Source organism: Rhinatrema bivittatum, chromosome 3, assembly GCF_901001135.1.
Source record: "Rhinatrema bivittatum chromosome 3, aRhiBiv1.1, whole genome shotgun sequence".
Lineage (NCBI taxonomy): Eukaryota > Metazoa > Chordata > Amphibia > Gymnophiona > Rhinatrematidae > Rhinatrema > Rhinatrema bivittatum.
The window spans coordinates 272,664,143-272,808,321 of NC_042617.1; the positions used below are offsets into that span (position 1 = coordinate 272,664,143).

General features: G+C 46.5%; 1 protein-coding gene and 2 long non-coding RNA genes across 6 annotated transcripts; 2 read left to right on the plus strand and 1 right to left on the minus strand.

Annotated features, from left to right (window-relative positions):
• Nucleotides 1-919: 919 nt before the first annotated feature.
• Nucleotides 920-82,756, minus strand: PRKAG1 (protein kinase AMP-activated non-catalytic subunit gamma 1). 3 transcript variants are annotated; one of them, XM_029594652.1, is made up of 13 exons: nt 82,676-82,756; nt 56,461-56,512; nt 55,562-55,668; nt 34,247-34,328; nt 34,049-34,107; nt 33,748-33,793; nt 4,301-4,355; nt 3,778-3,904; nt 3,235-3,400; nt 2,034-2,071; nt 1,505-1,651; nt 1,249-1,342; nt 920-1,051 (listed from the first exon to the last, which is right to left on the minus strand). In XM_029594652.1, exons 3-13 carry the CDS (start codon nt 55,631-55,633, stop codon nt 1,035-1,037), a joined length of 903 nt encoding a protein of 300 aa, XP_029450512.1. In that variant the 5' UTR covers nt 55,634-55,668; nt 56,461-56,512; nt 82,676-82,756; the 3' UTR covers nt 920-1,034. The 3 variants fall into 3 exon arrangements, with proteins under 3 accessions (XP_029450512.1, XP_029450509.1, XP_029450511.1); XM_029594649.1 differs by lacking the exon at nt 82,676-82,756 and adding an exon at nt 82,543-82,669; XM_029594651.1 differs by lacking the exon at nt 82,676-82,756 and adding an exon at nt 82,264-82,353.
• A 40-nt stretch (nt 82,757-82,796) lies between these two features.
• On the plus strand, nt 82,797-95,863 carry LOC115087445. Of its 2 annotated transcripts, none has more exons than XR_003855524.1 (3): nt 82,797-82,843; nt 94,972-95,052; nt 95,605-95,863. It is a non-coding gene; the product is annotated as an uncharacterized LOC115087445 (long non-coding RNA). The 2 variants fall into 2 exon arrangements; XR_003855523.1 differs by lacking the exon at nt 82,797-82,843 and adding an exon at nt 93,233-93,370.
• Nucleotides 95,864-116,387: 20,524 nt separating this feature from the next.
• LOC115087446 lies at nt 116,388-131,789 on the plus strand. Its single transcript, XR_003855525.1, has 3 exons — nt 116,388-116,511; nt 116,925-116,978; nt 131,317-131,789. It is a non-coding gene; the product is annotated as an uncharacterized LOC115087446 (long non-coding RNA).
• Nucleotides 131,790-144,179: the final 12,390 nt, after the last annotated feature.

The following is a 144,179-nucleotide window of genomic DNA, read 5'->3' on the forward strand; positions in this document are numbered from 1 at the left end:
TAAATACATCATCCGATATGACATGGCACACACAGGAAAAAAAAAAAGGAAGAGAAAAAATGTATCCTGCATAACAAACACACACAACAGAATCAAGACCTCTCTGGGGATGGTATCTCTCCACCCCTCGATATAAAGAGTAAAAAATAAAACCATGGATTTCGAATATAAAAATATGCAAACTTGTAAACCAAGAAGATCAAGAGTCTGAGCTTTTCTATTTTGCTTCAAAAACCCCTCTCCCGCAGAGAGAGCAGTGCTGCAGAGGCCTTGCATTCTGCTCGTGACACGTCAGGTGCCCTCAGGCTTCAGCTCCCGAGGGAGGCGGGGAGTAATCACTGTGATGATCCCTTGGCACCTGCTGGATTCCAAGAGTTTGGACGGCGACCGCAGGGGACAGAGGAGAAGAGAGAGAAAAATAACCAAAATTCCAAGGGCTGCAGCAGCAAGACAGGAGAAGGCCGCCCCCCAGCCAGTCCACATCGTGCCGTACAGGCAGAAATACTGAGTGTGTGTCAGTAATGAACGTGCACAGAGATGGTGAGGTTCTAACACTGAGGAACGATGAAAGCAATGCTGGCACCTCACCAAGCACTGTGTGAAAATAAAGAGAGACTCGGCTATGGAACAGGCAGGGTGATCGTTCAACCTCACCCTCAACAAACAGCAGCAGAGGGAACAGAGGTATCGAGAACCTCACCATCTCCCTTCTCTCAAGGGGAGATCAGAGGAGCAGCAAATCCCTAGTTAGAGGGAAGGGCTGGTATTAAAGAAGGGTCTTCTCTCTCTCTCAAAGAGAGGCTGGTGCTGTTGGGCAGAGTCTCAGAGAAGAAGTCATCATATAGGGGGCGTTGCACTCTCTCCCTCCTCTCCTTCAAGGGGGTGGTCGGTCTTCGTCTTTAGCGTTGGGAAGGGCCTATGCTGCAGGTAGGTGCTTTTTTTTTTTTTGGCTTTGTGCTGCTTTTCCACAAGTTGGCTCTGAAGGCTCTTCAATTGCAAGTTCCCTTTGCACAGCACATCCCTGCCCTTCTCCTTCACAAGGCATTCTCCCCTGGGCAAGAAGAAAAGAAGCAAAGTCAGCAGGAGGCATTACACTGAACAAGCTAGTGGAGGTCCCAGTTGCGGGCAACCTCTCCCCAACCTAGACTCTGGCAAAAGCAGCACTTATAAACCCCCCCCCCCCCCTCCACTCATAGGTACAGTCAAACTGCTGACAACACTAAGGGGGAAGGATGGCCGTACACTTACCACCTGCAGTCAGGACCAGGGCCTGCAGAATGTCAGAGAGAGAAACTATTCCTTTCACCACATCGTTCTCATCCACCACGACCAACCGGTGTACCTGAAAGACAGAGCAAACGGAGGGAAGAAAGATCAGTAACATTCCCAGTAGCACTAAGATGCTTCTTCTCTGAAACACTACAACTACTATTACTACTACTACTACTAAGGCTGCCTCAATTGTTCTTCTGAGGGGTGAGGAAGATGGGGCCCACTGCCTCACCTCCGCTTCCACTAGGCGATTGATGATGGTCTCCAGGGTCTCATGCTTAAAGCACTTGAGCACACCCTCGAAGTATTGGGAGCGATGCTGCAGGGCCTTCGTCACTGTTACATCCAGGTTATTGTAGGTCTTCTCAGCAGCCAAGTTCTGGGTGTCAGAGTGGGAATAAAGGGGAATAAAAAAACCAAAGGAGGTAAAAAAAAAAAAAAAAAAAAAGATTAAAAGATGGCAAGAGATCAGAACGAAGACAGATAGGAAGGAAATAGGGCAAGGCAGAGCAGAGGGAGACAGTGAAGAGAGAATGAAGGCAAGAGCAGAGCCTGAGGACAAACCATCACTCAAGTCACACATCCCAAACCAATAACCAGAGGCCCCCCTCAACCACGTGGAGGGGCTGTGCCCCAAGAAAGCTCTTCACAGGCTCCAAGCTTTCTCCTCTCGGTCACTAACTCTGTCTCATAACCCCTCAACTTTCCTGTGACCATAAATTATGTTTGCTCTATTGGAAGGACTCTTCAGGGTTACTTACAATGACATCAAACTTGGAGTAGATGTCGACCACTCGACCTGAAATGAGTTAAAAAAAAATAAAATAAAATAAAAAAAAGATTGAACTGAAGACAGAGAAAGAGACCAAATGGTACAGAAGGAAGCACAACACTCAGAGGCTCAACACCATGGCAGCGGTGTATGTGCTCCTCATGAATACCTATGACCACCATTAATCAAAAACAATGAAAAGGAGGAAGTGAAGAGATACAGTCCAACAACCCCCCCCCCCCCACACACACACCCCTAAAAGTGAAATAGTCCAAATCTGACATCTTTTTGAAAAAAATTTACATTTTTTTCAAAAAGAATTTATTCTTAACTGAAAAATACAATTAAAGAATTCACTTAAATTCATTTAATTAGAAGGGAAAATCTGAAAGTGCAAATGCTATAGAAATTTATATGCCCGAATTTGAGATGGGATAGTAGTTTATGGGGTAATTATTTTAGTATTATTTGAAAGGTTAAATAAGGGGGCACTTTTAAAACTAACCACCAGCTTTTTTTTTTTTTTTTTTTTTAAATCGTAGATGGTATTTTTTACTCAGTGCACGATCAAGCTATGGAATCTGCTTGCCAGTGGATGTTATCAAGGCAGCTTAGCATAGTGAGGTTTAAAAGAACTTTGGACAAGTTCCTGGAGGAAATGTCCACAAAATGTTATTAGCCAAGTAGACCAAGGAAAGCTATTGCTGTCCCTGGAGTAATAAGAAACAGATTTACTTTTTGAAAGCTGCCAGGTACCTGTGACCCAAACTGGCCACTGCTGGAGACCAGATGCTTGACTTAGATGGACACTGGTCTACCTAGCATGGCATTTCTTATGTTCTTAATTTCTTATTAAAAAAAAGCAAAACACATAACTTCTGAAATGTTTGGTGGCAAATATGCTAATAGAAAACATTTTTGCCACCAAAAAAAAAATTCAAAGTATTTTTTTTTAAGCAGCGAGACTCAAGCATATAAATCTTTCTAGCACCTGTGCTTTGAGGTTTTCCCATTTAATTTATAGTATTTTTAACTGACTTCTTTATATGTATTTTTCAGCTACGAATACATTCGTTTTGAAAAGAAAGTAAAATATGGATATATTTCACCTAAGATTATGCCAAGCTCATGGTGCTGGTACTCTGTCTCCCAGGGACACTGCGCTTCTCTGCTTCAATCTTTTTCCTCACCTGACTCGTCTACTACAGGTAGCGCCGACACCCGCTGCTGCACGAAAATCCCCAGTGCCACATATACGGGGGTGGTGGTGCGCACTAGTGCAATGTTATTGTACGTGCCAATGTTCATCTCCTCCAAGGGCTTACATAGAAAGGCTGGTTTTGCTAAATCAGCTATCTACAAACAAGAGGTGTGGATGACAGCGAGAGAGAGAGACAATAAAAAAATAGTCAGTCTACCTAAAAACTCAATATTGATCACTGGAACTGCATGAAAACAGAGCACCTGGGAATACTACTGGTAAGAAGGCCACAGGGAGGAGGACGATATAGAAGGGGGAAGAGAGATGGAGGAAGATATGGGGATAGAGGCAGGGTGGCATGAAGCGAGAAAAAAGGTTGTGGAGACTGAAAAAAGGGAGTATTTAGGGATGAGAACAAGTGGAGTAAGAAAGGGAGGGATGGAGAGGTATATTGAGGAACATGGAAATAAGGCGATAGGGTGGGAGAGGGTGACAGGATTTTGCAGGGTAGGACCCGGGATTCTATACTCACAAAAAGCTTCAGGAACTTGAGGATACGTTTGTGCGTCAGGATGTAAAGGGTGTTCCCCGTGTCTGGGTCAATGACAGGTAAACGGTGAATTTTATTCTTGATCAGCGAGGAAACAGCATCAAATAAACTGACGGAGAGAATGGGCACAGGAGACATTGTGAGATTACGTGAGCAAGAGAGAGAGCAAATATCCATGAGTGTACATAAGCGGGACAATAAGCAATTGGAGCTTTGCTGGGGGACTGGGGAGAGATACTTGCATCTTATGCTGCTAGAGAGAGAGCAAGGGAGTTGGGCAGGATGCCAGTAACCTGTGCTCCAGATTTGTGAGAAGGCAGAAGCAGCAGAACCTAGCCATCATTTAGCACCTTCTCAGAAGATGTTGTAAATGTATTAAAAAAAAAATAAAAGCATTGTCATATGTAACTGAGGAAGAGGGAGGCCAAACAAGAGCCCAGGCTGAATCTAGGGCTGTACTTTTGAGGAAGAATGGCATGTTTGGTAAGGAACAGGCAGGACTCACCTGGCACTAGGGGAGATGCAGACCAATGGCTTAAAGGAATCTTGTAAATACACCTCTGGAAGTGAGCAAGAGAAAAATAAAACAGAAATAAAAAAGCATTCACAGATGGACTCTTGAGATGAGAAACAAGCTGTGCCCCTTAATGCCAATGGGGAGAGGGAATTTTGGCTGTCCTCTCAATTACGGTTATGCTTGTTCTTTATATCAATCTGGACACAAGGGTATTTTCTCTACTTCTACAGGATGAGCCCAATGTTGGAAACTTAAGATACTCGGAAGTGATGTCACCAGTCCCATCTGACCAGCCTCCGGCTCCGTTATTATGCCTCCCATCATTAAGAGCTTCCAGAGCTTTGATAACTGCAGTGACAATTAGAATGAGAGAAGCAAATATCATCCAATGTAATTTCACATCTAGCAGACAAACCTGCCAATGGGAGGGTTCATGCAGACTGGTATGAAGAATTAACAGCAGCCACCGTTTCCATTCTACTGTAGTCTTCCCATCAGCTTGAATCCAAGGAACATACCATTGCTGTACCTTCACACTTCCTGCCGTAGTGCAGGGAAAGGCATATTTTCAAAGCATTGCCTTTCCCTATAAGGTCACAATACTACTTTTAAATTATTTCTTTATTGATTTTTTTAATCATATTTACAAAAATAAACCTGACATTATCCAGGAAAAAAAAAAAAAGAGGAAACTATACCTCACATAGTAAATTTAAAAAAACAAACACCTCACAATATCCAAGTCCTCATCTAGGAGCCACTAAAGTAAAATAAAAATCGGATATAAACCCATCCATATCTACAATTGATCTTCAAACTGTTGTATCCAAAATGAAGGTTTCTAGGTGAAGCAAACCTACAAAAATAAACTTCTTAGCTTGATATACAATCACACATTTAACAGGGGAATGATAAATAAAATGATGCCCCTATAGATTGGACCCAGGCTTTTAACTGGAGAACTTGCTTCCTCCTCTGCTGCTCCTAGAGACATCAGGGAAACGCCCTGGATTTTTTGCCCACAGAATAGGGAATCCTTATGCTAAAAATATTGTTGGAAGAAAAGCCGCTTATCATTTCAAATGGAAATGACCAGCCCTCACAAGAGGGGTGCCATGGAATCAGACAGCTCAAATATAGTATAGCAAGCAGCTTAACCAAAGTGAGCAATGTTTCAGCTGCAAATGGATTGTAAGCACTGTTTACCTTTTGCAGCATTTTAATTTTGAAAATTGAGTCCTAAGCTGAATTAAGAAAAATAAATCTAGACATGAACCAGGACTGGTGTGGTTTCTATTGTCTGGAATTTGTACATCACAGCAACTACCACTGTCTCTCTTGTCCTGAGGACGTTTCTCCAGTGAAAGCACTTTTTACTAGCACATCATCCAGGTATGGAGAAACTGAATAACCAGTGAATATTGGCATACTTTGGCCCATTGTCAGTTCTTTAAGAAACATCTCTAAAATGGTTATTATCTTGAAAGGCAGGCCCAACAAATGCACCTTGGATGGTGCATCTGCCGTCCACTGTTTTAGCCAAACTCCTCATCACACAACAACGTCAACAGCCATGGATCTGGCAATGTTTGACATTGATTCATACGAAGAATCTACAGTTATTTTAGCCATCATATGGAGCAGAGAGATTAATGTCTTTTGTGGTATTTTCTTGCCAGATTCAGTACTTCCAGCTGATGAAGCCATCTTATCATTGCTCTGGAGAGATAAACTACAAACCACAACAGAATGCCAGACATTTTGTACCCATTCTTTAAAGTTGAAGCCATATGCTTATTGATGGCATCTTTTAGTCCTGAAATTCCCTCCTTTAGGGATAGAGTCTGTCTCTATAGGACTCTGATGAAAACCTCTCCTCCTGCAGCTGAGGTCCACACCTTGCACTCTTTAGGAAACCTCACCATGCAATGCATTATCTTTCGAGTTGCAACCTTTTTATTTGAATGACTCCATTCTGAGGAAATCAGTTCCCAATTTGTCATAGATGGGAAGGATTCTGACTTCTTTTCTCACTGCCCTCAGAAACGGGTAAAATGATTTCTATATTTGTTCATCCTTAGAAAGAGCCAAAGTCACCTCAAAGTATTTTGACAGAATTCCAATCTTTTCACTTCAAACTCTGAAAACAGGGAAGATTCGTCATCTCAATCCGATCAGATGAATTCAGGATAAGCTGGTTCCAAATGTAAATGATGGTTATAGGTTCTAGGCATTGGGAGGGTGGCATGAGGAAAGAATGAGCTAGACACTACATTAGAACAGGCCATACTGGGTCAGACCAAGGGTCCATCAAGCCCAGCATCCTGTTTCCAACAGTGGCCAATCCAGGCCATAAGAACCTGGCAAGTACCAAAAAACTAAGTCTATTCCATGTTACCGTTGCTCGTAATAGCAGTGGATATTTTCTAAGTCAACTTAATTAATAGTAGGTAATGGACTTCTCCTCCAAGAACTTATCCAATCTATTTTTAAACACAGCTATACCAACTGCACTAACCACATCCTCCGGCAACAAATTCCAGAGTTTAATTGTGCTTTGAGTGAAGAACTTTCTCCGATTAGTTTTAAATGTGCCATATGCTAACTTCATGGAGTGCCCCTTAGTCTATTATCCGAAAGACTAAATAACCGATTCACATCTACCCGTTCTAGACCTCTCATGATTTTAAACACCTCTATCATATCCTCCCCTCAGCCGTCTCTTCTCCAAGCTGAAAAGACCTAACCTCTTTAGTCTTTCCTCATACGGGAGCTGTTCCATTCCCCTTATTTTGATTGCCCTTCTCTGTACCTTCTCCATCGCAATTACCGTATTTTTCGCTCCATAAGACGCACCTGATCATAAGACGCACCTAGGATTCAGAGGGGGAAAATTTAAAAAAAAAAAAATTGTGCTAAACCGGCTCTGCGTCTGGGCGTCTTATGGAGCAAATTAGGGGAGTGCATAGTTTTTTTTTTTTCTCCCCATTTTGTTTTCGGGTCTGGGGAGGGCCATTTCGGTCCACTCCCCAGATCAGAAAATTTTTCTTTCTGTGGGAACCCCCAAAACCCCCCCCCCCATCCCAACCCTTTAAATTAACAACCTCCACCCCCCTGACCCCCCCAAGACCTGCCAAATTAATTTCCTGCAACCCCCCACCCTCCTGACCCCCCCAAGACCTGCCGAATTAATTTCCTGCAACCCCCCACCCTCCTGACCCCCCCAAGACCTGCCAAACGTCCCTGGTGGTCCAGCGGGGGTCCAGGAGTGGTCCGGGAACGATCTCCTGGGCGTGAGCCGTCGGCTGCCAGTAAACAAAATGGCGCCGACGGCCCTATGCCCTCACTATGTCACTGAGACCGACCAATAGCAGCGGTCGGTCTCAGTGACATAGTGAGGGCATAGGGCCGTCGGCGCCATTTTGTTTACTGGCAGCCGACGGCCCACGCCCAGGAGATCATTCCCGGACCCCCGCTGGACCACCAGGGACGTTTGGCAGGTCTTGGGGGGGGTCAGGAGGGTGGGGGGTTGCAGGAAATTAATTTGTCAGGTCTTGGGGGGGGGGGGGGGTTGTAGGAAATTAAGTCGGCAGGTCTTGGGGGAGTCGGGGGGGGGGGGGGTGTTTGTTAGATTTTTGTTTGTTTTTTTTTTTATATTCGCTCCATAAGACGCACATACATTTTCCCCCCACCTTTGGGGGAAAAAAAGTGCGTCTTATGGAGCGAAAAATACGGTATATCTTTTTTGAGATGCGGCAACCAAAATTGTACACAGTATTTAAGGTGGGGGTCTCACCATGGAGTGATACAGAGGCATTATGACATTTTCCGTTTTATTCCGTTTTATTCTCTTCCTAATAATTCCCAACATTGTTTGCTTTTTTGACTGCCGCAGCACACTAAACCGACGATTTCAATGTGTTATCCACTATGACACCTAGATCTCTTTCTTGAGTGGTAGCACCTAATATGGAACCTAACATTGTGTAACTATAGCATGGGTTATTTTTCCCTATATGCATCACCTTGCACTCATCCACATTAAGTTAAATCTGCCATTTTGATGCCCAATTTTCCAGTCTCACAAGGTCTTCCTGCAATTTATCACAATCTGCTTGTGATTTAACTACTCTGAACAATTTTGTATCATCTGCAAATTTGATTACCTCACTTGTCGTATTTTTTTCCAGATCATTTATAAATTTATTGAAAAGTAAGTGCCCCAATACAGATCCCTGAGGCACTCCACTGCCCACTCCCTTCCACTGAGAAAATTGTCCATTTAATCCTATTCTCTGTTTCCTGTCTTTGAGCCAGTTTGTAATCCACGTAAGCCACCTAATACCAGTTTGTAATCCATGTAAGCCACCTATACCATGACTTTTTACTTTTCCTAGAAGCCTCTCATGAGGAACTTTATCAAACGCCTTCTGAAAATCCAAGAACACTACATCTACCGGTTCCATCTTTATCCACATGTTTATTAACTCCTTCAAAAAAGTGACGCAAATTTGTGAGGCAAGACTTGCCTTGGGTAAAGCCAAGCTGACTTTGTTCCATTAAACCATGTCTTTCTATATGTTCTGTGATTTTGATGCTTAGAACACTTTCTACTATTTTTCCTGGCACTGAAGTCAAGCTAACCGTTCTGTAGTTTCTGGGATCTCCCCTGGAGCCCTTTTTAAATATTGGGGTTACATTAGCTATCCTCCAGTCTTCAGGTACATTGGATGATTTTAATGATAAGTTACAAATTTTTACTAATAGGTCTGAAATTTCATTTTTTAGTTCCTTCAGAACCCTGGTGTGTATACCATCCGGTCCAGGTGATTTACTACTCTTCAGTTTATCAATCAGGCCTACCACATCTTCTAGGTTCACCGTGATTTGGTTCAGTCCATCTGAATCATTACTCATGAAAACCTTCTCTGGAACTGGTATCTCCCCAACATACTCTTTAGTAAACACCGAAGCAAAGAAATCATTTAATCTCTCCGTGATGGCCTTATCTTCTCTAAGTGCCCCTTTAACCCCGCGATCATCTAACGGTCCAACTGACTCCCTCACAGGCTTTCTGCTTCAGATATATTTTTAAAAGTTTTTACTGTGAGTTTTTGCCTCCTCGGCCAACTTCTTTTCAAATTCTCTCTTAGCCTGTCTTATCAATGTCTTAGATTTAACTTGCCAACGCTTATGCATTATCCTATTTTCTTCTGTTGAGTCCTTCTTCCAATTTTTGAATGAAGATCTTTTGGCTAAAATAGCTTCTTTCACCTCCCCTTTTAACCATGCCAGTAACAGTTTTGCCTTCTTTCCACTTTTTTTAATGTGTGGAATACATAAGCCATTTGCCAGAAGACTAGATGTCAGTTATATGATGCATCAGAAGGTCCCATCTGCTTATTACTTGACAGAAAGGGGCTCAGAGTGACTTCATCCATCAAGCAGGTACATTCTTTTCAAACACCACAGGATTTAGGATAACTTTCTCCAGAGTCTGGATTAAGAGGGGTGCCCACCTCAGAGTCTGGAAGGACAGCAGAAAGTGTCAAAGCAGGAGTGAAGGTATTGATGCCTCTCTCCTCAACCTGAAAATAAAGTAAACTGGCCCTGGCGGCCTGTAACTTAGATAGATTTGTGAATGGTGCAGTGCCAGCTCCTGGACTGAACTTTACTCCTCTCAGCCATTTGCTAAAGGGCTGCTGCAAAAATCTTTGTGGGCTGGTAGTGGAGACTGGGCCTCTTGAGAGTCCTCTGCATTAAGAGGATGACCCGTGGAAAAGAAAACCACCTACAGCCAGAGTATCTCTCAACAACAGACTAAACACTCTGGAGCCTGTGGAACAAGAAAAAAGGATTTTGTACAAGGATTGTCCTTTTTCATATATTTTATGTATGGCTATGTGGAGCTGAAGACTTTTTGTACTTCTCTTCCAATCAATGTATTTAAATAAGTTAAAAAAACAAACCCCAAAACTGCCCCTTGCCATCAGGGTTTCTCTATAAACAGAAGGGAACCAGAAAAGGAAAAACTCCATCACCTACTAAATTGCAAACACACAGCTCCTGCTTTAACCTGCTGCTCTCAAAACAGTAGAGTCACATGTGTCTCCTGACAAAGATAAGCCCACAGAAACTGTCCAAGCAAAAAAAAAAATAAAAATCTCAACATGTGCCAACTCAATGTAGAAAAGGCAAAAATGAGCAGTCCCTGCCAGTTTGAGAAGTATGCCTGTGGACTAACACTCTGATGGTGAAGTACTTCTATATAATTTTTAGTGCATGAGCGTGGAAACCTCATAAACTAAGAGCTTTCTCCGTTTTAAGAATAACTCTAGTACTGCCCGTTTTGCAGTGTTTTAATATTTTTGCTTTGCAGTCAAACTTTGTCACTTTAGACTGTATTTTGTGTTTCAATCATTGGTTTCCACACATTCACTATATCAATATTTGTTAACAGATTTTTTTCAAAATTTTTTAACTATTTTTAGTAGAAAAAGGACACTTATCCTTGCAGAACCTGAACTGCTGCCTTGGGAACAACTCAACCAGACACGGCTCGTGTTTCGAATGCTTCGTCAGGGGTAGGTATTATATTATGTTCATTGTCTAGAATACAAAGGCAAGAAGAATTCTGCTTTAGTAAGTGTGTTAAAATGCTCTACATGATTACATATGTTCCTCGCATCATGCTGTCCTCTTTCGCTCTGCTACACGGTCTCAGCTTTACCGAACCGGGATCCGCCATATTATTACAGCAGACTTTTAAACTGTCTAACGACTTGAGAGATAGCCAATCAGTGACTGAGATGTAACAAACTACCAATAGGAATTTAGATTAAATGATTGCATTGAATGGACTTCAATAAACAATCTGGGGACTGAGAGGAGAGTGTGAAGATCCACCACTGCTCGCGATAGTTCAATTGACAGCGGAGGTCTCCGCCGCGATCACTCTGAGACACTTTCTCTAAAATAGTCCATTTGAGTTGTTCAAAAGTGTGGTGTGCTTGCATACAGTGTTTTGCAATGGGAGCTTCGATATTGCCTGTTCTCAGGCGGCTTCTATGTTCACGTAGTTGTGTTTTAATCTGCCTGCAGGCAGAGCGAAAGAGGATAGCATGATGCGAGGAACGTATGTAATCATGGAGAGCATTTTAACACACTTACTAAAGGTTTATACAACTAAAGCAGAATTCTTCTTGCCTTTGTATTCTAGACAATGAACATAATACCTACCCCTGACGAAGCATTCGAAATACGAGCCATGTCGGGTTGAGTTGTTCCCAAGGCAGCAGTTCACGTTCTGCAAGGATAAGTGTCCTTTTTCTACTAAAAATGGTTAAAAATTTTTGAAAAAAATTGTTAACAAATATTGATATAGTGAATGTGTGGAAACCGATGATTGAAACACAAAATACAGTCTAAAGTGACAAAGTTTGTCTGCAAAGCAAAAATATTTAAATACTGGAAAATGGGCAGTACGAGAGTTATTCTTAAAATGGAGAAAGCTCTCTTAGTTTATGAGGTTTCCACGCTCACACACTAAAAATTATATAGAAGTACTTCACCATCAGCTTGAATTAATGTTTTCTAGTTTATGATATTGAATAATACGTCATAATATACAGTTTATTTAGCTAGAGTGTGGACTAACACTGGCAGCACATGGGAACCATGGACAACAGAGGCACCAAAACAGTAGAGCGCTCCTCAGAAAGCCAAATCTTCTGTGTAACTGTGCCAGTCAGTACAGCTGGTGCTGGAGAACAAATGCAACAGTGGAACCCAGCAGTAAAATGTCACTCATGTGACCCTCATCCAAACCCAGTCTTATTCTTTGGACTCAACCCCCTTCATAGCAATTGCTAAGGGGAATGCAGAAAAACTGCTGCTCAGCATTACAAGACCAACAACAGACCGGAGAGGCAGAGCAGGAGACTGGTCAGGTGGGACTGGATGTTGCCACTTACTGGTTTCTTCAGTTTCCAGCACTGGTCTCACCCTGGAGAAATAGCAAAATACCCATGTCCCCAGACTGGTGATAACTGGGCCCTCCCTGGGGTTCATGACAGGGAATGTGGTAAGGGGAGCCACGAAGAGACTGTTTCAAGCTGAATCATGAGCTGCAGCAGTGCATGTGGGTGGGCAAAATCAGTGTGTGTGGAAATGCATAGCCTTGCATTTGTGTGTGTGAAAGTAATCATCTGTGGCAAGTCAGAGTGTGTGTATATAGGAACACAAAGCCTGTGGCTGAATGTCATTGGTATGTAACTGAGTGCAACAGCGCCTATTGTAAAGCATCAGCGTGTGCAAGTGTGATTAGCATATCCGAATCATAAAAACTAGCAACATGTCTGCAAATATATAAGGGCAATCAATCAATGTGCACACAATGAATGAGCGCAGTTACCACCATGTGAACCATAATCCGTGTGTGTGCACTGTGAATGCAATTTTCAGCATTTGTATGAGGAAAGGGAAACATTTAGCGTGTGCTTCATTACCCGTGGGTAATCACCAATGCCAGTTTAAGATACTGAAATCAAGGTGGCTCCATTGGCTCCTGCTGATCCTGACAGGCCCTGAGCAGGCCACTGTTCTGCTGCTAAGTCTGCCCTGCAGGAGGCTATTTAAAAAAAAAAAAAAAAAAAAAAAAAAAGAGTGCCGAAACTTTCCCCAGCTCAGCCAGGAGGAGTGCTGAAGTGCACTGAAAGGCAAGGGAGATTTTCTATTTTTCTAGGCACAAAAAGGGAGGGATGGCTGAGAGAGGCAGGAGCAGCCAGGAGAGATGGCATTTTCATTTTGTTTGCTACTAAAAGCAATCTAGTGTTGCATGGAGTCCAGGAATTTCTTAAACTAGTGCTGATAATTACCAGTGTGTGAGTGCAGCTGTGCATCATGCAATTATCAGTGTGCATAAGATTAATCGTCAACACGTGTACTGGGGAAATTCACTGAAGAGGCAGTTCTTGTGCAGCTACAGGATTTCTTGGAAGCTTATGGGGGCCTTGACCAGCTTCAGACAGGTTTGTTACAAGGAGCACAGTACTGAGACCTCTTTGCTCGACTCCCTGCAGATTAATCTAGATAGAAGAGGATCTGTTTTAGTGATATATATATTTTTAATATTTCTTTAGCGTTTGATAAATCATTCTATCATTCTAGATTGTTTAAGGGTCCTTGGGTCCAGTTCTCAGGTTGTGCAATGGTTTCAATCATCTTTATCTGACCGCTCTCTACAAGTCCCATTGTTCTTCATGGAAAGCCATTAACACAAGGGTTCTTCAGGTTTCCGCCCTCTTGCCTATTCTGTTTAATATTTTTTACAGCCTACTGGCAATTTGTTTACTTCTTTAGAGGTGGGCTATAGAATATACACTGATGATATCCAGCTTTCCTCCCTGTAAATCCTGAGGATTTGCAGGCTCCAACTGTGGTTAGAACATAAAAACATACTTGTCATACTGGCTCGGATCTGTCAAGCCCAGTATCCTTTTTCCCAACAGTGGCCAATCCAGGTCACAAGTGCCTGGCAGGATCCCACACAATAAATAGATCCCATGTTGCTAACTTTCAGGGATAAGCAATGGCTTACCCCAAATCATTCTGGTTAATAACTGTTTACGGACATTTCCTCCAGGAACTCGTCCTTGGTTTCTGTAAATCCAGCTATGCAAACTGCCTTTACCACATCCTCCAGCAATGCATTCCAGAGTTTAACTGTACACTGAGTGAAAAAATATTTTCTCAGATTTGTTTTAAATGTGCTACTAACACCTTTATTTTTTGAAAGAGTAAACAACCAATTTACATTTACCCATTCCACCTCAAGTTTTTGTAGACCTCTATCACATCTCCCCTCAGCCGTCTCTTCTCCAAGCTGAAAAATGCTAATCTCTTTAGTCTTTCCTCATAGGGGAAGCATTCCAGCCCCTTTATCATTCTGGACACACTTCTCTGTTCCTTTTCTAGTTTTGCTATATCTTTTTTGAGTTGAGGCAACCTGAAGTGCACACAGTACTCTAGGTGTGGTCACACCGTGGAGCGATACAGAGGTATGACATTTTAATTTATATTCTTTATTCCCTTCCTAATAATTCCTAACATTCTGTTTTCTTTTTTTGACTGCCGCCGCACAGTGAGCCAAGAATTTCAGCGTATTGTCCCCAATGATGCCTAACTCCCTTTATCTTCTATTATGGAACCTAACATCAAGTAACTATAGTGTGGATTATTTTTTCCTATGGGCATCACTTTGCATTTGTCCCCATTCAATTTCGTCTGCCATTTGGTTGCCCAGTCCCCCAGTCTCACAAGATCCCTCCTGCAATTTCTCATGATCTGCTTGCAGGTTCTTATGGCCTGGATTGGCCACTGTTGGAAACAGGATGCTGGGCTTGATGGACCCTTGGTCTGACCCAGTATGGCATGTTCTTATCAACTTGGAATAATTTTGTACCATCTGTAAATCTGATCAGCTCACTTATTTCCTTTTCCAAATCATTTATAAATATGTTGAAAAGCACCAGTCCCAGTACAGATCCTTGGGCATGCCACTAGCTATATTCCTCCATTGAAAGAAGTGACACTTTAGTCCTACTCTCTGCTTCCTATCTTTGAATCAGTTGTTGATTGTCTTGCAGCAAAACAGAGCTGGATGCCACGGAATAGTCTAACTTTGAATCTTAAAATGACAAGCCCTATGGGTCACTCGCTCTTCTCAGAATGGTTCTAGGTGAGTGTGTGCTGCTTCTTCATACAAAAATCGTAACTTGGGGGGGGTTATCAGAAGATTTCTAGGAAAGCTCAAGTGAGGACAGTAGCTCATATGCCTTTTTTTTTTAATATTAAAGTTGTTTAGGCAACTGAAACCTTTGCTGTCACCTCAGGACCTCACCACTGGTGATTACAGCTATTGATTTTTGTAATTCTGTTTTTTCTTTGGGCTTCTGGCTTTTCGGATTCAAATCCCACAACTCATACAAAATGCTGCTGCTTGCATCATTACAGGGAGTAGATGCGGAAATCATCTCTCTCTTGTGCTCTTGGCCTCTGCCAGTTACCCATGTTAGGGCAGATAAAATTCAAATTGGTTATTTTGGTTTTAGGGTCATTTGTGGCATCGGGCCCGATTATTTGGAGGTACAGTGTTACGTTCCAAGTAGAACATTAGGCTCGTGTGATAAAAAAAACAAAACAAAACAAAAACAGTGGTCCTTCTTTGAGGCAAGCTCATTTAGGGAAAACTCATGTTTGAGCCTTTTTGGTAGCAGGTCCAGTCTGATTTTTAGGCCTCCCCCCCCCCCCAACAGACTTTTGGACAGGCCACACCACCCCAAGTAGGTAAAATCTCATCTGACCTTGGTACCCAAACAGAGTTGGGGAGTTAAAGGTTTTATTTCGCTTTCACTTTATCTTTCTGGATTGTATGCTATCATTTTGTGAATTGTGGCCTTCTTTGTTGCTCTTATATCTGTTCGATTGTATTTCTGTTCAATCTGTTACTTGGTAGGCGCAAGCATTTTTGGACTAGTGGGTTATTAATGTTTGAAATAACAGAAATGTTAAGTAGCTGGTGTTTGAGTAATTATCAACCTGCAAGTGTATCCCCCTCTCCCCCCCCCCCTGAAATTTGATAATCTCTTGTAAATATCATGTAAATATTTGGATATGTTTCCCCTCATACTCAGTTAACCTTCCCTTTATCCTGTTGATACGTTATGATAAGTGTTCTCTGTAAAGCTTCTTGCTATTTTTAGTTATCTGTAAACTGAGATGATGGTCCCAACGTATTTTGGTATATAAAATGCTTAAAATAAATAAAAAATGTGTTTGAGCAGAATTACCACTGCGGGTATGGGTGTGAAATTAGTAAGCATGCAGGAAAACATATCGTATGCGAATGTAACCAGTTTCTGTAGTTATCGGGGGGGGGGGGGGGGGGGGGCGGGCCTCCGTTTGGGAATGTGATCATCTGCGGATGCACACGGAGTGTAAGAAACAGTGGGTGTGCACGATGTGTGCGCAATTACCAGTACAAAAACACAGAAGATGTCAGCAGGAAAGGACCCTTTGGTTCACCCAAGCTGCTCAATTTGTGTCTGCCTACTGTGCAGCCCCAGATGTCACTATCTGTGGTCCTCCTCCCTCGAAGGTTGCTGTGCGTCTAAGGCCATGCATGCTTTAATTCTGCTGCTCCTTTGGCTCCTATAATTTCTGCTGAAGTCTGGTTCAGGCCTGTTCTTGGGAAGTATGCTGACATTCTTTTTTGAGCTTTCCTCCCTTCAGCTTCATATGACCACACTTTGTCCTTGAGCTTTTCATTCTATGGAAAAATGCTTCCCTCTCTGGTACATTATTGCAGATATTTGAACGTGGGAATCGTATCTCCCCATTCCCTTCTTTCTTCTAGGGAGTACTTGTTTAGCTTCTTTCATCTTTTTTATATATCACTTGCACCATTTTGGCAATCCCGCCTTTGAATTATCTCCACTGTAACAGTGACCCTTTGTAGATGTAATCTCCGGAACTAAACACATATCTTAAGGTGAATATTACTTCCCTTGTTTTATTAGGGATACCTCTCTTTATGCACCCAAGTATGCTATTAACTTTCCCAGCTGCTCTGTCACATTGGACTGACTACCTTGAAATCATCAGAGATGACCTTTCCCAGGTCTCTCTTCTGTTTGGTGACTGCTATTTCTTCTTCTCCAATTACGGTATGTGTTTGTTTTTTTTTTATGTAGTTGCTGTACCTTTCACCATTTTTTAAATTAAAAAAAATATTTCATTTTATTTATCCCCTCTTGCATGTCTGCTCTTTTGGAAATTATCATATCATCTGCAAAGAGGCACACGTTCCCTTCTAACCCTTCCTCAATCTCATTTATGAAAACACTGAAAAGGACTGGAGCTAGCGCCGTGATCCTTGCTGGACACTAACTTGCCCGTCACCACAGTAAATACCACTGATCACCACATCTGAGTTCTTTTGTTCAACTAGTTTTTCCATTTGGTTTATAATTTTTGTTCCATCTCCCAGACTGGTTAGTTTGATTGCTAGTCTCCTGTGTGGAAAAGTGTCAAAGGCTTTATGGAAATTCACAAAGGACACCTCTGAGCACCTCCCTGTTTAACTACTCAGGTCACTTCATCAAAACAATCAAGTTTGGCAAGACTGGAAACCATGTTGCCTATGATCCTGGAACCCACTAACATCAAGGTACTGCACTATTCTGCCCTTCAGAGCAGTGCTTCTATTACTTTACCCACTACTGATGTTATGCTGACAGGTGTGTAGGCTTCCTTTTCCTCCTATTTCCCATCCTGGTGCAGCTACATTTCTTCTCCACTATCTTGGAGCCTCTCCTGTTTCAAGTGGTACCCGAACAGAGCTGTGAGGGGTACAGTTAGTACCTCCATAGCTCCTTCATATTTTGGGACATACCTCATATGGTCCTGTAGACTTACATTAAACACTACCTCCTCGGTAAATGGTAATGTTTTCACCCCCAGCCCCTGATGTCCTTGTTATTTGCCTTTGGTCTATCATATAAGAACATAAGAAATTGCCATGCTGGGTCAGACTAAGGGTCCATCAAGCCCAGCATCCTGTTTCCAACAGAGAAAAAACCAGGCCACAAGAACCTGGCAATTACCCAAACACCAAGAAGATCCCATGCTACTGATGCAATTAATAGCAGTGGCTATTCCCCAAGTAAACTTGATTAATAGCCGTTAAAGGACTTCTCCTCCATGAACTTATCCAAACCTTTTCTGAACCCAGTTACACTAACTACATCTTCTGGCAACAAATTCCAGAGCTTTATTGTGCATTGAGTGAAGAAACATTTTCTCCGATTAGTCTTAAATGTGCTACTTGCTGGAATGCCCTCTAGTCCTTCTATTATTCAAAATTGTAAATAACCGATTCACATCTACTCATTCAAGACCTCTGATGACCTTAAAGACCACTATCATATTCCCCCCCACAGCCGTCTCTTCTCCAAGCTGATCAGCCCTAACCTCTTCAGCCTTTCCTCATAGGGGAGCTGTTCCATCCCCTTTATCATTTTGGTTGCCCTTCTCTATACCTTCTCTATCGCAACTATATCTTTTTTGACATGTGGCGACCAGAATTGTACACAGTATTCAAGGTGCGGTCTTCACCATGGAGCGATACAAAGGCATTATGACATTTTCCGTTTTATTAACCATTCCCTTCCTAATAATTCCTAACATTCTGTTTGCTTTTTTATCTGTTGCAGCACAATTTCAATGTGTTATCCACTACGATGCCTAGATCTTTTTCCTGGGTGGTAGCTCCTAATATGGAACCTAACATTGTGTAACTACAGCAAGGGTTATTTTTCCCTATATGCATCACCTTGCACTTGTCCACATTAAATTTCATCTCCCATTTGGATGCCCAATCTTCCAGTCTTGCAAGGTCCTCTTGTAATGTATCACCCTCTCCTTTCAGTATGAATAAAGAGCAAAAATATTTAAGGACTCTGCTCTTTTGATCCTTCTCTTTACTTTTCCAATCCTCTCCTTTAGTTCTAACTATTCCCCTTTGGGTGTTCCTCTTTTCACTTATACAGCTTAAAAAAAAAAAAAGAAGTTTATCCACTGCTTTTACTGATTGGACAATACACTTTGTGGCAGAACAGGGGTCCTGCATGCTTTATGATTTGTCTTGTGACTGTTTTCCCCAGTGAGCTCATTTCCTCAGAGTTGGCTTACAGATGATGTTTGACCTCTACACTAATTCAGACAAAGGCTGGCATGCAGGCTTGACTCAGAATGAGGCTTGGATAGCAGACATATCCCAGCATCTATAAGAAAACAACTGTAAGATGAACATCCTGCAATGCCATTGGCCAGAAAACAATTGGGTCAGTGAGCTAATGCTATTATCGTATGGCTTGATTGTCTGAGACAGAGAACTAGCCCTGGAGGTGCTAGAACTCTTTAGTCTTGGTTGGGAGTTCAGTGAGAACAAATCTCTGTGCTGAGATCCTGCTCCAACTCTAGGAAATGGGCTGTCTACCAAAGCGCTCCAGAAACTCATAAGTTAAATAACAATGATTAAACAGTAAAAGTTATCTGTTGCTGGCTGCAAAATTTCATCTCTTTTCATTTGCTGTTCCTCATTTTTGCTAATAAACTCATTAGCATTCCCTGTCCTGGATTGATGAACCTATTTTCTGTATTTGGTCTCTGGATGCATTTCTAGGAACTGTGTGATCCATGGGTGCATGGGGTCCCAGAATCCCTAGAAACCACCAAGGGAAAGCCTGTGGGCAGAAACTTGCCTATAGGCAAGCAGGAACCCAGTTAGTGGGTGGGAGGCTGCCAGTGAAGGAGGGCCTGGACGGTATGGATGTGCAGAGAAAAAATTTGTTTTGGTTTTATGGTTTGTTTTTGGGAGGTTTTTCCCCATGAATTTTGGTTCGTGGATTGTTTGATTTGTTTCATTTGTGTGAAAAAAAAAGAATCAAGAAATGAAAAAAAACCAAACAAACCCCAAAATGTTCAAAAAACAAAAATCGAGCCCTCCCTCCTGGAAAAATGCCAGGGCCAGGATCCTCCCGGCTCCTACTACTTACCCAGTCTAGTGGGGATCCGCCATCTTGGACTAGGCCGAAGCCTCGGACTTGCATATGCCATGGCAGATCACAATTGCCATACATCAAAATTATGCCGTCCTATGGGACAAATGCGCTGGAATACATTAACTCTGGCACGACCCCAGCGGACAGTCATTTGGCTTGCAGGGCGAAGAAAGAAGAGGAGCTCCAAGGCCTGGGCCCGACACTGGGCCAAGGTCCCGGCATTGTGATCCGGCTTCCAGGCTGGGTTGCGGCTTCGGGCCTGGATCCAGGCCTAGACCCCGGCATTGGGACGGGGCCTTCATTGACCCGATGGATCAGGTAAGATTTTGTTTTATTATTGGAGAAATTACTTACCTGATAATTTCGTTTTCCTTAGTGTAGACAGATGGACTCAGTACCAATGGGTATAATGTGCTCCTGATAGCAGTTGGAGACGGATCAGATTTCAATCTGATGTCAGTCCTAGTACATATACCCCTGCAGGAAGTACAGCTCTTCAGTATTCTCCTCGAAAAGCAATTGTGGATATATGCATGACTGAATAACTTGAACTGGTTGCATTGGTTATAGCTGGAGACCGCCAGTGCCCTCAACCGAGAAACGTCGACACCCAGAAGGATGGGTGTCCTAATTGGAGGAAAGCATGGCTTACCCGTGAATAACTCGTTCTCAGGGATGTCACCCGAGAATTCCATGAATGATGGCAGTCGTGGGTGGGATGCTGAGTCCATCTGTCTACACTAAGGAAAACGAAATTATTAGGTAAGTAATTTCTCCATTTCCTAGCATGTAGCAGATGGACTCAGGACCAATGGAATGTATAAAAGCTACTCCTGAACCGGGTGGGAGGCTGCCCGTGGCCCACTTAGTATTGCCCTTGAAATGCTGTGTCCTCTCGAGCCTGAACATCCAAGTGGTACAACCTGGAGAAGGTGTGGATGGAGGACCATATCGCCGCCTGACACATCTCAGTGGGGGACAGCATCTTGGTTTCTGCCCAGGACACTGCCTGGGCTCTAGTGGAATGGGCCTTGACCTGTAGAGGCGATGGCTTGCCTACTTCTACGTAGGCCACCTTGATAACTTCTTTGATCCAGCGGGCTATGGTTGCTCGCGAGGCCGCTTCCACTTGCTTCTTCCTGCTGTGAAGGACGAATAGATGGTCCGTCTTTCGTACGGATTCCGACCTTTCCAGGTATCGGACTAGGAGTCTGTCGATGTTGAGGTGGCGTAGACTGCAAGACTCTTCTGAATTCTTATGCTCATCTGGCGATGGTAGCGAGATGGTTTGGTTGAGATGGAAGTGAGAAACCACTTTGGGGAAGAAGGACAGGACCGTGCGTAACTAGATGGTTCCCGGAGTGAGTCTGAGGAACGGCTCCCGGCAGGACAGTGCTTGTAGCTCGGAGATAAGACGGGCCGAACAGACTGCCACCAGGAAGGCTGTTTTCAATGTTAATAGTCGGAGAGACAGACCGCGAAGAGGTCTGAAGGAGGCTCCTGCTAAGAAATCTAGGACCAGATTGAGGTTCCATAGAGGCACCGGCCACATTAGGGGTGGTCGGATCTGCCTGACTCCTTTTAGAAAATGGGAGACATCCGGGTGAGAGGCTAGGCTGCCATCCTCACTCTTGGTTCCGTAGCATGCCAATGCGGTCACCTGTACCTTGATGGAGTTGAGACAATCCCTTCTGTAGGCCGTTCTGCAGGAATTTTGACTGAGCGTAGAATGATGTCGCGGTCCTCACACCAGGCTTCGAATACTCTCCAAATCCTTATGTATGTTAGGGATGTGGAGAACTTGCGTGCTCGGAGCAGGGTGTCAATTACTGCCTCTGAGTATCCGCTCTTCCTCAGGCGAGTCCTCTCAATGGCAAGGCCGTAAGAGAGAATTGAGCTGGATCCTCATGGAGGATTGGCCCTTGTTGGGGCAGGTCCCTGTGTGGCGGTAGCAGGAGGGGGCTCCCTGTCAGCAGCCTTCGCATGTCTGTGTACCACGGTCTTCTTGGCCAGTCTGGGGCCACTAGAAGTACTGGTCCCTTGTGGTGTTCTATCTTATGGATGATTGTGCCCAATAGGGGCCACAGTGGGAAGGCGTATAATAGAGTTTCCTGTGGCCAGGTCTGTACTGGGGCATCGATTCCCTGGGACTGAGGTTCCCGTCTGCAGCTGAATAAGCTGGGCACTTGGGTGTTGGACCAGTTTGCCAGGAGGTCCAGGGTTGGTGTTCCCCAACGGTTTACTATCAATTGGAATGCTGTGGTCAACAGTCTCCATTCTCCTGGGTCTAGACTTTCTCTGCTGAGGTAATCCGCAGCGACGTTGTCTTTCCCAGCATTGTGGACGATCGAGATCTCTTGAAGGTTCGCTTCCGCCCATGATATTAGGGGGTCTATTTCCAGAGACACCTGTTGGTTTCTGGTTCCTCCCTGATGGTTGATGTAGGCCACTGTTGTGGCGTTGTCCGACATGACTGACTGATTTGTCTCTGAGTCTGTGACCGAACCATAGGCAGGCTAGTCTGACTGCCCGGGCTACTAGGCGATTGATGTTCCATCCCGACTCTTCTTTGTTCCATTGTCCCTGGGCGGTTATCTCCTGGCAGTGTGCTCCCCATCCTCGTAGGCTGGCGTCCATGGTGAGCAGGATCCAGGTTGATGAGGATAGCCTCACTCCCTGGCTCAGATGGCCTTCTTGTAGCCACCATCGTAGTTGGGTTCGAACTTTGTCTGGGAGCTGAAGACGTACGGTGTAGTTCTGGGACAGCGGATTCCATCGTGATAGTAGTGAGCACTGTAGGGGTCTCATGTGAGCTCTAGCCCATGGCACTACTTCCAGTGTGGATGCCATGAGGCCGAGGACTTGGAGGTAGTCCCATGCCGTGGGATGAAGCTCACTCAACAGGGTTCGCAACTGGGTTATCAGTTTCAATCTCCTTGTCTTGTTTGGTGTCGAACCGAACTCCCAAGTATTCTAGAGATTGGGAGGGCTGCAGACAGCTCTTGTTTGTGTTGACCACCCACCCGAGGCTCTCTAGTAGAGTTTTGACTCTGTTGGTCGCCTGGTGACTTTCCTCTGGGGATTTCACCCTGATCAGCCAATCATCTAGATAAGGGTGTACAAGGATTCCTTCCTTCCTCAGTGTTGCTGCCACTACCACCATGATTTTGGTGAACATTCGATGTGCTGCGGCTAACCTGAATGGTAGTGCCCAGAACTGGTAGTGGCGGTCCAGGATTGTGAAGCGTAGAAAACGCTGATGCTCTTGATGGACCGGAATGTGTAGTTAGGCTTCCGAAAGATCCAGGGATGTAAAGAACTCTCCCAGTTGTATCACCCTTATTACGGAGCGTAGGGTTTCCATGCGGAAGCGAGGAATCTTCAGGTGGCGGTTGACCGACTTGAGGTCCAGGATGGGCCGGAATGTTCCTTCTTTCTTGGGGATGATAAAATAGATGGAATAATGTCCAGTATTTATTTGTTGTGCGGGCACCGGTGTTATAGCCTCTAAGACTAGTAATCTGGTCAGTGTAGCCTCCACTGCCATCCTCTTGGAAGGATCGTGGCAGGGGGATTCCACAAACTTGTCTGGAGGGAGGTGGTGGAAATCCTGGTAATATCCATCTCGAATGATAGCTAGGACCCACTTGTCTGAAGTTATCTCGACCCATCTTTGGTAGAATACGGCAAGTCTGCCCCCTATGGCTTCTTCCTTTGGACGGGTCAGCTGATTTTCATTGTGGGGTGCGGCTGGGACCTGGGCCTGAGCCAGCTCCCCTTGTTGTGCTTGTTCCGAAAGGACTGGCTCCTGCCTGCGGGGCGAGCCGCTTGATATGTGCGCTTCTGTATGGGTTGAAGCGCTGTGATTCTCTGCCCCTGGAAGATCGGGGGAAGGGTTGCTGGTTTCTCTTATTCCTGTCCTCCGATAGCCGCGGCAGTGGAGATTTGCCCCATTTGTTGGCTAGCGTCTCTAGTTCGCTTCCGAACAGGAGGGTTCCCTTGAAGGGCATCCTTGTGAGTCAAGTTTTGGACGATGCATCGGCCGACCAGCTTAGGAGCCAGAATTGTCTTCTGGCTGCCATGGCTGATGACACTCCTCCAGCTGCGGTGCACACCAGATCAGAAGCAGCATCTGTGAGGAATGATACTCCTGGTTCCAGGGCTTCCCCGGGAGTGTTGTTCTTGGTCTGTGATAAGCAGGCACATGTCACCACGGCACAGCAGGCCGCGATCTGTAGAGACATAGCGGAGACGTCAAAAGACTGTTTGAGGATGGATTCCAGATGTCTGTCTTGAGCATCCTTGAGTGCTGCTCCTCCTTCAACTGGGATAGTAGTGCACTTCGAGACCACGCAGACCATGGCATCCACTTTCGGACATGCCAGGAGATCTTTGGCCGCGAGATCCAGAGGGTACATGGCTGCCAGGGCACGCCCCCCTTTGAACGTAGTCTCAGGGGCTTCCCATTCCAGGTCAATTAGCTGCTGGACGACTTGTAATAGTGGGAAATGACGGGAGGTCTGACAGAGTCCCTTTAGGAGGGGATTCATCTTAGGTTCCCCCAAGGTACTTGTGCCCGGGATAGTGAGCTCTTTCAAGCTGTGTGTGACCAGGTCTGGAAGCTCGTCCTTGGTGAAGAAGTGCCTCATGGGACCGAGCCCCCACCGAACCCCTTCCTCCAGAGGTTCTGAATCCTCATCTGAGTTGTCCGTGTCCCCGAAGGTGGAGCTCCTGGGCGGTGGAATCACTTCTCTGGGCATAGAGGGTACCGGGATGTTTAGGTCCTCTGGCAGAGGTTGTGGCCGTATTATTGGAGGCCCCGGCTGCATGTGGACGAAAGTATGCAGGCCTTTGAAGAATTCCACCCAGAAGATAGATGCTGGGTCTAAATTAAGAGACACTGTGTCCCTGGGGAGCCCCGTCTGAGGGAGGCTCCCACTGGGGGATGCTAGATCCGGTGTACTGTTCGAGAAGCTGGAACCTGGTACCGGCTGGGGAGGGCCATGAGCTGGATCCCCCAGGGCCTCCTCGCACTGTATACACAGGGCCGTGGCCTCCTCATGCCGTGCAGCTCTAATATGGCATGCTGGGCAAAGGCTCTGAGCTTCTTCTCCGGTGGTGCCATGGCTCGTGTGCGTAAAATTCAGGGCCCTGGTGGCTTAGTTATGTGCTCTGGTGCGTCAAAGTTGTGCGCTCAGAGAGATGTGCGTGCTGTTGTGCGCACAGATCGAAGTTATGCACCCGGCACAGTAAGCGTGTGGCTATGTGCGTCGCTTGTGCGCATGGTACTTGGGCGCGCAACGTTGTGCGCATGGGTCGGGGCGGCGGACAGGGCGGCGAACAGGTCAAGATGGTGACTGTGACCATGCGGACAATATGGCGACCACCTTGGAGGGTCTCCACATGGGAGAGCCCTCGTATCTGACTGGGGTCTAGCCCTGCTAGGGCAGATCAACCCGGTGGCCCTGGCACCAGCTGGCGATCTGTGAGACTCCTCGAGCTTCGGAGACCAAAGACTTTTAAATAGATTTCTACCTTGCCTTGTCTCGGCACTTCCCGGTCTCGTTCCGGGCAGTTTCCCGCTGTGGGGGGAGAGGGAAATACCTTGACCGCCGCGCTCGAAGTTTCACCCGCTGCCTCTCAGCCTCACCTGATGTGGGGGCTAGGTCCACGCCAAGGGTCGGCCGCCAGACCAAGGCTTACCTCCGAGGGATCACGGAAATCACTTTGGGAATTCTCAACTCGGGGAGGGACCCAAGGGGTGTCACCGCAGGAGAGCGGGGCTCATCTGTAGAGAGAAAATTTCTTCTAGTTTTGGTTTTCTTTGGTAAATTACTCTAACGCTATGCTAGCGTGCATAGAGTCCCGAACTGCTATGGAGACGGAAAATACTGAAGAGCTGCACTTCCTGCAGGGGTATATGTACTAGGACTGACATCAGATTGAAATCTAATCCGTCTCCAATTGCTATCAGAAGTACACTATACGGAGAGCGGTGACGTCACCAGCCAAGATGGCCGCCTGAGCTTTCGGCTCCCTCCTCCTCCGGTGTGGATCTCCCTCCATCGGGGCTTAATTTGGCTTCTTACCCACTTTATTAAGCACCTCCGAGTCCAGCAATGACGGCTCCTGCAACTCCGCGGAAAAAACCGGATTTGAACCGCTTCTCATTCGCGGCAGCGGCAGCTGCCGCGACTCCCGACACCGACGGCAAAATGGCGCTGAGCAGCGAGACGGGAGAGTGCCCAGGACTCGTGACGCCAGTCGGGGAGTTGGAGGTCCCTTCGAGACAGGAATTTCAACAGTGGTTTCAGGACCTCCGGGGCGATATGGCTCGGGTGAGAGAGGAGCTGAGTGCTCTTCGAGAAGATATTAAAACGGACATTCGTGAGCTGGAAAGAAGGGCGGATGAAAACGAGGCCGGCCTGGAGGCAGTGCATACAGCGGTGGACGAGGTACGGGAGGAGCAGGGCAAGTACCAGGAGGCGCAGGAGGAACTCCAAATGCACGTGGAAGATTTGGAGAATAGAGCCCGGAGGGTAAATCTTCGATTTAGAGGAGTACCCGAGGGGGAGGATTATAGAGACAGCACTAAAGTAGTGCAGGACATTTGTTCAGCTATTCTGGACTCAGAGGAAACTGGTGGCAGGCCCCGGGAGGTGGTCCTGGAAAGGGCTCATAGAGTATATGGCAAACCAAGGAATAACTTGCCCCGTGACATCATTGCATGTTTTCACAGCTTTCAAGTCAAAGAAACGGTGGCTCGAGCTGCCAGGTCCCAGGGCTCCCTCAAATGGAAGGGCAACCAAATTGAAGTTTTTCAAGATCTAGCGACTTCCACCATTAGAAAACGGAGGGAATTCCGAGATGTAATCAGTATCCTGAGATCTCATAATATTAAATACCGCTGGCTTTTTCCATTTGGATTGCAATTCACCATCAGTGGCACGGATTCCAGGGTCCATAAGGTTATGGAGGCTGAAGATATTCTGCGGATGGCGGGACTGATCACGGCGGACACCCCTCTACCTAAGGCCGTTGCCACTCCTAGCAATGTCCGGAAGGCAGATCGACCGCGTTGGAAAAGAGTGGACAAAGCGGGAAAGCGTTTGTGTCGCAGGTCAGGAGGGTCAGCGGACCTGGAGGAACCGGGCTAGGACCGTTTTCATACCGGAGCAGGTTAACCTTGGCCCGATATGGGCACTCCATTCAGTGAATTAGTGCAAGTGGGACAAATGATGTGTGGACTTTATAAAGCCTTTTTCAAGCCTGGTTATTAGATGCTATTAATGCTGGAGGGGGATCCATCTATTCCCATCCTATTGTTCTGTTTGTTCTTAATGTTTATTGTCTGGCATCTGTAGGGTGGGGACGGGGGAGGGGGGGAGCTCAGTTCTGTGTGTTATCGTTATGGTTGAGTTGGCGTCGGCTCTCTCATGGTGGAGAACCACTCGGAGGGGAGAGTGGAAAGTGGGGGGGAGGGTAAGCGAGGACCAAGGCCCCATTAGCGGAGCTCCGAGTGGGAGTAACCGTAGTAGTTTGATTTGGGGATTTCAGGGGAGCACCCCCAGCCTGTTAGGTGGTGTTAGTTGTACACTTCTGATATCATGGGGTCACTAAAAATAACATCTATCAATGTGAAAGGTCTGAACACATACAACAAGCGTCAATTGTTTTCACGGGACATGCTCCATATGAAGGCAGACATTATATATTGTCAAGAAACCCATGTTAGAAAACGATATGAGCGGCTATTAACCATTAAAGGGTTCCAACCAGTGTTTCATGCAGCGGCTTCAGTTTCACACAAATATACGGGCGTGGGAATCCTCTTGGCCAGCTCTCTAGCAGCTGATGTGGTTTCGGTTGTGAGGGATGTGGAGGGCCGGTATATACTTGTAAAAGCTAAGATCAATGATGGGCTGTATACTTTTCTGAATCTTTATGCACCCAACACAGATCAGACTACATTTTTTCAAAAAATGTCCTCCATAATTAGTGAGTGGGTGGACGGTCATCTTATTGTAGGCGGAGATTTCAATATTACACGCTACCCTTACCTGGATAACTCTCAAGGGGGGGGAGCAGGAGGGAAAGCGGCCCGACTGGTGCTTAAACACCTCATACAAGATAGGGGGCTCATAGACATTTGGAGATTACAAAACCCCACGGCTAGGGATTATACATTCTATTCCCACCCGCACCAGACTTATTCTAGAATTGATTACTTTCTCATAGATAAAGGCTTAGTGGGATCAATCAGAGATGCCGGACTGGGGGTGATAACGTGGTCGGATCATGCCCCTATTTGGCTTACTGTGGTCATTGGGGGATGTCAGGCGGGCACTAAATTTTGGAGATTAAATGATCGTTTACTAGATGACAAAGATTTTGTAGAACATTTGAAGACAGAGATAGCTGTCTATTTAGAAATAAATGATGATGGGGCGGTACCTCCCGGAGTACTTTGGGACAGTCTCAAAGCTTATATTCGGGGTCTGTGTATTGCCAGGGCGGCTTTTGTAAAGAAGAAAAAAGATAGGGAACGCCTGGCACTAATGGAGACCATTGCTAAACTCGAGTTGAGTCATAAGCGTTCTCCCGACCATAGTGTTTACCAACAACTATCAGCAGCAAGGAGAGAACTGCACACTCTGGAGCTGGATGGGATAGCGCACCAGTTAGAACAGTTGAAACAACATCATTTCGAATGGGGGAACAAAGCGGGTCGATACTTAGCCCGGAAATTGAAAGAGAGAGTTTCTCAATCTCAGATTACTAAAATTAAGGGGCCCCAAGGGCAATATGTCTATACTCAGAGGGAAATTGGGAACAGCTTTAATAATTTCTACAAGCTTTTGTATGATTCTGAGGACCTCTGTACCTCGCAGGAGATTGAGCATTATTTGCAGGACTTACCACTGCCGACTCTCTCTCCAGAGTTGAGGGGCCAGCTGGATGCAGAAATTGGGGAGGGGGAGGTCTCCCTTATTATCAAGGATCTTAAATCTGGAAAAGCCCCGGGGTTAGACGGATTTACTGGCAAATTTTACAAGTTGTTCAGTGCTGAGTTGTTGTCCCCGCTGGTGGCCATGTATAATGCACTGCGAGAGGAGGGTACCCTATCTCAGGAATCTAACACTGCGGGCATTACAATCTTGGCGAAGCCCGGTAGAGATCATACTTTATGTGGATCCTACAGGCCCATTTCCCTGATCAATATTGATCTCAAAATTCTGGCTAGGGCCTTGGCCCTTAGACTCGGGCGAGTAGCTCCTACGCTGGTGCTGAACGATCAGTCGGGTTTTATACCCAGTAGACTCGCATCTGATAATGTTCGGAGAGTGGTAGAATTAATGTGGTGGGCGCAATCTAAGAATATCCCGGCCGTAATGCTCACGGTGGACGCGGAAAAAGCGTTCGACCGGGTTCATTGGCCTTTCTTATTCAAAGTACTGGAAACACTGGGGTTGGGGGTTTTTTTCATTAACTGGGTAAAGAAATTATATGGGGCACCGCATGCTCGTATAAAGATTAATGGTGCATATTCGGACCCCTTTGAAGTTAAAAGGGGTATGCGTCAAGGTTGCCCGCTCTCGCCCTTACTGTTTGCCCTCTCGCTAGAGCCCTTTGCAGAGAAGGTGAGGAGACATTCCAATATCTCAGGCATACAAGTGGGGGAGGTGGATTACAAAATCTCGCTGTTCGCGGATGACTTGCTATTCACTGTTACGAACCCTGAGTCCTCCTTAAAAGTGTTATTGGAAGAAATGTATAAGTTTGGGCGATTGTCTGGATTCAAAATCAATGCTGATAAATCAGAACTGCTCAATATCTCTATGCCAGACATATCGTATAGGGCGGTGGGGAGCACATTGCACTTTCGCTTTGCGAAAACCTGTGTTAAATACCTGGGGGTGCGATTAGGGACAAACTTAGATGATCTTTACCGCTTAAATTATGATCACTTGCTGTCTCAGATCCAGCAGGATTTGGATAAGTGGGACCGGTCCGACATCTCCTGGTTTGGCAGAGTGGCAGCTACGAAAATGAATATCCTGCCTAGGTTCTGCTACTTGTTTCAAACGCTCCCAGTGGAGGTTCCAGCAGGGGCTATGCGCATTTGGCAAAGGAAAATCTTTCGCTTTATCTGGAAGCGTAAGCCCCCAAGGGTCTCCCAACATATACTCTTTAAAGATAAAGCAAGAGGAGGTTTGAATATTCCCAATTTAAGTTGGTACTATACTGCAACGGTGCTAGGGGTTGTCGTTAACTGGCACAGCGTGGGGGAGTTGAAGCCTTGGGTCCGAATCCAACAATTTATTGCGGGGGATATAACATTAGTGGATAGAATTTGGAGTGGGGATGCCAGGTGGATGCTTAGAGGTACGCTATCCCCATTTGCTCAAGGGGTTCTCAGATTGTGGGCTAAGCGTCGCAGCCGATTGACTGGCCCCAAGGGGATTTACTCACTTACGTCCTTTCTCTCGAATCCGGGGTTTCGTCCCGGGTTGGATGCCGCTTTTGCCACTCGGTGGAACCAATTGAATCTTACGAGAGTAGGTCAATTTGTCTCTGGGTCCCAACTGATTCCTTTTCCGGAGCTGCAAGCCTCCCATGGGTTATCACAGGGAGACTGGTACCCATATTTACAAATTGTTCACTTTCTACGAGCGGAAGGGGCTCTTGCAGACCTCGGTAAGGGTAGATCGATATTTGAATCAATATGTGCACAAGCTAGGCCCTTGAAAAGGCCGATATCCCGCCTTTATGCGCTTCTCAATAGTGGACCTAAGCTCAAGGCGTCCTATCAGCGGCAGTGGGAAATAGACCTGGAAGAAGAGCTCTCAGATGATGATTGGGAGCAATGTCATATGGTTATGGGTAGAAGTTCTGTTTCTGCTCTCATAAAAGAAAATGGGTACAAATTGCTTTATAGGTGGTATTTAGCCCCTGACCGGCTGCACAGAATGAACAAGAACTTTAGTGAACTGTGTTGGAGAGACTGTGGAGCCAGGGGGTCCTTCTATCATATGTGGTGGACGTGCCCTAAAATACAGAATCTATGGGAGCAAATGGCGAAGCTGGCCACTGACTTCATGGGGGTGGGTATTCCTAGGTCCCCCAAAGGTTGCTTGTTAAGCTTAGTGGGAGGGCAGCTTCGAGATGCACAACGATTGCTCGTGTTACAATTATTTATTGCTACCAGATGTGAAATTGCTTATAGATGGAAAAGCACTGATGTCCCATCTGAAACACAGGTCCTTACAAGGCTTGATAAGGTGTATCATATGGGTTATCTAACAGCAGTGAAGCATGACCGTGTTCGTAAATTCCACGAGGTTTGGGATCCCTATTGTAAATGGACAGGTAGAAAGGGTCAGGTCTGAACAGTTGAAACGGATTTCTTTAGAGATGTTCTGGAAGGGTGGGGGGGGGGGATAGAGGGGGAACAAAGGGTAAACTTGATTGCATTTTCTGCTGGGCACACTACATGGTTTCTTTGAAGTTTAGATGCAATTCTCTCTCATTGTTTCATGAGTGTTTAATATTGTTGATCTATATACTATGAGTTATTTGTATGATCTCATTGTGATAGTATATATTGTTTAACAAGGGATGTATTTATTTCTCATTATGCCTTGTGGAGTGTATACCAGTTGGTTCTTTGTTTGTATATATGCTTAAATAAAAATTTTCAAAAAAAGAAGTACACTATACCCATTGGTCCTGCCTGAGTCCATCTGCTACACGCTAGGAAATTTAATTTTCAGGGTCTTGGCCGAGGCTCCGGAGTCAACTCGTGCCTCCGCCACGACACCGGTTTTGCATTCGGGCTTAGGCCGCAGCCCCTGCTTTGGGCCAAGGCCTATGCCATAGGCAAGGCCCTGGCCCAAATTAACCTTATTCATTGTATTTTGCTGTTTCATTTTAACCGAATGCACATCCCTACTGGACAATGCTTGGCAGGATCCTTCAAGTGGTCACAGGGTTACCCTGAGTGAGGTAAGGAGTAGTGCTGAGGTATTATGTAATAAAACTCCTTAGATTCTGTCTAATTGCCCTTCCTGCCTCCCTTCATTTCTCCTGGTAGTTTTACCTGCCCTCTTCTTTCTGAGCATTTCTGTTTTCTATATTCTGTTTGCTCTTACTTCTTTACTAAACCACAGTAAACCACTCTCTTTTCCTTGCTAACATGTCTAATACAATGATTTGTTGCCATTTCAATGCTCCTTTTTCTTGTTCTCCACTGCCCCTCTATCCTAGATCCCCTGCTCCTGACAAGTTTTCCTCAGCATAACATTAATTTTCTTAAAGTCAGCCCCTTCTGAAATATAGAACATTAATTCTAATACACAGGCCGATACAGTAAAGCGTGGCCGCGATTACCCTGTTTCTAACCTGCTTTCTACCCACAATTTGGCCGCGTAAGTCTAACCCGCGATTCACTATCCGTTTTTACCAATCTTTACCGCTTCTTTAAATCGATGCGTATCCCTTTCCGCCCGCAGCATGTATATGATATGTAAACAATCGGATTAGCTATTCCCTCCCATACAGTAACGTGTGGCCCGATTATCGCCTTTTTAACCAACTGTTTTGCCGCGTCTTTAACCCGCTAATTTACCGCCTACCCTGACCCTGGCGTTAGAGGGATGTGACAGCAATAGGCAGGCTCCAGTCAAATAAGTGGGTGGGTTGGAGCAAGCGAGTAACATGGTGTGGCCTGGTTCTCCTACGCTCGGGCATGGGGGATTGCCAGTCCTCTCTCCCCCCCTCCCGAAGCAAGGTGCAGGGCGAAAATAGACTCGACATGTTATTAAAGCAAATAGAAATTGTAACAAAAGTAAACTTACTGCATGCTTCCAGCAGCCCCAGTCCTCTCTCCCCTCCTCCCGAGGTGCCCACCGCGGCTCCCAGCAGCCCTGCCGGCGAAGGTGCATGAACGCATGTCCAATTTGGGCGCTCAAGCAGCGAAGTTGCATGAGCGCACGCCGTGACCTGAGCGCCCGATGGACGTCTGAGGTCTCGGCGTGCGTTCATGCACCTTCGCCGGCGGGGCTGCTGGAAGCCACTTTCACCGCCGGCTGCCCCCGGGAGGCAGGGGAGCCGCGGTGGGCACCTCGGGAGGAGGGGAGAGAGGACTGGGGCTGCTGGAAGCATGCAGTAAGTTTACTTTTGTTACAATGTCTTCTTGCTTTAATAACATGTCGAGTCGATTTTCGCCCTGCGCCTTGCTTCGGGAGGGGAGAGAGAGGACTGGCAATCCCCGATGCCCGAGCGTAGGAGAACCATCCACTTCCTGGTACCTGTTATTTCAAATGTCATTTGAAATGACAGGTACCAGTGCACCCAGGATACTGTATAGGCGCTGTATAGCGCTCTATACAGTAAAATGGATTGCGCTTCATGGACACGGCTTGCATTTGCATGCCATTTAAAAACTGTATCGAGCGGTATGTGATCCGAACCGTGTGCGCGGCAAACGAGCGGGCGCCCGGCACTGCCGCACTTTTTCTTACACACCCTTACTGTATCGGCCTGACAGTTAGGTTCTGATCCAATGTTTACATTGAACACACGTGCACTACGATGATCGCTGAACCCCAAGCTGTCCCCTACAATAACCTCAGTGATACTGCCTCCATTTGTCCCTACCAAACTCATGCTCACCTTGCCACAATTGGGTTCCATAACTAGCACATGTGACTGATAACGTGTAAATGCAATTATCAGTGGGTACATATTGCACAAAGGTAATTATCAGCGAATGTGGAATGTGTACGCTGCGCGAGCACCACAGATACTCACCTCTCCATGTCTCTATCTTATGCTCCTCTAGCTCGTAGATCTGCACCTGCAAACATGAAGCAGGTTGTGCTTAAGTGTCAGAAACACTCAAACATTCACAGCCCTTCCCCTAAGGTTTGAGACTGCAGTGGAGGATCAGCACTAATTGATATCAAAGGGCTCAAGAGTCTATATCGCTTCTGATCCACCAAAGCAAACCACGGGAAGGGCGACACCCGAGAACCTCTCAAGTACATGGCACTTACACTCTCATCAAAAGTTTGTGTCCCCTCCCCTCTTAAACACATAAAATACTTCTTACCAAGGAAGACTTGTAGTAGCGATGAAGAATATTAATGAAATCTGTAATTGTCAGCATCCCTGAGGAATAAAGCAAAGGTCTGCTTTGTATAGGACTGCTACTGCCTCCCCACCCAGCTACTCCTCCACATCTCCCAACACTCTTCCTCCCCTCTTGCTACATGCCCCATCACAACAATTCAAACAGGATGTCACTCACCCACAAAGCCTTGCTTTTTGCTGTCCCACAGGGGCGCTGCTCTCACTCCATTAGTGACAAGAGCAAAGAAAGCTTTTTTCACCTGTGCAAGAGGGAAAACATTCAAAATGGCAAGTAACACACCAACATATGCTTGTTCAGCACACATGCACCTCCAGGCAGAGACATGGGTGCTCCTTAAGAAAGAAGAAATCAGACTGCTGAAAGCAACTTCAAAAGACACAATTAAAGGGACTGCCTGCTGGATCTTACCCCTCAAGATGTAAAGAGGCCGCTTGCCTGTTTTAATACAAGGGCAAAGGCAGAAAAGGTCACAGAAATGTCAGGGTAACAACTTTTATTGCCACGAGAGAGTCTTTCAGGAAGATCTTGGTAAAATAGAAGAAAAGTGAGATAATCTAAAAGAGGCCAGAGTAAAGACAAAAAAAAAAAATCTATGTTAGGAAAATAAATAAGAGGGAGGAAAAAAAAGGCAATCAGTTTACTTGAAAAAGTAAGAATAAAATGATTAGGATTCAGAAAGTATAAGGGATCTCAGAAGGTGGCAGGACAGCCAAAGGCTAGGGATAATAGAGAAAGTAGTCAGGATAGCAGAGACACAAGCAGAGTTAAAATAACTAATGCAGTAAAGCAGAGCGACCACTTATTTCAGATATATGTCAACGAAAGGAGGAAGTGCAGAGAAGGGATTTTAAGATCAAGGAGAGTGGCAACAAATAAGCAGAAGGACTGAACAAATACTTCAAAGAAGGGATTGGAGAAGACCACAGATAGGCACATAAGGTTCACATGGAACTAGCAAAACTGAATGCACACGAGGCAATGGGGCTGTCAGACTGACAGTTCTGTTCAATCAATCTTTAGACACAACAATGGCTGCAGAAGACTGCAGAAAGACGAATATTGTCCTGCTTCATAAAAGTGTAAGTAGGGAGGAAACTAGTAACTACAGGAAAATTCGTTTTTAACCTGCTAATTTTCATTCCTGTTCAATACCTCAGATTAGTCCAGACAAGTGGGCTATGCATCCCTACCAGCAGATGGAGGCAGAGAATAAAAACTTTTCAGGCACTGCTACATAACAGAGTGCCACCTGCAGTGCCTCAATATTGACCTAAGCCCAAGCCAAGTAGAGCCAAGTAGAGCCACAAAAACTTTTTTAAATATATCCGAAGCAGAAAGCCTGTGAGGGAGTCAGTTGGACCGTTAGATGATCGAGGGGTTAAAGGGGCACTTAGAGAAGATAAGGCCATCGCGGAAAGATTAAATGATTTCTTTGCTTCGCTGTTTACTGAAGAGGATGTTGGGGAGGTACCCGTAATGGAGAAGGTTTTCATGGGTAATGATGGACTGAATCAAATCACGGTGAACCTAGTAGATGTGGTAGGCCTGATTGACAAACTGAAGAGTAGTAAATCACCTGACCGGATGGTATACACCCCAGAGTTCTGAAGGAACTAAAAAATGAAATTTCAGACCTATTAGTAAAAATTTGTAACTTATCATTAAAATCATCCATTGTACCTGAAGACTGGAGGATAGCAAATGTAACCCCAATATTTAAAAAGGGCTCCAGGGGCGATCCGGGAAACTACAGACCGGTTAGCCTGACTTCAGTGCCAGGAAAAATATGGAAAGTGTTCTAAACATCAAAATCACAGAACATATAGAAAGACACGGTTTAATGGAACAAAGTCAGCATGGCTTTACCCAGGGCAAGTCTTGCCTCACAAATCTGCTTCACTTTTTTGAAGGAGTTAATAAACATGTGGATAAAGGTGAACCAGTAGATATAGTATACTTGGATTTTCAGAAGGCGTTTGACAAAGTTCCTCATGAGAGGCTTCTAGGAAAAGTAAAAAGTCATGGGATAGGTGGCGATGTCCTTTCGTGGATTGCAAACTGGCTAAAAGACAGGAAACAGAGAGTAGGATTAAATGGGCAATTTTCTCAGTGGAAGGGAGTGGACAGTGGAGTGCCTCAGGGATCTGTATTGGGACCCTTACTGTTCAATATATTTATAAATGATCTGGAAAGAAATACGACGAGTGAGATAATCAAATTTGCAGATGACACAAAATTGTTCAGAGTAGTTAAATCACAAGCAGATTGTGATAAATTGCAGGAAGACCTTGTGAGACTGGAAAATTGGGCATCCAAATGGCAGATGAAATTTAATGTGGATAAGTGCAAGGTGATGCATATAGGGAAAAATAACCCATGCTATAATTACACGATGTTGGGTTCCATATTAGGTGCTACAACCCAAGAAAGAGATCTAGGTGTCATAGTGGATAACACATTGAAATCGTCGGTTCAGTGTGCTGCGGCAGTCAAAAAAGCAAACAGAATGTTGGGAATTATTAGAAAAGGAATGATGATAAAACGGAAAATGTCATAATGCCTCTGTATCGCTCCATGGTGAGACCGCACCTTGAATACTGTGTACAATTCTGGTCGCCGCATCTCAAAAAAGATATAATTGCGATGGAGAAGGTACAGAGAAGGGCTACCAAAATGATAAGGGGAATGGAACAACTCCCCTATGAGGAAAGACTAAAGAGGTTAGGACTTTTCAGCTTGGAGAAGAGACGACTGAGGGGGGATATGATAGAGGTGTTTAAAATCATGAGAGGTCTAGAACGGGTAGATGTGAATCGGTTATTTACTCTTTCGGATAGTAGAAAGACTAGGGGACACTCCATGAAGTTAGCATGGGGCACATTTAAAACTAATCGGAGAAAGTTCTTTTTTACTCAACGCACAATTAAACTCTGGAATTTGTTGCCAGAGAATGTGGTTCGTGCAGTTAGTATAGCTGTGTTTAAAAAAGGATTGGATAAGTTCTTGGAGGAGAAGTCCATTACCTGCTATTAAGTTCACTTAGAGAATAGCCACTGCCATTAGCAATGGTTACATGGAATAGACTTAGGTTTTGGGTACTTGCCAGGTTCTTATGGCCTGGATTGGCCACTGTTGGAAACAGGATGCTGGGCTTGATGGACCCTTGGTCTGACCCAGTATGGCATTTTCTTATGTTCTTAATGCTCCCTTATCAGGACAAACGCAGTTGAGGCCCCCGAAATGAAGCTCACACATCCAAAGACACTGAAAACCCATCAGTTCTAACATTCAAAATATAACAGGTTCTGCATTAATATTTAATCACAACTACATTGGTCTTTCAGTACCAAAGGTCGGCTCTCTGGACTGATCTGTGGTATTGCAGGAATGAAAATTAGCAGGTAAGAACCAAATTTTCCTTTCCTGTTTAATCTCCAGATCAGTCCAGACAAGTGGGATGTGCCCAAGCTCCCCTAACACTGAGTGGACACCCGAATGCCAGGCACCTTGCTGGCTTATGTCATAGTATGGGAGGGTATTTGAGTCCCAGTGTATAAATGAGGGCCTGGATCCATTGTGGGCAGATATTCTGCAAATCTTGGCCTTCTTGCTGCTGGGCTTGGCCAAGAGCTTGGCCTATAATTCACTTCAGGGACAGTTATCGGCCTTGGGTTGCCTTCATGAGAGGCAAACCCTTCACCGAAGTTGCCTTCATGAGAGGCAAACCCTTCACCGAAGTTCACCTCCCCTGGCACCTGCACATCTAAACGGTAGTGCTTGGTGAATGTGTGAAGGGAAGACCATGTCACTGCTCTACAGATCTCTTGAGGTGACAACTCCACCCAAGAAGCCACCTGCACTTTAGTAGAATGTACCCTTAACCCCTTCAGGACTGTCCAAGCCTTTGCAGATATAGGTTGAAAAAATAACCTCCTTTAACCATCGAGCAATCATGGCCTTAGATGCTTTGGATCCTTTGTTTGAGCCCCCGAACAAAACAAACAGATGACCTGAACATCAGAAACCGTTAGTGTCCTTAACTTAATGCAAGAGTCCACCATACATCCAAATAAGTGAAGTTCCCTTGCATGCTATCATTCCAAAGCCACATTCAGAAATGCCAGTAATTCCACCATCTGGTCGAGATGAAAAGAAGAAACAACCTTTGGCAAAACTGAGGGCACGGCACGCAAAGTCACCCCAGTGTCCAAAATCTGCAGGAACTGTTCTCTACAAGATAAAGCCTGGAGTTCTGAAATACGTCTGGCCAAACAAATCACCACCAGAAACACTGTTTTCAAGGTGGTGTCCTTCAGCAATGCTCTCCATAAAGCTCAAGTGGAGCACCACAAAGTTCTTGCAAGACCACGTTAAGATTCCATGAAGGACATTTTCTTCTCACCGGTGGTCGCAAATGTTTGGCTTCCTTGAGAAAACATATCATATCTGGATGGGCTGCCAAAAGCTTTCCCTACACAACCTCTCATGAAGGCAACCCAAGGCCGATAACTGTCCCTGAAGTGAATTAGGCCAAGCTCTTGGCCAAGCCCAGCAGCAAGAAGGCCAAGATTTGCAGAATATCTGCCCACAATGGATCCAGGCCCTCATTTATACACTGGGACTCAAATACCCTCCCATACTATGACATAAGCCAGCAAGGTGCCTGGCATTCTAGCCTGTAGCAACATAGCCACAACCAACTCCAAGTACCCTTTCAATATTAATCGTTTCCTCTCAAAAGCCAAGCCGCAAGATAAAAGCAATCTATCCGATCTGAAAAGATAGGCCCTTGCCTGAGCAGGCCTTGCAGATGAGCTAACTGGATGGGCCAGTCCACGGCAGATTCACAAACCACAGTCATTGCGGCCTCTCTGGCACTACCAGAACCACCCTGCCCGGTTGTCATTTTGTGTGTCACAACACCCAACCTACGAGAGATCATGGAGGAAAAACATACAGCATAATTCCAGTTGGCCGTGGAAGAACCAGAGTGTCAATTCCTTCGGTCCCTATCTCTCTTCTGCGATTGAAGAAGCACGCCGCCTTGGCATTGCTTTGCCATCATATCCAGTTGGGGGCTGCCCCACTTGGCTTGAATGAGATCCAAGACCTCCGCTGAAAGCTCCCATTCCCCCGGGTCCAACTGCTGTCTGCTGAGAATATCCGCCTGCACGTTGTCCACTCCAGTCACATGAGATGATGCAATTCCCTCCAGATGTTGTTTTGCCCAGACAAACAACTCCTGAACCTCCAAGGCTACCGCTTGACTCTTTGTCCTGCCCCAACGATTGATATACACCACCATTGTTACATTGTCTGAGAACACTCTGACCATTTGACGCCGAATCTGTGGAAGAAATGCCACCAACACCCGGTGCATCACCCTTGTTTCTAAATGATTGATAAATAACCAGAATGCTTCTATTGGTGACCACCATCCTTGGGCGGTCTGCCCTGGCAGACTGCCCCTCAATCGGAGATCCTGGTATCCATGGTCATCACTACCTAGTCTGGTACTTCCAGATCCACCCCCTTCTCCAAATTGACTGACAACCACCACAAGAGACTGGACCTGGAGACCCTCCCTGCAATGGTAAGGGCCGATGAAACTCCTCAGACAACAGATTCCAAACAGGTCAGAAGTGCTGTCTGGAGTGAATGCATATGGGCAAAAGCCCATGGAACCAAATCTAGTGTAAATGCCATAGAACTCAGCACTTGAAGATAATCCCAGGCCCTAGGCACCAGCATTTGTAGAAGCCGGACTACCTGTGACTACAACCTCAAAATCCTCTGACGTGAGAAACACCTTGCCTAGACAAGTGTCAAACCTAGCTCCCAGGTATTCCAAAGTTTGTGTCAGAACCAGGTGACATTTTGCTAGGTTCACCACCCAGCCCAGAGTCCACAACATTTTCAGCACCTTCCAAATTGACTGATGACATTCCTGCTCAGGTAAGCCAGTCCTCCAGATAAGTATGAACTACAGGATCCCCCTCCTTCTGGAGAGCCACTGCCACCGCTACTATCACCTTTGTGAAAGCGCGTGGTGCTGTAGTGAGTCCAAAGGGCAGGGCCCGAAATTGGAAATGGTGACCCAGAACCATGAAATGAAGTAATTTCTGATGATCCATGCATATGGGAACATGCAGATAAGTCTCCGTCAAGTCCAATGAAGCCAAAACCTTCCCTTGACGGACCGCCTCTATTACAGTCTGCAATGTCTCCATACGAAATCTGTGCACTTGCAAAGCCACATTGATCTTTTGCAGGAAGAGAATGAGCCAAAAAGTCCCCTCCTTTTGGGGTACCACAAAGTAAACTGAATACCTCTCCCTCAACCCTGCTCCTTTGATGGTACCGGCATGATTTCTCCTAACTGCTGGAGTTGCCACAACATACCCCGAACTGCTTCTTGTTTGCCTCAGGACACGCAACGTGACACCACAAAGGCTTCTTTGATGGGGTGAAAAAATTCTAATGCGTAGCCATCTTTTATCACCTATAGAGCCCATTGGTTCGAGGTGACTAAGGTCCACTCCTTGTAAAATTGCATTAGGCATCCCCCGACCACCTCTCCGAAAGAGTGGACCAACCTGGCTTCATTGCGATGATTTACCAGTTCCAATGCCCTGATCGGAATCATCTCTGAAGGGTCTACAGGAGCTGCAAAAGGACTGCTGCCTTCCAGACCCCTGTTTCTGTAAGGGCACTGAAGAGCCCTTGTTGTTGGGACAAAACCATCTCATATCCCAAAAATGATTCAAGCCGGGAAAGTCTTCCTATTGGCTTCTTAACTTCCAGCAGCTTGTTCCCCTTCAACTCCCCTAAATGCTCCTTATAAACTTTCCTTTATAAGGATGATTACAAAGCTGAGACTTGGACAACACTTCTGATGACCAATCCCATAGCCACAAAAGCTAGCAAGTTGAGACCACAGTGACCATGCTCCTGGATGAAATCCGAATCAAATCATATAGGGCATCAGCAACATTCACGACCGCTGCTTCCAACTGGGCCGCCTACTCAAACCGGCCCCATTTTTCTCCTGAGTCTTTTGAACCCAGCACAAACAGGCCCTTTGCAACAGACTACCACAGATCGCCGCTCAGAGGCTCAAAGCCGAAACCTCATTCTCTTCAGCTGAAATTCCAGCTTAGGGTCCTGCGCATCCCTCAACGCAGCTGACTCTACTACTGGAATGGTCATCTTCTTGGTAACCTCAAACACTGAAGCATCTACCTTAGGCAAGACTAATAGCTGTAAAGTATCCTCCGTTAAAGGGTATTATTTTGCCATTGCCCTGCCATCCTTGAGACCTCCCTTCAGGAAAATCCCATTCCTGGTTCACCAGCTTTTTAATCTTTTTAGGCAGAGGAAAGGCCATTGGCAGACCTCGCAGCCCATCCAGCACTGGGTCCATTCCTTCATTATCCGACTGTTCCTGGACCACCTTAATGCCCAGCTCCTTCAGTACCTGGGGAATAAGAGGCTTCAATTCCTCTATGCAGAACAAGCAGACCACCCATGGGCCATCCCCCTCCACCATCGCAACCTCATCCAGGTCTATAAGATCCTTGGCCCCGTTGCAGTCCGCATCCGCTGTGTTGACTGCAGGGTCAACCCCAGGGTCATCACCTGGATAGTCCGCTCGACTACCCTGCAAATCATCTGAATCTTCAGAACCTTCCCCTTCACCAGGAATCGCAAGTCTTAAACGGCGCAGCAGGTCCCCTGACTCCCTGGGCGAGGATCTCTTAGGTCTCTTAAAAGGACGGTGTGGCTGATGATTCAGAGGCCTTTTATCTCCTGGCCAAACAGGCCTTGTGCAACATCAGGAAAAAATAAATCTGTGGAGAATTCTTCCACATCATCGTCCCCTGTGTCTAGCACGAGCTTCTCTGCCTGACCTTCCTCCCCCTATTCCTCCAACCTGGTCTGAATCGCTGGCAAAAGATTGGGGGGGGGTGGGGAATCCCTGGACTCACAAGAGACCTCCTGTCTATTGCCGCATGTATCCTTACTGCCCGAGCAACCACCTAGACTCTCCGTGGCTTTTTTTTTTTTTTTTTAAACAGAGACCTGGGAACGAATGACCCTTTTGCCAGCTGCAGCTCCCTCAGAGGATCCCTCCCTTCCAGAAGCATAACCCAGCACAACGCGGCAGCATTCAAACTGCAGCAGCTGGAGCCACAGGCCTGACACCTTTTCCTGTGCTCAGAGGTAGACGGAAGTGCCATTATCCTCACATGCAGTCGGGTCTGCCTGCCGCACTGTCGGCACAATCGCAGTCCGAATCAGAAGCAGCACACCCTGCCCCGAAGCTCCACCAACTCAAACAATGCCCTGGAGATCTAGACGCAGCAAGCTGACAGCCTCTTCCCTCCCCGAAAGCCAGCTATGCGACTGCACTGTTTGCTGGCCTTCCCCAGATGCTTTTTTTTTTTTTTTTAAACTCAAAGAAACAGCGGTTCCCAAAATAATCCCCAACCAGAAAAAATACTTCCATGCTGCTGAAGAAAACCTCAGGAAAGAAGCCTTCAGGAGGAAAGAGGGAACCGGGATCCCTGGTTATCAGATCTCTGGATGCTGTGGGCTAAAGCTGCTCAGGGATTGTCAACCCCACTGCTCACCTGGTTCAACCTTAGGGATGGCTCACGAAGCTACCTAACATCTCAGAGAGTGTCTCTTCAAAAGCTTTTCTTCTTCTCATAAAACCTAATCTCTATTCTACTTTTTTAAACTCTCTCAGACTGCAGGTTTGCACTTCTACCATCTGCTGGAGACAGAGAAATACTGAGGGACTACAGGTGGCACTCTCGGTTATACAGCAGTGTCTGAAAGGTTTTTCTTCTCTGCCTCCATCTGCTAAGTAGGGATGCAAAACCCACTTGTCTGGACTAATCTGGGGTATGAACAGGAATGAGCAGTTAGTCTGGACAGATTAAGGGAGTGATTACTAAAAGAAAGAATAGTAAAAAAAAAAAAAACCCCAAAAAAACCCCAAAACACCTTGAATCCAGATAGTTCCAAGGCAGCATAGTTTTTCCAGTGGAAGATCACGTCAAACAAGCCTGATTAAGTATTTGGTGAGCAAAGAATTAGATCGGGGTGAGCACTGGGAGTGGTGTACTTTGATTTCAGCTAAATTTTTAATACTGTCCCACAGAGGACATTTATAAATAAACTGAGGAGCCTAGGAATGGGTCCCAAAGTTGTTGACTTGGTTAACAGTTGAGTGACTGGCAACAGCAGCTCATGGTAAATGGTGTTCAGTCCAAGAGGGTTAAGCAGAGGAGTGCCTCCTGGTTCAGTCCTGGGGCCAATTCTGTTCAATATTTTCATGTGATACTGCAGGAAGAGTTCATAGGAAATGTCTTTTTGCAAAGGATACTAAGTTCTGCAATAGCATGGACACTGCTGATGCTGAAAAGTAAGAATTGGTCAAATGCTAGGCACCTAAGATTTAATGCAAAAAATTACAGAGTCATGCATTTGGGATGCAGAAACCCAAGATGCACATCATGGCAGCCTGAGAGAGAGGACATGAGTGAGCTCCCTAAATCCAGTGACCATTAATCTACTGAAACACAATTCCAAAAAAAAAAAAACAAAGTTCATAGGATCATAATAAGACAGGGACAAAGACTACTCACCTGGAGACACAGAAAAAAAACAGACAGATGATTTCACCAGAAAAGGAGATGAAAATTCAGCTGAAACCCCTCCCATGGAGGAAGATCTTAAAACATAACATAAGAACATAAGGTATGCCATACTGGGTTAACCATGGGTCCATCAAGCCCAGTATTCTGTTTCCAACAGTGGCCAATCCATGTCACAAGTCCATGGCAAGTACCCAAACATTAAATATAGAACACAAGCTACTATTGCCATCATAGCAGTTTATGGATTTATCCTTGAGGAACTTATCCAAACATTTTAAAACAGTTACACTAACTGCTGAAACCACATCCTCTGCAATGAATTCCAGAGCTTAATTATGCACTGAGTGAAAAAGAATTTTATTCGATTTGTTTTAAATGAGCTACTTGCTAACTTCATGGAGTGCTCCCTAGTCCTTCTATTATCCGAAAGTGTAAATAACCGATTTACATTAACTTGTTCAAGTCTTTTCATGATTTCGTAGACTATCATATCCCCCCCCCCTCAGTCGTCTCTTCTCCAAACTGAACAGCCCTAACTTCTTTAGCTTTTCCTTATAGGGCAGCCGTTCCATACCCCTTATTTTGGTCGCCCTTCTCTGCACTTTCTCCAGTGCAGCTATATCCTTTTTGAGATGCGGTGACCAGAACTGCACACAGTATTCAAGGTGCAGTTTCACCATGGAGTGACACAGAGGCATTATGACATCTTCCGTTTTATTTTCCATTCCCTTCCTAAAAATTCCTAACATTCTGTTTGCTTTTTTGATCGCCACAACACACTGGGTCGACACAGTTTTATTGTATTATCCACTATGACGCCTAGGTCTCTTTCCTGGGTGGTAACTCCTAAGATAGAACCTAGCATTGTGTAACTACAGCAAGGGTTATTTTTCCCTATATGCATCACCTTGCACTTGTCCACATTAAATTTTATCTGCCCTTTGGAAGCCCAATCTTCCAGTCTCACAAGGTCCTCCTGCAATGCATCACAATCTGCTTGAGATTTATCTACTCTTATCTAATTTTGTCTCATCCACAAATTTGATCACCTCACTCGTCGCACCCCTTTCCAGATTATTTATAAATGTGTGTGTGCTCACCACAGCTCCACCAGAGAAAGAGCCCTATCCATTGCAGGCCCCTCCCTCTGGAACACTATGCTACTTGAGCTCCAACTAGAACCATGCATTCGGAAATTCAAAACGGGGGTTAAAACATGGCTCTTTAAAATGGCCTACCCTGATCCGGATCCTACGTAGTCCCCCTGCTCCCTCTACTCCTTCAGAGAAAGAGCCCTTGTCATTAATGTACTCATAGCCTTCTCCTTTAATTATACTCTGTTTTGTCTCCCATTTCTCTTCACCTCCTTATTTACCCCCATTTATACCCCTTTCCCCTGTCCTTATACCCTTCCTTTTTCCCTATAGTAACCCTTTTATACCCCTTTTATTTTAACCCCTTCTGCTATCCTTTAAACCTTACTTTTCCCTATAGCAACCCTGCTAGTCTATATATAGTTGCCTTTCTGAACGCATAATTTGTAATGTCATATATAGTGTCTCCTGTATGTACTAGTTAAAGATAATATTATTGTATATAATACTTTTTGGAGTGTAAAATTTATATAAGGTTATCCACAGTGTATAAGGTTATAACACAGTCCCTTACTGAGTGTATAATTTGCAATGCTACTTATTATGTTCTTCTGTTGTTTTCCAATAGATACTGTTCCTTTTATTTATTTATTTTTATTTAAAATCTTTTCTATACCGTCGCTAAGTTATACACCATCGCAACGGTTTACATGTAGGCACATATTTAATGTAGGTAAAAGTGTACTATAGTACATTCTAACAGGTGCCGTCAAAGGTTCGGTTACAATATATCATTAGACAAAATAATTTTTAGAGAAGTGGGTCATGACAGAGTGTACTGAAAGTACTTTTACGGGTAAATTTATCATACATAGTGTTATCAAGTAAGTTTTTAAAACTCACATTGTGTTATAAAATATCTGTGAGCTTACATACTGGCATTTTCTCCTCTTCCTGTTTTTCCCTCTCTTCTCTCACCCCTTCTCTCTTCCTATCTGCTCCCCTCCCCCCACCCTGGTTTTTTGTATTTTCCTCCTTCAGTTATATTGTAAACCGGCATGATGTACCCACGAATGTCGATATATAAAAGCTAATAAATAAATAAATATTAAAAAGCATTTTGTATAAGAGGGCAATTTTCAGAGGTTTTTTTTTTTATATGGGTAAGCATGTGTTTTACCCGTGGGGGAAAAGGGGGCATGTTTAGTGTAAGGGGAGGAAAAGTGATGTGATGTGAATGAGTGAATTTTTACAGGGAAATCTCTGCAAAGAGTCTGAGAATTTCTCTCTATGCTTTTATAAAAACACTATCCTAACAAGACCTAAATGTGACACTTATCAAGGCTGTCCTTGGATAGAAGCAAATTAGCCTTAATATGGAAAGATCCCATCTTCAACCATGGGGGACAATGGGCAACTTTTGTCTTTGGGACTTATCTATAATAAAGATTGTTCTGATACATTCCAAAATTTATGGAGAAAATGGTTTTCGTTTCTTTAGGTAAACTATCTGATCACCTGTAATAAATGACAATAACTACGTTTTTAAAACTCACATTGTGTTATAAAATATCTGTGAGCTTACATACTGGCATTTTTCTTACACTTTATTTTTATATAATATGCCATATTAAACAAAGCATTAAACTTCGTATTGAAATAAAATGAGTTAGCAAGGAAGCAATAACCAACAAATAATGAGGTAGATCTTAAAAACATACGCGTGTGCGTAGTGGCGCGAACAAAAGTACACCGGATTTTATAAGATACGCGCGTATCTTATAAAATCCGGGGTCGGCGTGTGCGCAAGGCTGCGCAAAATCAGCAGCCTGTGCGCGCCGAGCCACGCAGCCTGCCTCCATTCCCTCCGAGGCCACTCTGAAATCGGAGCGACCTCAGAGGGAACTTTCCTTCCGCGTCCCCCCACCTTCCCCTCCCTTCCCCTATCTACCCCACCCCCAGCCCTACCTAAATCCCCCCCTACCTTTTGTTGTGCAAGTTACGCCTGCTTCCAGCAGGCGTAACTTGCACAACAAAAGATGCCCCCGAACCATCACCACGGCCCCCGAACCATCACCACGCCCCTGGACCCACCCTGGACCACCCCCTGACCCCGGACATGCCCCCTCCCGCCCCTTTTACAAAGCCCCGGGACTTACGCGCATCCCGGGGCTTTGCGCGCACCGGTGTGCGAGTGCCCTGCGCGCGTAAATCCAGCAGGATTTACGCGCGCAGGGCTTTTAAAATCTAGCCCAATATATCATCATACTAGTTGCAATTCTGTTCTATTAATAAGTAAAAAGAAAAGGGGGAGAAAAAAGAAAAAGGAGTAAAAAGAAAATCTGTTTTTATTCATTCTGTAAAAAGAGGTAATAAGAAGCAAATTTGCTTACCTTAAACTGTTTTCTGTAGGTAGCAGGATGAATTAGCCATGCTGAATGGTGACATCATCAGGGCGGCACCAGGTGGAGCTCTCTCTCAAATCTAAGGCTTTTGCCCTACTGGGCATGTGTGGTAGTTCCCGCGCAAATGAGTCTTTCCAGAAGTCTCCTCGGTTCATATCAAACCGACAAACGATTTCATCCGTAATGTGCATTGATGCTGTCCAAGGAGGAAGGGCGGGAATGCATGGCTAATTCATCCTGCTATCTATGGGAAAACACAGTTTAAGGTAAACAAGCTTGTTTCTTTTCTGTCCATAAGCAGGCTGAATTAGTCATGCTGAGGGTTGTAAATGAAAAAATCAGTTTATCATAGAGGTTATACTTGGATAACCATTCTAATTCATTTTGCCTCAGAATTTCTTTTTTTTTTTTTTTTTTTTTTTAAACCACCCGGACTCCGCTGTGGACAGCTTGTTTCTGGATGAGATATGATGAACTGCTCTTCCCACTGATCTATCTGCATTTGCTTGCTCATCTAGGCCATAGTGTGATATGAATGTGTGAATAGAGGACCAGGTGGCTGCCTTGCAGATATCTTCGAGAGGCACATTTCCCAGGTGCGCTAGAGAAGCCATGGTTGCTCTGACCTGGTGTGCTTTCACAGGATGTGTTAAGTATGAGGAATTTTGTTGCATAACAATGTTGGATGCAATTTGTAATCCAACTGGAAAGAGTTGTTTTTGCAACGGGTGTTCCCAACCTGTTTGGGTCATAGGCAACAAAAAGTTGACAACTTTCTATGACTTTGTGTTCATCATTTATAAGCAGCCAAGGCCTATTTGCAGTCCAATGAATGCAGTCTTCTCTCCTGATTGTGTCTATGCAGTTTTGTAAAAAAAACGTGGGAAGCGTTATGGATTGATTTATGTGAAAAGCAGAAACCACCTTTGGAAGGAATTTTGGGTGGGTTCACAAGAGCAATTTAATGTGGAAGTACTGTAGGTAAGGTGGAAAATGAACTGGGTCTTGAAGTTCACCTTACTCTTCTTGCTGATGTAATCACCACCAAGAAGATGACTTTCCAAGTCAGGAACTTTAGTGAGGGCTTTATCTAAAGGCTGAAAAGGCAAGTCCATGAGAACTTGCAGTACAATGTTGATTAGGGTGGCCCCTAATTTTCAATTTTTGAAATTCTTTGCTCCCAACCCCTAATCTTTCTCCAATATATGAAAAAGTGCTCCTTGCCAAATTTCAGCTTAATTGAACTATTTTAAGCTGACCCCCAAAGGCTTTAAAGTTTCAAATTTTGCAGAAAATTAGTATTTCTTATTTAAAACCTTTGTATTTAATTTTCAAACATTGTTTGGGAAAATAATAGTCAAGCATAATCGAAAGGCAATGTTATTTATAACTATAACTATTTTATAATTTTTTTCTTCATACAGTTATTTACATGAAATAAAAATTAGCCAAGATATTGAGCAAAAATTGAAACCAAAAGAAAAATAACGTCTAAAATGGAAAGGACAATAAAAATGTAATAAGATACCAGATTTTACTGCTTCATTAGGCAGCATACAAGGTACTTTTTTCTGTGTTTACTAACAATCTGCACAATGTATTGCTTTTCTTTTTCGTATTTGGTCTGAATATTCTGATATTCTTGGATTAGCTTCACTCCTCTCTCAACCACGTTGTTTACTACAATGCTTTTCAACATTTCCAACCCACATTGGAAGTTGACATCATCTTTCCAAGTAGATGGGCAGGGTTTTTTTTTTAGAAAATTTGTGGTTATTGAAAATCTTGAGAAACACATCTTCGATTTTGCGGAAATAAAATATAGACATGTTTTTCTTTTAAACGAGTGAGGTCTTCACTACTAACAAGGTATCGTTTTATTGATTTTCTGCATCACTGTCTTCTGTAGTCATCAGTACAGTAGCCATTTTTTGCATAATGTCTAGTGGAACTTCAAAGAATGCGAATGCCGCAGTTTCTGGTGATAGATACCATAAATGGTTTGCAAATTTTTTCATAGCAGCACTACTAATTTCTGGATCTACATCCTTATACTCGATTAATTTCAGTAAAAAACTGTAATCTAGATACGGGGCTTTCAGAGCCAGCGGTGCTAGGAACCAGGCTCGTAAATAGAGTCTGATAAGAAAAATGCATGTTCTTCTGATTAAATCGCTCTCTTTTTTGGTCAGTTTAAATTGATCTTGGAATAAATATACATAAATTATCTTTCAATAATATTCTATACTTCTTTCAAAAAAGTATGATGGAAGATAAACACAGTTTAATATAAAAAATATCGATTTTGTTAAAGTCTGAAACATTAGGGCCTTTGGGGACCATTTTAATATTATCTGAGCTGAAATTTTACAGATAGCACTTTTACACTAATTGGAACAATTTTGGGGGTTGGGAGATGAAACATTTTTCAGTTCACAAAATCATATATAGAACTAAGGGCCACCCTAATGTTGATAGCCCAAGGCACTAGAGACTTTTGTACAGGGGGTCATAGGTGTAACAGCCCCTTCATGTATTGTGAAGCAAAAGGATGCTATGAAATGAAGGTTCCACCCTCCAAGACATGATAAGCTGCTCTATCACTTAGATGCACTCAAATGGAAGTTGCGAGACCCGTTCTGGACAGGTAGTGGAGGCAATCCAAAAGTCGTCTAGATTCGCATGGATTAGTTACGCCATGTGAATGGTTAATTTGCTGAAACTATGAATCCTTGACTTCAGTTGACAGGTGGAAGTGGGCTAGAGTCGCGTGTTCAATCTTCATACCATGAGATCAAGAGGAGGTTGTAAAGGGGGGTGGAGTAATCTGTCCTTCTGGGTTAACAGGGAAGGATCTGACCCCAAGCTGCTAAAAGTTGAATGAGATGTGTGTACCATGGCTGCCTTGGCCACACTGGAGCTATTAAAATCATTCTGGCCTTGTTCTGTATGCACTTCTGTACCATCTTTGCTATGAGTGGAATTGGAGGAAAGATGTAAAGTAGTTCCTGGGACCAAGAGATGAGGAAGGTAACTGGTGCCTCCCTGTCCTGGCTTGGGTAAAGAAAGCAGAACTGAGCTATCTTTTTGTTCCATTGTAAAGAGATCTATCCATGGTTGGCCCCAGTCTTGAAATAGTTCATTTGCGATTGACAGAGAGAGACCATTCCTGAGGTCTGAATACTGTGAGTTTGTCCGCTTCCATATTTGCAATGCCTGGATAGTAAGACAGCTTGGAGGAAGGCCTGATGAAGCTGTGCCCAGTTCTGTATGGCTAATGTCTATTTACAGAGGGTCCAGGAGCGCGTCCCTCCTTGTTTGTTTAGGTAGTACATTGCAACCTGGTTGACTGTATGAATCATATGCTGTGAATGGAGAATGTGCTGGAATACTCTGAGGACATACTGCACCACTCTCAGCTCTAGGAGGTTTATCTGGCAATGCAACTCCTAGAGGGACCATAATCCCTGTGTTTTGAAAAAGGTGTGCGCCCTAACCTCAGGTGGAGGCATCTGTGGTTAGAATCATTTGATGTAGTTGTGACTGAAGAGGAAGTCCTATTTCCAGAATGCGTGGAAAGAGCCACCATTTGATATCTGTCTTCATGAAAATGATTAACAGTACTCTTTTCGATAGAGGTTGCAGGTATTGATTCTATTGCATCCATAAATCCCACTGCAAGTGTCGCATGTGTAGACAAGTTAAAGGAACCATACAGACTGCCGCTGCCAGGTGGCCTAGAAAGGCTAGAATGAGGTGGGCAGGTGTCATGTTTGTAGAGTCCTTGCCAGATCTCGGAATTTGTCATTTCTGTCTCAAGTAAGAAAAACTCTGGATGAAGTCTAGTCTATCTGAACTCCAATGAATTATATTGTTTGGGTTTGACATTTTGTAGTTAAGTACAAATCCCAACTGTTCCAGACAGCGAATTGTCGACACCGTATGGGAATACAAAGCCTCTGATGAAGGAGCTGTGATCAACCTGACGTCGGGGTAAGGAAATAGCTGAATTCCCATTTTGCGCAGGTGCACTGCCACCACAGCCAGACCTTTTGTGAATACCCTCAGGGCTGACAAAAGGCCAAACAGGAGCACTTTGTAGTGCTTGTCCCCCACTTGGAAAAAGAGGCAATGCCAAGAAGATGGTTACATAGGAATGTGTGCATACGCATCCTGAGGTCCAGTTTGCACATCCAATACTTTGGCTGAATAAATGGCAGGATGGTGCTCAGGGAGGACATCTTGAATATTTCCTGACAAAGATGCTTGTTGAGAGCTTTGAGATCTAGGATGGGTTGGAGTCTCCCTGATTTTTTGGGGATGAGGAAGTATTTGAAATAGCAGCCTTGGTTGTAATTGGCCTGAGTCAACTCCCATATGGCGTTCTGTTTGAGAAGGGAGTATACTTCCTGCTGTAACATGTTCTGTTGGGAGCGATCGCCCAGTGAAGCAGCAAGGTGGGGGATTTTGGTTTGAGTTTTGAAATTGAGTCGATAACATTGTATTATTGATAAGACCCAGTGGTCAGATATTATCTTGGGCCAGGATGCTGCATATAGATATAATCTGCCCCTTATCGGTATCTCTGGCTGCGGCTGGAGGTTCTTTAAAAACCCTGCTGTTTTGATGTCCTCTGTGAAATTTGCTTCTGTTGATACCGTTCTCTTGGTCTTCCTCTGTATGGAGTGGACCTGTTGCTGTGGTCTCGGAGACTGGGAATGAAGTTGCTGATAGCCCTGATATGGGTGGTAAGCTTTCCACTTGTAAAATGGTTTCTTAAACTGGGAGTATTGGTGGCGAGATCCCTGCAGACAGTGACTGAATGGTCAGGTTCTGGTCTTTTATTTGCATGACTGTGTCCTTTAGTTATTCATCAAATAGATTTTCTCCAGTGCAAGGAAGGTCTGCTAATTTTTCATGGATGTCCTCCCAGATACCAATGGCCTGTAGCCAAGCCATTCGGCATGTTGCAATGGATACTGCTGAGGTCCTTGTCATATCGAAACCTTCATACACTGCATACAAAAGGTGGCACAAGGCCTCTTCCATATTAAGAAGAGGTAGAGGAGCTATGTTATCAACTTCCTCCGACTTCACAAACGGCTTGACCTGTTGGAGACATTCATAAAGGTACTGCACAATGTAGCGGGTTAATTGGGTAGGCTGGCATAAAAGATGTAGGGGGCTGCAAAAGCAATGAGGTAAAAACGTTACGGACAATATCAGTTATTTGTTCCACTGCCTGCTAGGGATGGCAAGAAAGAAGAGTGGAGGGCTCCTGACCGACATCTTGTTGGGTATCCACCAGTGCAGTTGGAGTCAGTGGCAAGATGAAGTAAATAGGCTAGAGTTAGGCAATCTGAAGCCCTGCTGCCATAGGTCTGAAGGAAGCAAGGTACTCTGTGCAACTGATGGTACTGGCAGGAAGTGGAATAATGATTTTCAGTACTCTAGGTGGCGGAAATGCCGCTGATAAAATGTCTAAGGACCCCAGCGGGTCTGTTGCCACACTTCCAGAGTAGGCTCTGGAAAGGCAGATGGGAAGAAGCTGTCCACAGAGGAAGCTGATGTGGGTGGGGAATGGAACTGATCTTCAGGAACATCCTCCTTGTGCACTTTGTGCTTCTTTGAAAGGGGGGGAAGCAGCTGAGGTAGAAGCATGCCTGTGTTTCTTATGACCTTCTGCAGGAATTTGCGCTCCCTGGCTAACCTCTTGCACCAAATGTGTTAGGCATATAGAATGATGCATTCATTTTTTTTTTGTTTTAGCACTGCAAGTGCTTTGTTTACTACATTCGCTTTCTTTTTCTGCCTTTACGTTGTATATGCTGTAGTACGCTCCCATATGCGCTGAATGCATAGTTATTGTGCGCCATGCCTGCAGGTTGCGGCGCCTAGTGTGCTTATCTTCGGCAACACCGGGCTCGGTGCAGTCTGCATCAGTGGTGGCGCATGAGTAGTCCTCGGCGCATGTTGCACTTGTCAAGGCTGTAAGGGCGTCGAAAGGCACAGGGCCACATGGGCCATTCCAGGTTGCACTGTCTGTTTGTGTTTCCTCGATGTATCTCGCACTGTGCCTGCCGAGACTGGATGGTGTTGTGTCTACTGAGAGTGTGGGGTCCGGCCCAAAGAAGGCCAAGCGGATTGTTGGAGGTTTCCTACCTCTTCCAGAGATGATGAAGAGGCTGAGAATTGGGCCAAGATGTTTTCTGCCCAAAGACATGCTATTTTTTCTGCTCGTCTTTCAGCCCAAGGTGGCATCCTACTACAATCTCAGCAGTTCGCCTGGTCGTGGTCTGGGCCTAGACATAAGTAACAGTAGTTGTGGCCATCCAAAATGGACATGATGTGTCCACAACAGTATTTAAAATCCCAGGCTCTTTTTTTATGGCCATAATTGCACTGAAAAGTGCTGTTGTGGTGTCATGTTGTGATTGAGGAAAAAACTGAAAACGACTGAGGAGGAATTAAGAGAGACAAGAATCCGTGCGACGCACGGATGAAAAAAATACTGAGAAGACTTCTGGAAGGCGCATTCATGCAGGAACTACCGCACATGCCTAATAGGGCAAAAGCTTTAGCTTTGAGAGACAGCTCCACCTAGTGTCGCCCTGATGACGTCACCATTCAGCATGGCTAATTCAGCCTGCTTATCAACAGAAAAGAAGAATTATAAAGAAAAGAAATCTGAGAGAACAGTACATAAGAAAATGCCATACTGGGTCAGACCAAGGGTCCATCAAGCCCAGCATCCTGTTTCCAACAGTGGCCAATCCAGGCCATAAGAACCCAGCAAGTACCCAAAAACTAAGTCTATTCCATGTTACCATTGCTAATGGCAGTGGCTATTCTCTAAGTGAACTTAATAGCAGGTAATGGACTTCTCCTCCAAGAACGTATCCAATCCTTTTTTAAACACAGCTATACTAACTGCACGAACCACATCCTCTGGCAACAAATTCCAGAGTTTAATTGTGCGTTGAGTAAAAAAGAACTTTCTCCGGTTAGTTTTAAATGTGCCACATGCTAACTTCATGGAGTGCCCCCTAGTCTTTCTACTATCCGAAAGAGTAAATAACAGATTCACATCTACCCGTTCTAGACCTCTCATGATTTTAAACACCTCTATCATATCCCCCCTCAGTCGTCTCTTCTCCAAACTGAAAAGTCCTAACCTCTTTAGTCTTTCTTCGTAGGGAAGTTGTTCCATTCCCCTTATTTTGGTAGCCCTTCTCTGTACCTTCTCCATCGCAATTATATCTTTTTTGAGATGCGGCGACCAGAATTGTACACAGTATTCAAGGTGCGGTCTCACCATGGAGCGATACAGAGGCATTATGACATTTTCTGTTTTATTCACCATTCCCTTTCTAATAATTCCCATCAATCTTTTTGCTTTTTTGACTGCCGCAGCACACTGAACCGATTTCAATGTGTTATCCACTATGACGCCTAGATCTCTTTCTTGAGTTGTAGCACCTAATATGGAACCCAACATTGTGTAATTATAGCATGGGTTATTTTTCCCTATATGCATCACAGAATGGCACCAAATAAGCGAGAGGCCGTGGGATGATCAGATCTGATGATTGCAAGATTGCAAAACAGCGAGATAAACTGGTAGCCAGGGTCAGATGGCTTCTAGGGCACAGAGAGAGAAATACAAGCAGTGGTAAAGAAAGAAGAGAAATGATGCCACCTCTGTACAAATTGTTAGTGAGATCTCATCTAGGTTATGACGTCCAGTTTGGGAGACCATGCCTTTGAATGGATAAGGTAGATAGGGGGCAGTTCAGAGAAGGGCTACCAAAAATATGCAAGGTCTGTACCATAAACCCTAAGAAATGAGGCTTAAGGATCTAAATATGCTTAGCCTAGAGGAGAGGACAGAGGCGGGATGTGTCAGAGAACTTCAAATACTTCACATATAAATAATGCACAAGAAGCAAACCTCAATCAGTGGAAAGGAAGTTCTAGAACAAGAGGTCATGACATAAGAACATTTTTTTTTTTTTTCATAGAAAGAGGCAGATGCATGGAGCAGAATGACAGTGCAGATGGTAGATGCCACAACAGTAAGAGAATTCAAGAAAGCCTGGGGGTAAGCAGAGGATCCTTTGTAGAGAGGAAGTGAACTTGAAACCAGAGATCAACTCAGGATGATGGAATTACAATAGAAAAGAAGTTGAGCAGACTAGATGGGCCTTATGGTCCTTATCTGTCATGACAGTCTATGTCTTGCTGTGTGTCTTTCATTCTGCATGCTGGGGCCCTGCACGGAGTTGCTGCGCAGTTTGGTCTTACCTGCAGAGAGGTGTCAAACACAACTAGCTTGGAGCTGGTGGGAATCAGGTCATAGCATCTATGAGACTTCATGAACCGAGTGTACACGGTGTCTTCAGACTCCAGGGCTATGCAGAACAGAGAGAAGAAAGTCTGCTCAGATGTGGACTCCTCAGTTGTCCAAGGGCCAGGGCAGCCAGGGACAGACTGATATATATGTACCATTGAGCGCTGATGTTTTAGTTAAGAAAAAAAATGTTCTGCCATTCTCAGTCTTGTGCAGAACACCACTTACTAAGTCAAAAGCAGTTATATACATGCTTTTTTTTTTTTTTTAAAGCATTTATGAGTGTTAACTGCATGGCTATTATATACATTTATGAAAAACCTTAAAAATCTGGATCATGAACATATCTGTGCATTTTATATCTGCAGAGAGCAGTGGAAGAGGCACAATGCTGAGACATTCAGGTTTAGCGAAGTAAGCAACAAGAGCACTGAATCTTTTTCCCTGTTTTATTATAATTTTGCAACTCTGAGTTCTCCAGGAGGGCATCACAAGAGGTGGAGGGGAAAATGCCCCAGTAGAGATTTCTCTGTGCAGTCTAGCAGCCCAAGAAGAAGCAGATGGCCTCAGCTCCCTGGATTACCAGGCAGGACCGCTCAGGAGCGCAATGTTGCCAGTGGAAAGGAATAGCTTTATAACGACACACTAACACTGGCAGCACACACCACAGCACTGCCTTCACATGCTACCACTCTGAGCACTGCTAATGTACTTCCTGAGCTAGCGTGAGGCATGCATCAACTCTGACCTGTTTTTGGAAACAAGGAAATCACCCAACAGCAATGGAGCATGTGCACCCAATCTGTTTTTTCCCCGCATTACAATAAATGTAAAGATGTTTGAAGCCTCTCACCTTCCAGGACAGCAGCATATTTGTCTGGCAGAACTTCAGCTTCAACGAGTGCCTGCAAACCCAGAAAGAGAATGTCAGGAGCAGAGAATGCACGTGTATATGATGCATAAACAAACCTGTCTCCTTTGTCACTAAAACATAAGAACACGGAGCAGAGAATATGCAGATGTGGAACAGATACAACAGGATCCAGAGGAGCTACAGAGCATGTTAAAAGTAAATAAAAGTAAGGAAAAGGAGACAAGTGTGGTTTTCAGAAGAGATGGCAGAAGGAGGACAAAAAAATTGGCATTCAAAAAGTACAAGAGGAGCACAGGAAAAAATTGTCTATATATAATTTGTTAGGGATCTGTTTCTGGTCAGTTACACTTAAAAATTCTCCTCTCTCTTACAGGATTTCTCGTGGCTCCTCTCCTCCTTGGGTTCATATCACACTATACTAGCATACATTTTTCACATGGAAGTATAATTTTTACAAAAGATCAACAGAAGCATTACAGGCTTTCCCATAAGAATCCAGATGGGTATATGCTTGGCTATCAGAATTGTAAGAGAGGAATTTGTGGAAGACAAGGAAAAAGCAGAAATGCTTAAAAAAATAAAGAAAATACTTTTGTTCAGTGTTCACTGAAGAAAAGACTGAAAAAGGGCTGCCACTGTTTGGCAAGGGACGGGCCCAAAAAAACACAAAGGAAGACGGTCTATCAAAGCCGTGAAGGTAATAAAAGAGAGAGCGATCCAGAAGTCCTTGGAAAATATTTATTGAGAAACCAAAATTGCACAGTTGTTACCTGACTCCGGCCTGAGTTTCGCCCATACACACAGGGCTGCTTCAGGGGCTGTTCACGCAATGGGTGTAAATTATTATTTATCAATGTTCATTTTTGAATATTCGAAACCTACAAGCATCCACTGTGCTGCATCCATGGGTCTAGACAGGACCTGTGGATGCAGCACAGGGCAGAGCACCATGCCGCAGGTGCTTGGAGGTTTCGAATATTCAAAAATGAACGTCGATAAATAATTTACACTGCGTGAACAGCCCCCAAAGCAGCCCTGTGTGTATGGGCGAAACTCAGGCCAGAGTCTGGCAACAACTGTGGGTAACAACTGTGTAATTTGGTTTCTCAATAACTATTTTCCCAAGGACTTCTGGATCTCTCTCTCTTTTATTACCCTCACTGTTTGGAAAGCGTCCACTGTCGTGCAGTAGATTTCACACAGTTTGTCGTAGAGAAGGATTTGTGTGGAACTAGCAGAACTGCAAATGGACAAAGCTATGGTGCTGGCTACAGTTTTGCATGTATTCATTCGCCCAAGCATATTAAGAGAGCTCAGAGGTATTCTGGAGGGTCCGGCTGAAGGATCTGACAATAGAGTTTGGTGATGGGATTGGTTCTGAGGTACTGGAAAAGGGTAGATGATGTCCCTCTTCTTAAAAATGATATAAGCGAGGAGGCTGGAAACTACAGGCCAGTTAGAAACTCAACTAAAGAAGCCAGCAAATTGCTGGATCCAATGGAACATGTTATTTTTAAATTATTTATCAGATGCAAAAAATAAGAATAAAGATTAAAAAAACCCCATTATCATCAGAAAACCCACAACAGGACTGGCTCAGTGCCTCAGCAGTGGCACTGAGCACTGCCATGCAAAGCTGCCCAGGTCTTCCAATCCCTGGGCTGGATGGGACTGAGCATGCTGTGGAGGTGGAGTTCATGGTCATTGCTTAAGGGCGACACCTGTGAAAGCTGATAGAAGCTAAGAATGCTCTCTTGGGGTGGGTGGTGGCAGCTAAAACAGTAATGGAGTTAAAGAGAGCATGGCATAAGCACAGAGGACCTTTAGGTGCTAACAGTGGAGACACTTAGATACAACTAGGTTGTGATTTGTGCTAAGTAGATACTGGCGTCAATCACAGGTTTTGGGACTGCCAGAACGTATGGCAAAGAGGTTAATATAAAATTTTTGAATCCCTAGCAATAACACAGAGCGGTGTCAAACACAACTAGCTTGGAGCTGGTGGGAATCAGGTCATAGCATCTATGAGACTTCGTGAACCGAGTGTACACAGTGTCGTCAGACTCCAGGGCTATGCAGAACAGAGAGAAGAAAGTCTGCTCAGATGTGGACCCCTCAGTTGTCTAAGGGCCAGGGCAGCCAGGGGCTGAAAGGCTCTACTAGTAGAATAGACTAGCAACCGGGTCGTTCTGGCAAGCTGCACGTTCTATAATCGCTAGAACTCCTAGTGGAAACGTAGGCACTCACATAGATGGGTCTGTACGGGCTGTGATGATAGAATCAAACTATTTTATTTATAAACATTTGATATTTCGCCTTTTCCCCAATATGGTCTCAAGGCAGATTACACCAAGATTCTCTCATATTACAGTTGCATCACAATTTACAGTTTAAAATCGTCACAGAAGTGGAGCGTCTTGGAATGTTCCAGCCTTTTTGCCTTTGGTAGGGAATGAGGATTTTCTACCTAGCTTGCATAATGAAGTCTTTAAAGAGTAGTGTATTAAAGAGATAAGGACCATCTCTAACCTGTGCTTTTTGGCATGTAATTATGTTTATTCTTTTGAGCAATTAAAGAGTGATTTTCATATTTCTCAACAAATTTATACATATTTTCAGGCCAGACATCCACAATGAATATGAATGAGATAAAATTTGCATGCTGTGGAGACAGTGCATGCAAATTTATCTCATGCTCATTCATTGTGGATATCCTGAAAACCTGAATGGATGAGGGTCCTCCAGGACAGGGGATTGATAAGGTAGGCTCCTGGTCGAGAGTTCTGGAAGTCATTGTAGGGAAGGAGTCTCTGCTATGGGATCAATGAGAAGATCTGGATGTACAGCCAAGCCTTGACTTGCTTTCTGAAGGTAAGTTAGCTTGTTTTGAGACGAAAGAGTAGCAGTAACTAGCAGCTGGGTCTGTATGGCAGGCTGCAAGCTCCCTAATAACTAGAAGTCCTATTGGAAATGCAGGCTACAAAGGGGATCTAGAAAGTCAGATATTTGGGCAATGGCCATAATATAGTATTCCTGCCTATTTAGATTAGTATAGAGCCTTGAGGTTAGGCAGGGACATATGGGTGCTGGAAGGCACCAAGCAGAGGTCTGCATTTCCTATAACCAAAATGCTGGACCACAAAGGGGGACGACGAAAAATCTTTCCTGAATAAGCAGAAATCTTGCAGGTTGTCATGCTTTGTGGCTGGCAGCTGGGATGTATCCTAATCTGCCTAGTTTCATTCCTGGTGCAAGGCAATAGACATAAGTTGATCTTTGGCTTTCCTTTCATTTCTTTGCTCCTAGGGATCCTTTCTGCTTGTCCCAGGCTTTCTTGAACTCAGTTACTATTTCTGTCTCCACCACCTCTCTTGGGAGGCCATGCCATGACCTCACCACCTTTAACTAGAAGAAATATTTTCTGGATGTTGCTCCTATCTACTCTCTTTGGAACCTCATATTGTATCTCTTGAGAACAAAAGAGATGCCATGTTGAGACAGGACCAATGGTCCATTCAGCCCAGCCTGCTGTCTCAAACAGTGGCCATTCTAAATCACCTCAAAGATCCTGACTGGAAAATCCAGGCCCTATTGCTCACTCCTAAAAGTATAACATGGCAACACCCAAATCTAACAAATAATTGTTTCCTCCAGAAACATGTCTAAACTCTGCTATACCTCTTACTTGGTCATATTCTTTGGTGATAACGGCTATCGGTATATAAAAACCTATAAATAAATAAATAAGTGTTCATTGACTGAAAAACACTTTAAAACTTGCTTTAGATATGCTACTAGTTAGTTTTATGAAGTGCCCTTTAGTCCTAATATTGTTACAGTAAATCTTTCCCTTTTAACTTGTTCTGCACCACTCATGATTTTAAAAACCTCTTATATTACCTCTCAGCTCTCTCTTCGCCACTCTGAAAAATCCTAACCTGTTTAGCCTCTCTGCAATCTATCTAGTACTGCTATATCTTGTTCTAAAGCACCTTACCCTCTCAATGAAGAAATTACTTACCTGATAATTTCGTTTTCCTTAGTGTAGACAGATGGACTCAGGACCAGTGGGTTATGTGCTCCTCTGCTAGCAGATGGGAGATGGAGTCAGATTTCAAAGCTGACGTCACTCTAGATATACCCCTGCAATGACTTCAGCTCCTCAGTATTCTCCTCGAAAAGCCATTGTGGATATATATCTTGACTACTTAAACCAACTTGATTAAAACATTAAACTTGGTTAAACTGATTAAAAACTGGAGACCACCAGTGCACTCAACCAACATAACACCAACACCAATCAAACTGTGGGTATCCTGAACTAAGGGTAGGCAACGGCTTACCCATATTTGTATAATCTCGAGGTTCGCTTTCCAAGCTCCTCTTCTCTGGGGGCAGCCGTGGGTGGGATGCTGAGTCCATCTGTCTACACTAAGGAAAACGAAATTATCAGGTAAGTAATTTCTTCATTTTCTAGCGTGTATATAAAACATGGCTACTTGATTGTCCGTGTGTATCATCATACTCCTTCCTTGGAGATGAGGCGCAAAGGTATGCACTGCACTCATCGCCCTCAGTTCAAGCAGGTTGATCTGAAAGGTCCTTTCTACCACAGACCATAAGCCTTGGGTCTTCAGACTTAGTAGATGAGCACCCCAAACATTTGTTGTCGCATCTGTGGTTAAGAAGAGCTGATGGACTGGGTTGCAAAATGGTGCTCCCGTGTTCAAGACTGTTGGGGATAGCCACCATTATAGGTCCATCTTCATAGATCGAATCAGCACCACCCTTTTTGACATTGGTTGGCTGTACTGGGACCACTGGGCCTTGAGCCCCCACTGTAGGCGTCACATATGAAGGAGAATATGCGGGACTACATAAATTGCTGCCGCCATATGACCCAATAGTGTGAGTATTTGACGTGTTGATGGAAGTGACTATTGGTGCAAATGAAGAGCTAGTGTGTGAAATGTCTGGGCTCTCTCGGTAGGAAGAAAAGCTGCACGGGACTGTGTCTATCCTTGCTTCAATGAACTAAAGCACTTATGCTGGCTGAAGGTTGGACTTTTCATAGTTTAATATGAAGCCTAGGCTTTCTAGACAGCTTATTGTCTCGAGTAGGTGCTTCTACAGAGTTGTAGACTGTGGAGAGACCAGAAGCCAATCGTCCAGATACGGAGAGACCTTTATTCCTTTCCTTCTCAAGTTGATCACAGCTACGGCTAGGCATTCTGTAAAAACTCTGGGGGCTGACGAGAGGCCAAAGGGGAGGACCTTGTATTGGTAATGTTAAATGTTGACCTGAAAGCACAGGTAGTTCCAGGAAGATGGGTGCATTGGGATGAGCGAGTAAGCATCTTTGAGATCTTTGAGGAATGGGAGAATTGACTTGAGAGATGTTATTTTAAACTTCTCCTTTTGAATACACTTGCTGAGGGAATGCAGGTACAGAAATGGACAGAGATCTCCACACTTTCAGGGGATGAGGAAGTATTGCGAATAAAACCCCTTGTTGCGCTGGTGCATTGGTAGAGTCTGAATCACTTGCTGATGAAGCAAAGTCTGCATCTCCTGTTGTAAAAGAATATGTAGCGCATGATCCCAGAACGATGGAGTGAGATGTGGGAGTGGAGGGCTTCTTTTGAAGTTTATTCTGTAACCATTGCGAACTATACTCAATACTGAACAGTCTGCTATAATAGAATCCCAAGCATGGGAGAAATGGGATATTCTCCCCCCCACCACCACCGCTAAAGAAAGCTGTGGCTGAATTCTGTTAAAAAAATTCTGCTGTGGCTGGGGAATGCACTGACCTCCCACTGGAGGAATCGGCCAGAGAGATTGCTAAAAGACCTTGTTCAGCTGTGGCAGGTTTGCAGACAGAGCGTCCCAAACCCTGTCCCTGGTGAGGTCAACTGACCACGACTCTAGAGTGGTTAAAGCCCAGCAGGCTGCGGCACGCAGCCGCTGGCGCACTGCCGTAGGGGTGCGCCCCTTGTTGTGTTCATCACGCTTGTGGATTAGCTCTGTTTGAAGGCTCCATAGGCAGGAAAAGGAAAATTAAAGGTATTAACTTCAACTTCTTCAACGATAAGAGGACCCTTGAACACACACCTTATACAAAGGGTGAGACATACTACCCAGCACTGGATGGTTTTTTTTCCTTCGGGGTCTATTCAGAGTCCAGGCCGACCCTTTTCGCCTCACATTCAGGGGTCTATCAAAGATAATCTGCCAAATGTTTTAAATTTGTCATCCCCGGTAGTGGATATTCCCCAATGCGACAAGAAGCAAATGGGTGATGTAACAGTAGCTTGTGGAGAGCCTGGAAGTCCCCCAATAGTATGTCCATCTATGTCAGAATGTTCTATTTAGAGATTTCTGACTTTAAGAATGTGACTCTTGTCGACGTATGGAGGGCAGTCACCAAAATGGAGAAATTTTTAACACAATCTATGGGCTCAATTTGGGACTTTTACCACTGAAACTAAGAACACTCTTCAGGACTATGGAGTTCGTTTATACAATTTAGAAACTAATTCTTCTTCTGTAACCTCTCAAATTGCCTCATTACAGTCAGTGAACACATCTTTTATTAAAGACAGCCTGGCAGCGCAGAAACACCTTGTAAATTTAGATGAAATCTAAGAATCTTTGTCTCTTAAATTTTCCTGTCACTAGGTTGTTAGCTGCAACAGAATTATTCAGAAAATATTTAGAAGTGCTGCAAATTTCCTCAAGTAAAGATATGTTAATTTCTAAGAGATATTATATTCCTATGTCTAGAATTAGTTTTGTGGGTCAGGAAGAAGAATTAGATGTGATACAAGGAAATAGTCCAAATTTGACCTCCTTTTTGGAGACAATTGATGATATTCCTACTAGGGTTACTCTTTTAGTAACCTTTTGTAGTTAACAAGATAAGAACTTAGTCCTTACAAAAATACTTTAAAAATAAATATTCTTTTTTGTGGTAAAAAAATTCCAGATATTCCCTGATGTTACTAAAAAAGTACCCAATTGAGAAGAAAGCAATTCTTGATATTAAAAGCTAGGATTTTAACCTTAGGGGTGTTATTTTTCCTTAAATTTCCATGTAAGTGTTGTAGTACATATCGTAAGAACAAATTTATTTTTATGACCCCTCTCATCTTGAGACTTTTCTTTTAGACAAAGAATCTATAACTTGACTGCCTTTTGAGGTTTAGATATTATATAAAAAATTGATGTGTCTCAGTTTTTTTTCTTTCTTCTTCTTAGTGTTTGGGTAATTGCCAGGTTCTTGTGGCCTGGTTTTGGCCTCTGTTGGAAACAGGATGCTGGGCTTGATGGACCCTTGGTCTGACCCAGCATGGCAATTTCTTATGTTCTTAATGATTACCTGTGTAAGTACTCCCCTAATTAATCACTATGGGGACTTTAACCAAGGTGTAATTGTTGATATTAATTATCTATATCTGTATTGTATAGGATTTTTTCTTGTTACCCTTGTTTTTGCTTATGATATTAATGTAAATGTTAATTTCATAAAGTATTAATTGAAAACAAAAAATACTGCTGTACTTTTGGTTGGGGCCTTGCTGCTGCTTTTGCATACATTGGCCCCTCTGGTGGCCTCTGGATTGGGTTTGCTGACGCTGTTGTCTAGAGGGTTGGTATGGCAGTGGTCTGTCTGTAGGACGTGTAAAGTCTACACTGATGTCATTGATAAAATGGTTTCTTGTAGCTGGAGTGAGTAATATCTTTTATTAGAAGACTGCTTTTCTGAGGAAGAAGCTAGGGATGAGACTGCAACATTCTGCTCTTTCAATAGCAAGACCGTCTCTTACAGCTGGTCTCCAAACAAATTATCTCCTTTACAAGTTAAGTCTGCCAGTATTTTGTGGACATCTTTCTGGATTGCACTAGTGTGGAGCCAGGCTATTCTGCAGGCCACTACTGAAGCCACTGACATACGAGCCAAAGTCTCAAAGGCTTCATAGATGGTTCAGAGTAGATGTTGCAAGCCCTCTTCAATATCTGTTAAGAGCTGAGGAGTTTGGTTTCCAGTCACAGGTGAAATGTATGGCTTGAGAGTTTGTAAACACTCATACAAGTTCTGCGTGATGTAGAATTGATACTGCTAAATTTTTGCATTGAGCATTGCTGCCTGAAAAACTGCATCCAAACCAGTCCAAGTACTTGTTATCTTTGCTTGGAGATGTGTTGGAATACAGCTATGACTTCTTTCACTTTTTTCATGACAGACAACTGCAAAAGCATGGGGCACCAGTACCATGCCATACTGGGGCGACGTCCTCATGTGGAATTTCAGGTCCATTTTGCAGGAAACCGTATGGTCTAAAATGAGAACTCCCAAGATTTGTCCATGAGTGCATCTAGAACCGCATGCAATGAGAATGTGGTAGGTTCAGATGGGACCTCAAAAATCTTTAAGATACCCATTACCTCCGACATGGGATCTGGAACTTTGTCTCTATATGGAGTACAGAGCCAAACTTTTCCAGTGAAAATCATGGGTCCGGTTGTGCCTGGTCTTGAGGACTATCCTCTTCCTGGGATGGAGAAGAGGGAACCCAACGCAGGGAGAACTCCACCACCGATGGACTAGGTGATGGATGCGGGTGGTGTTCCTTTAGTGATGTAAAATTTTTGTAGGATAGCTGAGATCTGGGTCTTGACTTGAGAGCCGATCCACATCGATGTAGGGAAATTTCCTTCTTTTTAGGTGTGGTAGAAGTATCTACCCTTTGTCCCAAATTGTGATGCCAGTCTTTTTCCAGGTTTCTTTGATGGGGCTAGTGCTGCCAATAAGATGGAGGAATCTGGTCCCCTGTGGTGCTCAGATGGTCCCTGATCCTTATGGGTTGGCTTGTACCTCTTAGTTAAAGGCTCTTAATTGTGGCTACTGTCTCTTTTGCCTTGAGATAGATATGTCTGCATAGACCTTCTGAGAGGATGGAGAAAATACTTCCGTATATGATTGCGCAGGGGAAGATGCAACTTCCTTCACTTCCAAAGGATCATAACCCAATAGATTCTTCCGGCTGGAACACTATCTGAAGTTCACATTCTGGCTCCTTTCAAGATTTTGGGCGACACTTCTGTGTGGTTTTGTGTTTAGGTGGTTGATGGGTAGCCTTATCACTTTCCAGGGGGCAGAGTCTCGACGCTTGCTTGCATCGCTCCTTGTTCTTGCATCATGGATGCCTGAGTCATTTGCGTCAAGGTGCATGGAACAGGAGTCGTGCGCAGTCATGCACGTCGTGTGCCAAACGTGTGGCACACTGGTGCGATACATATTTTTCGTGATTAGCATCGCACGCTGAGGGGCTTCCTGGCTCCCATCGATCTTATGGGCCAGATGCACTTTCTCTCGAAGCAGCTACCACTTTTGGTGTGTTTTTTAATAGCTTGAGGTGCTTCAAGCACTCTGGGAGATTTTCTCACCTGGCTCTGCATGCCCTGAACTCCTGAAGATGGAATTGACCTACCGATGATGCACGTCTTTAAGGTGAGATGCAATGTGGCTTAGGTCCCGGTGACAAATAGGCGGAGTAGTGCTTCGGAGATGGGGCATAAGATCCTGATGAGGTGCCCTTGCCTTCTCTCAACTGGGCAATTTTGGCTGCTTGTTGTCTCTGGGCCCTTGGGGGCAACCTGCCACAGTAGTGGCACATCAAATGGTCATGGTTAGGCCCATGACACAGGACATAATTTTGCCATACTGGCAGTATTTACATCTGGAAGTTTTTGGCGTCTTGTTAGCACTGAAAAGTGCTATTGTGAGTTCTCAAGAGGTGAAGAAAGAAATTAGAGAGAAGTGTGTGAGAGAAGTAGGTCCACACGTCCGATGAGATGCATGGAAAAATGAAACCGAGGTGAACAGGCAATCGCATGGAAACAGCCGTGCAGGCGCTCAGAGCAAAACTCTTTATTCTTTGAGAGAGGTTCTGCCCTGTGCTGCCCAGAGGACATCACCCAGAAAGTATGGCTAATTCAGCCTGCTTATTGACGGAAAAACAAACCTCAGTCAGGTGACATCTCAAGGGTAACAAATACCAGCATCAGCCCACTCCCACTACAGAACTCAGTCCCTGCTCACATCACAGTCTCCCCATCCCTTGTGCCTCATTATATGCTCACGCCTCACCAAATCCCATCCTCTCGTCCCCTTTCCTGTTAAAATAATAACTGGTCATGACAGATACCACACCTCACACCATACCTTTAAGAGTAGCACTACACATGACAATTACAAACATCTGTCATAACATATCCCACAAGCTGCTACTTCTCAATGCCAAGTCCATCCACAAACTGGAACTGCTACACAATCTACTTATAGACCAACCTATGAATATTAGAGGATGTGGTTAGTGAGTTAATGTAGCTGGGTTCAAAAAAGGTTTGGATATGTTCTTGGAGGAGAAGTCCATTAACTGCTATTAATCAAGTTTACTTAGGAAATAGCCACTGCTATTAATTGCATCAGTAGCATGGGATCTTCTTGGTGTTTGGGTACTTGCCATGTTCTAGTGGCCTAGTTTGGCCTCTGTTGGAAACAGGTTGCTGGGCTTGATATACCCTTGGTCTGACCCAGCATGGCAATTTCTTATGTTCTTATGTAGCTGATAGAGACCTTGGCACACGATGCAGATTCCCCCCAATATGGAATCTATTACATAGAAATGACGGCAGAAAAAGACCAATTGGCCCATCCAGTCTGCCCAGCAAGCTCCCACACTTATTTTCCCATACATATCTGTTTCACCAACCACCAATTTCAGGGCCCTTGTTGGTAATTGTTTGATTCAAGTTTCCTGCCACCTCCTGCCATTGATGTAGAGAGTAATGTTGGAGTTGCATCAAAGGTGAACATAAGGCTTAATGGTTAAGGGTAGTAACCGCCACATCAAGCAAGTTACCCCTGATGCTTGTTTACCCAGACTGCACAGATCATTGCCTTGTTGGATGTTATCTGAATGTAAATTCTGTTTTCCCCCTGCCGCTGAAGCAGAAAGCAACGCTATATATGCATTCAAAATTATGTAGCGGGCTTAATTGGGTAATGGTAGTAACCGTAGTAAGAAAGCTACCCCCATGCTTATTTGTTTATCCAGATTGTGAAGTTCAGTCCTTGTTGGTTGTTGTCTGAATACAAATCTTCTTTTCCACATTTCTCCTTGCCGTAGAAGCAGAGAGCAATGTTGGAGTTGCATTAACCTTGCAAAGGCTTATTGAGTAAGGGTAGTAATCACCATGTAGTAGCCTCCACTCCAGTAATCCACCCCCATGGCTCTTCACTTCATTTCCATCCTCTAGCCTTTATGGATCCACAGTGTTTATCCCATGCCCCTTTGAAATCCTTCACAGTTTTAGTCTTTACCACTTCCTCCGGAAGGCATTCCAGGCATCCACCACCATCCATGAAGAAATATTTCCAGACATTGGTTCTGAGTCTTCCTCTCTGGAGCTTCAAATCATGGCCCCTAATTCTACTGATTTTTTCCCCAATGGAAATGGTTTGTTGTTGACCATGGATCATTAAATCCTTTCAAGTATCTGAAAGTCTGTATTATATCACCCCTGCTCCTCCTCTCTTCCAGGGTATACATATTTAGGTTCTTTAATCTCTCCTCATAAGTCATTTTATGAAGGCAATCCACCTTTTTGGTTGCCCTTCTCTGGACAGCCTCAATCCTTTCCCTGTCCCTTTTGTTGGATTCGTGGACCCTTGGGCCGATCGGAACCAGAGGGTGAGCCGCTGAGTGAGGTGGCAGCGGTGGTCCCGACCGGGAGGCGGCAAGGACGGAGTTGTGGGTGGCCGGAGGAAGATCCTAGGAAGCCCTATGCGACCAAGGGCCTTGGCAAGGAAGGACGAAACGGAGGAGCTGGCACAGTGGTGAGAAGATCTTCGCCCTGGAAGCCGATCCTCCCCCGAGAGGAGCTCGTAGGAGTTCGGCCGCTGGGACTTAGGAGATTCACCCTGGAAGCCGGAGTCCCCCCAGGAGAAGCCCATAGGGACCCGGCCGCTGGGACTTAGGAGGGCCCGCGGGGGCTGAGTCAGACGGAGTCCAAGGTCGTCGCTCACCAGTCCAGAGTCGTGTACCAGAGAATCTTCGCTTGCCAGTCCAGGATCAGAAGCCAAGGGATCGCTGTAAGCCAAACCGGGGTCAGAGGCCAGAGAGTCGTCGTAAGCCAGTCCAGGGTCAGAAGCCAGAGGAATCACCGTAAGCCGCACCGGGGTCAGAAGCCAAGGGAACACCGTAAGCCAGTCCGGGATCAGGAACCACAGGAGACCGAGATGACACAGGAACGCAGCAACTGGAGACAGGTAAACCTGGGAACCTCGCTGCAAGGCAGGGAATGGCTGCAGCTGCAGGGCTTAAGTAGCCCTGCAGCGTCTGACGTCATCCAGGGCTGATTTGGCTTTTCCCGCGCTGGGCCCTTTAAATACAGGGCAGGGATGCGCGCGTGCGCGCGCCTGCCTAAGGGGGTGGAGCCAACCGCGGGGAACGCCGGCAGCGAGAGGGAGGCCGAGGCACGGTGCCTGAGGGCCCTGCAGGCCCGGGAGAGCCGGCCATGCGCTGGGGACGCTGCGGCTGGGGTCCCTGCAGCCCCGGGGCGCGGGAGACAGAGACGGGAACGCGGCGGGGTGAGTGCCGGTTCCGGGGCCGTCCCGGGATCGCAACACCTTTGGAGAAACAGTCTCAAGAACTGAACACAGTGCTCCAGGTGAGGCCTCACCAAGGCCTTGTTCAAGGGGATCATCACTTCCTTTCTCTTACTAGATATTCCTCTCTCTATGCAGCCCAGAATTCTTTTTTTTTTTAATTCTTTATTTATTGCTTTTCATTTCATTACAATAAACAAAATATAACATTGAAACATCATAATGACTGAGTTGAATAAACATCTAACCATATTACAACTTAATCATATACTTTTCCTTTATCAACCCTTTTGTCAATCATAAATCAAAAGAAAAATATCAGTGAAATCCTCTCTAAACTGAACGGCATACAAGGGTAAAACATTTAAACCTGAAGAATATACATTATCTAAGACCAGTCTTAATTATTAGAGCCAGTCATTTTATGCAAGTAGATCCTTCAAACCAGCTGGGTCTAAAAATGAATAGTTCTTACCTTCCAAATTAATAATACACTTACATGGGTATTTTAAGTTGAAATATCCCCCCTTATCTAATACTACTTCCTATATTGCAAAAGGTTTTTCCTACGAATTTGAGTAGATTTAGTGAGATCAGGAAAGATCCATACTTTTTGACTGTAGGAAGTATTTAGCTTACTACGGAAAAAAGACCTCAATATATTATCCCTATCTGAGGAGAATGCAAATTAAACTAATAATGTCCCTCTTGTCTTTATTTCCAAATCATCTTGTGATTTTTGTAATAAATCGGATATATCTATGGAATTACTACTTGTTTCCATTCCTTTACCATTCTTTACTATTCGATCTAATTCAATCTCACTTTTTTTACTCCCCAAATAGTAGGCTTTAACTATCACTGGTAGACATTTTTCAGGAATTTTCAAGATTTGTAATGTATAATTCCTAAACAATTCCATGGGGTCCATTTTGCTTATAATTGGAAAATTATTAACTCTTAGATTTAAAGATCTTACTATATTTTCTAATCTTTTATTAGTTTCCCCTTCTACATTTATCTGGTGGCTCTGAATTTTCTCAATTTGCAAAACCCGTTTTTCTACTACATCTATATCAAATTTTTGCTTTTCCAACTCAGCAGTATTTTTAAAACAGCCCAGAAGTCTTTCGGCTTTAGCTATCGCCCTGTTACATTGTTTCGCCAACTTCAGATCGTTAGACACTATCACCCCAAGGTCTCTCTCCTGGTCCGTGCACATCAGGCCTTCATCCCCCATCAAATACAGTTCTTTTGGATTTCCACACCCCATATGCATGACTCTGCACTTCTTGGCATTGAATCTCAGCTGCCATATCTTCGACCACTCTTCCAGCTTCCTTAAATCCCATCTCATTCTCTCCACTCCTTCCGGCATGTCCACTATGTTGCAGATGTTAGTTATCCGCAAAAAAGACAAACCTTACCTTCTATCCCATCCGCAATGTTGCTCACAAAGATATTGAACAGGACCGGTCCTAACACTGATCCTTGCAGCACTCTGCTTAACACCGCTCTCTCTTCAGAGTAAGTTCCATTTACCATCACACATTGTATTCTGTCCGTCAACCAGTTTGCAATCCAGGCCATCACCTCGGCACTCACTCCTAAGCTTCTCATTTTATTCACAAGCCTCCTGTACGGGACCGTATCAAAAGCTTTGCTGAAATCCAAGTAGATGACCGAGCGCTCTTCCTCGATCTAATTAGTTAGTCACCCAATCAAAAAAAGTCAATCCGATTTGTCTGACAGGACCTTCCCCTGGTGAATCCATGCTGCCTCTGGTCCAGCAATTCTTCTGACTGTAGATAGTTCACTATTCTTTCTTTCAGCTGCAACTCCATTACTTTTCCTATCGAGGTGAGGCTAACCGGCCTGTAGTTTCCAGCCTCCTCTCTGCTCCCACTCCTGTGAAGCGGGACCACCACCGCTCTTCTCCAATCACTCAGCACCACTCCCGTTTCTAGGGATCTATTGAACAGGTCATGCAGCGGACCCGCCAGCACATCTCTGAGCTCCTTCAGTATCCTGGGATGAACCTCATCAGGCCCCATGGCTTTGTCCACTTTGTTTTCCTAGCTCTTCCCATACAATCTCTTCTGTAAATGGAGTTACATCTACTCCACTCCCCTCCAGTTTCTTGTTACCTAGCGACAGTCCTTCTCCAGGGTCCTCTTTAGTAAACACTGAACTGAAGTATTCGTTTAATATTTCTGCCATTTCTTCATCTGTCTCCACCCATTGATCCTTTTCACCTTTCAATTTCACTATACCACTTTGGACTTTTCTCCTTTCTCCGATGTATCTGAAAAATGTTTTGTCACCTCGCTTTACCTCTTTGGCAATCATTTCTTCCGCTTGAGTTTTTGCCATCTTGATTGCTTTCTTAGTCTCCCTCAGTTCCACCAGATATTCTTCCTTGTGCTCCTCCCTTTGGTATCTTTTATATTTCTTGAACGCTGTTCTTTTAGCTTTTATTTTGTCAGCCACCTCCTTTGAGTGCCAGATAGGTTTCATTTTTCTCTTGCTTTTCTTTTGGTTATTGCTCCTTTTAGTTTGGCCCACTGTTCCACATCTCTTATGTTCTCCCAGCCTTCTAGTTCTTCCTCCAGGTACTTCCCCATTTCAAAGTCTGTGTTTTTGAACTGCAAAACTCAGGTCTTCATGCTTCTTCTCCGTATCCTGTTTGTGATATTAAACCATACTGTTTGATGATCAGTGGTGCTGAGGTGGGCACCCACCTGGACATCAGACACATCTCCATTAGTAAGCACTAAATCTAGTATAGCTCCCTCCCTCGTGGGTTCCATTACCAATTGTTTGAATAGAGACCCTTGTAGGGCATCCACTATCTCTCTACTACTGTTAGATTCTGCAGAAGGGATTCTCCAGTCTACATCTGGCAGATTAAAATCTCCAACAATCACCACATCTCCCTTCTTACTCATCTTTTGGATGTCTTCAATCAGATCTCTGTCTAATACTTCCATTTGATTTGGAGGCCTGTAAACCACGCCAATAAAAATGGATGCCCCATCATCTTTTTTTAGGTCAGCCCATAGTGCTTCTTCTTTGCCCCATTTTCCCTGCAGCTCGGATGCTTGGATATTGTTTTAGATATAAAGAGCCACTCCTCCCCCTTTTCTGCCTCTCTGTCCTTCCTTAATATCCCGGTATGGCAGTATCCCAATCATGTGAATCTGTGAACCACATCTCCGTGACAGCAACAATGTCCAAGTCCTCCTCTACCATTAGGGCTTGCAGGTCTGGGATTTTATTGCCTAAAACTACAAGCATTTGTGTATATAGCTTTCCAGCTATTCTGGTACAGGTTAATTCTTTTCTTGGGCTCTCTATATGACTTATTTAGCTGACTTTTGTTATCCACTTTGCCCTTTTTTATTGCATTTGTATTTGGGGGGTGACATTCTAATGTCCTATGTCACTGACTATTTGAATAGCATTTCTGCTGGCCGATGATCCTGTGAGGCTTTTAACTGTAGTGTTTCCCTCGCTGAGAGTTCCCAGATTAGTGCCTCTGATAACACAGTCCCCCAGTATAGTGAGCTTTTTCTTTTGGTTACTGATTGTATTATGGAATTTCTGTATGCATTGGGTTTCTTCTTTCTTTTCAGATAACACTTCAATCTCTTTCTCAAGAACTTCTTCCGTATTTAATTTGTACTTGTGTCACTTGATACAGTGTGTGTCTCTGCATCATAGGTCTAATTCTACCAGAGCCCACTGTAATCCAGTTTTGTTTTTTTTTTTAGTTCCTTAATGCCTTGTGTGTGTGTGTGGGGGGGGGGGGGGTAAACTTGTGGGCTGCACAGCTGTCAATAATGGGTGTCTGTGGGTCACAGGTCTTATCCTACCTGAGCCCACTATAAATCCATTTTTCCTTGACTTTTGGGTTTTTTTTATGGTAATGGGGAATTAATTCCTGAATAATGTAAAGTGGGTGAAACTTTCTTTATTGCAGCTAATTCAGCTTTAACTTCAGCCAGCTCCTTTTTCAAGGAATAGAGTTCTGAACAAATGGGGCAAGCCCTAACTTTCCAGATGATTTCTCTCAGAATAAAGGCTCCACAATAGTTACATTGGATTGTCCTCATTTTGGTAAATTTATTTGATGGATAACACCTAAGGAAATACCAATTTACTAATTTATCTAGTTGCCCATTATGTATTTAGGCAGACTATATAAGAAAAACAAACCTAGGGGTGGGTGGGCATTAAACAGTTAACCCTTGGTCAAGGTTGTTCTCAGGACCCTGTATCTGCAATTGAGTTTTGAGACCCTCCCCCTGATTGGTTTACTAAACTTTTACTTAGCTGGACACAAGAAGCTTTAGTGCTTCCTGTCTCCTGGCAAGCACAGCCCACAAAGGATCAAATTATCCCCTGCTGGCTCTGTGAGTCAGCAGCCCCCACTCTAGTTAGGGCAGGACTGTTTCTGGAATTCTCTGTCCTTGCTTTAAAGGAAGCCTCAGCAAATGTATGCCCCAATATTAATATCTAAACAGAGATTATTAGTGACAGCTAAATCCAAAGAGAGATTTTATCTAATTTCAAGCTAGATTGGGTTTTTTTCCTTGAATCTTAAAGAAACCCAACAGCAATTTAAAAAAGGCACAAAAAAGCTGGCTCAACTTATACATGCATATAAGTGGATAGCCCCCACCCTCCTGATCCCTGCAAAACTCGAAAGTCCATGGTGATCCAGTAGGTGGGGGGGGGGGGGGGGGGCAGGAGCCATCTCCCACTCCCGGGTCATCAGCTGCCAGTAAATTCCACCTCCTCTCCTCCATGGCTGGCCTCCCTGTTTAATCCCTCCATCCCTCCAAGACTCAACTAAAGTCCTCGATGGTCCAGTGGTGGGCCAGAGACAGATATCCCTCTCCCGGGCCGTCGGCTGCCAGTAATCAAAATGGCGCTGGTGGCCCTTTGTCCTTACCATGTGACAGGGGCTACCAGTGCCATTGGCTGGCCGGTGCCATTGGCTCTCCCTCCTGATACCCCCCCCCCCCAAAGACTCACTGATAGCCCCTGGTGGTCCAGCAGGGGCCCGGGAGTGATCGGTCACTCCCGGGCCAATGGCTGCCAGTAATCAAAATGGTGCCGGCAGCCCTTTGCCCTTACCATGTGACAGGGGCTACCGGTGTCATTGGCTGGCCATCCATTGCTCCTACCATGTGACAGGGGCCGGCCAATGGCACCGGTCGCCCCTGTCACATGGTAAGGGCAAAGGGCTGCTGGCGCCATTTTGATTACTGGCAGCCGATAGCCCGGGAGTGGGAAATCACTCCCAGGCCCCCGCTGGACCACCAGGGACTATCGGTGAGTCTTGGGAGGAGGGGGTCAGGAGTGAGGTGACTGAGTAGAGATGAACATAAGCATCACCCAAAATGATCAGTGCTACTGACAGAAAGTTTGATGATATAAAACAATCTATGACACTGTATAGACAGATTTATTTACAAGGATCTAATTATGGCTCAGTTAAAACTAATTCCTACCAGGATGATTAAATGATGATCTTCTGAACTGATCAATAAGAAATGTTTAGCCTGTTTTTATGGTCCATTAGAAGGCATAATTAGAATATTATGAATCAATGGTTTGACCCTCAGTTCTGCATGGCTATGACATGCTCAAATAGGAGTTTACCTTCTTACCCTGGAGCACTGTAGCGGGTTCAGCTCAGCCCCTAAACCCAAGAGAAGAATTATTACACCAAGGAGAGGAAAAGGTGTGGTATTAGAACTCAGATCCCCTGGAGATGATATACAGTCAGAGGTTCTCTGCACCGGGGAGAGCCAGGGTTCCTCCCCTCTGTTATTTCTACTAAGAAAAGGAAGGCTCTGAAGCTTTGTTTATTTCTGTAGCACTCAGAGATGTTTGTTTATCCTTATTGGAGCAGGTTTATGTGGAATGGGCTCATGGAGCACTTATTTATTTATTTAGACATTTTATATACTGTCGCTCTATTTATAGATCACAATGGTTTACAGAATGACATTCATAATTATAACACATTTAACAGCCAAATATGGATTGGTTACGGGGTGGTATGCAAAGGCAGGCATTTAACTATCAAATCTAACAAATTCAATTTTCTAGTACATATTAACATTGCTCTAGTACATAAGGCAAAGAGTTTGGATAATGATAGTACGAAGTGATGGTTTTCACGTCTTAGTCAATGAGTTGTTTTGAGGATCTTGCATTCTATCATTTGATTTATTCTTCAAGGTTCAATTAATAACTTTTGTCCTTCTTGTTTTTTGTGGTTCTGTATATTCTGACGACTAAGATAAATTATATGCATTCCAGAACAGCCATGCTTTTAATTCCTGTTTGAATCTCTGTCTGTCTGCCTCAGGCAGAGAATTCCAGATTTTTGGACCAGATATGGAAAACACTCAATCTCTTATTTGCGTCACATGTGTTCTTTGTAATGTGAGAATAGACAATAGCCCTTTATTTTGAGATCTTAGTGTTCATTGAGGATTGTAAGGTTGAGATGTCATGCCTAATAAGCCGATGTTACTGTCGTGAATGATGTTGAATATTATCATTAACACCTTATAGTAGATTCTGGATTGTACTAGTAGCCAATGCAGTGATACCAGCACTGGTGTAATATGATCATATTTTCTGGATCCTAGTAATAGGTCTTGCTGCAGCATTTTGCAATAGTTGTAATGGTTTTAAATGACTTGCTGGTAGACCTAGTAGTAGGGAGTTGCAGTAATCAAGGTTTGAGAAGATTAGAGTTTGCAATATAGTATGGAAGTCTGCAAGAGAAGAATACGCAACTTGGTGTAATCTATCTTAATTTACTGATGTGCATTTCATTGTGAGGTTCTCATCTAACTGCATACCTTAATCCCGTACTTGATTTGAGGGATTAATTTGAAAATTACCCAGGTCTAGGGCAGGTGGTTTAACTGTCGAATTTCTGCTCAGCCAGATTATTTCTGTCTATTTAGGGTTTAATGTCAGTTTAAGCTATGATAGTTCTTGTTGTATTGCTTTCATAAATGCAATGGAGTATCGAAGCTGTTTTCTCAAAAGATCTAGAGAATGGTATGTAAAATTGTAAGTTGACAGCATATAAGAAGGTGGTTATTCCTAGATTCATTAGTAATTTACAAAATAGGAGCATGTAGATGTTAAATAAATAGTATTGCTGAAAGGGCTGAGCCTTGAGGGACACCTGAATCACACTGGAAGGTGTCAGATGTGTAGTTGGCTAGTTTGACTTGGAACGTTCTGTTAGACAGGAATGAAGTGAACCATCTGTGAACCATGCTGTCAATCCCTATGTTTCTCATCTGATGGCATAACAGGTTATGGAGTCAAAGGCTGCTGTTGTCAATTAGCACAAGGCAATAAAATTTATCTGTTTCAAGCCCTCTTAAAACTGAGTTTGTTAATAAGTGCAGTAATGTTTCAGGTGAGTGATGTTCCCTAACTCCAAATTGGTTTGGGTAGAGAATATTTTGATCTTCCAAGTAACTTACAAGCTGTTATAACACTGCTTTCTCAAGAACTTTTGCTATAAACGGCAGGTTGGATATTGGACAATAGTTGTCCTAATTATCAGTTCTACCAGAGTTAGGGCCAGATTTTCAAAGCCTTATGCACGTGGGGGGGGGTTTACGCGTGCCGGGCCTATTTTAAAAAGGCCCGGCGACACGCGTAAAGCCCCGGGACGTGTGTAAGTCCCGGGGCTTTACTAAAGGGGCGTCCGGGGGCGGGGACAGAGGCCTCAGACACGGAGGATCATGTGCCAACAGGCTGCTGGCACGCACAGCTTGCCCAGAGGCAGGCACGAAAGGTAAGCAAAGGTCAGGGGGGTGGTTAGAGTAGGGCTAGGGGGGAGAAAAGTTAGGGGAAGGAGTGGGAAGGCAGTGCGGCTCAGCACGTGCAAGGTGCACCCCCTTGCGTGTGCCAACCCCCGATTTTATAACATGCACGCGCATGTTATAAAATCGGGTGTACATGTGTGCATGCCGGGTAACGCACGCACATGTACACCCGCATGCACCTTTTAAAATCTACCCCTTATTTTTTAGTATCCGTTTTACCACTTGTTTTAATTCATATTGTATAATTCCTTCAGACAGTGAATGATTAATTAAGATTGTGATTAACATAAGAACATGCCATACTGGGTCAGACCAAGGGTCCATCAAGCCCAGCATCCTGTTTCCAACAGTGGCCAAAACCAGGCCACAAGATCCTGGCAAGTACCCAAAAACTAAGTCTATTCCATGTAACCATTGCTAGTAATAGCAGTGGCTATTTTCTAAGTCAACTTAATTAAGAGCAGGTAATGGACTTCTCCAAGAACATATCCAAACCTTTTTTAAACACAGCTATACTAACTGCATTAACCACATCCTCTGGCAACAAATTCCAGTGTTTAATTGTGCGTTGAGTAAAAAAGAACTTTCTCCGATTAGTTTTAAATGTGTGCCCCCTAGTCCTTCTATTATTGAGTCACTTCTACTCCTTCAAGACCTCTCATGATCTTAAACACCTCTATCATATCCCCCCTCAGCCGTGTCTTCTCCAAGCTGAACAGCCCTAACCTCTTCAGCCTTTCCTCATAGGGGAGCTGTTCCATCCCCTTTATCATTTTGGTTGCCCTTCTCTGTACCTTCGCCATCACAACTATATCTTTTTTGAGATGCGGCGACCAGAATTGTACACAGTATTCAAGGTGCGGTCTCACCATGGAGCGATACAGAGGCATTATGACATTTTCCGTTTTATTCACCATTCCCTTCCTAATAATTCCCAACATTCTGTTTGCTTTTTTGACTGTTGCAGCACACTGAGCCGACAATTTTAAAGTATTATCCACTATGATGCCTAGATCTTTTTCCTGGGTGGTAGCTCCTAATATGGAACCTAACATCGTGTAACTACAGCAAGGGTTATTTTTCCCTATATGCAACACCTTGCACTTGTCCACATTAAATTTCGTCTGCCATTTGGATGCCCAATCTTCCAGTCTTGCAAGGTCCTCCTGTAATTTATCACAATCCACTTGTGATTTAACTACTCTGAATAATTTTGTATCATCCACAAATTTGATAACCTCACTCGTCGTATTCCTTTCCAGATCATTTATATATATATTGAAAAGCACCGGTCCAAGTACAGATCTCTGAGGCACTCCACTGTTTACCCTTTTCCACTGAGAAAATTGACCATTTAACCCTACTCTGTTTCCTGTCTTTTAACCAGTTTGTAATCCACGAAAGGACATCGCCTCCTATCCCATGACTTTTTAGTTTTCGTAGAACCCTCTCGAGAGACTTTGTCAAACACCTTCTGAAAATCCAAATACACCATATCTACCGGTTCACGTTTATTAAACTGTTTCAAAAAATGAAGCAGATTTGTTAGGCAAGACTTCCCTTGGGTAAATCCCTGTTGACTGTGTTCCATTAAATCATGTCTTTCTATCTGCTCTACGATTTTGATCTTGAGAATAGTTTCCACTATTTTTCCCGGCACTGAAGCTAGGCTCACTGGTCTATAGTTACCCGGATCGCCCCTGGAGCCTTTTCCTTCTAATCCTTCCCAAATATCCCAGGACTAAAGCATGAGGCACTACTAATCAATCTATTTACCAGCTTGTTGCATCATGAACTTAACAACTGCAAATGCCTCCTATGCTTTGTGGGGTCAACCTCTTGCCTTCCCATATGAGCTTTGATGTTCAAGTCAAATCCTTCTGCTGCTATTTGGGGGAAAGGAAACCATAAAGACCGCAGAGTGAGGCACTTTGGCCAGGGGTAGCAAATCAGGATTCGAAAACACAACAACCCTGCCAGTGTCAACACAGCTGACAATCCCACAAATTCCTCCACCATGAAGATAAAAAAAAAAAACCAAAAAACAACTGTCCATGCTAAAACCAAGAGCTGGTTGCATCTCATATTTGAGATCCAATTTCCTGGCCACACAGGCACATGGTGGGATTCTGCAGTTCTTCGAACAGTTTGTGCACCAGGATTGCTGCCAAGTCTGCTGGGGGCTCTAGGAGCTAAAAGTAAAAAAAAATCTCTGTTCTTGGATCTATTTCCTTCATGATATTAATATTTAAATGCTTTTGCTAACTTATCTAGGAACTTGGAATAGCAGAGGTCCACAGGTAATGAAGAGTGCTGACAATTCTGGCAAAAGATCCCTATTAACTTTCCTCTGATCCAGGTAAAGAGGAAACACTGATCCCTGACCCAGATGATGAAAAGGGCAACCAACGCGGAGACCTTCGTTACCTCGGACGGGAAATATCTCGAAGGATCGCTGGCCTAGCCAAATTGTCCTTGTCCTCTGACTCAGGGCGGGACTCCCTTACTACGAGGTGAAGGCTTGCCGAAAGGTTAAGGGCTAACAAACATTGCTGGTAGCTCTTGCATACCGTGGTGTGATGCTGGTGGGTGCCCTCATTTAAGAGAATCTCTCACCCATTTTTTTTGATAGAAGGGCACTGAAACCTCTCCTGTCTTCAGGAGCCAGGTAGGGAAAGAAATTCTTCACAAATACACTGACTGCTGCGAGCTTTGGGTCGGAGTTGGAAAAGACAAATCCTCTTCCATCTACTGTAGAAGAGATGAACTGCTTGGCCATAATGAAAGGAAAGGCTCAGAGGTGCTCTATGCTGATCTAGACAGGCTCCACTGCTGAGACTTGGACCTCCGCACCAGTAGAATTACCCTCCAACACCTCCTTCATCGATACGATAGGAATAATGGAGGGGGGGGGGGGGTGGTCAGTGCTGGTGTTTCCAGCTTCCATGCAGATGGCACCATGGAATGCACACGTCATGCCAAAGGCACCAAGACTCTGGGTGCATGGGGATATGGGGAGAAAGGGTGTTCTGGCACCAAGGAGGGTTCTAAATAAAAAAAGGACAATGGAACTTGTGGCATGGCACCAACCAAGGTGGACACTGATGAAGGAGCCCAGTGCCACGATGTTTCTTTCCTTTTGGGTACAAAGAGCTCTGCCTTGGGGATACCCGTTTAAGCGCCAACGACTGCGCCTCTTCTGGCAACAAGCACCTCTGTGCTTCTCTCACCCCCAAGCCTGCAGATACAACAAATGATGGGGGAGCTTTCACTGCAGAGTGGTGATAAGAGCCCTTCCGCAATTCCACATGACAAGAGTTTAATGGAGACCCCGCTTCAAGAGGAGGAATGGCTTCTATTGACTGGACTTGTGGGCACTTTCCCTGAGTGTCCTCCAGCCAGCCTTCATTTTCTAGGTCTGTAATTGCTGGATCTTAGAAAGGGCCATTCAACCACAATTGTAGCAGACTTCAATGTCGTGTTCTGGGCCAACAACCTGTAGCAGATCTCTTGGACACTGGTGATTAAGATGTGGAGTCTGTAATTACAAGACTTGAAACTGCTGACAACTGGCTTCTTCTTGGGCCTCTCCATGGATATCATGCTCTTACAATTGAATTTTTTTTTTTAAGAGGTAGCACTTAAGGGTGTTGTTGAGGGGCTGCCAAGGCAGAAAAAAAAGGAACTCCAATGAGGTAGAGAAGAAAAATATCAGGAGAGTTGCCACACATCCGTGCAGAAACTTGGACAAAATCAAACTAACGGGCTCATGAGACAGCTCATGGGGAAACCACTGAGCATGCTAAGCAAATTTTACTGAGCTTGGAGAGGTCCATTTGGTAATGTCAGATCATGTCACATGACTAATTCAGCCCTGTTGGTCATTGGAGAATGCTAATAAATGTTTAAAAACACAGGAGGTTCATATTCAGCTGCTAGTGGGCTGAGTTTATCTGGCTAACTTTGCAGGGATATTCAGTGGTGCAGGCACACTGCTAAATATCACTGGATGTCTTAAAATTTGCCAGATCAATTTATCTGGCTAACTGTAGAACTACTTTGCTCACACGCAGTGTCCAACTCTGTGCCCCTCACTCACATTTTTTTTTTTTTTTTTTTTTTTTTTTTTTTAACAGGGACACCCTCTCCCTACACCTTAAACCGGTCTGCACCCAATGTCATTCACCAACCATTGCCAAGACTGCTACATATAGAGAGCAATATTGGGCTTATAACATTCTTTCTGAGTGAGCAACTAGAGAAAGGTTTTAGCAAATCCCTGATTACTTTAACATTATTAGAGGTAATAACAATCAGGGGCCAGGAAATGTTGCTGAGAACACAACTTGACCAAACATTATCAGGATGAACAACCACTACCTCCCAAACAGATCTTGTACTAAGGCAGGGCAAAAGAAAGAAGGGTTGGGTGCTTCAAAGAAAAACTAAAGGCAGTCTTCAGTGGGTTGGCATCAATCCCAAAGACAGAACAGAAGGCACCGGCCATCCCTGACACGATCAGGATGGAGCAATTTGGAGTTGGAACGCGGAAATTACCTTCAGGCTGCACAGAAAAGGACTCAGAATTGCATAGTCAAACATCCTACATCCACCTTATGACCAATTCTGTGTACCCGGGCTCGGTATTTAGAGCCATATACAAAACCCACAGATAAATAACGTCAATATTGTCATAAATCTTAATGCAAATAACAAGGGACCCAGCACTGACGCCCGACCCTCCCTCAACCTATAGCACAATTGGGCAATGAGACTCCATTCATAATTACTTGCTGTTATCCATATTTATAAAATTCACTTGCAAACTTTCTCGCATGTTTTTGTACTCTTTTTCCCCCCCCCCCCCCCATCAACCTCCTATAAAGCACGGTGTGAAATGCTCTAACAGAATCCAGGCACACAATATCAACACTGTACCAACTGTTTACATTATTTCTTTTAAAAACAAACACGTTAGATTTCCTTGAACACACATACGGCTCCATGTCATAAGGAAAAGGCTGATCCAGTCCGGGTTTTGCCCCATCGCACGCACACATTCACGTAGTTCTCATTCTCGCCCATTTGCCAACCCTTCAACAGAATTCCTATTATTCCTTCCGCTATGCGATACTTAATGCCTCCTGCAGTCCCGACTCCGCGTTTCTCTGTCAAACATATCGGTAGTTACCAGGTTCCATCGTTTTACCCCATTACTTGTCAACCTACTGCTTGATATTTCCTTTGTCTGCAGAACATTTCCAACCGTTTGATCTAATAATCCTGATAAGATACTAATGAGAAGGGGAGCGCAAGAGAGTCAGACCCTGCGTATTAGTTCCTTTGTGGCTGTAAATGCTCTCAGGGTTTTTCAGAATATTAATAATGGTCACTCTTTCTTTATCTGCATAGCTGACTCTCTACGGAAGTTTCTTCTTTTCCTCTCTCCAATATATTAAGTCTCACTCTCTTCCCTCCCCCACCACCTAACCTTCCCGCCCCTCTCACCGCTTCCATGGCGGGGGCTGCGGACTCCACTCTCTCTCCTCCGGACCTCGGCCGCACTGCGGGTCCGTCAAACATCACTTCCGCCCACAGCAGCCCACCGCTCCTCCGCCGCCTCACTTCCGCCCACACTTACCCGCTGCCTCACTTCCGCCTGCTTTGCTCTGGCCCCTTTTTCCGTGTCCCGAGATGACGTTAAAGTTCGCGGCCGAATGAAAAAGGGAGGTTTTCCTGGGGGGAGGGCTACAGAGCGGCGCCAGAAACTCGAGGAGCTTCGTTGTATTTCAGGGCAGTGGAAAGAGGGGTGAGAGAATGTGAAGGACCTACTGTACTTAACCATTCATGTTTGTCTGAAAAAGTTTAAAAAAAAACAAAAAAGCCTGCTAAACGGGCTCTAGCTTTAACTTTGTTTAAAGATGGTGAGCTAAAAATGTAATAACCGAGTAGATGCCAACACCTAATGCTTATCCTGAACAGAGGGAGGAGATACCTGAATATATTTTTAATGTAATTTTTAACCTAGCTTTCCTGGTTCAGAGCCTGCTGCTTTAACCCAAGCTACTTCTCTATACTTTTTGAGGGAAGGATCCCCATTATATTGTGAAATTCTTCAGAACCCACATATCTCTCTTCTTCCTTTCCTGCTAATAGAACCCTGGACGAAAACCACAGCCTTAAATAAAAGAGCAGTTCCCAGCTCTGCTCAGCTTGTATTAGATTGGAAGCAAAGGGTTAGTCCCAGTGACTGAAGTGGTCCCCTTACACAAAGTGATAAGGAGGCAGTAATAGCATAGAATTATAGATGCATTGGTCTAACTGCAATAGTGGGCAAACTATAAAAACACATAGACAAAGCACAGCACCTTGCAACAAAATAAGGGGGTCATTTACCAAAATGCGCTAAGGCGTTTTCGCATGCCTTAAGGGCTTATTGCATGTGATAGGCCCTTAACGCATGCGATAGCACCATATCGTATGGTGCGATGCAAATTTGAAAAAGAGGAGGCGTTAGGGGCGGGGAGTGGGCTGGGTTTGTCAGTCTGCGAAATGCTATTGCACAGACTTAAGGCCGATTTTAACTACACCTTTTTCAATAGCGTTAAGCCGTGCGATAGCTTGTGTTAGGTAAGGTAAAGTTTTATCGCATTTTGCGATGTCTCCTGAAAGGCCTGTTTGAGGGAGGGGGGGGGGAGATGAGCCCCTAGCCCCCAGTAATATTATGGGATTGCTTGAAGGCAGTTATCCGGGGAAAAGTAATTGCGATAGCTGCTTATAAAAAGAAAGAGAGAGCCCCCAAAACATAAGATGATACGGGAACAGTTGGCAAAGATGGAGCAGGCTCATAAACAGGCACCTTCGAGGCCCGTTAAAGGAATTGGGAGATATTCACTATCAAATTCGCATGCTGGAAGCAGAGGAGCTGGCTTATAATCTAGATTTAGCTAAACAAACCTATTATAAACATGGCAACAGGGCCGGGAAGCTGCTGGCGCACGAGTTAAAGGCCAGAACGTCCCAGGCACAGATCACCAAAATTAAGGCAAATGATGGGTCTCTGCTCTTGGACGGTGAAGGGATTAGGGCTCAATTTAATCAGTTTTTTGCTGAACTATATGCCTGGGAAGAGGGAGTCCCTGAGGAGGATATCTACCTTATAAATGGGCTCTGACCGGCCCGCAAATGCGCAGTAGAGAGCAGCTCTACTGCGCATGCGCGGGCGAGCACGTCGGTCAGAGCCGAGCGTGCCCGAAAAAAACAAATGGCGCTGGGGCCGCAGGAGTGGCGGTGGCGGCGGCGGTGAGAAGCAGGAGCGGCGGCGGGGGCAGCGAGAAGCAGGAGTGGGAGGAGCAGTAGCGGCGCCGCGCGCAGGAGGGACACCCCCCCTCAGAGATCTTCCGTCTGCCAGTTGTGAATCTTAAAGAGGAGGGGATTGAGAGAGGGGGAGTGACTGAGGAGAGGGGGGAGGGAGGAGTGAGAGGGAGAGGGGGGAGTGAGGGGGGAGGGGAAGGTGAGAGGGAGGGAGGGGAAGGAGAGAGGGAGGGAGAGAGGGAGGGAGAGGGGAAGGTGAGAGAGAGGGAGGTGGGAAGGTGAGAGAGAGAGAGATGGAGAGAGGGAGGGAGGGGGAAGGTGAGAGAGAGGGAGGGGGGAGAGAGTGAGGGAGGAGGGAGAATGAGGGGGAGGGAGTGGGAAGGAAATGGACCGAGCCGGTTGTTACGGGCTTAACGGCTAGTAATTAAATATTTGGATGAAGTCCAGCTGCCTTGTTTTTGCAGCAATTATTGAGTTAAAGCCCTGGGAATCGATGGATATGCCCCACTTTTTTATAAGAAATTCAAAGACATATTAGTAGTCCCTTTAGTCAACATGTTTAATACACTTGGGTCTGGTGGCCACTTACTGAATGCAGCAAACGTTGCCGGCATTACTATTTTACCTAAACCTGGAAAGGACCTCACTCAATGTAGCTCCTTTCGCCCAATATCACTTATTAATATTGATTTGAAACTATTAGCTAAGATCTTGGCTACTAGACTAAAAGTGGTAATTACATCCCTAATTCATGATGATCAGGCGGGATTTATGCCTGGTAGAATGGCAGGGCATAGGAGGTTCCCTGTACGTACCAGGATCAGTCCAGACGGTGGGTTATGTCCCCCGTCCAGCAGATGGAGTGAGAACAAAAAGCTCGAGGGGAGGTCCTATATGACCTTATCCCTCGTGCTTCAATCCTCAGTATCTTCTGACTCCAGCAGATGTGAGCAGGGGACTGGCAGTGGCTAGTCCCCAGCACAGGATCTTAGATTTACAGGCCTTTCCTGTCTATTGAGGGATCAAGAAAAAAAAAATATTAAGATTGACACAGACTAGGACGAGGACAGGTTAAGCTACAGTGGTGGCTGGGTTTAGGGCAAGAGGGACTTGCTGACAGGCTGCTCTCTTGTTCCTTCCCTTCTGTTTCTCTTCCCTTCTTTGTGATTCAGGTTTGGTAAGTGTTTGTTACATTTTTCCCTTTTTTCTTCAGGTTGTTTTTCCCTCTTGCCGTTCCTACCGGCACTGGAGGGTTGCTTCACCTCGCAAAGGGTTCCAGTCAGTGGTGCTGATCTCGGCCCTTTCCCCTCCCCCCCCTTGTTCTCCCCTCTCCTGTGCTCATCGTTTTATCGCCGACCTGCGGCCCAGCGAAGCTCCATTCCCCGGGGCCGCCGGCTGCTGGGAGGTCAATTCCCTGGCGGTCCCTTTGGGTTGGTGGGAGGTGATTCGCGCTCTTTGGATGGCGAATCTTGGGGGTTTCCTTTACTGCCACACCGCTTGGTTCCTGCCTCCCCTGGAGCCTCGTCATGCCGCGCGTGGTGGCCTGCTCGTCTTGTGGCCGGCAGGGGAGCCGGCTCTCGAGCGAGGGACTCTGTTCGAGCTGCCTCCCCGTGGGGGAAGGCAGCGCTCCATTGGGGGACGGCACAGGAGACCGCGGAGATGACGGCGCGAATTGGCAGCGGCAGGCCCCGTTCCCGCTGAGTGCGGGAACGGCGGCCATTTTGTTTTCGGATGAAGACGCCGGCGTTTCAGATGAGGAGGCAGGGGGCCCGTTATCAACGCTGCCTCCTGTTTTGGCGCCCCTGGCTGAGCAGGAATGCAGGCTGCTGGCTGGAGAGTTCCCGGGGTGCCCTCCCCCGGGACTGCCCTCGTTCTCGCCGGAGTTTGTGGTGCTTATGCACCGGGCCTTCCTCCAAAGCAGCAGCCAGCCTCTGGGGTCACCCTTGGGCCCTCCCCCCGCTAAACTACCACGCCTAGACGCTTCCTTGGGGGGGGGGTCTCCTGCACAGGGGTTGGGGCAGCCCCTAAGGGCGGCACAGGTGCCCTCCCGGGCTCCCGTGGGGCCGTCGCGGGACCTGCCTGTCATCCCGGAGGGGGACCCGCTTCAGGATTCAGCCGGGGAGGACCTCACCTTGTCGGCCCAGGTGGAGGGCGATGATCCGAGGGTCCTCCGCATTTTCCAGGCGGAGGAGTTGGATGGCCTTATTCCGCATATTCTCCAGGAGATGGACATTGATGCCCCCCCCAGAGCCAGCTGCCCCAGACCCCAAGGTAAGGAAGGGGGACCCCCTCCTGGCGGGTCTCCGGCCCCTGGCCAGGGCTTTCCCGACGCATCCCAGCTTCTTGCAGTTAATTTCCAGGGAGTGGGACGCGCCGGAGGCCTCTCTCAAGGTCAGCAGGGCTATGGAGAAACTCTACCCTCTCCCGGAGGAGTTCCTTGAGCTCCTCAAGGTCCCGGCGGTGGATTCGGCGGTCTCGGCAGTCACGAAGAGTACTACCATCCTGGTTACGGGCGGCACGGCCTTGAAGGATCTGCAGGATAGGAAGCTGGAGGTCTATCTTAAGTGAGTCTTCGAGGTCTCAGTGCTCGGAGTTCGAGCGGCCATCTGTAGTTCTCTGGCGCAGAGAGCGGGTCTCTGTTGGGTGCAACAACTACTCACCTCGCAAGATCTCCCGCCTACCGAGGCTCAGCAGGCGGACAGGTTGGAGTCCGTGATGGCTTATGGAGCGGATGCTCTGTATGACCTCCTCCGGGTTCTATCTCTTTCAATGGTGGCGGCAGTGGCGGCCCGTCGTCTGCTGTGGCTTCGCAACTGGTCGGCAGACTCCTCGTCCAAGACACGTCTGGGATCGTTGCCCTTCAAGGGGAAGTTCCTCTTCGGGGAGGATCTGGACCAAATCATCAAGTCTCTCAATGAGAATGCGGTTTATAAACTCCCGGAAGATAGGCCCCGCTCCACTAGATCGTTCAGTTTCTCTAGGAACCGTTCCCGGAACCAGCGTCTGTCTCGGACTACCAGATAGCAGCAGGCGCCCCGGAATCCGTCATCTTGCTCTCAGACCTGGAACCGGCCCTTTCGTGGGCGTAGGCCCAGCAAGGAGGCTCCAGGGTTGCGCTCTTCCTCGAAGTCAGCGCAATGATGCCAGGAGGACCCACGAGCCGACCCCGCGGGTGGGGGGCCGGCTTGCTCTTTTTTACAAAGAGTGGGTCCGCATCATGTCGGATCAGTGGGTCTTGGATATTCTAAGGAACGGTTACGCATTGGATTTTGTTCACGCTCCCAGGGACAAGTTCCTCTTCTCCCCATGCAGGTCTCTTCACAAACAAAGAGCCATCCGTCAGACCCTCGATCGCCTGCTGGCCTTAGGTGTGATAAGGCCGGTGTCCGCCCCCGAGCTGGGTCGAGGTCATTACTCCATCTATTTCGTGGTGCCCAAGAAAGAGGGCACTTTCCTACCCATCCTGGACCTCAAGTCCGTCAACAAGGCTCTTCGGGTTCCATACTTTCGCATGGAAACTCTCCGCTCGGTGTTGGCTGCGGTTCATCAGGGGGAGTTCCTCGCCTCACTGGATCTGACGGAGGTGTACCTTCATATCCCGATTCATCGGGATTACCAACGATATCTCCGCTTCAAGATACTGGGACAATATTTCCAGTTCAGGGCTCTATCCTTCGGCCTAGCCACGGCCCCACGCGTTTTTACGAAGGTGATGGTTGTAGTCGCAGCAGCTCTCCATCGAGAAGGGATCCTGGTTCACCCTTACCTGGATGATTGGCTCATTCGGGTGAAGTCTCAACCCCAGGGGTTTCAAGCCATGGACCGGGTGGTGCGTCTCCTGCGGTCGCTAGGCTGGATCATCAACTACAACAAGAGCAACCTCACGCCCTCCCAGTCGTTGAATTTTCTGGGCGCTCACTTCAATACAAGGGAGGGCAAGGTGTTCTTGCGTCTGGAGCGGGTGCAAGCGTTGCGCACGCAGATTCTGTGGTTCACGACACTCCCGGAACCCACAGCATGGGATTACTTCCAGGTCCTGGGGACCATGGCCTCCACGATCGACCTGGTGCCGTGGGCTTTCGCGCACCTTCGTCCTCTTCAGAAGGCATTGCTGTCCCGGTGGAAGCCGGTGTCACGGGATTACCAGGCAGTCCTCCTGATCCCGGTGGCGGCTCGTCTCAGCCTCCGCTGGTGGTTGGATCCCTGACGCCTGGCCCGGGGAGTGTCCTTGGAGACATCGGACTGGGTGGTGGTCACCACAGACACCAGCCTTACTGGCTGGGGGGCGGTCTGTCGGTCGAACTCTATCCAAGGCAGGTGGACGAAGGAACAGATGCAGTGGCCCATCAATCGCTTGGAGACCAGGGCAGTTCGCCCCCTGAAGGGATTCCTTCCTCTGGTTCGCCAGCGGGCGGTCAGGATCCTGTCTGACAACGCGACCATGGTGTCGTACATCAATCGTCAGGGAGGCACGAGGAGCCGACTTGTCGCGTGGGAAGCTGATGCATTGGGCGGAGCTCCACTTGCTCCGCTTATCAGCCTCTCACATCGCAGGTGTGGACAATGTTCAGGCAGATTTTCTCAGCCGTCAGCGTCTGGATCCCGGGGAGTGGGAGCTCTCCATGGACGCGATGATGCTGATAGAACGTCGATGGGGGAAGCCTCACATGGACCTCATGGCCACAGCCAGAAACGCAAAAGCACCTCGCTTCCTCAGTCGCGGAAGGGGTCGATGCCCTGGTTCTTCCATGGCCCAAGGCAGGTCCTCTTGTATGTCTTCCCACTGTGGCCTTTGGTGGGGAAGGTGCTTCGACGGATAGAGACTCATCCAGGGCCGGTAATCCTGGTAGCACCGGAGTGGCCTTGGCGCCCGTGGTTCGCGGACCTTCTCAACCTAGCTCACGAGGGGCCGATCCGTCTTGGTCACCTCCTGCGACTTCTCCGACAAGGCCCCATATTTTTCGAGGAGGCAGATCACTTCTGTCTTGCGGCCTGGCTTTTGAGAGGTGCAAGTTGAGGCGTCGGGGGTATCCGGAGGAGGTGATTTCCACTCTGCTGCGGGCACGGAAGACGCCCACCTCCGTTACGTATGTGAGGGGGTGGAAGGTTTTTGAGAATTGGTGCGTTTCGCGTTCCATCTTTCCGGCTTGCGCCTCGGTGGCTCAGATCCTTGATTTCCTGCAGGCTGGCCTGGAGCTGGGGCTTGGGAGCTTTTCTCCACAACGGAAAGGATTCACTACTCTCATCGCATCCGGATATTCTGCGCTTCCTCAAGGGGGTGCGGCATCTGAAGCCACCGTCTAGACCGCCTTGTCCTTCTTGGAGTCTCAACTTGGTGCTCCGGGTTCTCAGTGGACCACCCTTCGAGCTCTTACGGACGGCCACCATCAAGGATCTCACTTTTAAGACTATTTTTCTGGTGGCAATTAGTTCAGCGTGCCACATCTCGGAGCTCCAGGCTCTGTCCTGTCGGGAGCCATATCTCCGTTTCACTGAGGAAAGGGTTTCCTTACGCACGGTACCCTCCTTTCTACCGAAGGTAGTCTCGGCTTTTCATCTCAATCAGAACATCATCATCAGAACATCAGAACATCAGATATGCCATACTGGGTCAGACCAAGGATCCATCAAGCCCAGTATCCTGTTTCCAACAGTGGCCAATCCAAGTCACAAGTACCTGGCAAGTACCCAAACATCAGACTGATCACAAGCTACTATTTCTTATTAATTACTGTCATAGCAATTTATGGATTTATCCTCTAGGAATTTATTCAACCTTTTTTAAACACAGTTACACTAACTGCTGTAACCACATCATCTGACAATTAATTCCAGAGCTTAACTATGCGCTGAGTAAAAAAGAATTTTCTTTGATTTGTTTTAATGAGCCTACTTGCTAACTTCATGGAATGCCCCCTGGTCCTTCTATTACCTGAGAAAGTAAATAACCGATTTACATTAACCTGTTCAGGTCCTTTCATGATTTTGTAGACTTCTATCATATCCCCTTCAGTCGTCTTCTCCAAACTCAACAGCTCTAACTTCTTTAGCCTTTCCTCATATGGCAGCCGTTCCATACCCCTTATTTTGGTTGCCCTTCTCTGCACTCTCTCCAGTGCAGCTATATCCTTTCTGAGATGCAGTTACCAGAAATGCACACAGTATTCAAGGTGCGGTCTCACCATGGAGTGATACAGAGGCATTATGACATCCTCCATTTTATTTTCCATTCCCTTCTTAATAATTCCTAACATTCTGTTTGCTTTTATGATCACCACAGCAAACTGGTCGGTGGAACTACCTTCTTTCTCGTTGGAGGACTCCAGGCAGCTTCGAACCTTGGATGTCAAGAGATGTCTGATGCAATATTTGGCATCTGCCAATGACTTCTGGCTCTCGGATCATTTGTTTGTCCTCTGGTCGGGTCCTAGGAAGGGTCGTATGGCTTCCAAGACCACCATTGCCCGCTGGCTGAAGGGTGCGATTGCCTCTGCGTATCTCGGGGCTGGTCGTCAGCCGCCACTGGGAGTTAAGGCCCACTCCCTTCGGGCACAAGCCGCGTCTTGGGCAGAAAGTACGTCGGTATCCTCACAGGAGATCTGCAGGGTGGCCACCTGGAAGTCGCTCCATACTTTTTCTGGACACTATCGCTTGGATATCCGGGCTCCCGTTTTCGGGTCCTTCGGAGATAGTGTCATTCGAGCAGGGCTTTCCTCGGCCCACCCGTCGTAGGGAAGCTTTGGTACATCCCACCATCTGGACTGATCCTGGTACGTACAGGGAAAAGAAAATTATTCCTTACCTGCTAATTTTCGTTCCTGTAGTACCAAGGATCAGTCCAGACACCCTCCCTGGTAATTGGGGGTTGTTGTTGGGGTACGTCTCTGCTCGTCAATTCTACTCTTTCTGGTTCTCTCTGACACTCCCTGGTCCCCCAGGGCTTGTTGGTTTTACAGTTCCATTTGCAAGTTCCTTTTGGGTTGGTTAACTCAATTCAAATTTTTGATAGCAGTTTATTGAGAATGCTCAGTTCTTGATCCCTCAGTCTCTTCTCTTCTTGGCTTTGTAAGTCTAATTACTGAGGATTGAGGCACGAGGGATGAGGTCATGTAGGACCTCCCCTCGAGCTTTTTGTTCTGACTTCATCTGCTGGACGGGGGACATAACCCACCATCTGGACTGATCCTTGGTACTACAGGAACGAAAATTAGCAGGTAAGAAATAATTTTCTTTTGAAGGACGCAGGAAGGATTGTTTCCCTACCAGCTATCTGAACGGGGTAAGGAGGAGCCTTGACGGCCCCAGTAGAGTTTTCTTTTTCGGCACTTCCTGGACTCTGTCGTCATCGGGGGCAGGGACCGGCTGGAGCTTCAAAGCCGGCTCCCCTGCGTGCGCAGCCAACGTGCGGCTTTGACAGATAATTTCATTTTGGGGAAGTATCATCTAAAAGTGAGTACCGGTAATACTGAAATTAGTGTAATCCCTAAGACTTCAGCCTTCACGTAGGAGGATAGTAGAGATTATAATCAGAGTGAAGTGGAAAGAACTGTGTCTGCAACTTAGTTTGGTTGATAAATGCCTCACACAAAGCGAAAGGCAAAAATAAGGGAGATGGCTTCTTCTTCTCCCTTATCAGAGCCTGTTCAATTGCGGATACCAACCTTTTTCACCCCACCATCTAGAATGATACAAGGAGAAGTAGCAGCAGAGGGTGCTGATACGGAGCGGATATCAGACCCCCATGGCTGAAACATCGTTGAGTCCTGGGGCACCAAGCATTCCCCCTCCACTTCAACTTATTTCTTCAGATTTTCTTAAATTAGGAATAATATCAGAGGGGAAAGGAGAGGGAACCCCAACTGCAGAGGGGGAAGACGGATACAGGAGCAGCTAAAGGGTTTGTCCTACCTTTAGATATACCAGCAGAAATCACGATGGACTCTCTAAGGACTGCAATAAAATCTTTAGAAGGTGCAATTATTAATTTAACAAGTGACTGTAGATTCAAATCAGCATTTCAACAATATTGAAGTTATTGATAAAAATAAAGAAAAGATCGATCAAATGGGGATTGAAGTGGGTAAATTAGAAAGCTGGAAGCAAAAATTTGCTAAGGCAGAGATTCTATACGAGAAGAAATTTGAAGGAATAGAGAATTCATTAAAATATTTAAATTTAAGAATACTTAATTTTCCAAGACATGATCTGATCTCAGTTTATATGTTTAAAGAATATCTTGGAAATAAGTACATGTCATGTATAGATGTAAGTAGAGTTTACCTTCATACGATAGGACCCCGAAGTGGTTCTACTATCGTGTCTATGAGCCGACAGTGGCTTCTAATCATTAGGTAACTCTACAGGGATGGTTCAATATTGTTATAGTCCACAATTGCTGCACTTATCTCATATTGACTCAGTCTGTCTCGAGCTGCCCGACACCACGGTGTTTCGGAGCAAGTGCAGCAATTGTGGACTATAACAATATTGAACCATCCCTGTAGAGTTACCTAATGATTAGAAGCCACTGTCGGCTCATAGACACGATAGTAGAACCACTTCGGGGTCCTATCGTATGAAGGTAAACTCTACTTACATCTATACATGACATGTACTTATTTCCTGTATATATTATCATGTTATGAGACATTGGGTCTATATTTCAGTAAAGAATATCTTGTGCATATATTGAAAATGCCAGAACAAACACTGCCAGTTGTATCTAAGATTTATTATGTGTTACCCAAAGATAAATTAGTTCATAAGAGTCAATCAGTTGAAGAACAGTTAAATTTATCTCAATTGGTGAAGTCCTCTATTGAGACTATAATAACGGTTAGATCTACATTACATGTAACATTCACTTTTGCATCAGACAGGGAGACGGTTTTTAGGCTCTATATGAGGAATCGCCTTGCCCTGTTCCATGGTGATAAAATACGAGTTTATCCTGATTTTTGTAGAATGACACAAGATAGAAGAAGAAAATTCCTCAATATGAGAGCAGAAGTAGAATCTAAGGGTAGGAAAATGTTATTAAAATTTCCTTGCAAATGTGAAATTGCCTATAAAAATCAAAAATATGTCTTTTTTGAATTGTCACAACTCAGAGTTTTTCTTGACTCCCATCCCCAAGAGACTGCAGTGTTGGGGCTTGGTGCAAGAAGAGATATCTAGATGTCACTCTTTTCAATTGTATAAGGAGGAGTAATACTCCTCTCTGTTTTCCTTATACCGCTCTTTTTTCCCTTAATACTTATCCTTCTGCATATTGCCTTGAGTTTTCAATTGTATTTTATTTTTCCTACATCTTATATTCACTTGTATAAGTGAAATTGTTTGCTTGACAATTAGGACAATTGAATGTTGTAAACAAATAGTTGTATGTACCGTATTTTTCGCTCCATAAGACGCACTTTTTTTCCCCAAAAAATGGGGAGAAAATGTGGGTGCGTCTTATGGAGCGAATGTAGCAGCTCTCCCTCTCGCGCGCCGTCCCCCGCCTCCTCCCAACTCCGCCCAATCAGCATGGTGGTGTAGGCGTGTGTATTCTGCCGGCGGAACTTGAGCTCCCTGCCGGTCTGCTGTTCCCGCGGTGCATCTTGCTGCGAGGGTCGCCGCGGCGCAGGTCAGACATCACCTGTTTGACCTGCATGGGCTATGGAGGCCCTTCCAGTTCAGATGGCTGGCATTTGACCTGCGCCGCGGCGACCCTCGCAGCAAGCTGCACCGCGGGAACAGCAGACCGGCAGGGATCTGTTTGAACTGGAGGGGCCTCCGTAGCCCACGCGGTTCAAACAGGTGATGACTGACCTGCGCCGCGGCGACCCTCGCAGTGAGATGCACCCGGAACCGGCGGGGAGCTCGGGCTCTGCCGTCGGAGGCTCTCACTTGCAGTCCAAAGTAAGAACTTCACTCGTTGTGGTTTGGATGTATTGGAGGGTCATGGGGGTGGTATACTGCCTGGGATGGAGGACACATGACACAGACCAGCAAATAGAATTACTGCCTGTGCTGATTAAGTGACTACCTGTTGAAATATTAGGAGCAATTGCTCTCCTAATCAATGTAATATAGCCCTGACTATTTATTATTGAACTCTGGAGCAGTCATGAAAGTTTAAAATAACTGGTGTGAGAGAGATGTGTATGAGGGAGAGTCTGAGTGTGTGATTGTCTGTGGGTATGTGTATATGTGAAGAGAGCTAGTGAATGTGAAAGAGCCTATGTATGTATGTGAGGGACAGAAAACCAGTGAGTGTGAGTACCTGTGTGGATGTTCTCTGCCTTACTATAAAAAAACAAAACAAAAAAAAAATCCCACCGACGGCCACCAGGGGGGAGAGCCCATCATGGGGACAGAATTTTTTTTTTCTTAATTTTCCTCCTCTAAATCCTAGGTGCGTCCTATGGTCAGGTGCGTCTTATAGTGCGAAAAATACGGTATTTGTTTTTGAATAAGCATAAATAAAAAATAATTAAAAAAAAAAGAATGGCAGGGGATAATATTCAAAAGGTGATTAACATTGTTCATTATGCTCGAAAGAATGCCATAGCGTCCTTGTTATTCGGGGTGGATGCAGAAAAAGCATTTGATAGGGTGCATTGGCCCTTTCTTTTGCAGGTTATGAGAAAAGTCGGTTTGGGTGGCGGTTTTCTCCAGTGGGTGCAAGAATTATGTCGAGATCCTGCTGCCTGCATAAAGGTAAATGGGGGATATTCCGAAAACTTCCAAGTTTAACGGGGAACGAAGCAAGGGTGTCCATTGTCACCATTACTGTTCGCCCTATGTCTAGAACCCTTGGCAGAAAAAATCAGGACAGCGGGAGAGATTATGGGTATACGGATATGAGATAAGAATTATAAGATCTCTCTCTATGCCGATGATGTGCTCTCTACCTTGGCCAAACCGGAGAAATCCTTGTACGCATTAATTTCGGAGCTTGAAAACTTTGGGAGGGTATCTGGTTTCAAAGTTAATAAAGAGAAATCGGAACTACTCCCTATTTTCTTGTCTCAATCTCAGGTTACACAGTTAAAACAGTCCTTCCCTTTCCAATGGGCAAAACAAACTGTAAAGTATCTAGGGGTCCAGATAGGATCGGAATATGGGAATATCTTTGAATAATGGTAAATAATTACGGCTAAACAATTAGAGAAAGATCTTCAATTGTGGGATAGAATAGAGTTGTCATGGCTGGGCAGGATCGCTGCTATAAAAATGACCTTTTTGCCGAAATTGGCATATTTTTTTCAGACTCTCCCATTATCTCAAGGGGCTGCAAGCTAAAATGTTTTCTTTTATCTGGAAGAGGCGCCCACCAAGTGCTTCACACATAGCAGGCAGATCGGCAGAGCCGTGGTGGAGCTCACGTCACCACGGCCCGAAGAAAAAGTCGTGATTAAACATGCAGGTGGCTCCTCCTCCTTCCTGCCCGCGCAGCCCCGGAAGAAAACGTTGCCGGAGCCGCACGGGCAGGAAGGAGGAGGAGCCATCAGCCGCGTGCTGTGCTGTGTGCCGGATACACACAGCAAGAAGGTCGGCAAGGCCGTGGTGGAGCATGGCCCGAAGAAAAAGGTCACATCAGCACGTGCAGATGAGGAGCGGCGCTTACAGGCCACCACGAATCCCAAGTCGCAGTGGCCCGAGAAGAGGAAGAGGCCTGGTAGCAGGGCCGCCGCGGATCCCACATTTCGGCGGGTGGCCCGAGAAGACCAAGGCCGCTGCAGAGCCCACCTGCGGCGACCTGTGAAGAGGAGGCCCAGAGGTGAGAGAGAGGCTGAGGGTCTGTAGAGTGTGCATGTGACAGTGAGACCGTGTGCTTGAGCAAGACAGTATGTGGGAGTGAGAGAGAGCCTGTGTGTGTGAGACTCAGACAGCATGTGCCAGTGAGAGACTGTGTATGAATGATTGTATGAGAGAGAGCATGTGAGAGTGAGAGCCTGTGTGTGTGAGTGAGACAGCATGTGCAAGAGAGAGACTGTGTATGAATGATTGTATGAGAGAGAGCATGTGAGAGTGAGAGCCTGTGCTTGAGCAAGACAGCATTTGGGAGTGAGAGAGAGCCTGGGTGTGTGAGTCAGATAGCATGTGCCAGTGAGAGACTGTGTGTATGAATGATTGTATGAGAGAGAGCCTGTATGTGCGAGAGTCAGACAGCATGTGCCAGGGAGAGACTGTGTGTGAGAGAGAGAAAGCATGTGAGAATGAGAACCTGACTGTGTGTTTGAGGAAAGAAAATGGAGAGAAAAGAAATAGAAAAAAAGACAATATAAAAGGAATTGGCAAAAAAATAAGAAAGGGAAGGTGGAAAAAAAAAGCCTGTGACCAACCGATTAGAAAACTAAGATCAGACAGCAAAGGTAAAAAAAAAAATTACTTCTTAGTGATTGGCACATGTAATCTTTGGGAATGTGCAAGAGTAGCACTTTCTCTATGCGGATCTCACAATGTACGAGATCATGGAGGAAGTGGAAGCCCACGGGGCCTGCACAGAGGAGGCAGCAGAATGGGCTTCAGTGGGCCCCAATAGCAATGCGGCAGCAGTGACAGTGGCAGCAGAGGAATGAGAGAGGTTCCGAGGTTACTGGCAAAAGAAAGAGAGGGGGGGTCTGCCTTTAGTGTGTGCATGTGTATGAATGGGACTCTGCCTGGGGGTGTATGTGTGAATGCATGGGTGCCTGCCTGGGGGTCTGTGTGTGTGAGAATGAATGTGTGCATGCCTGGGGGATGGGGAGGGAGTGGTATGAAAATGAATGGGAGCCTGCCTGGGGGTCTGTGTGTGTGTGTGTGTGTGTGAGAATGACTGGGAGCTTTCCTGGGTGTGTGTGTTTGTGTGTATGTGAGGGAGCCAGTGAGTGTGAGAGCATGAGTGTGTATGAGAAAATCCAGGGGACTAAGAATTTGTGTGGGGAGAGAGTGTCTTAGAGCCTGAGAGTGTCAGTGTTTGTGAGAGCGAGAGGTTATGGTGGGTATAAGAGCATGAATGTGTATGTATGTGACAGTGTATGTGTGAGAGAGAATGGACATGTGAGTATGTGTGAGAGAGAGAGAGGATAACCTCCTAATTGTCAACAATATCAGGGTGACTGGAAATCAAGAGCGCTCACAGAAGGGGACAGCAGGGGCTTTTTAAAATCCTTATTCATTTTAATTATTGGATGTTATTTGATATATGTGCTGTTTTGAAATATTTTATTGGGAAATTGTAAAAAATGTATATGATTTTAATTAATAGAAATTCTATTTATCAGTAGTTTTAAAATATTCTTTTATTATGGTTTTACTATTATAATTGATGCTTTATGTTTCTTGATTTTATTTGTTTTATGAGGAATAGTGGTTCTGTTTTTCCATTGTTAATACACAGAGTCTGGCTTCTTGGAGTTTCCATTTCAGTTTTTGTCTAATTTGTGCTCCTTTATTTTGCATTCTGTATTTGGTGAGAGTCTGTCTCTGCTCTGTTGTGTGACTGTGATGAGAGATTCTGCTAGCATGTAGTGTCTGTATAGGGATCTATAGTAATCGGGTTTGTTTTGTTTCCTCAGTAGGTGGTGTATTGGTATTCTAGGACCCAGTGTAATATTTACCCTTGCTTTTTCACAGGTAGGGTTATTGTTGTTTGAGTCCTTGATGTTATGTTACGATGGGATTGCAGTATAGATTTTGAGTGTCTTTTTTGCGGGGTTTTGTGTTAGTTCACAATGTGCCTGGCAGTGGAAGGTGTTTGTGCTGCTGTTACTGCGAGGTGACACCAGAATTTGAAAATATCTTTTAGTATGAAGAGCTGTAAGGGAAACATCCAAGCTCCATTGTTTGGGGGAATTTCAGTGGATGCACAGAGTTAGAGAACTGGAGGTGCAGGATTTATATTGACATTCTGTCCCTTCCTATATATTCCAGGCTTCACTCTCATAGCCATGTAGAATTAGTTGAATGAGGGTATCAAATGATTTTATAGTAGTTTTACTAGAAGTGTGAAACTGGCCAGCTTTTTAATATTATGCAGAAGACCCTTTGGACTTTTTTATTAACACTTTTTTTTTTATAACCAATTTTAAAGTAGGATCCATGCTGTAGAGGTGGGTGTGATGAAGAAATGTCATTTTGGCTTCCCCCCCCCCCCCAATTCTTCTGTCTAGAGATGCCACTGATTTTCTGTGACCTTAAGCATTAGTACAAGAAGGATTAAGGGGGGATGCTGGAGAGGCACACAAATGCATTAGCCCCCGGGCGCCGGAGACTCTTGGTGCGCCACTGGGTGCGAGTCATATGGGGACACAAGCGGCGGTAAAGAGGAGTGGAGATTTGGCGGGCCGCAAGCAGTGCCCAACCTGCTCACGACCCAGAAAACCACACAGTCAGTGGGCGTGATCGAGAACGATGTAGGAGTTGGGGCCGAGACCGGGGGGAGCGCAAGGGAGAAGGCTCGTCTAGGGCACCTAATCCCCTTGCACCGGCCCTGGCTAGATGGGTGAGTGAATTTCAAGTCTTAGTTCACTACCCACCTTACCTGCAATTTTATCATGACAAGGTAACATTACGCACTCATCCAAGTTTTCTACCAAAGGTGTTGTCCAGTTTTCACTTAATCCAGTCCATCACACTACCCACATTTTGTCCAAAACCTCATTCCAATGATAATGAAACGAAACTTCATACTCTGGACTGTAAACGTGCGCTTGCCTATTATAAACAGCGCACCCAAATGCCTAACAGACCCTCACAACGTTTTCTATCCTTTAATCCAAACGCATCAGGACTTCCAGTCACAAAACGAACCTTATCATGCTGGATATCGAATTGCATACAGTTCTGCTACCGGAAATGTTCAGGACACTTAACACCTAAGGCGCATCAGGTTCGTGTAATGGCCGCATCGATTGCTCACATTTATTTATTTAAAACAGTTTTATATACCGATGACTAGAAAAAAATCCATCTCAACGGTTTACAACAATTCAAACTAATAGAAACCAAAGAAAAATATGAAATTACATCTTGCCATATTATAAAATATTAAAACATCCATGAAATGCCTCTCATAGACATCTGTAAGGCGGCGACATGGCCATCTCTGCACACTTTCACATCCCTTTATTGTTTAGATAAACAGACCGCGGACCATGCGCATATGGGCCGGACTATTCTTCAGAAGAGCACTTGTTCAACACAGAAAACACCTTCATAAGAACTGTCCACCTACTATACACGTATTGAGCACAACAATACACAAACTATAATAAAATCTTCTCAATACTACAGCTGGGGACTCCCAGACAGCATAGCTAATTCAGCTGCTTATCTACGTGAAAAAAGCAAGTTTGCTTACCGTAAACGGTGTTTTCTGTAGATAGCAGATGAATTAGCCTTACTGACCCTCCCGCCTCCCCGGACAGGACCAACATAGCATACAATCTTGCTTAGATATGGACTGAGGAGCCTCAGGCAAACCAGGAAGGGTAAACAGTGGAGTGCCTCAGGGATCTGTACTTGGACCCATGCTTTTCAATATATTTATAAATGATCTGGAAAGGAATACGATGAGTGAGGTAATCAAATTTGCAGATGATAACAAAACTATTCAGAGTAGTTAAGTCACCAGCAGATTGTGATATATTACAGGAGGACCTTGCAAGACTGGAAGATTGGTCATCCAAATGGCAGATGAAATTTAATGTGGACAAGTGCAAGGTGTTGCATATAGGGAAAAATAACCCATGCTGTAGTTACACGATGTTAGATTCCATATTAGAAGCTACCGCCCAGGAAAGAGATCTAGGCGTCATAGTGGATATTACTTTGAAATCGTCGGCTCAGTGTGCTGCGGCAGTCAAAAAGCAAACAGAATATTAGGCATGAAAGGATCCACACAGGATGGAAACCATTAATGTGCTCTGAATATGATAAAAGCTTCACATCAAAACAGGGACTGAAAATGCATAAAAGGATCCACAGAGGAGAGAATCAGGAAGCATAAATGGAGTAAGTGTCATTCACCAAAAGTCTTGCTGAGTTCCTTCATGTAGGGACGCTGTTGCATAATACCTAAAGTAAATCCCAGTGAGGTGACTACTACTATTGAAGTATGATAGGAATAAGAATGAAAACATCATTCTGGATGCACGTTGCCAGTATGAAAATATAAATCAACAAAATAACATCATATATGTGGAAACTAAATAATTCAATTTTTATAATATATATACATATTTTTTTTAAATTGTATTTATTTATATATATTATGAGCGGGAATCTCATAAAATGCTAAATATAGCAACAGTAGCTTATTCAAAGCTTTAAGCGGTGGCTCTCAAGTAAAGTGATAGCTTGAGTAAAACGGAGCGGCGGCGGCTCCTAAATAGAGCGGTAGCTCTGACTTTTTCCAATCTGTTATCACAGCGGTGTTCTCTGAGTTAAAGAGCGATTACTTTCTGACGAAAAATTATCTTGGGGAATGTGAATCCCTAATCAAAAATTAATTAAAAACATTTTTTTCAAGGTGCATTTGGTTCGGCATTACAAAGGCAAAAAAGAGTTTACATAGTATGCCAATGTGTCCCACATCTCATTTCATGAACGGGAATCAATGATTAAAAAACTTTACAGTCACAGTCTCAAAGTGGTAGACTGCTTAACTAACATGGCTCGTGTTTCGTAGAATTACTTCTTCAGGGGCTTGTAATAATTATGGTTATCTGAAACAAACAAGATTACAACATTGTCTCTCATACCATCTTTACCACATGTATAAAGTGTCTAAAACAGCAAAAGTTCTTATCAGGTTACATACGGTCCTGTTGATAGAGCAGGGTTCTGCGTCCTCTGTTTTGGTACAGCGTTTCCCGTAAGGATCCACCATTTTCTTCACTTACCTATTTGTTTTATAGTCTGAGCCTCACTTTGGTTTCCACCAATCACAAACGCCTACAAGTTAATCAATCAATTCTAAGTTACTCTTTAGATGAGAGACAACCATTCCACACTGTCGTTCATACCGTAACGTGTGTAGGCAGACAATTTAAATATCCACCATTGTTCTCTGTAATTGAGATATCGTTGAAGATCTCCCCCTCGATCGTGATAGAATGTTTGTTCCAGGATAGACCAACGCAATTGATCAAATGAATGATTATGCGAAATACAATGTTTGACCATAGGAGCCTCCAGATTACCAGTATCTAGTTGGCTGCGGTGTTCTCTAAGTAGTACTTTTATCTGTCTTTTTGTGCGACCTACATATAATTGTGGGCATGGACACTGGATCACATATATTACGTTAATGGACTCCTAATCAGTTCTACTTTTTCTTTTGAATATTTCTCCCGTTGATGGATGTGTCTATTGTGAGCCACAAATTGTGTTTACACACGTCACATTGTCCACATTGATTGTGTGAACCCGTGAAGAGCCGATTGTTAGAATATGAAAGAGAGGCATGAACCATGTAATCCTGGATGTTTTTGTTACGTGAATATGAAATCAAAGGTGGATCCTGGAAAACATCTTGATGCAATTGTATTACATGCCAATGTTGAACACTTTGTGCAATTAAAGAAGCTTTATCTGTATACTTCAAAACGCAGACATCAGTAGGGGTAGATTTATTTGTTTGATATTGAAGAAGAGCTTCCCGAGGTGAATAAAGTGCTCTCTTGTATGCTTTCAAAATCACTGTATAGGGGTAACCTCGCTGAAAACATTTTTTTGCCATAACATAAGATTGTGCTTTAAATTTATTCATAGTGGAGCATAATCTTTTAATTCGAAAAAATTGACTTACTGGTAGTCCATTTTTAAATGCCCGAAGATGACAGCTATGATACATAAGTAAATTATTTCTTTCAATCGGTTTATGATGAACAGACGTGTGAATGGCTTGATTTTCTATCGAAATAAGGATATCCAAGAACACTATTTTATCTTTACTGTATTGTGACGTAAATTTCAAATGTTGATCGATGGTATTCATCCAATCCAAAAACTTGTTTAGAGATGCTTCATCTGATGTCCAAAAGAATAGTAAATCATCGATGTAACGTACCTAAAATATGATGTTAGCATAACTTGGGGAAACATAAATCTGTGTACACTCCAGTTGATCCATAACTAAATTAGCTATGGAAGGTGCTGCTGAAGATCCCACAGCTATACCATGGATTTGCAAGTAAAAATTACTGTTGAAGAAAAAATAATTATTTTTGAGAACCAACCTTGCTAGATCCATGATGAATTTTAAAGGGACTCTTTCAGTTTGTCTTGATAGACTCAAAAATTCCCCAATAATTTCCAAAGCTACATCTGGGCAAAATTTGTGTACAAGGATGTAACATCCATCGATACCATAAATGCAGAAGGAGGTATTTGAGCAATATGTTCAAGCTTATTTAACACATGGGTAGTGTCCTGAACGAAAGATCTCATCTTTTTAACATGTGGTTGAAGAAATGTATCTAAAAAGATTGCTAACGGCTCCAGTAAAGAGCCAATACTTGAGATGATCATAGGCGGAGAGGTGGGTTGATCAAGGTCTTATGTACCTTAGGCACCCCGTATAGAATCAGGATGCGTGGATGTTCCACCAACAAAAAAGAACGTTCTTTGCGTGTTAAGAATGGTGTTGATTTTTCATCAAGGATCGTTTTAATAACTTGAAGTAACTTGGGCGTAGGATCTTCTTGTAACTTTAAATAATATTTGGAATCATCCACTTGGTTTGACAAAGCTTGAATGTATTGTTCACGATCCTGCACTACAATACTGCCGCCTTTATCGGCTGGCTTAATGATGATATCCTGATTGCTTGCTAATTCATGTAGCTTGAGATTTTGTGGGCAAATTGATATATGTTTTGATCGAGGATTTTTCCATCTCTTCAATATCTTTTAGAATTAAGTCTCGAAAAGAGTTAATGTAAGGATCCACGGGTCCTGGGGGAATCTATTTGGATTTAGGCCGGACAATAGATACTGTGTCAGTGGGAACTTGATTGTGAAAACAATATAATTTGATCCGAAGTTTTCTGATTTTATCAGAAAACCCGCGGATCCTTACATCAACTCTTTTCGAGACTTAATTCTAAAAGATATTGAAGAGATGGAAAAATCCTGAGCAACAGGACTTACAGTGTTAAAAGTGGACGATGTGAGTCTAAACCTAGAAGCCTCACACAAGGAGTACCCCAAGGATCTGCACTTTCGTCAACGCTGTTTAATATTTATCTCACACCGCTATGCCGCCTACTATCAAAACTGGGTTTCCAACACTTCATTTACGCAGATGATGTGCAGATTCTCATACCTATAAACAACTCTCTCTCAAATGCCCTGAACACTTGGAATGCAGCCCTCACTGAAATAAAAAAACTTCTCACCGACAACTTTCTAGCTATCAATACCAACAAGACCGAACTTCTCTTCATATCACCTGCAAACAACTCCACACTGAACACAACAGTTCTACCCCAAGGCTACCCTCCGACTGCACAACAAGTCTGCAGCCTTGGCGTTATCTTAGACAACAATTTTACGTTTAAAAAATTCATTGCTGACACTGTTAAAAACGGATTTTTTAAGCTACACACTCTAAAGCGTATCAGACCTCTATTACACACACACACGACTTCCGCACAGTACTACAAGCTACAATTCTATCAAAACTTGACTACTGCAACGCTTTGCTATTAGCCCTACCAAAAAACACGTTGCAACCATCATCACCAACACGCACCGCCACGATCACATCACTCCTGTGCTTCAATCCCTTCACTGGCTACCCGTAGCATCCAGAATCATATACAAATCGATTACGCTGATACATAAGGCCATCTATAACCAAAACATGCAATGGTTCTCTGAACACCTGTATTTCAAAAAAACAAATCGTCCAATCAGATCCCAACATCAGGCCAGACTGCCGATCTCTTCTAAACTAACTAAACTTGCTTCCACTAAAGAACGTTCGCTCATCATAGCAGGAACCAAAATGTGGAACAGTATGCCTGCGGAACTGCGCCAGGAACCCTGCCACCGAAAATGGCTGTTTAGAAAAGCCTTCCTTTGAAGGATGGGACGCATGCAAATTACTTACTTCGCTGCTCAACCTATTCCTGATTCCTCTACTCTACCTTTGCCTTTCCCTTCCCCCCCCTGACTCCCCTCCCTCTCTGACATGGGGGGGGGGGGAGATAGGAGAGTCAGACCTGTGGGGGTCTGAGTCCATTCCCCCTCCTATGATTTCCCCCTTTTCCCTACCCGCTTTTTTCCTTAGAAATATCTCTCTTCAAGACAAACTCTAGTTAATATTGTTACACATATGTATTTGATATGTATACTCCTAGTTTTTCTGTTAAATAAGCATTTTGCTTTTTCCACTTATGTTCATTGTAAAGCCTTTGGCTGAATTACTGTTTGCTGTAAACCAAGGTGATATGCATCACGTGCCGCGGTATATAAAGAACTATAAATAAATAAATAAATGGCAAAAAAATGTTTTCAGCTGGGGAGCCCATGTGGCCAATCTGCAGACACAAGGATCTTGGTCTCCAGAAGAAGCCAAACACCAAATACATTTTCTGGAGCTTCGAGCAATCTGATATGCTCTCAGGACATTTCAGGATCGCCTCTCAAATCAAGTCATCCTGATCCAGACGGACAACCAGGTGGCCATGTGGTACATCAACAAGCAGGGAGGGATGGGCTCCTACCTTCTGTGCCAGGAAGCTGCACAGATATGGGCGGAGACCCTCTCCTACTCGATGTACCTCAGGGCCACCTTACTTGCCGGGAGTGCACAATATGTTGGCAGACAAGCTGAGTCGCACCTTTCAACCGCACGAGTGGTCTCTAAACCCCTCAGTAGCGAACTCCATCTTTCAACAATGGGGTTATCCTCAAATAGACCTCTTTGCGTCACCCCAAAATCGCAAAGTAGGCAATTTCTGCTCTCTCACTCGCAGCCAATATTATCAGCCAAGAGACATGTTCTCCCTATCATGGGCAACCGGTCTCCTATACGCATTCCCTCCACTTCCGTCGAAGACTCTCGTGAAGTTATGTCAGGACAAGGGAACCATGATCCTGATAGCACCCCACTGGCCGCGCCAAGTGTGGTTTCCAATGCTTCAGGATCTCTCCATTCGCAGGCACATTCCCTTGGGAAAAGACCCGCTTCTAATCACTCAAAACGATAGGTGCCTACGCCACCCCAATCTTCAAGCCTTGTCCCTGATGGCATGGATGTTGAAAGGTTAATCCTTCAGCCACTTAACCTTTCTGAACCAGTTTCCCGTATCCTGATTGCTTCACAGAAGTCTTTCACGAGAAAATCTTACTCTTACAAATGGCACAGGTTTATGTCATGGTGCTCTTCTCAGTCCCTTGACCCCTTTTACCTGTCCAATCCCGAAGTTTCTACACTATCTCTGGCACTTATCAGAGTCAGGTCTAAAAACTTCTTCCATCAGAATGCATGTCAGTGCGGTAGCCGCCTTCCATAAAGGTGTTGGGGATGTTCCTATTTCAGTACAACCCCTTGTAACACATTTTTTGAAGGGCTTGCTTCACCTCAAGCCTCCTCTACGTCTTCCGGCGCCTTCTTGGGACCTCAACCTAGTTTTGGGTCGGCTCATGAAACCACCATTCGAGCCTCTCCAATCCTGCGAACTTTGCTATCTCACATGGAAAGTGATTTTCCTTTTGGCAATCAATTCGGCTCGCAGAGTTAGTGAGTTACAGGCCCTAGTTACCTATTCGCCTTACACTAAACTTCTGCAGGACCGAGCAGTACTCCGCACTCACCCTAAGTTCTTACCTAAGGTAGTTTTGGAGTTTCATCTCAATCAATCCATTATACTACCTACCTTTTTTCCCAGGCCCCATTCCAATCGAGGAGAGCAGGCTCTGCATACCCTTGACTGTAAATGGGCTCTAGCGTTCTACCTAGACCGTACAGCTGCCCACAGAATGAGCACTCAATTATTTGTCTCTTTCCATCCTATCAAATTGGGGCAGTCTGTGGATAAGCAGACTCTCTCCTCCTGGTTAGCGGACTGCATATCCTTTTGCTATCAGCAAGCAGGCATTCCACTTCAAGACCGTGTTAAAGCATACTCTGTGAGGGCCATGGCGACTTCAGTAGCACACCTACGATCGGTACCGCTTCCTGACATTTGCAGGGCTGCCACCTGGAGTTCTCTCCATACCTTTACAGCCCACTATTGCTTGGACAAAGCCAGAAGACAAGATTCCATCTTCGGCCAATCAGTCTTGCGCAACCTGTTTATGTGACGTACAAACACCCTTCCGCCTGCCAGGTGGGGTCCAGGATGCCCTCTACTAAATTCCACCCCAGTTGTTGTGCCTGTTGCATGCCTTTGGGTACATTTGGTGCATGTTCGGACATCCTCAGCTCGGTACTCACCCATATGTGAGGAATACCATCCTGCTTGTCCTGTGAGAAAGCAAATGTTGCTTACCTGTAACAGGTGTTCTCACAGGACACCACAATATTAGTCCTCACGAAACCCGCCCCGCGGTGTTGGGTTCGTAACGTTTTCTTATTTTATTTTTCGGCACTGCCTGTAGCTTTTAAACAAGACTGAAGGGGGACCCCTGCTGGCTGCAGGGTTAGTGCCATGCTGGGGATGCCCAGTAGGGGCCAGTCAAAGTTCTGGAAACTTTGACAAAAGTGTTCCGTGATTGGGCTTCATCCTGTGAGGTCACCCATATGTGAGGACTAACATCCTGCTGTCCCGTGAGAACACCTGTTACAGGTAAGCAACATTTGCTTTATCCAGCGAGCAATAGTGCCCTTGGAAGCCTTATTTCCCTTCTGTGCTCCATTGAACAGGACAAACAGATGATCCGATCTCTGAAAGGAATTAGTCACCTTGAGATATTGCAAAAGGATACGATGCACATCCAATAAGTGAAGTTCCCTAGCCATTGAAGAATTGGCTGTCAGGTTCAGAAATACTGGAAGTTCGACCACCTAATTAAGGTAAAGAGAGGACACTATCTTCAGCGGGCCTCTCCGGATCCCATCCCATTTAATGGCAGCTCTGGTACATCCCATGGTCTGGACTGATCCGGGTACGTACAGGGAAAAGAAAATTGGTTCTTACCTGATAATTTTCGTTCCTGTAATAGCACGGATCAGTCCAGAGTCCCGCCCATCTGTTCTTCCAAGGAAAGGGAGAGCCCGTACTGCTTGTTTTTTTCATTCACAGCTCAATTCTGTATGTCCTGTTATCTATAGCACGGGTTCTGTTCCCATTTGGGGGTTTATTGAGCCGGTTCAAGTTGTTAGGTTACTGTATATAGTTAGTTTGGGTGTTTTGTGTTGTGGGATCTGCTGAGGAGTTGGCAAATCTGTTAGCGATCCGCCCGCCAGGAGGGCAGAGCCAGCAATCGGTTGGTGATCACCCCACGAGGAGGGCGGAGTTAGTGATCTGTAGTAATCAGACTCCTGTAGAAGAGAGGGGTTAGCAATCTATAATGGTTTACCCCGCCAGGAGGCAGAATTATCAATCTGTTTAGAGTGTCTGCTAGGAGTTTTCAGTCTGTTATAGATTAGGATTGCTGCGTAGCAATTGTAATAGAAGCTGCTTTGGAGTTGCTCCCCAGAGAGGAGATGTCAGCAACAGTTGAGGGTAGACTGCAAGGTAGCAGTTTGTTATACTCAGCTCTTGAAGTGTGAGAGATGAGCACTCTAATGTAGAATGGTGAATCCTTGGGTCGATGGCAAATGACAGCGCCCTCAAGAGGATATCAAGAGAGGGACCATCGACTAGGCTGGAGTATGGAGACAGACACAGAGAGTTCTTTATTAGACAGGTAGTAGAACCACCAGAGGTGGCAGCAGTGAGCTGATGTGCCCGGCAGGGCTGAAGTCCTTCAGATCCTGGAACTGCAATCTTCAGGTTTAGCTGAACTGTAGCGAGAGACTCATAGATAGTGAGTAGACAGGGTATGCTGGATACATAACCAGAAGTAGATGTTACACTCACATAGATATTAATAAAGCTCAGTAGCTGGAGAGAGTGAGGCCCTCGAGGAGCGAGTACCTGGTTCCAGGAACAGCTCTGAGAGAGCGATGGTAACTCACAATTTCTTAGCGTGTAGCCAGATGGACTCAGAACAAGTGGGTATAGTGTGCTCGTGCTAGCAGTTGGAGACGGATCTGACGTCAGCACGGGTACATATACCCCCACAGGAAGTGAAGCAACTCAGTAATTTCCGTCTCCAAAGCAGTTTGGAGCGCCTGCACGCTCGCTGAGCGTGTTTTTCCAAATCTACTTTCTACTTTCCAAATTTCTCAGAAGACGAGCCCCGCACTCCTGCGGTGATACCCTCGGGTCCCTCCCCCAGTTGAGTTTCCCGGGGTGATTTCCGCGATCCCTCGGAGGTCTACGCCTTGGTCCGGTGGCCGAATCGCGGCAGGGATCTAGCCCCCGAGCGAGAAGGGCTCGGGTCTGGCTGAGAGGCGCCTCGGTCCTGGCGTGGACTTAGCCCCGAACGAGACGAGTTCGGCGGCTTAGAGGCAGCGGGTGCATTTCCTCAAGCGCGGCGGTGAAGGTATTTCCCCTCTCCCCCCGCAGCCAGAGACCGCCCGGGTTACAGCCGGGAAGCGCCGAGGATCAGGTAAGGCGACATCTCTTACTTTTTGGTCTCCGAGGTACGAGGATCGGCGGCGTTGCCTGCATGCGGCACGCCGTGGAGGTCGCCATTTTGTCTGCCTTGTTCAGGTATTGAGCGCCTGTTGATGGGCGCACAACATAGCATATTATTGAGCGCATATTGCGTATATTGCTAACCGCATATTATTGAGCGCATATTGTATATTATTGAGCGCATATTGCTGACCGCATATTATTGAGCGCAATTTGTATATTGAGCGCATATTGCTGACCGCATATTATTGAGCGCTTATTGTCTATTGAGTGCATATTATTGAACGCATATTATTATTGAGCGATATTATTGGCAGCATAAGCGCCGGCGCCCTGCATTCACAAGACGCGATGGAACATTTAAACGACCCGGCGTCTCCATAGGTGGCACCTCCTGATTCCGGCGTGAAAGCTCTCGGCCTCTGCTCAGCATGCCAGCTCAGAGCCACGCAGAGCGAGGAGCCAGACTCCCTTTGTGCCCAATGTGAGGAGGCCATGGGAGCCTCGGGCCAGGACCAGTCTCAACCGAGGGTTGCCGACAGTTCCCCAGGGGCCACCCCGGACTTAGCGGGCCGTCTCGAACATTTCCTGGGTGGATTTATTTAAGGGGATCCATGCCTTTGTACAAATGCAGTCAGCTTCCCGTCCAGGCCCTGCTGCTGCTCCGGCTGACCCTGCCCCTGGACCTTCTCGCCCTTATCGCGGGCACCCGCCTCCGGGCAGTCCAGCTCATGCGGACCCCGATGTCTCGGAGGACGAGTCCGAACTCCCCGAGGAGGGGGAACTTCCCTCTGGGATAGAGCCATACCGAACTATGAGGCGGTTCTTTCCCAAGGAAGATCTCTCCGACCTGGTTTCTCAGTGCCTGACGGAGTTGGCTATTCCAGGCCCCAGTACCATGGAGGCATCCACGCAGAACCCCCTGCTGGAGGGTCTTCGCCCCACAGCCCGCCATTTCCCCTTCCTGCAAGCGGCGCAACAGCTGATCGATTTGGAGTGGAATGCGCCGGAGGCCTCATTCAAAGGGGGTCGGGCCCTGTCTGGCATGTACCCCCTGGATCCGGCAATCAAGGATATGCTGGCGTGCCCTAAGGTGGACGCCTTGGTTAGCGCTGTGGTCCCAAGCGCACTACCATTCCAGTGGAGGGGGAGGCGGCCCTCAAGGAGGCTCATGACCGACGCCTGGACGCCATCCTGAAACAAACCTTTGAGGTGGCAGCCCTGTCTTTGCGAATCGCAACCTGCTGCACAGTGGTGACGCGTTCCTGTTTGTCACAGGTCAGGAACAATGCTCCGGCAGCGGATATGGAGTCCGCTCTCTCGTTCGTTACGGATGCCGCCTCCGACCTAGTCCGTACGACAGCTAAGGGGGTCTCATCCTCAGTAGCAGCCAGGAGGCAGCTCTGGATACGGAATTGGTTAGCCGATGCTCCTTCGAAGACACGTCTCACTAGAATGCCATTCAAGGGTTCTCTCCTGTTCGGCAGTGACCTAGATAAACTGGCCAGCACATGGGGTGCCTCTCCAGTACCTCTCACAGGTCCAAGAGGACCCAGTGTGCCTTTTTGAGGCCCTCCAGACGTAGAAGCTCCCAACGCTTCACTCCCTATAGGAGTCGCTACCAGGCACCTCGTCTTCAGGCCAGGAACCAGTCCTTTCGGACCAAGCAGCACAAGAGGGGAGCCGGCTCGGGTTCCAGTCCCGGCCGCACCTCCCAATGAGAATCAGCCGATCCATCCGGGGGACGGAGCCATAGGGGGCAGGTTAACCCTCTTCTACCCCAGATGGGTCGAGATTACGTTGGACCAGTGGGTCCTCGCCATCATCCGAGAGGGGTATTATCTGGACTTCCATCACATCCCTCCAGACAGGTTTGTGGAATCCCCGTGTCCAATCCACAAGAAGGCAGCATTGGAAGCTATCCTGGCGAGGCTCCTGTCCTTGAAAGCCATAATCCCAGTACCTGCATGGGAAATGGATTCTGGGCACTATTCCATTTATTTCATGGTACCCAAAGAAAGAGGGCACTTTCCGGCCCGTATTGGACCTCAAGTCAGTCAACCGATACTTAAGGGTCCCGAGGTTTCGCATGGAAACTCTGCACTCAGTCAAGACCGCAGTACAGCCAGGGGAGTTCCTCACGGCCTTAGACTTGTCAGAAGCCTACCTGCATATCCCGATCCATCAGGATCATCAGCACTACCTACGCTTCAAGGTTCTGGGACGACACTTCCAATTCCGGGCTTTGCCCTTCGGGTTAGCCACGGCCCCACGGACCTTCACCAAGGTGATCGTAGTGGTAGCAGCGGCGCTCAGACTGGAAGGAATCCTTGTCCATCCCTACCTAGACGATTGGCTGATTAGGACGAAATCACGAGAGGAGAGCCATCGGGAAACCAACAGAGTGATCGCTCTTCTGGAAAGCCTGGGATGGGTAGTCAACCTAAACAAGAGTTGCCTACAGCCTTCCCAATCACTGGAATACCTGGGAGTCCAGTTCGACACCCAGGCAGACAAAGTCAGTCTCACCACCAAGAGAAGGTTAAAACTCCAGACGCGTCTACGGTCCTTGATGGGAGCCAGTCAGCCCATAGCTTGGGATTATCTGCAGGTTCTCGGTCTCATGGCATCCACTCTGGAAGTGGTACCCTGGGCAAGGGCCCATATGAGACCTCTACAACGCTCCCTCCTCTCTCGATGGAGCCCCCGCTTCCGGAATTACTCCGTACATCTCCCTCTACCAGCCAGAGTGCGGACCCAGCTACGGTGGTGGTTGCAGTCCAACCACATGAGCAAGGAGTCGAAGATGTCCTCCCCCACATGGACTCTGCTCACCACAGATGCCAGCCTGAGCGGATGGGGAGCACACAGTGAAGAGCTCACCGCCCAAGGGCGGTGAAACAGAGAAGAGTCGGGGTGGAACATCAACCGACTAGAGGCACGGGCAGTCCGGTTGGCCTGCCTGCAATTTGCTCACAGATTGAGGAACAGAGCGGTCAAAGTGATGGCAGACAACGTCACCACGGTGGCATACATCAACCGACAGGGCGGAACCAGAAGCCAACAGGTGTCCCTAGAGATAGGCCCGCTGATGGCTTGGGCAGAGGCGAATCTCCAGGACATCTCCGCCGTCCACATCGCCGGAAGGGACAACACCACGGCAGACTTCCTCAGCAGGGAAAGCCTAAATCCGGGAGAATGGCAGCTGTCCCCCACAGCCTTCCAGATGATTGTGGATCAGTGGGGGACTCCGGACATGGACCTACTAGCGGACAGGTCCAATGCTCAAGTACCCCGATACGTCAGCCGCAAGCGAGATCCGTTCTCTCACGGGATCGACGCCCTGGTTCAGCCATGGCCTCCAGGGTCCCTGCTATACGCCTTTCCTCCGTGGCCCCTGCTGGGCGCCCTTATACACAAGATTCAGAGGCACAGGGGCCTAGTTCTTCTAGTGGCACCAGACTGGCCAAGAAGACCCTGGTACGCGGACATGAGAAGACTACTGGCAGGGGAGCCTCTTCCCCTGCCTCTGCTCAGGGACCTGCTACGTCAAGGTCCCATCCTTCACGAGGATCCAGCTCAATTCTCTCTTACGGTCTGGCCATTGAGAGGGCTAGACTGAAGAAAAGAGGTTACTCGGAGCCGGTAATAGATACACTCCTCTGAGCTCGCACGTTTTCCACATCCCTCACCTACATAAGGATCTGGAGAGTATTTGAAGCCTGGTGCGACACTCATGGCACCGATCCACATGCGACCACAATCCCTATTGTTCTGGATTTCCTGCAGGATGGGCTTCAGAAGGGTCTCTCCCTAAGCTCCATCAAAGTTCAGGTGGCTGCGCTGTCTTGCTATGGTCCCAGGAGGGATGGCAAGACCATTGCCACGCACCCAGATGTTTCCCGCTTCCTGAAAGGAGTCAAGCACATTCGTCCGCCACTGAAGTGGCCAGTGCCCCTGTGGAACCTCAACATAGTTGTGGATTTCCTCGCGGGAGCCACCTTCAGACCCCTTCGGGGCCTGTCTCTCCATTCTCTAACTTTGAAGATGGTGTTCTTGCTGGCTGTGTGTTCAGCACGCCGCATCTCGGAGCTACAAGCACTGTCCTGCCGTGATCCCTTTCTCAGAATCACTCCAGAGGCTATCCATCTTCGCACGGTTCCCTCCTTTTTACCTAAAGTGGTCTCACAATTTCACCTCAACCAAACCATATCATTGCCAACTACGGCAGGTTTGAAGAAATCAGAAGAAGGGCGTTTGCTACGCCATCTCGACATCGGCAGATTGCTGCCCAGATACCTGGAAATGACAGAAGCAGTACGAAAGACGGACCATCTGTTCGTCCTTCACAGCGGGAAGAAACAAGGGAAAGCGGCCTCACGGCCCACCATCGCCCGCTGGATCAAAGAAGTTATCAGAGCGACCTACGTAGAGGCCGGGAAGTCACCACCTCTGCAGGTCAAGGCTCATTCCACCAGAGCGCAGGCGGCCTCTTGGGCAGAATCTAGGATACTGTCGCCCGCAGAGATATGCAAGGCGGCGACATGGTCCTCCCTCCATACCTTTTCCAGATTTTACCGTCTGGACGTCCAGGCCAGGGAGGACACAGCATTTGCGAGGGCAGTCCTACGCGGTCCTCAGGCAGCCTCCCGCCCAGTTCGGGAGTAGCTTTTGTACATCCCACTTGTTCTGAGTACATCTGGCTACACGCTAGGAAATGTTGAGATTACTTACCTGATAATCTCCTTTTCCTTAGTGTAGACAGATGGACTCTGCATCCCGCCCGGCTGCCGGTATACATGGGTTTCACCGATTCAAGGTAAGCCATGTCATTTTCTTACATAAGAGCGTCCCCTCTGCCAGGTGTCGACGCCTTCCGGTTGGGAACGCTGGCGGTCTCCAGCTACTATCAATCGGTCAGGGGAATCCTGTTTCACTATTTCATTGATCGTCAGTACACATATATCCATAACAGCTTTTGCAAGGAAGATTACTGAGTTGCTTCACTTCCTGTGGGGGTATATGTACCCGTGCTGACATCAGATCAGTCTCCAACTGCTAGCACGAGCACACTATACCCACTTGTTCTGAGTCCATCTGTCTACACTAAGGAAAAGGAGATTATCAGGTAAGTAATCTCAACATTATCTCTGTAATGGTTTCTAGGCAGACTGTAATAAGAACTCACAATATCTGTATATAGAAACATAGAAACATAGAAGTGACGGCAGAAGAAGACCAACGGCCCATCCAGTCTGCCCAGCAAGCTACACAGTTTATCCTTTTTTTTCCCCCCTTTTTTCTCCCTCCCACCCGTCTCTATTGGCTTCCAGCACCCTCCGGCCCCAATTCCCTTCCACCCCTCCACCAATGCAGAGAGCAGCGCCATCCTAGTGAACATCCATCTCAATCAGGGGTAGCAACCGCCGCAACCAGCAGGCCACCCCCTGCCCCTTACCCACCCCTGTTTTGTTTGCTTGTTTGGTTTTTTTTTTATTTTATGAGATGGCAGCCCTCCATCCTTCCGCTCCGTGAAGGTGGAACACCAACCACTGGCCACTGGCATCCCGCTCCGTGAATGCCTCTGTGGCTACTGCCGCTCCGTGCAGTGTTTTGTTGCATGAAAGTGGAACACCAACTACTGGCCACTGGCATCCCGCTCCGTGAATGCCTCAGTGGCTACTGCCGCTCCGTGCAGTGTTTTGCTGCCTGAAGGTGGAACACCAACTACTGGCCACTGGCATCCCGCTCCGTGAATGCCTCAGTGGCTACTGCCGCTCCGTGCAGTGTTTGCTGCCTCCTCTCTATTTATGCCCACTAGATTTGATGGATCCACAGTGTTTATCCCACGCCCCTTTGAAGTCCTTCACAGTTTTAGACTTCACCACTTCCTCCGGAAGGGCATTCCAGGCATCCACCACCCTTTCCGTGAAGAAATACTTCCTGAACTTCTGAAATAGAAGGGAGTCTTTGTAAGGTTTTAGGAACATAGGCCCTCGAGGCACGAGTACCGGTTCCTATCTGCAATCTGTAATAACTCACAATCTCCGTACCTGCGATAGCATCTTAGAAGAGAGTCTTTAGAGTTCTAGGAACATGGGCCCTTGAGGAGCGAGTACCGGTTCCTATATGTAAGTGGAAAGGAACAATGTTCACGTCTGCGATCGCTTCCAGGCAGTAGGGAGTCTTCTGAACGTTCAGGGACGTAGGCCCTCGAGGAGCGAGTAACGGATCCCATCTTAGCAATCTGAAAACAAGAGAAGAGAGCGGGCCCCCGAGGAGCGGGTACCCCTCATAAGTTCAAAGAGGCAGAGCAGCAGTGCAACTAACTTGGACAGCCGAAGCAAGTCCAAATGGAGTCCTTGCTAACTCGAGTTGTTAGCAAAAGTAAAGACCTTTTATATTGGAAGTAGATGATGTCACTACGGGGGGGAAACGCCCCGAGGTCCGTGCCCTTGCTGGTACGGAGCACGCGCCCTACGTCATCAGGAACATGGCGGATCCGCAGTGTCAGGCCAGCCCGGGGACTCCAGGAAGAAACAGCGAGGAGAAGCCACGGCAGCATCTGTCCATCAGACCTGAAGGGAGTTGCCTCAGAGGTAGAGAGGGTGGAGCGAGGGCAAGACCAGGCACGAACACAACATTTTGTAATCCATTCTGCTTTGACATTAAGTAATATTGCCAGACTGTAGGTGGCACCAGCCTAGATAAGGCGGAGTTTTGTTTGATAAACTTCTGTCTCCATCTGCTAGAGGGGGGGCAAAACCCAGGAGTCTGGACTGATCCGTGGTACTACAGGAATGAAAATTATCAGGTAAGAACCAATTTTCTTTTGGGAACATCTCCAGCCGCCATGCTGTGATTGAAAATTTATCCAATAAATGTAATCAACTCTTGTGGTCACTCAACAGCTCTTCTGAAAACTTACCCCTTACTTTGTATACAGAAATGGCACAATTAACTTTGTGATAACCAAGATCAATGCCTGTACCTCAGATGGAAAGTAGGACATCAGGAAATGCTCACATATCTCCTTTCTTTCTCTTTCCGGTTCCGCTCGTCCTGCAAACGTCAGCACCGGTGCAACTACTCCCACCCCTCTTTCCGCTGCTCCCTCTGTTCTCCCCTCCCCCATGCCTCCCCCTCCCTCTCTCCCCTCCTCCCTCTCCCATCAATCTCCCTGCCTTATCTCCTGTTCTCCCCCTTTCATCTTTTTCTCCTTTGCTCCTTCCTGTTATTGTATCAACTCCTCCCACCCCTCCTTCCAGTGCTTTCTCTGCTCTCCCTCCTCTCCCTTAGCCCATGCCTCCCTTCTCTATATCTCCCTTCTCCTTCCTCTCTGCCCACCTGCCTTTGCTGTTCTCTACTTTTCCTACCCTTTCTCTGTCTTGTTTATGCTTCACCTTTCCCCTTTTCCTTTCCCTTACTTCTCCTTGACATCCCGTGTGTGTTTGGTCTGATTGCAGTGCATGCGCTACGAAGAAAAAAACCCGGTAAGGAGCCTTTGCAAACATCGCTTTGTGCCCTGTAATACTTTTAAAGGTCCTTGGTCAGCAAATTTGTGCGGCTTAGTTTGGAATTTAGCTGGACAAACTGCAAAGTGTTAAAATTGTGGGCCAAGGAATGGTTAACCTACCTGGATAAAAAGAGATGACCGGGTGTGGGGCTTATGTTTAGCTGGGTAGCATATAGTTTTCCCCCTGTCCGAACTCCAAACCAGAAATATGCCTTGTTATATGCTCCTACTTTTACTTGTGTAGAGGATGGAATGTAATCAAACAGCCTATTTCTGTGGCTAAAAGAGTGCTTTACCCCCAGAAATGGATTTCATTATTGTCCTCCCTGTATATAATGGTGATGTGCATTCAGCCTTACACATTTTAAAGTGTGAACCTTTCTTTAACAGATGAAGACAAGCCTGCATAAAAAAATGACTGAGCGATTGGGAGTCAGGGTAGAGGTGGGTATTTTTTTTAGATTAAGGGACAGGCACTTCAGTGAGGTTAGATCCTCTGGAACTGCTCAGGGTACGTTTTCAGGAGGTTTTTCAGTGCTGAACTGGCTAAGCTAAATTTGGGAACATTTCCAGCCGCCATGCTGTGATTGAAAATTTATCCAATAAACGTAATCAACTCTTGTGGTCACTCAGCAGCTCTTCTGAAAACTTACCCCTTACTTTGTATACAGAAATGGGCACAATTAACTTTGTGGTAACCAAGATCAATACCTGTACCTCAGATGGAAAAGTAGGACATCAAGAAATGCTCACATATCTCCTTTCTTTCTCTTTCCGGTTCCGCTCGACCTGCAGACTTCAGCACCGGTGCAACTACTCCCATCCCTCTTTCCATTGCTCTCCCTCCTCTCCCCTACACCATGCCTCCCCCTCCCTATCTCCCCTCCTCCCTCTCCCATCAATCTCCCTGCCTTATCTCCTGTTCTCCCACTTCCATCTTTTTCTCCTTTGCTCCTTCCTATTATTGTATCAACTCCTCCCAACCATCCTTCCAATGCTTCCTCTGCTCTCCCTTCTCTATATCTTCCTTCTCCTTCCTCTCTGCGTACCTGCCTTTGCTGTTCTCTACTTTTCCTCCCCTTTCTCTGTCTTGTTTATGCTTCCCCTTTCCCCTTTTCCTCTCCCTTACTTCTCCTTGACATCCCGTGTGTGTATGGTCTGATTGCAGTGCATGCGCTACGAAGAAAAAAAAATGGTAAGGAGCCTTTGCAAACATCGCTTTGTGCCCTGTAATACTTTTAAAGGTCCTCGGTCAGTGGATTTGTCCAGCTGAATTTAGAATTTAGCTGGACAAACCGCAAAGTTGGCGCTTTTTTTCTACAAGGAGTGGGCGCAGATCACCTCGGACCAGTGGGTCTTAGACACCATTGAACAAGGCTACGCATTGGAATTTGTCCGCCCTCCGAAGGGAAGGTTCATCTTCTCCCCCTGCGGATCCGCCCCCAAGCGGCGAGCGGTGCAGTCGACTCTGGCCAGACTTCAGGAGATAGGCGCTATTGCGCCCGTGCCCTTCGGAGAGGTGGGCTTGGGTCACTGTTCCATCTACTTCGTAGTGCCAAAGAAGGATGGATCCTTCCGGACCTTTCTGGACCTCAAGGAGGTCAACAGGTCCCTCCGAACTGTTCGGTTTCGCATGGAAACGCTGCGGTCTGTGATTGCGGCGGTACACCGGGGGGAGTTCCTTGCCTCCCTGGATCTGACGGAGGCCTACCTGCATATCCCCATCCGACCGGACCATCACAGTCTCCTCCAGTTCAAGATTCTGGACCAGCTCTTCCAGTTCATCGCTCTTCCGTTAGGCTTGGCGACGGCGCCGCGCACCTTTACCAAGATCATGGTGGTCGTAGCGGCCGCCCTTCGGAAGGAGGTTATTCTGGTCCATCCTTGTCTGGACGATTGGCTCATCCGAGCGAAGTTTTTCTCCCACAGCCGAGCAACGGTGGCCAGGGTAGTACAGTTCCTGCGTTCCCTGGGATGGGTGGTGAATTTCTCCAAGAGCTCCCTCGAGCCCTCGCAGCGCTTGGACTTTTTGGGGGCGACCTTCGACACACGACTAGGCAAAGTTTTTCTACGTCGGGACAAGGCGCACTCCTTGCGGGATAGCATACGGCGGTTCTCTGCGTTGCCAGATCCCACCTCCTGGGACTACCTGCAGCTCCTGGGAGTGCTGGGTTCCACCATCGATATGGTACCTTGGGCGTTGGCGCATCTCCGGCCCTTGCAGAGGGCACTCCTCTCCCGTTGGAACCCAATTTCGCAGGACTACCAGATGGTCCTCCCGCTCCCTCAGATGGCCAGGGACAGTCTGAACTGGTGGTTGGATCCGTAGAACCTGGCCCGCGGCGTGTCCCTCGATTTGCCGAATTGGGTGGTGGTAACCACCGATGCCAGTTTAGTAGGCTGGGGGGGGCAGTCTGCGATCGAAGCACCACGCAGGGGACGTGGTCCGAGGCGGAGGCGAAGTGGTCCATCAACCGTCTGGAGACCAGAGCGGTCAGACTAGCACTGCGACATTTCCTGACGCTTCTTCGGAACCAGGAGGTCAGAGTCCTATCGGACAACGCTACCACAGTGGCCTACATCCACCGCCAAGGGGGCACGCGCAGCCCGCAGGTGGCGCTCGAGGCGGCGCTGCTGCTGCAATGGGCGGAGCGTCATCTCGTCCGGCTAGCGGCCTCGCACATCGCCGGGGTGGACAACGTCCAGGCGGACTTCCTCAGTCGTTGGCTGCTGGACCCCGGAGAGTGTGTCTCTCTCCTCCGACGAAGCGATGCAACTTCTCGTCCATCGGTGGGGGGCCCCCCACCTGGATCTGATGGCGTCCGCTCTCAACGGCTGGATCTGATGGTGTCCGCTCCTCAACGGCTCCGCAGAATAGACATTCACTCGGAGGCGGTAGTTTCCACCCTGCTGCGAGCGCGAAAGACGTCGACGTCGGTGACCTACGCTCGGGTCTGGAAGGTTTTCGAGCTGTGGGGTTCCACACAGGCCACGAGACCCGCAAAGGCTTCTGTTCCCCAGATCCTTCAGTTTCTACAAGCGGGGGCGGACAAGGGACTCGTCTATAATTCACTGCGGGTCCAAGTGGCCGCTCTTGCCTTGCTGTTGCGCGATGGGGGCTTTCTCCTGCAGCACCCGGACATCGCTCGGTTCCTCAAGGGCGTCAAGCATTTGCGGCCTCCGTTAAGGGACCCAGTCTCAACCTGGTACTTCGCTCCCTGGCGGGACCTCCTTTCGAGCCACTGCGCAGTGCAACGATCAAGGACCTCACCCTCAAGGCTGTCTTCCTGGGGGCCATCTGTTCCGCGCGACGCATTTCGGAGCTGCAGGCACTGTCGTGCAGGGAGACCTATCTTCGTTTCTCCGATTCCGGAGTCTCGCTCCGCACCGTTCCCTCCTTTCTTCCGAAGGTAGGGTCTGCATTCCACGTGAACCAGATGGTGGAGCTGCCGTCCTTCGCTGCCTCTGAGCCGAGGTCTCTCCGGCTCTTGGATGTCAAGCGCGCCCTGCGCCTCTATCTGGAGGCTACAAATGAGTTCCGGATTTCTGTCCATCTCAGGCCTCGAAGACGACCATTGCCAGATGACTGAAGGCCGGCGTTGCCGCTTCCTACATTGGGTCGGGCTGGACTCCGCATTGTAGCGCATTCTACACGTTCTCAGGCGGCTTCCTGGGCGGAGGCTCGCTCGGTCTCCTCTCACGAGTCTGTAGAGCGACCACTTGGAAGTCTTTACACACATTCTCGGAGCACTATCGTCTGCACCTCGCCTCGTCGGTCTCTGGACACTTTGGCGAGCAGGTTCTCTGAGCAGGCCTCGCAGGACCCCACCCGATTTAGGGAAGCTTGGGTACATCCCACGGTCTGGACTGATCCAGGTACGTACAGGGAAAAGAAAATTATTACTTACCTGCTAATTTTCGTTCCTGTAGTACCATGGATCAGTCCAGACGCCCACCGCGTTTGGGTTTTCTGATCCTGCTAAAGTACGGTAGTGCTGTATGTCTCTCACGACGTTTCAGTTTTTCACTGTTTTCTCACTGTTTTCACAGCTCCCTACAAGTTGGCTGGCTGTTTCGCAGCTTCCTACCCGTTGATAGGACGCTTGCAGTTAGTTACTCATGTTACTCGGCTTATGGTTGCCGGTTCTTATAAACTTGATCCATTACGGGGGTTTTGTTTTCTACTCGGGCTTTGATATACTCGATACTGAACTCCTGCAGAGGGGGTAGTAGCATATATGGTGACGCCCCCTCAAAGCTTGTGCTGACTCCATCTGCTGGATTGGGGACATAACCCACGGTCTGGACTGATCCATGGTACTACAGGAACGAAAATTAGCAGGTAAGTAATAATTTTCTTTTGGTATTCAGTGATTTCTCAGAGACGAGGAGTCCCTCAGATCACAGGGAACTGTCCTCCCTCTATAGTTACTCCAGTGAGCCATAGCAAATGGTTTAGTCCACTCACTACCCTAAACTAGGTCCTCCTCTGGGAGGTGCTTAGACCTTAGAAAAGGGACCCAGAAAAGACAAAACAAATATAACAATTGAGGAATCACTAAATAGCAGTCAATGGAGAGATTACTTACCTGATAATCTTATTTATTTATTTATTTATTTATTTATTTATTTATTTATTTTGCAGTTTTTTATACCGACCTTCATAGTAGATAACCATATCGCATCGGTTTACATTTTAACAAAGGGTAAAACTGAGGTAACAATTCTGGTAAATAATAGATAACAAAGGAAAAGGAATAAGTCAAAGTTACAATCAACAAGGTATGGAAAACTTGGAGGCTTAAAGACAAGCTGGAAGGAAGATAGAGGCAGGTAGAATAAATATAACATGATACGAATAATTTAACGGGTTAGAGCATATGCTTTAACCAGGAAATGCCAGTGTCCCATTGTTTCAGGAGGAAGTGTGTCAAAGTCCTTGTAAGAAGTGAGGCTCAAACTAGTGATTATCCGGTGGATCTGGGAAGGCTTGGTGAAAAGAGCCACGTCTTTAGTCTTTTTCTGAAGGTTAAGAGCAGGGTTCCAATCTGAGATTTGCTGGGATATTGTTCCAGATAGCTGGGCCTGCAATTGAAAAAGCTCTGTCTTTGGTCGTAGAGCGCGAGTGGCTTTAGTAGGGGGAAATTTCAGAGTGCCTTGTGGATATCTCTCGTTGGGTCTGTTAGAGGAGTGGAGTTTGAAAGGGATATCCAGGTCGAGTTGGAGTTGCTGATGGATGGTTTTGTGTATTAGGGTAATAGATTTGTACAGGATTCTGAAATTTACTGGTACCAATGTAGGTTTCTGAGGACGGGGGAGATGTGTTCACCGCGGCTGGTGTTGGTCAGCAGTCTCGCTGCCGCATTTTGTAACATCTGCAGTGGTTTGGTGGTAGATTTAGGGAGGCCTAGAAAGAGGGCACTGCAGTAATCTATTTTGGCGAACAGAAGAGCCTGGAGGACTGTCCTGAAGTCTTGGAAAAAATAAGAGTGGTCTCAGTCGTTTCAAAACCTGTAGTCTGAAGAAACTGTCCTTTGGTGGTTGTGTTTGACCATTTTTTTAAGGTTTAGACGATTGTCTATTATTACCCCAAGGTCTCTAACGTGCGTACAGGTGATGTGAGCATTGTGCGGTGAAGGTGGAGGAAGATTGTTTTCATTTGAAGAGATGAAGAGAAGTTCCGTCTTTGAGGCATTGAGGACCCAAGTTTAAGCTGTTGAGTAGATTAGTAATGGATAGAAGACAGTTATTCCAGTAGGTGAGAGCTTTTGAGATGGATTCTGTTTATTGGGATTAGAATCTGTACATCATCTGCGTACAGATAGTGAATTGGGTTGAGGTCTGTCAGTAGTTGGCAGAGGGGGAGGAGGTATATATTAAAGAGGGTTGGAGATAAGGAGGATCCTTGTGGTACGCCAAGGGAAGATTTTGTTAGAGGTGACTCCTTGTTATTGATTTTGACTTTAAAAGTCCTATTGCTGAAGAAAGGACCTGAACCAGTTGTGGGCTGATCGGAGATGCCGATATCCTCAAGGCGATCCAGGAGGATGGTGTGGTTGACTGTGTCAATGCCGCCGAAATGTCTAACAGAACTAATAAGAAGGAATGTCCTTTGTCTAATCCCATTATAATATGGTCTGTAAGCGAAATGAGGAGGGTCTCCGTGTTGCGTGATTTCTGGAAGCCATATTGCGAGGGGTATAGGATCTTATGGTCCTCTAGATATTCTGAAAGCTGGTGTTTACCAGTTTCTCTGTAAGTTTGGCAACGAATGGTAGATTGGAGATGGGTCTAAAGTTGGCTAGTACATTAGGGTCTAGATTGTGTTTTCTTGAGGAGGGGCTTAAGAGAAGCAGTTTTTAGGCTGTCTGGGTAGCTTCCTTGAGTTAGAAGGCTGTTAATAATATTTGTTAGAGGTCCTGAGATTGTGTCTGGAATAAGCAGCAGGAGTCTTGATGGGATATTATCAGCCGGATGACTAGATGGTTTCTGTCTTTTTAGAATGGATTCAATCTCTTTGTGGAGATTAATTCGAAGCTGTCCAACTTAGGTTTAGCGAACAAATTGAAATTCTCATCTGATTTGAGAGGTGTTGTATTAGGAGGAAGGAGGGCGAGAGTATTTAGGATCTTCAGTTGAAAAAATGAGGCGAGTTCATTAGCCTTGATAGAGCTGTTCGTCTGGAATAGGTGGCGGGGTTGATTTAGTTATTTGTGTTACGTAAGCAAATAGGGCCTGGGCGTCATACTGGTAGTGGTGTATTTTGTTGGCGTAATATTCCTTTTTTTTTGTAGTATGCAGGTCCTATAGCGATGTAAGAAACCCTTGTATGCTGAAAGGGTAGTTGAGTTGGGGGGGTTTTTTCGCCATCTATTTCTTTATGGCGTAAGTCCTGTTTCATCTGTTTTAGTTCGGTGCTGAACCAAGGTTGATTCCCCCCTTTTTTTGGATTGATTGTTTTGGAGGTTATTGGGCACCATTTGTTTGCGACTGCTTCAGTAATTGTTTGCCAGGAAGATAGGGCTGAGTCGGGATTAGACAGGTCCAGGTTGGAGAGTTCCTTGGAGAGCTGCTCGCTGAGTATATCAGATGGACATGATTTCCTGAATTGAATGGTGGAAAGGTGCGGAGAGGTGTGAGTCTGTTTGTATGTGGAGAAGGATGATTCTATCAAGAAATGATCTGACCAAGGGATTGGGGTACATGTGGGATCAACCGTGCATGTGAATTTAGAGTTAATGAATATTAAATCCAGGATGTGACCAGCTTTGTGTGTGGGGCTGTTGATAGTCTGAGAGAATCCCATAGCGTGAGGGTGGTGAGGAAGGCTTCGCAGTCGCAGATCGCGGTATAGCGTCTGTATGGAGGTTGAAATCTCCCATAATCATAGTTGGTAGGTCTAAGTTAATATGTTTTGCTATGGATTCTATGAGGGGTGAAGGGTCGGTTTCTAAAACTCCAGGAGGAGCGTAGACTAACAAAATTTGTAGAAGTTTTGACTTGACTAATCCTAGTTCCAATTTGGATTCAGTCTTGATGGTGTGAGCGGTCAGTCTGAGTTCTTTCTTGGAGGCTAGAAGAAGTCCGCCTCCTCTTTTTTTGTGTCTATGGAAGGTGAAGATGTCATATAACTGGATAGGTAGTTGGTTGGTTAAGGCAATGTCCGAGTTTTTTAACCAGGTTTCTGTGATGGCACAGATGTCTGGGTTGGAGTCCAGGAGGTAATCATTGAGGATGTGTGTCTTTTTTAGTTAAAGATTGTGCATTGAGGAGTGTTACTGAGAGTAGCGTGAGGCCTAGAAGTTGGTTCAAAGGAGACGTCATGATTGGAATAATTCTTTTTTGTAAGACGTTTGTGGAGTTAGGTAAGGAGATTCTCCTCTGGTTGTAGATGATTGGGATGTTGTGTGTGAACATGATGAATGAGGTTCCGGAAGAGGTTTAGTCTGAGCAATATTTTGATTGTGACTGGATACAACTGGTGAGAGTCTATATGAAGAAGTGATGTCTGTGGACGGATGAAAGAAGGTGTTTGTCTGAATGAAGGGCGGTTTGGATGATTGTTGAAAGGAAGTCTATAAGCTTGTTGGATTGATTGGAGGAGTGCTCAGTCCTCCTTAGGTGTGGGTGGTTGTTTGATCAAATCTTGTTTTCCTTAGTGTATGCAGATGGACTCAGAACAAATGGGTATAGTGTGCTCGTGCTAGCAGTTGGAGACGGATCTGACGTCAGCACGGGGTACATATACCCCCGCAGGAAGTGCAGCAACTCAGTAATCTTCCTTGCAAAAGCTTTATGGATATATGTGTGACTGACCGATCGATTAAATGAACATGATTAACCTGACCGATTGATAGTAGCTGGAGACCGCCAGTGTTCTCAACCGGAAAGCGTCAACACCCGGCAGGGTGGATGCCCTATATAAGGAAACATGGCTTACCGTGAGTCGGTGAATTCCCATGTATACCGGCAGCCGGGTGGGATGCTGAGTCCATCTGCATACACTAAGGAAAACGAGATTATCAGGTAAGTAATCTCTCCATTTCCTAGCGTGTAGCAGATGGACTCAGAACAAATGGGATGTACAAAAGCTATTCCCACACTGGGTGGGAGGCTGCTCGAGGTCCGTTTAGGATTGCCCTCGCAAATGCTGTGTCTTCCCTGGCCTGGACGTCCAGACGGTAAAATCTGGAGAAGGTATGGAGGGAGGACCAGGTTGCCGCTTTACATATCTCTGCCAGCGACAGCATCCTAGTTTCTGCCCAGGAGGCCGCCTGCGCTCTGGTAGAATGAGCCTTGACCCGTAGAGGTGGTGGTTTTCCCGCCTCTACGTAGGCCGCCTTGATAACTTCTTTGATCCAGTGGGCAATGGTTGCCCGTGAGGCCGCTTCCCCTTGCTTCTTCCGCTGTGAAGGACGAACAGGTGGTCCGTCTTTCGTACTGCTTCCGACATTTCCAGGTATCTGGACAGCAGCCCCTGGGGTGATCCTGAGAAACGGATCGCGACAGGACAATGCTTGTAGCTCTGAGATGCGGCGTGCTGAGCATACAGCCCGCAAGAACACCATTTTCAAGGTTAATAAACGGAGGGACAGGCCTTGGAGGCGGGTCCCGCTAGGAATTCCAAAACTAGGTTGAGGTTCCACAGGGGCACTGGCCACTTTAATGCGGGCGAATGTGTTTGACTCCTTTCAGGAAATGTGAAACGTCTGGGTGTGTGGCGATGCTGTTGCCGTCACTCCTGGGGCCGTAGCAGGATAGCGCTGCCACCTGAACCTTGATTGAATTGAGGGAAAGACCCTTCTGAAGCCCATCCTGCAGGAAATCCAAAATGATGGGGATTTTAGCGGCATGCGGATTGGTGCTACGAGTCTCGCACCAGGCTTCAAATACTCTCCAGATCCTTATATAAGTTAGTGATGTGGAGAACTTGCGTGTTCGGAGGAGAACATAAGAACATAAGAAAATGCCATACTGGGTCAGACCAAGGGTCCATCAAGCCCAGCATCCTGTTTCCAACAGTGGCCAATCCAGGCCATAAGAACCTGGCAAGTACCCAAAAACTAAGTCTATTCCATGTAACCATTACTAATGGCAGTGGCTATTCTCTAAGTGAACTTAATAGCAGGTAATGGACTTCTCCTCCAAGAACTTATCCAATCCTTTTTTAAACACAGCTATACTAACTGCACTAACCACATTCTCTGGCAACAAATTCCAGAGTTTAATTGTGCGTTGAGTAAAAAAAGAACTTTCTCCAATTTAGTTTTAAATGTGCCCCATGCTAACTTCATGGAGTGCCCCCTAGTCTTTCTACTATCCGAAAGAGTAAATAACCGATTCACATCTATCACATCTATCACCGACGCCGAGTATCCCCTTTTCTTCAGTTGAGCCCTCTCAATGGCCAGACCGTAAGCGAGAATTGAGCTGGATCCTCGTGGAGGATGGGACCCTGCCGCAGCAGGTCCTTGTGAGGAGGCAGGGGTAGAGGATTTCCTGCCAGTAGTCTTCTCATGTCTGCGTACCAGGATCTTCTTGGCCAATCCGGGGCCACTAGAAGAACTAGGCCTCTGAGCCGCTGAATCTTGTGTATAATGGCGCCCAGCAGGGGCCATGGAGGAAAGGCATATAGTAGGATCCCCAGAGGCCATGGCTGTACCAGGGCGTCGATTCCGTGGGAGAGAGTATCTCTCCTGCGACTGAAGTATCTGGGTACTTGAGCGTTGGACCTGGCCGCTAGTAGGTCCATGCCCGGGGTCCCCCACTGATCCACAATCATCTGGAAAGCTGTGGGCGACAGCTGCCATTCCCCCGGGTTTAGGCTTTCTCTGTTGAGGAAGTCTGCCATGGTGTTGTCCTTCCCGGCGATGTGGACGGCGGAGATGTCCTGAAGATTTGCCTCCACCCAAGCCATCAGGGGGGCTATTTCTAAGGATACCTGTCGGCTTCTGGTTCCGCCCTGTCGGTTGATGTATGCCACCATGATGGCGTTGTCCGACATCACTCTGAATGCTCTGTTTCGAAGTCTGTGGGCAAATCGTAGGCAGGCTAGCCTGACTGCCTGTGCCTCTATAGTCTGTTGATGTTCCACCCCAACTCTTCTTTGTTCTACCGCCCTTGGGCGGTTAGTTCTTCGCAGTGTGCTCCCCATCCGTTCAGGATGGCATCTGTAGTGAGCAGAGTCCAGGTTGGGGAGGACATTTTGGACCCCCGGCTTGTGTGGCCTGGCTGCAACCACCACCGTACCTGATTCCGCCCTCTGGCTGGTAGAGGTAGGTGTATGGTGTAGTTCTGTGATTGTGGGCTCCACCGAGATAGGAGGGCGCGTTGTAATGGTCTCATATGAGCCCGAGCCCATGGTACCACCTCCAGAGTGGATGCCATGAGGCCAAGGACCTTTAGGTAATCCCAAGCTGTGGGCCGGGTGGCGCTCAGCAGGGTCTGCAGATGATTCCGGAGTTTTGATCTCCTCTTGGAGGTCAGGCTGACCATGTCTCCCTGGGTGTTGAATCGGACTCCTAGGTATTCCAGCGACTGAGCAGGCTGTAGGGAACTCTTGTATGTGTTGACTACCTATCCTAGGCTTTCTAGAAGAGATATAATTCTGTTGGTTGCCTGGTGGCTCTCCTCCGGTGACTTTGCCCTGATCAGCCAATCGTCCAGGTAGGGATGGACGAGAATTCCTTCCTTCCTGAGTGATGCCGCCACTACTACCATGACCTTGGTAAAGGTCCGCGGCGCGGTGGCTAACCCAAAGGGTAAAGCTCGGAACTGGAAGTGTTGGCTCAGGACTTTGAAGCGTAAGTAGCGCTGGTGATCCCGATGGATTGGGATATGCAAATAGGCCTCTGACAGATCCAGGGATGTGAGAAACTCCCCTGGCTGTATTGCACTTTTGACTGACCGCAGAGTTTCCATGCGAAAGCTAGGGACCCGTAGGTGTCGGTTGACTGACTTGAGGTCCAGGACGGGCCTGAAAGTGCCCTCCTTCTTGGGTACTATGAAATAAATGGAATAATGCCCAGAATTTATCTCCCATGCAGGCACTGGGATTATGGCGTTTAGGGACAGGAGCCTCCGCAAGGTAGCTTCCAGTGCCGTCCTCTTGAGGGGTGGACAAGGAGATTCCACAAACTTGTCCGGAGGGAGCCGAAGAAAGTCCAGGTAATACCCTTCTCGGATGATGGCGAGGACCCACTGGTCCGAGGTAATCTCGACCCACCTGCGGTAGAATAGGGTTAGCCTGCCCCCTATGGCTTCTTCCCCCAGATGGGTCAGCTGATTCTCATTGTGGGGTGTGGCCGGGACCCGAACCCGAGCCGATTCTCCTCTTGTTGTGCTTGGTCCGAAAGGACTGGTTCCTGGTCTGAGAACGAGGTGCTTGGTAGCGAGCCCGGTAAGGGTTGAAGCGCTGAGAGCTTCTACCTCTGGATGGCCTAGGAAAATGGCACTGGCTCCTCCTTGACCTGTCTTCTGGTAGACGGGGTAATGGAGAGGCGCCCCATTTATTAGCCAGTTTCTCGAGGTCGCTGCCGAACAGGAGGGATCCTTTAAAGGGCATTCTTGTGAGGCGTGTCTTGGAGGAGGAGTCGGCCGACCAATTTCATAGCCAGAGCTGCCTCCTGGCTGCCACTGAGGATGACACTCCCTTGGCTGCCGTACGGACTAGGTCGGAGGCTGCGTCAGTGAGGAACGAGAGAGCTGATTCCATTTCTTCTCCCGGGTTGTTGGTCCTAGCTTGTGATAAACAGGAATGCGTCACCACGGTGCAGCAGGTCGCAATTCGTAGGGACATGGCTGCCACCTCAAAGGCTTGTTTCAGAATGGCGTCCATGTGCCGGTCATGTGCATCCTTGAGGGCGGGCCGCCCGCCCCCCCCCCCCCCCCCCCCGGAATGGTGGTGCGCTTCACAATTGCGCAAACTATGGAGTCTACCTTAGGGCACGCCAGCAGCTCCTTGGTTGCCGGGTCCAGGGGGTACATGCCGGACAAGGCCCTACCCCCTTTGAATGAGGCCTCCGGCGCATTCCATTCCAGATCGATTAGCTGTTGTGCTGTTTGTAGGAGGGGAAAATGGTGAGCCGATTGGCGCAGGCCCTCTAGCAGAGGGTTCATCCTAGGTTCCCCTGGGGTGCCTTGGCCCTGGATAGCCAGCTCCGACAGGCATTGAGAGACCAGGTCTGGGAGATCCTCTTTAAGAAAGAAACGTCTCATGGTTCGATACGGTTCTATCCCCAAGGGAAGCTCTCCCTCCTCGGGGGGCTCGCCCTCTTCCTCAGAACAATCTGAATCCCCATAAGTGGGGCTTCCGGGCGGCGAATGGCCGTGCCTAGGCCTTGAGGGTCCAGGGGCGGGGTCCTCCGGTACGTATGGATCCGTTCGGGGATTAGACTGCATCTTGACAAAGGCATGAATCCCCTTGAATAATTCCACCCAGGAGAGCGAAGCAGGTTCTAGCCTTAGGGGCACTAGGTCTCTCGGGTTCCCTGGCTGCTCACCGCTGCCTGCTAGGTCCTGGGTGTTCCCAGAGGAACTGGCAAGTACGCTGGGCTGGGACCGGCCCTGGCCTGGAACTCCCAGGGCCTCCTCACATTGGGCACATAGGGAGTCTGCTTCCTCACTCTGTATTGCTCTGAGGTTGCATGCTGAGCAGAGGCCTAGAGCTTATGCCTGATTCTGGAGGTGCTGGCTCTGCGGACGCATGGGCTCTCCTACGCTCCATCTTGTCTGTTATCTCTATGCGGTGCGCTCCCAGCCTGAGTATGCGCCTTGTAATATGTGCGAAAGATGTGCGCCTACTAAAGTGTGCTTTATCAACGTGCGCCTATGAACGTGCACTTTTCAACGTGCGCCCGTAAACAGGCGCTTATCAATGTGTGCTTATCGGCATGCGCCTGTGAACGTGCGTTTATCAGCGTGCGCCTATGAAAGTGCAGCTATCAATCCTGTGTCTCTATCAACGTGAATCAAGGTGTCTTCAATGTGCGCCTTTATCAGATATGCTCCCAATTATTTTCGGGCGCCCAACATATGCACCCATCGCCTGTGCGCTCAGTCTGGCCTGAGCGCTAGAGCGAGGCGACGAACCAGGGCAGATGGTGAGCAGGCAGGTAAAATGGCGACCTCCTTGGCGGGCTGCCATGTAGGCAGACCCCGGTAATCCTCGCTTCCTCGGAGACCCACAAGTAAAGATATACACCTTACCTTGTCTCGGCGCTTCCCGGCTGCGACCCGGGCGGTCTCCGGCTGCGGGGGGAGAGGGTGATTACAGTCACCGCCGCGCTCGAGGAGGTGCACCCGCTGCCTCTAAGCCGCGCCCGAACTCGTCTCGCTCGGGGGCCAAGTCCTCACCGGGACCGAGGCTGCCTCTATGCCGCGCCCGAGCCCTTCTCACTTGGGGGCTAGGTCCCTGCCGCGAGTCGGCCACTGGACGGCGGCTCTCACCTCCGAGGGACCACGGAAATCACCTCGGGAAACTCAACTGGGGGAGGGACCTGAGGGTATCACCGCGGGAGTGCGGGGCTCGTCTTCAGGTAGGATTCTTCTATGAATTTAGTCGTTAGAATTTGGAAAAACGCTCAGCGAGCGTGAGGTAGCTCCAAACTGCTTTGGAGACGGAAATTACTGAGTTGCTGCACTTCCTGCGGGGGTATATGTACCCGTGCTGAAGTCAGATCCGTCTCCAACTGCTAGCACGAGCACACTATACCCATTTGTTCTGAGTCCATCTGCTACACGCTAGGAAAATGTTTATTTATTAGCACAATCTGTGGTCAGAAGACCTCCTCACTATTTAGATGCTGGTTGGTTACTCCAGCTCTACCTGACACAAAAACCTGAAAGAACTATGTGAGACTTGGTGCAGGACCCTGCTGATACTCAGCACTAACTTACCTGTCACTAATCATTCACAGAAACAGTGCTAATAAATGAATGTTTGTTATTATATATAAGAAAAGGATTTACAGTTAACTCAAAAGGCTTGAAAAACTGGAAACAGCAAAAAGGAAAGAAAAGGAACAGTAACTGCTGGTACTTAACAGTTTGTCTGCAGAGTGAAATGTTGCTTCCTTCCTAGTCAGATATGAGGGCCCTGTGCAACCTTTTCCTGTCAACCCACAGCTGTACTTCCCAGCTGAAACAGGTCTCTCTCTTTGCTAATTCCAACCGTCATTCTCTCAGCCCGTTCTATCACTCTTAACAGATCCTCAGCAGCAGTGCAATGTCTGCTAAAATGAGCATCTCTCTCATAGTGTTAGTCTCTCTCTCTATCTCTCAGAACCTTAGCAGCAGGGTGAGGATATCGGTCCTGGGACTCATCCCCTCAGCTCCAGCTCCTGGTGCCAGTGGAATACTGCGCTCTTATACTGCCGCCTGCTGACCGGCTGAAGATCATCTGAATAAAAAAAACCTTCTCTCAATATACCAGGCAAATAACAATTAAAACTCCTGCTCATCACCAAGAATAATTTTCCAAGTGCGTGGCTCGACTTTTGTGCTGTACTGGAGAGACATTTGACATTCTGCTGACTCCGCCCCTCCAGCTCTGCCTCAGCTCCATCCCTGAAACACCTCTGCTCACTGGCTGTAAAAGACTAGGGTTTAGAGCAGTGGGCTGGAAGCCAGGGTTTAAATCCCACTATCACTTCTCCTTGTGGCCTCAGGGTCAGATTGTGAGCCCACTATGAATAGAGAAATAACTAAAGTACCTAAATGTCATCCACTTTGAAGTGCTGAAAGTTGGAATATAAATAAAATTAAATTAAAAAAAAAAGTCAGCCTCCTGATTGATTTACCCCATGTAACCTCTATAGTACCGGGGGGAAGGGTTAGGTCGGCCATCATAAATGTAGATAGTTGGGTGGCTGGTGGACAGAAGGACTGCCTGGTAACTTGCCTGCCTAGTGCGAAGGTGGCACACCTCACACGTCACCCGGTGCTGCTTTTGATCAGAAAGGTCTCACTGTTGGAGAACATCATCTTGGTGTAGCAGGAAGTGATCCTGAAGCAAGGACCTGCTCTCCAAGTGATGCGTTGTCCTCAGTGCGAGAGGACAAGACTCCTAGGGCTACTGCCCAGGAGGGAAGGGTTAGGCCGGCCATCATAAATGTAGATAGCTGGGTGGCTGGTGGACATGAGGACTGCCTGGTAACTTGCCTGCCTGGTGCGAAGGTGGCACACCTCACGCATCACCCAGATAGGATTATAGACAGTAAATGTGGGAGAGAGGTTCTGGAAGCCAAATTTAGGATTTCAGGTAGAAATCTGGAGCCTCCAGGGTGGCATTCTCTGAAATGCTGCCCATTCCAGGTGCAGGTCCTCAGGCAGGCAGAGCTCTTGGGTCTCAGTTCATGGATGAGACGATGATGCAGGGAGCAGGGATTCAGTTTTGTAAGAAACTGGGAAACAAGAATGAAATCAGGCTGCTGGCACTAACTTTTAAAAAGAAGATGGAGCAGCTTTTAAACGGTTCTTTGAAGGATACTAATGAAATAGGAGAGTTAGGGCATCCCAACCGAGAGGTTCCAATAAAAGCAAACGTAGTCCATGTGCCTGTAAGTAAAGAATCCAAATTATCCCTATCAACTGAAAGCAGGTTGTTAATACAAACAAAAAACACACTTTGAAATGTCTGTATGCCATTGCCAGAAATCTAAGAAGTAAGATGGGAGAGTTAAGAGTGTATAGCGTTGAATGATGAGATAGACATAATTGGTATCACAGAGACTTGGTGGAAAGAGGATAACCAATGGGACAGTGCTATAACAGGATACAAATTATATCGCAATGATAGGGAGGATCAACTTGAAGGGTGTGGCACTTTATGTCCAGGAGGCTATAGAGTCAGTGTAAAGATCATACAAGAGACTAAATGCTCAGTAGAATCTCTATGGGTTGAAATTGCATGTGTGTTGGGTAAGAGTACAGTGATAGGAGTATACTACCGTCCACCTGGCCAAAATGATCAGATGATGAAATGCTAAGAGAAATCAGGAAAGCAAACCAATTTGGCAGTGCAGTAATGGGAGATTTCAATTACCCAAATATTGACTGGGTAAATGTAACATCAAGACTTGCTAGAGACAAAGTTCCTGGATGGAATAAACAACTGCTTCATGGAGCAATTGGTTCAGGATCCAACGATAGAGGGAGCAATTTTAGATTTAATTCTTAGTAGAACGCAAGATTTGGTGAGAGGTAACAGTGGTGGGGCCACTTGGCAATGGTGATCATAACGTGATAAAATTTGAACTAATGCTGGAAGGGGACAATATGTAAATCTACAGCTCTTACACTAAATTTTCAAAAGTGAAACTTTGATAAAATGAGCAAAATAGAAAAAAACTGAAAGGTGCAGCTGCAGAGGTTAAAAGTGTGTAACAGGTGTAGACATTGTTTAAAAATACAATCTTATGGCGGCCCCAATTTCTCTGCTTGAAATTCAGGCAGCTATCAAGTTGTTACTGGCCCCGATGGGTTCCCTACTGGTGGTGGGGGGGCATTCCCAGGGCACTACGATCACTCTCATTCATAAAAAAGTCACCCCTAGTATGCCTTACTGGCGATCACAAATACAGGTTATTGCTGATCTGGAACAGCTACGGTACAGTCTTAAGGGTGAGCATGCTAAATTTACCAGTACTTGGGGGGCCATATCTTGATTATTTGAATGATACTTAAGCTAATTTGTGGTGCCACTTGGGGTTATTTTTTTATTTCTACTTCTATTGACCCTCAATCATTTGCTCCCCTATGTACTCTCTTTTGCCATGTACCGCACTGCAATATAAGTTATTTCTTCTATGCACTTTTCTCTATATGGAAAAATATAAAGAGTTATAACAATACAATCTTAGATGCGCAGTCCAGATGTCTTCCATGCATTAAAAAAGGTGGAAGGAAGGCAAAATGATTACCAGCATGGTTAAAAGGTGAGCTGAAAGAGGCTATTTTAGCCAAAAAAAAATCCTTCAAAATTGGAAGAAGGATCCATCTGAAGAAAATAGGAAAAAGCATAAGCATTGTGAAGTTAAGTGTAAAACACTGATAAGGCAGGCTAAGAGAGAATTTGAAATGACTTTGGCCGTAGAGGCAAAAAGTCATAATAAAAAGTTTTTATAAAACATCCGAAGCAAGAAACCTATAAGGGAGTTGGTTGGATGACTGAGGGGTTAAAGGGGCTCTTAGGGAAGTTAAGGCCATTGCAGAAAGACTAAATGAATTCTTCGCTTCTGTGTTTACTAATGATGATGCTGGGGAGATACCAGTTCCAGAGATGGTTTTCAAGGGTGATGAGTCAGATGAACTGAACCAAATCACGGTGAACCTAGAAGATGAAGTAGGCCTGATTGACAAACTGAAGAGTAGTAAATCACCTGGACTGGATAATATACATCCCAGGGTTCTGAAGGAACTCAAAAATGAAATTTCAAATCTATTAGGTAAAATTTGTAACCTATCATTAAAATCATCCATTGTACCTGAAGACTGGAGGGTGGCTAATGTAACCCCAGTATTTAAAAAGGGCTCCAGGGCGATCCAGGAAACTATAGACCTGTGAGCCTGACTTCAGTGCCAGGAAAAATAGTGGAAAGTGTTCTAAAGATCAAAATCACAGAACATATAGAAAGACATGGTTTAATGTGACACAGTCAACAGGGATTTACCCAAGGCAAGTCTTGCCTCACAAATCTTTTTTTTGAAGGGGTTAATAAACATGTGGATAAAGGTGAACCAGTAGATGTAGTGTATTTGGATTTTTAGAAGGCATTTGATGAAGTCCCTCATGAAAGGCTTTTAAGAAAACTAAAAAGTCATGCGATAGGAGGCAATGTCCTTTTATGGATTACAAACTGGTTAAAAGACAGGAAACAGAGAGTAGGATTAAATGGTCAATATTCTCAGTGGAAAAGGGTAAACAGCTGGGAGGCCCTGGACGGGTTCCCATCAGTACTGACCTGGTTTCAGCGAATGGCCTCATTTCCCCAACTGGAAAGTTTGGACTTTGTACTGGGCAGGCAGAAGTCGGATAAACTGTACCGGGCCTGCTGGCAGGCTTGTGTTCTTCTGATGCCGACAGCTGTTCAAGAAGGGCTGCGGGCAGGTGGCTATGAGCTTGAATGGTGCAACTCAGGGTCTCAGTAGGGGGAGGGGGCTTAGGGGTTGGAAGGGGGAAGGGTAGTGTGTGGTGGTGTGAATGGCGTGTGGTGTGCATGAGGCAAAGTGAGGTGCAAATGTTAGTAGTATGAGGGAAACTGGTATGGGGAGAAAATAGAAAAACCAGTTGGGCTGGAGACATGAGGGAGGTCTCTGTTGTTGGTAGTTTGTTTAAACAACTTGCGTTGTATTGGATGTTCAGTATATTGGTTGCACCTGCTGAGTGCGGGATTCACTGCCTGTTCATGTTTCCTCCCACTAAAAATTATTTTGAAAAAAAAAAAAAGGAAAAGGGTAAACAGTGGAGTGCATCAGGTATCTGTACTTGGACCGGTGCTTTTCAATATATATATAAATGATCTGGAAATGAATATGACGAGTGAGGTTATCAAATCTGCAGATGATACAAAATTATTCAGAGTAGTTAAATCACAAGTGGATTGTGATACATTACAGGAGGACCTTGCGAGACTGGAAGATTGGGCATCCAAATGGAAGATGAAATTTAATGGGAAATAAACATTCTCTGTACGTACCCGGATCAGTCCAGACACCTGGGTTGTGACTCCACACCAGCAGATGGAGACAGAGCAAGACCTGTCGGGCTCAGCTACATATAAGCAAGGTGCCACCCACAGCCCCTCAGTCTTACTCTGTCTCCAGCAGATGGGGCAGGTGAAACCACAGCCTCTGGGATCCCTGGGGAGCAAATTGATTTTTGTTAGTTAGTCAGGTTCTTCAGGGATTCATTGGTGAGGAAGTTTTGGAAAGAGACAAGGGAAATTAAAAAAAAATAATAATAATAATAAGCAAAAGGCAAAGAAGAGCTAACAGACGTCCGTCGTCCTGGGAGCCTCCCAGGGAGGTTGGAAGGTTCTGAGGGGACTATCCCCCCCTGGTTGAGGCCGCCGCTAAGGGTCGAGGACCTGGCACTTCAGGTTAGCGGCGTCGGGGGTGACACCAGGGAGCCCGGTTCACTCACCCCCGCTGGAGCAGGAGTGTCAGGACCGAGGACAGCAGCGCAAGTAAAAAAAAAAAAAAAAAAAGATATCGCTTTGTTTTGTTGTTTCCCCGAGCGCCGGCTCTCCGTTTTTCACTTCGCTGGGTGCCCGGTTGTTGTTGTTTTAATTTTTTCTTCGTTTGTTGGTTTCCTTTGGGCTCCGGCCAGGAGGCAGATGCTGCGAGGGTTGGCTTGCCGCGCGCGCCTGTCGTGCGATGGGATTTGCTCAGTTTGTGTCTCGGGCGGCGAGGGGCCATCCGAGGCTGGTCGGGGGGGGACTGGTCTCGGCCGGCGCGATCGCTGCCGTGCGTCGGGCCAAACGTGGAGGTCAGTGAAGAGCCGTTCCCGCTCAGCGCGGGAACGGCGGCCATTTGGGAGCAGTTCGGGAGGCCACGCGGATGGCTGCAGCTGATGGCGCCATGCCTCCCGCGCTTTCTCCACAGCAGCGACCCTCCGAGGGGGCCCCCCAGGGGGCGCAGCATCGCCGAGGACAGAGGATAGCTTAGTAGAGGCATCCTCTTTATCGGATTCATCTCTCTCGTCTGATTTTGCACTTCTCCTTCACAAGGTGCTAAAGCACAAGATTTTGAAGCGGAAGGCAGGTAAGAAGTTAGCCTCTGGGGGACGGGAGAGACAGTCACGGTCCCGGAAGAGGAAAGCTAGGAATAGGTTCCAGAGAGACTCGGACCTGCCAAAGGAAAAACGCCCTTTATGTGGTGGCCCTTAGGGCATGGACACCGACTCCACGTCGCAGGATGAGGCGCTCTCGCCCATAGGGCCCTGGGGGGGCTGACGGGGCGGATGAGGAGGGGCCAGCCCAGTCTGGTTCCAGCAAAGGCACTCCGGCAGTGGATGGTGATGACCCGAAGGTGGTCTGGCTGTTTAGAAAAGAGGAGCTGTGCCCGCTTATTCCGGCCATTCTTCAAGAGCTTGGTGTGGACGCTCCACCAGTGGAGTCCCGGCCGGGTGCCAAAATGGATCCGGTGTTGTTGGGCCTTAGTGGTCCGGCGGTGGCCTTTCCTTTTCACTTCTCGGCGTCGGATATATTGTTCCGCGAATGGGACACTCCGGAGTTGGGCCTGAAAGTGAGTAAGGCCATGGATAAACTTTAGCTGCTGCCAGAGACACGTTGGAGCTTCTCCGTCTCACCAGAGTGGATGCAGCGGGTGTCGGCAGTAACGAAGAGGTCGACGATTCCGGTAACAGGGGCCACAGCACTCAAGGATATACAAGATAGGAAGCTGGAGCTGCAACTTAAGAAAGTTTTTGAGGTCTCTGCTCTGGGGGTCCACGCAGCCATATGCAGTAATTTTGCCCTGAGGGCGAACCTGCGCTGGGCCCAGGTGCTTCAGGCCAATGCTGGTATCTCGGCAGAGGAATCTGCTCAGGCGAATCGTTTGGAGGCAGCGATCGCTTACAGCGCGGATGCACCGTATGACCTGCTGCGTACGTCGGCCAGATCCATGGTCTCGGCGGTTTCCGCGTGCCGTCTCCTTTGGCTACGGAACTGAGCGGCGGATGGTTCCTCTAAGGCCCACCTGGGCTCACTGCCGTTTAAAGGGAAGTTGTTGTTTGGTAAACAGTTGGATGACCTGATGGAATCGCTTGGAGAAAACAGGGCATTCAAGCTGCTTGAGGACAGGCCTAGGTCTCGGAGCTCTTTCTCCAATAGGACACGTTCTGGGGGAACAGAAGGTCATGCCCTCAGAGATCTTCAGGTTCGTCTTACCATTCAGGCTCTTCCAGGCAGTTGTCGTGGACTCAGTCCTTTCGAGGCAAGCAGTTTGGGAAGCACGGTGGACCTCCATCAGGAACGGGGTCTAAGGCTTCCCAATGAAACGTGGGTGGTCCGTTCCTCTCGGCCGATCCCGTCTGCCGTGCCAAACGTGGGAGCCCAGCTGGCGTTTTTTACCAAGGAATGGACCAAAATAACGTCGGACCAGTGGGTCCTCAGCGTGATAAGTCAAGGTTACGCTTTAGATTTTGTACGGATCCCTGCAGACAAGTTTCTCGTCTCACCCTGTAAGTGCCGGGAGAAGCGCATGGCGGTGCGGGAAACTCTTCGGCGCCTGGAGGACTTGGGAGCGATAACCCCCGTACCTCCCGGGCAACAACGCGAGGGCCGTTACTCCATTTACTTTATAGTGCCGAAGAAGGAGGGCACATTCAGACCAATTTTGGACTTGAAAGGGGTCAATAGGTGTCTGCGCATCCCACGCTTCAAAATGGAGACGATTCGGTCGGTTGTCGCTTCAGTTCGTTTGGGCGAATTCCTGGCTTCGTTGGATCTCATGGAAGCGTACCTCCATATAGGCATTCAGCCGTTTTATCAGAGGTTCCTCAGGTTCTGCATTCTGGGCAGGCACTATCAGTTCAGAGCTCTCCCCTTCGGTCTCGCCACGGCTCCATGCACGTTTACCAAAGTAATGGTAGTGGTGGCAACTTAGCTCAGGAGGGAGGGGTTTCTGGTGCACTCCTACTTGGACGATTGGCTGATTCGCGCGAAGTCCGAGATGCAGTGTCGGCAGGCGGTTGCCAGAGTCTTCCAGCTCTTGCGCTCCCTCGGATGGGTGGTAAATCTTGCCAAGAGTCATTTGGTCCCCACCCAGACCTTGGAGTATCTGGGAGCGCTATTAGATACGAAGCAGGGCAAGGTGTTTTTCTCCAAGGGGCGTGTGCTCAAGCTTCAGGGTCAAGTGAGGCGCTTGTTGTCCCTACAGATTCCACAGGTTTGCGATTATCTGACGGTTTTAGGCTCCATGGCATCCACTCTAGTTTTGGTTCCCTGGGCCTTCGCTCATCTACGTCCATTGCAATCAGCATTGCTCTCCCGCTGGAAGCCGATGTCCGAACAATTCCACCTTCCGCTCCCGCTCACGGACCAGGCGAGGGCCAATCTCCACTGGTGGCTCATGTCGGACCATCTGACGTGCGGAGTATCCCTGCTCACGCCCAACTGGACGGTAGTCACCACAGACACCAGTCTCTCCGGTTGGGGAGCGGTCTGTCTTGGACGGTCGGTGCAAGGACAGTGGTCCAGGGCTCAGTCACGGTGGTCCATCAATCGCTTGGAGACCAGGGCGGTAACTCTGGCGCTGCGATCCTTCCTCCCGCTGATTCGGAGGAAGATGGTCAGAGTGTTGTCGGACAATGCAACTACCGTGGCATACATCAATCGCCAGGGCGGAACAAGGAGCCAGCTAGTGGCGGAGGAGACGCAACGTTTGATGTGCTGGGCGGAGCAGAATCTCAGCAATATTGCTGAGATTCTGCTTGAACATTGTCCGCTTGAACATTGTCCGCTTGAACATTGTCCGCTTGAACATTGTCGCCGGAGTCGACAATGTTCAAGCGGACTTCCTCAGCAGTCATCATCTGGATCCAGGAGAATGGGAGCTGGCGGAGGATGCTTTTCACCTCATCTGCAAAAGGTGGAGTCAGCCACACATGGATCTGATGGCCACCTTTCAGAACGCAAAGGCTCCACGATTTTACAGCCGCCAGAGAGAGCGAGGGGCCGAGGGCGTCGATGCGCTAGTGCTTCCCTGGCCAACAGGCATGCTACTGTATGTGTTTCCTCCTTGGCCCCTGATAGGCAAGGTACTTCGGCGAATAGAGCTGCATTCGGACGTGATTCTGGTGGCGCCGGAATGGCTGCGGCGGCCTTGGTTCGTGGATCTACTCCACTTAGCAGTGGAACCTCCCCTTCGTTTTCAAGGGTCCGCGGCTCTCCTCCGTCAAGGCCCCGTTTGTTTGCAGGAAGCGGATCACTTCTGTCTCGCGGCATGGCTTTTGAGAGGAAACGCTTGAAGAATAAGGGTATTCGGATGCGGTGGTAGCCACCTTGTTGAGGTCTAGGAAACAGTCTACGTCCTTAGCCTACGTTCGGGTTTGGGCGGTGTTTGAGGACTGGTGTAGAGATCGTAGGGTGGATCCTATGACAGCGTCCGTATCCGATGGCCTAGCTTTTCTTCAGGCGGGTCTTTCGAAAGGTCTCTCTTGTAGTACCCTTCGGGTCCAGGTGGCGGCACTCGGTTGTCTCAGAGGTAAAGTACACGGGGTGTCTCTGGCACTGCACCCGGATGTAGCTCGTTTTCTTCGGGGGGCTAAGCATTTACGTCCTCCGTTGCGGCATCCTTGTCATCCTGGAACCTCAATTGGGTACTTTCCTTCCGCCTGTGCTTGTTGCCATTTGAGCCAATCAAGCTAAAGGATCTTACTCTAAAAGGCGGTCTTTTTTCGTCGCGATCGCATCGGCGAGGCAAGTTTCGGAAGTTGCAGGCTCTGTCGTGTAGGGAACTGTTCTTACGGATCTCGGATTCAGGAGTATCCTTAAGGACGGTTCCTTCTTTTCTACCGAAGGTGGTGTCGGCGTTTCATTTGAACCAGTCGGTTGAGCTTCCCGCTTTTCCTGATGGGGAGCGGTCGGAGCCTGGGGTGAGAGATTTACGGAAACTCGATGTTCGCAGGGTTCTCCTCTGCTATCTGGAGGTCACGAACACTTTTCGTGTCTCAGACCATCTCTTTGTTTTGTGTTCTGGTCCAAAGAGGGGTGGTACGGCTTCCCGAACTATGATCGCGCATTGGCTCAAGGAGGCCATTGGTGCGGCGTACATTCTGCGAGGGAAGCCTGTGCCCATGGAACTTTCCTTCCGCCTCCCTCCACCTTCCCCTCCCTTCCCCTACCTAACCCACCCCCCCGGCCCTTTCTAAACTCCCCCTACCTCTGTCGCGAAAGTTACGTCAGCTCGAGGCAGGCGTAAGTTTGCGCGCGCCATGTTCCGTTCCGGGGGCTGGTTCGGAGGCCGCGGCCACGCCCCCTGGCCGAAACCACGCCCGCAGCACCACCCCCTGATGATGCGCTGGCCGCGTCACGCCCCCCTGACACACCCCAATGACCTGTGGATCGCGACAAGCCCCCGACACGCCCCCCCCCCTAGGAAAGCCCAGAGACTTGCACGCACCGGAAGCCTATGCAAAATAGGCTCGGCGCGTGTAACCCTTTTAAAATCCGGCCCTTAGTGTTTGGGTACTGTGGGAAACAGGAATGCTGGCTTTGGTCACTGTTGGAAACAGGATGCTCGGGCTTGATGTGACCCTTGGTCTGAACCAGTATGGCAATTTCTTATGTTAGTGACGACATGGACCCATGGGACAGTGATTCCTAAAGGTACAAACCAGTTACTACTACTAATTATCATTCCCATAGTGCTACTCAATGTACATAGCACTCTACCAAAACATATAAGAGACAGTCCCCTACTCGGTAGAGCTTACAATATAATCAAGACAAATATACAGGGCAAAAGAGACATTAGGCATTTCATTTCATCTTTTAAGGAAATAGGTTCCTGTTTGTACCCCAGATCAGTCCAGAAGAGAGTGCTTATGCATCCCTACCAGCAGATGGAGGCAGAGAACAAAACTTTGAGGCACTGCTACATAAATGGGAGTGCCACCTGCAGTCCTTCAGTATTGACCTGTATTTCTCTGTTTCCAGCAGATGGTAGAGGTGCAAGCCTGCAGTCTGGAATTGTTTAAAAAAAAAAAAAAAAAAAAAAAAAGATAAGAAGAGAGTTTGGCTCCCCGAGTGTTTAGGTTCCTTCCTGGGCTATCCCTCGGGTGGAGCAGGGACTTGGTAATTCCTGTCCAGACTTGGCCCTTCTTGGACAGGGGAAGTAGATTAGCCAGGGGTCTTGGGTCTTTGCCATGGCTGCAGTTTGAGGCAAGCTCGCCTTGATGCGGCCTTGTTTTGCAGCAGAATGTGCCTTGGGGGGACCGGGACCTTGTTTCGACCCCCGGGGAATAGCACGAAGGTGCAAGCGGCTGGGACGGCTCCAGGGGGGTCAGGGCCATTTTGGCTACAAATGCTGAAGTGCAGGCTGCCATATCTGAGCCCTGGATACTCCCCCCACACTTTTGCTTGTGGGAAAGGACCCTGCTGGTAGCAGGGGACAGGAAGCGTCTCGTGAAGAAGCTGATCAAGAATCTTCCTCCTCGGACCAGGGGGCTTTTTCCACAGGGTTTGTGCTTCTCCTTCATAAGGCTTATTTAACCAGGAAGGAGCTAGTGGCAAAGATATCCTTGCCTAGGAAGCCCTGGATGGCCAAAAAGGCTAGAAGGCCCAGGGAGCAGGAGGGATCCTGCGTATGCTGGGACCAGGACCGGTGCAAGGGGATTAGGCACCTTAGGCGAGCCTTCTCACTTGCACACCCCCCCCCTTGTCATGATAAAATTGTAGGTAAGGTGGGTAGTGAACTAAGACTTGATGTTCACTCACCCATCTAGCCAGGGCCGGTGCAAGGGGATTAGGTGCCCTAGACGAGCCTTCTCCCTTGCGCTCCCCCCGGTCTCGGCCCCAACTCCTATATCGTTCTCGATCACGCCCCAGACTGTGTGGTTTTCCTGGGTCGCGAGCAGGTTGGGCACTGCTTGCGGCCCGCCAAATCTGCACTCCTCTTTGCCGCCGCTTGTGGCCCCATATGGTTCACACCTAGTAGCATACCAAGGGGCTCTGGCGCCCAGGGGCTAATGCATTGTGTGCCTCTCCAGCATCCCCCCCTTAATCCTTCTTGTACTAATGCTTAAGGTCATAGAAAATCAGTGGCATTCTAGACAGAAGAATTTTTTTTTGGGGTGGGGGGGGGGGAGGGGGGGAGCCAAAATGACATTTCTTCATCACACCCACCTCTATAGCATGGATCCTGCTTTAAAATTGGTTACAAAAAAAAAGCATTAATAAAAAAGTCCAAAGGGTCTTCTGCATAATTTAAAAAGCTGGGCATGGGTCTTTGCCTGTTGCAGGCACTTTAGGGTAGAAATCTCACTGCTGCTACCATACATAAGCTGTGGAAGTGACCCATGACTTGGAAAAGTATCGGAGGACAGATGAGTCTGGACTCTGGCTGTTCTTGCACAAATGTTTTACTTTCACACAAACAGAAGCAAAAGGCCTGCTTACCTCAGCAGAGCTTGACGAAAAGCTATAGTAGTTTTAAATACACTGGGCAACACATTTTCACAAAAAGTCATGTTACGGAAATGAAATTAGTCAATTCTTATACATTTCCATGTGCTACACATGAATGTGACTGTGAAAATGCAAAAATTGGCTCTAGTTTTTTTGTAATATGCAATAATATAATTACAATCTTGAATTGTATGCCAATAGTAGGAGACCTACGGTTAATACCGTTTGAAAAATGAAAGTCATAGACTAATGTCTTAGATTTCTTTGCTTGTCTCTTGTACACCTGTTTCGGGAGCATCTCTGCGGAGTGTCCAGCAGTAGACAGCCAGCATGAATATTTCAAATGCTCACCCCTTTCTGACTGGGCTTCATATAGTACACTGCTGACATCAGCTTACTCAGCAGCAGCATGGCAGTAGAACTGCATTGCATCAGAAAATGATGTAATAAACTCTGGATGATGTGTGCATGATGGTATTATGCAATATTACATCATTCTGGGCTTATTTACAGTCCTACTAGATAAATTTACATGACTAAACATAGAAAGTGAACTATATTAAATATCTTCAAAACGAGAGCCAATAAAACTTTTCATGGTCATATTCATGTTCAGCACATCAAGATACTACAGAATAGGACCTTTTTAGGTTAGTAACACTTTCATTGTTGCCCAGTGATATCACCAGTTCGCATGTAGTCCTAACTCCTCTCTCTGAGGCCCCTTATTTCCTCATGGGCCTTCCTTCTTAACATCCTGCCAAGTGAAACATCCTGGAACCAGTGGATAGTTGGCCAGGCCTCCTTTTTCTCTCTCTCTCTCTATTACCTGCTGCAAACAAAGGGGAGCAGATGAGGAACCAAGGGGCAGATGACTGTGAGGGGGGCTCCAGGCCAACCTCTGACCACGCTCTCTCTGGGCGGTGAGCTGTGCTAAGGTAACTTCCTTCTTCATCTCCTGGTCCATGTAGGGCGTCTCCTCCTCCTCTGGGGAACCTGCACCGTAGCTCTATAT

Bases quoted from the DNA above. Each gene is read 5' to 3' on its own strand.
- PRKAG1 (XM_029594649.1), bottom strand. From the start codon at position 82,617: ATGTTTGACGGACCCGCAGTGCGGCCGAGGTCCGGAGGAGAGAGAGTG. The intron at 34,329-55,561 runs GTAAGACCAAAC...CCTCTTGCACAG, and splicing joins TGTTTGACACCTCTCTGCAG to GTGAAAAAAGCTTTCTTTGC. The intron at 3,905-4,300 runs GTGAGTCCTGCC...TCTCTCCGTCAG, and splicing joins TGCATCTCCCCTAGTGCCAG to TTTATTTGATGCTGTTTCCT.